We start from the raw sequence: 143,466 nt of genomic DNA, 5'->3' as shown, positions 1-143,466 counted from the left end.
GTGAGAGGGAGCTGCAAGCCTTTGTCTTGCCCACATTGCAGCTGGGTTTTGTTGTATCATCCCCAACAACTCGCACAATAACAGATTTTCCTGCCCTGTCCAGGGCAGAGCCTTTACGTCCTTGTGCCACATCCTGGTCTGTCCATGAAACTTGAAATCATCCCAAGGAAGAGGCACCGCATCCCTTTCTGCTCCCTCACTTACTGGGTTTGTGGTCCAGTCCTGGGTACCTCCTGCAGCACCATGGGGACAGTGGGATGTCACCAACTGGGACATCAATACTGGGCAAGAGCATGGAAAGACAAACAGGGGGAAATGACAACACAAGTTCACACTGGGAAGGACACAGCTTCCATTGCCAGGGAGCTCGCCCAGTGCTGTGGGCACACAGGAATGGGCAACATCACCCAGGAGTGTCCAGTGCAGCAGTGGGTTTGGCTATTTGTCAGTGGGAACCTTCAAACAAGCACTTAGAAACACCCCCCCGTTGATGACACCAGAACACGCGGCTCTTTGGAGCTGTAGGTAAGCAGGAGCCTGATAGGGAGAACAATGCTGCTGCCTCGCTAAAGGGAAGCAGGACCAAAGAGTTGTTCATTGTAGCTTACCAGTGTGCCCAAGGCTCAGCTGAAGTCTGAGCTGCGATGTGCTGGGTGCTGAGGAAAGGCACCAGCGAAACACGGTCCCGTGCTGCAGAGCTTCCCGGTGAGAGGAAAGGGTGAGAGGTAAATGCATTTGTCTTGTTTTGCAGTTAGGAAACTGCAGCAGCAGAGCATTTGCAGGTGATTTTCCCCAGGGTCCTACTAAAAGTCCAGGATAAAGGTTGAGCACAGCTCTGAGGCTATGTTCAGCACCGTGTTCACCTGGTTCTCCTCCCTGTGTTGAGCTTGCAGCTGCGCTTCCTGCCCTCTCCTTGACTTCAATGGATATGTAGGGCATGCAGAGAGCAAAACTTCCATGAATCCAGGCACCGATGTGTTAAAGAGCACTCCAAATGCTTTCCCTGTTTTTGCATGGTTTCTCTTTCTTTGAATCATATGGTTATTTGGTGTTCAGGTATTTCTGCCTACGGAGCTGTATGTTCTGGTTTTATGCCATGTTGCTGGCAAGCCATAGGCTGCAGTGTCTTTTCAACCAGAAAACAGTAAAACTACTTGCTTTTGTTTCCTTTCAGGCACAGAATATTATACTAGCTAAGAGGTGCCTTTTAGAACCATAGCTCTGCTTGTGGAAGAGGGCTATTAACATGTTACCCCATCCTCCAGCAGCTATAATTCATTGTGCTATTAAGACGGTGTCACAGGCTGATAGCGAAATAAATAGCTATGAGAAAACGTTCAGTAAATTATCCTGCAACTTGAGGTTATTCAAAGTGTGCCCTTTAGCCTGGCTGCCTCAGAAAGATTAGGCAAGGCAACAGGGGATGATCCTCCTCTTCCTGCGGTGGGCAGAAAGGTGTCAGGGCAATGCAGCAGGTCCCACCAGGATGAAGGAGATCGGCTGCTGCCAGCCCACCCATGGGATGGAGCCTGGGCCATGACACAGATTCCTTTGCTCCACTGCAGACAGCTCAGGCATGAGGCTGGAATTCATGATCTACATTAGCGCAGACAGAAATCTCCTTTCCATTGGGGTAAAGAAGAAATGAAGCAATCCAGATAACTCCAGCGATGTGACCCTGCAGGAAACTCCATAGGGGGAAGGTGGGGAGGAGGCACCATCCCTCAAACCCACCGCTCTCGGGCCCTTGTGTTTGTGCCCATTTCCTTTCGGTAAACCGCAGGGCCGGTTATCGAGTGTTCAGGGGAAAATCCCCAATTCTGGAAGTTTTGCTGTTGCAGAGCCAGATGAGCTCAGAACGAGAAGCAGGGCTTCAGCATCAGGCAGACACTGAGTGCTCTTTGGGAGCGTGCAGTTGGAAGCCCTGTCCCTAGGGACAAACGATGGAGCTCCTTTCCACTGAGGAGGAGCAGATGCAGCAGGCTGGTGCTTGGCTTAGGGCATGCGGTGGAGCTGAGGAGTAACTTGGGATTGTTCAGCCCATAGCACTGCCAAGGAAATTAATACAATTAATACCCCTGCAGTGTGGTTTCATTGCTCCTTCCCGTGAGATGCAGCTGAAAGAGAGCATCTTATGTCAAAATCTGAGGGAAATCAGGAACTGTGGGACTTGAGGCTTCCTTCCAGGAAAACAAAGCCTGTTTGGCAGAGGGAGGGTTTCCAGGCAGGACATAGCTGCCCATACAAACAGGCAGTGAGCGGAGGGAGGGATTTTGGACATCTAAGCAGTGTTTAAGTATCATTAGATGTGGCTTTGTTTTAAAGCAGACCGGTAACTGGGAAAGCTCCACTCAGCCCAGTTTGGGACTGGAGATACCCCATATGTTTTGCACTGTAGCCTCATGCTAATTGTGCTTGCTAAGGGCTAGCTCAGCCTCCCCAGCATCCCTCCGTCCATACCCCTCCTCCATGCACAGTCTCACCTCCCCAGTGCCCATCAGAGGGTGCTGGGGGCCAGGTCCTGTGCTCCGGGTGGGTTCCTGTCAGCATGGAGATCTCCTGTGGGCAGATGTTCCGCTCCCAGGCGGAAGGGCTGGACGAGGAGGTGGGAAAGGGAAAAATCCTCAGCAATTCCCCCCTGTTCAACAACTGTAAAGTGGATGGCACTGATTGTCTTCGTGGTGCAGTGTGTTTGGCGCACGGAGACAACACAAAAGCATGAATGAAGATTAACTCCTTTCCCCAGCCCCAGAAAACGCTGAAGAGAGTTACCAGAGTATTTGAACATGTTCTTTAATAGTTTGGAACAACTAAATTTAGCCAAGCTGCACACAGGCCTCTCTTTATTACAGCTCGAGTTACTATGGCAACATGCTACAATTATTTATCGCCATGACGATCCAGTGTAGAGTTTTTAAATGCATTATCTATTTTGGTTTGCATTGTCATTCCTGCCAGGGGAGGGAAGCCACCGATTTGGTGCGCTCTGAAATGGTCAGCATTGCATCCAGAGGCTGGGGGGGGTTTAAAAGGAGCAGCAGTAAAAGCCAAGGAACAACCCCTCGCAAGGTTATGGGTTTTCCCCTTTTTCAATCAAAAATAAGTTCCTGTTTCTAACTGACAAGTGAATGGAAGCTTGTTCTCTGCCAGTCTTCCTCCTGGCTGCTCTTTGATAATCTGAGGTACCAGAAACAAATGTGAATGAATGAAGTTCTGTGGCACCCGTGAGCCATTGTTATCTGTGCCGTGGAGGAAGGGAAATGTGAACAAGCTACATTAGGCAACTTCTCTAAGGTCACATCACCAGGCAGTGATAAGGGCGTGATTAAGGCCTGCTTCCTTGCCCACATCCTCCAGTGTGGCAGCAACATCACGATGACAGTGCCACTGTCACAAGTGCTCTGTGTTGTTATCATATATACCAGCTCACTATGGGAAGCTGGAAAAGCCTGCCCATCCCTCGTTTGCAGGAGGAAGAGAAGGATATCTGCTATGTGTTGCAGCTTCAGTTTAGCTGTGACAGTACAGGCGTTCCACCAGCTCACTATGGGATGTTTCTTGGGTGCAGAATGGGTTTCCACTGACCTTGCTCAGCTCACGTCAGTGTTTCAGGATGTGGGAGCTGGGTGCTCCAACCCAGAGATGTCTTACCTTGGCTGAGGTATGGTGGTGGCAACCCTGCCTCATTCAGGAATCACACCATGCACCTCCCTGGACTCCTCTGGGGGAAGATGCTCAAGTGGAGTGGACACGCTTGAGGAGAGGATGGTGGATACTGCTCTGACACATCCAAATAACGCTCTGCTGGCCTTGTCCGGAGTGGTGGTGAAGTAATCCTAAGGAGGACTTGGAAAGAGCTCCCTTTGTGGCTCTCTGACTAATGAAAAGCCCTTTATATAATCCTGCAATCAACTGCATGGGGCTGCTGGGACTGGTAATTGGGCTAAGAACAGGCTCCATTTACAGGAGATGATGTAATTTACCGTTCGGCCACCATCCGCTCCCAAAACCGTGATCCTTTCTCCAAGGCCTGCATTCCCAGAGGGACACGTAATGACCAAGACTTGGCCCTTCACATCTTACATCATGAACGGATGCAGCTGGTTCAGGTGACACGTGTGTGTGTGCGTCACCGCCTCCAGAGTCCATTGCAAGGGTCCATGAGCAGAGAGAACAGGAGCAGGTGGGTCACCGTGGCTCGAGACCCTGAGGATGAGGAGGCTGCACTGAAGCGAATGGGATTTCCCCGGCTTTGCAGGTTTGATGCAGGATGGGGACAGGGTGAGCGCACCCCTGGTGTCGGTGCCAAGGGGAACATGAGGTCACTTTTGCAACACAGCGTGAGATGACAGCTCCAGCACAAGCCTGTGCAAACGGGACCTCTGCAAGTCCCTTTGTCCCCAGGTAACTCAGCTCCTGCTTGGGAAGATGCACATATAGGTGGGTTTTCATGAGCTTTGCAGGACAAGGTTTTAGGCCCAACAGCTCCCTCCGGGTACAAAGAAAAGGTGGGATTTCAACAGGAAACTGGAAATAGGAGCACATTCAGTGCACTCAGCAGAGTGCTTTCTCTGCTCAGACCATTTACTGATGTGAAAACCCAAACCCTGCCTGCAAAATCAGCCCCACACTGTTTGGAAAGGTGTTTTCTAAGAATTAAACCTGGTCACAGCCCTGAGCCATTCTTCGCACTGGGGGCTGTTGCAGTGGAGGACAGATTTAGGTTTAGGACAGGTCTGTGGGGTCACAGTGAGCCCTCTGATGCCTCCCAAGTGATGAATTACTCCAAGGAAGAACCTGGGCTATGGCTGCCCTTATGTCATGGTGGCAGGGTGAGAGAGGGTGACTTTTAAATGTTAATTAGCAAGGGAAGAGCTGTCTTGCAGCTGAACACAGAGATCTCCGGTGATGGCAGGAGGCAAAGGAGAGCCATAGAGCATTTCATTTGTAATGCATGTTTTTATTTCACCTTGGAGATCCCACTCATTGATGGATTTGGCAGGCAGATAATGAAACTGCATTGCTGTAGGGTTCCCGAGTGCAAGGTGCTTAAGCACAAAGGGAAGCTCCTAGGAAACCTCCTGGCAGGGGGCATGAAGCCTGACACTTGGCAGGGATTATGGGAAGAGGTAACAGGAAAGAGTTGTACCTGCAAGCAGGTGAGAGACTGCAGAGGCTGCTGATGCAGTGCCCAGCTGGGCAAGGGAGGGTGTAATGGCAGAGGGAGGATGGAGCGATCCTATGCAATAAGACAAAAAGGAGGAGCTGGGTGATGGGGCCAGCTGGAGCTCACGTGCTCCTTTCTGCTGCTTCCTTTTTCATGTTGAGATCCAAGCAAACCCCACTCATGCACCATTGCCATCAAGCTGGGAGCAGTTTCCAGTCCTCCAGCTTCGATTCCCATCACCCAAAGCCTTCTCATTAAGCAGACAGGGGTGCCACGGCTCTACCACGTGCAGTGTTTGAAACACAGCCAAACCGGGGGCATGGTTCTCCCCTGCCCTGCCCCGGTGCTGTACTTTGCACTGGGAAGAACCGGGTGCTGAACGCTACCGCATCGGAGCAGCCACGGCTCTGGGGCTACATGGGGTTTGCTGGAGTGGTGATGTGCCAAACCCCACACCAACGGCTGCATGCTCAGAGCAGACCTCCAGCCACTGCTCTGACTGGGTTTCCTCCAGCGGGGGCACACGGATGCTACCACAAAGGCTGGACTTCTGCCCCAGGCTGCCCTCTTGTCCCATGGAGAGCGATGGTGGGCTTATGGCAACCTCCACAACTCAGCCGTATCTCAATTGCAGCAAAACCCACCTACAGGCCCTCCTAAACTGGTGTGAATCACAAACGACTTCACTGATGTTAGAAGGGCCATGTACGGTGTCAGACAAGAACGAAGCCCGACGCTTGTGCCTCAATCCTTCCCTCTAGTTCAGCTTCAGTCACTGGAAAATAAGAGCTGGGCAGAGGAACCGGCTGATAACATGTGCTGGGCTGGTGCAACCGGCGGCTGTGCCTCTCCTCAGGGACTGCTGGCTTCAGTGGCTGCATTCTGCTCAGTTGCAGAGGTTTTAAGGTGCTTTATGACCCAGGATGAACAGTGCTGCCTACACGTCGCATTGCCCCATGGAGCTGTCTGGCTGTCCCCAGAGCACGCTCTGCAGCTTGCTTATTTTCTGTGGCTAAGGGGAACCACAGTTAGAGCACTCCTGCACGTTCACCATTATTTCCAAGTCCCTCTTGACTTCCCTTTTCATCCTTCTCCAGGGCTATGTTTAGACTCCGATTTCCAATCTCCAGGACTGAGATTGTTATTAAAATGCAGCGCTGGTAAGGCTCCATGTATCCCAGCCATAACAAACCACTGCAAGCAAGCACAGCGGCGGGGAGGGGGTCTCTGAGTGACCACGCAGTGTTTAGGCTTTAAAACCAGCCAGGTTTGCTTTGTTTTGATAGATCTAAAGACTATTCCCATCTACTGTATACAAATATAGCAATGGGGAAAGCAGAGGGGGGAAGAAAGGAGGGATAAGAGTGCAATCTGCAGAACCAATTGCAAGGGCTATAATTAATCAGGTAATTGCAGTATTTGCATGGAGTGTCTGTAAATATTACCTCTATTTCTAAGCATAGCACTTTGGACCACGTATCTTACCCCGAGACAAATAGAAAACACATCCACTTGACTGGGATGTAATGAATATTAGGTCAGCCAAAACGCAAACTGACTGAATTAATTTGTCGCTGTGTTCCAGCTGATGTGGGTGCAATAACTTAATGAAACCCTCCCAATAAATACCCGCTGGGGGAGCAGCGCAGAGGAGCAAAGGGAGTGTGTGCTGCACTGATTTGTGATTGCAGGGGGGTAATCACAGCGGGTTGGGATTACAGGAGGAGGTCCCCAAGGGCAAATGGAAGCGAGGGGCGATTGTGCAGAGCACAGGGAGGGTGCAGGGGCTGAGCAGGGGACCCAGTGGTGCTTTGCAGCCTGGGACCTCAACTGCCCCTGTAGGACCTCAGCTGGGACACCAGGGCTGGACTCATCCCTCCGGAGCGAGCGTGACGCAGGCAGAGGCTCCGTGTGTGGCCTGGGCTCACACAGGGTCCGGCTGCCTGTCAGCACTGACAGCAGTTTGGAGCCGTTTGGGAAGCCCTGTGAGGGACACAGGGCAAAACAAACAGGTTTGAACCCTGCTTCGGGTGCTTTGGTCCCTCAGTCGGGTAATTTGGGGATTCTGAACACAAACACACTCCCCATTCCTGCCTTTTTCATATCCCTCTGTTTCCTTTTTTGTTTGGATAAGGTCAAAATAATAAATGAAACAGTTCATTTGAGGAGCCACAATATGTTGATCCCAATAGGAATATGGTGGCAGAATGAGACCCTTTTTGAGGGGGAAGCATATCCAACCTCCTGCATGGGAGTGATGCTGCCCATCCCTCCAGAGCATGCTGAACTGGATGTTATCTCCACAAAAAAGCACAGGGTGCTCAGACAAGACCCTGGGCATCGCACTGGGGCTTGGGGTCACCCTCTCCAACAGCCCTATAGCAGGGATCCTGATGGGAAAACCTCCCATAGCACTTGTAGGCACAGGGGCCCGCAGTGGGGTTGAGCAACTGGTGGGAAATGCTGGCCCTGGTGGTGCCATTTCCCTGGAGCATCCCATAGGCAGGCGGGTTCCCGGGTGTCCCACATGCTGCTGCGGCCCCAGCCCAGCGATGCTGCAAGAGCCAGAGCCCTGGGCTGGGAACTGGTCTGCCTCTGAGCTGCCACATGTTCCAATGCAAACCTGCCTCCTGCAGTGCCAAGGACAGCCCAAGAGCAGCCATGAGGCAGGAGCTGCCTCCTCTCAGGGGAGGTTGTTTTCTGCATTCACAACAGGGAACACACTTTGCTCCGAGTCCCAAAACTTGGTTTCTGTTTAATGACTCAAAGAAAGGAATGAGTGGTTTACAGCATGAGAACCGGCTGAGGAGCAATCTGCGTTATTCCAGTCGCTGGTGAGCGGAAAGCTCCCCATAAGAGCTAAACACACATCTCCAGCTCAGCACAAGTGGTCAGAGCTGCTGCCCCATGGCGAGAGGGGAATCCCTCTGACCTGGGTATTTCCTGTGCTGTGTTCCCGGGGGAGCACAGTAGCTCACTTAGTGATGTTGACATAAGAGATGCCCTTGAAGTGGGATTACAGGACACACACTGGATTTACTGGGGGGTCTCTTAATTTGCCCACATGACATGTCATAGGACTGTCTGCTAAGTTTACATCAGCTATTCACAGCAACATCAGGTGCACTTCATCACATTCAGCGTTAGTCACTCCGGCGTGAAGCAGCAGAGGACCAACTGTTAAGGGCTAATAAAGTAACAGCTACAATGATGATGGAGCGGTAGATGAGGGTCACGCTTGGGGTGTTTGATGTCAGCCTGAATCCAGGCAGAGCGCAGACAGACAGGGGGTGGAAGCTCAGGCAGGGTCAGGAGCTATCAGGGGTTGCAGCCAGCCACACTGATGATCCAGCATGTGTCCTACCAGGAGAGCCTGGAGCAGAGGCCACAAAGGGTCCTTGCTCCCACTGAGGAGGCTCCAAGTTATCCCTGCTCCTCTGGGATGCAGAGGATGCTTGAGCAGACTGGTGCTGGAGGGGCTGTGTGGGCCCTTTCTGCAGCTCTGGGACTTGTTGTAAAGCAGCCAGGACAGCAGATGGCTGGGGCAGAAGCAGGAGATGGGCTGAAGGCTGGGGTGCAAACAAGCTCATTCCAGGTATGGGGCTCTGGTAGGATGGGCAGGGAGAAGGGGCAAACACACACATTCATGGACAGGCATAGCCGCAAGACTGCACTGCCACAAACCAGAAGACTCGGTATTAACTCTCAAACTCATTCTGGTAAGAGGTACCCTCCCATACTACATGGGGCAAGATAAACATCGGCACAGGATAAAATACAGGCTGAGGGCATTATCCAGTTTATCCACAGATAAAGAGAGAAGGAACTGAGGGGCTTACTCAACATGAACGCACTTACCCCATGCAACACAGGTGCTGCTGCATTTGGCTCCTTGACATCTCCGGCCTCCACGTTTGCCCCATTTGGCACAGGGGATCTGTTGGGTAAGCACTGCAGCTGCGTTCCCAAGGTGGCCCTGGGTGTGAGCAGAGGGCTCTCCCTTCCTGCAGGCAATCGGATGCTGCCCAGCGCGGTCCTTTCTCTGCCTCCAGCCGGCTCTGCCATGAGCGTTGCCATCACCTGAAGAGCAGGAGGAGGAAGGAAGCTCTGCTCCTCGTCTCCCTGCTGGGCTGGGGGAGTAGGGACGGGAGGATGCTGTGGAAGGGCTCTCCATGAAGCGCCTCGGAGGCACCTCTGTGCTGGAGCCTGCCTGTGCCAGTCCGGGCAGAGCCTCCCATGACATCAGCTCGCAACCAGCTCCACAACAACAGGCTGGAGGAGACCCTGCGTGCGGCACGGTGGGAGCCTGCTCCTGGCCATGGGGCAGATGTGCTGCAACCCAAACAGCCTGGCCCTGGTGGAGCTCAGGGGGATGCTGCTCTGTGCCCAGAGCCTCTGGGGCTTTGCCACCTAAATACTTGCCTGGGGATGCTCCTGTGTATACGGAGGCGAGCTTCATCTCAAGGAGTAGTGACCTAACAGGCTCAAAGCACCCTGCGAAAGCCCTTTTGCTAATTGGGGCTTTTATATGAGCTTAATCACTCCCTCACACCCTCTGAAACACCCGTTTTTACCTGCACCTGATTTACAGGGTAGGACCAAGCTTGTGGTGCTACTGTTGGTCTGGGGGAGCCCCAAAGAGCCTCAGGAGCATCACTGGGGGCTCACCCAGGCAGAGGCAATCCCAGGGAAGCTGTTTTCATGCTCTTCCTTGTCCAAGCCCTCCCGTCCTTGCACTGAAGCCCTTTATTCAAGCTGGCTGTAGAGTGGCATCAAATTAACCTGGCTGTGAGCACCTGCTTGCAAATGTGAGTGCCCTGCCCCTGCTTTGGGGCTGTGTCCTCACTGCAGCCGGCAGAACCCAGCTTCCCAACCCTGTGTAATCCCTGTGCTGCGGGAGGCTCCCGTGGGAGCAGTCATCCCGCTCTGCCCCAGCTGCCTGCCAGAGAGTGAGCCCTGCCTGGCTGTGGGCAAGGGCCTACAAGCCCACAGGAGCTCGGGACAGGTGAGTTTGGTGCTGCTCTCATGGGAAGGCATTGCAAGGGGTGGGAGGGTGCTGGAGACTCTGTGCTGAGTCCTCAGTCCCGCTGTGTGCAGGAGTTCTGGGATAGTTCATGCAGCCTAAGCTCAGCAGCACCTTGGTGACAGCATCAGGACTCATAGGCTGTAGCAAGGTGAGAGCTCTCACCCATTAATGCTTGCATGGTCAGTGACTGCTCTTTGCCTTCAGCAAATGATGGGGAAAAGAAAGAGGAAAAGGTGGAGGAAAGCACCCAGAGATGCCTTTAGTGACTGCAGAGCTCAGGGGATGCCTTGGCTGCTCCTGCTTGGGTTTGCTTCTGCCTCTGAGCAAAGATCAGTAAATAAGGGGAGAGGTTCATGTATTCACGTTGAGTTTTTTCCACCTGAATTAATCCCTGCTGTGTACACAGTGAGACAGCTCCTATCACTGCGTTAAACCCCCTCTGATGCTCATCTCCTTTCAAACCCTTTAGTTAAAAGGGGCTCATATTGGGCTCCCAAATTCAGGGACATCATCTGGAAATGGGATCCTACCCTCTGCAGCTTGGTTTGCCTCCCGCAGGGGACAGCAGCAGGGCTCCATGGGCTGCTTGGTAACACGTGTAAAGTGCTTGGAGAGGTTCATGGTTTTCAAGCGAGGGATATCAGTTCTGCATGTTGTTTCAGCACATTTATTTAACAAGTATATCTGTATGCTCTATTGCAGAGGCCACGCTCTGCCCTCTTTGTCACCTGCAGCCTCAGCAATGCTTTCATTCACCCTCCTCCCCTGGTGCCTTACCTTATCCATGCAGCCTTTCCCCCCGACTGCCATGCATGCCTTCACACCCCAGGTTTGTACGTGTAAACTGGGGATGAGGTGTGTGGAGAGCAGTTACTGCAGCCCAGGCACCCTGGGCAGTTTTCACACCCCCTTGGCCCCAGCAGACCCCTCGGTGATGCTATCACCACCAGTGTTCCTGTGCTTTCCAGAATGCATTTAGCTTTGAGGAGAAACGTAAAAGCCATCTCCATCTGTTGCTTGTGCAGCATAAGGGAAGGAGAGCAGTTATTGCCAAGCTCCCTCGCAGTCCATGGTGCTCTCTTGGCTTGGCTTTGGCATAAGGGAGCTATGGGAGCTTTGCTGATGTGAATTCCCAAAGACTTGTGACAGAAGCACTGAGTTAGACCTTCAGCTACCTGAGTTTTCCTTGCTGAACCTGAAATACGCAGGGGCTCAAGATGCCCTGTGTTTGAAAGTCCATCATTCACCCTCTTATCATAACTCATGGAGCCAACAGGCTGTTTCCTCCAGAATAATAAATATACCTTGAAACAGAGGTTAAAATAGGGCCAGTGAGCGCTGGGAGCACTGGGACAGGCAGTGACACGTTCACGTTGCTCCTTTTCCTCTCTCTGTATCGGTGGCAGCTCTTCCTGCTCCAGGCCTTAGACAGGGATGTGGGGAGAAAGAGTTATGGCCTGTCCTGGGTGAGGGATGCATGAGGTGACAGCAGAGCAGGAGCCATGGTGAGGTGTTCCCTGACGTGGTAAGGAAACCAAAGAGATGTGCTGCAGCTAAGTAATGCCATTGCACAAAGCTTTGCCTCAAGCATTTTGCTTTCCCTGTCCTAAACGGATGAGGGCAGCCAGCAGATGCAAAGTCTAATTGAGGACGGAATCTTCCTCGTTCCCAAAACTGCTTGTAATTTGGGTTTTTACATTCCTAAGTGCCATTGGAAAATGTATATGAATCAGATACCGAAGTGACAGGTGATAACTCACACTTACTGGAGCAGCAGCTTCTCGCACAGCTGTGGGGTTTCTAAAGCTTGGAGACATTCAGTGTGTTCACACCTCTGCTCTGCTGCCAAAAGCCATTGCAAACTTCAGAAATGACTGTGTGGAGAGATGTGCTGGTAGACACAGAGAAACCTTCCATGCATGGCCACAGAGGGGAGAAACAGCCTGCAACAGGCAGGGGAAAGCATTAGGTGAGTGATGGTGAATTCTGCCTTTGTGTGTGCATATCCTCCCGTGCAGCTCTTTTATACACCCAGGAGATGCAAACACGTACACCTGAGCTTAACTTCCCCACGACCCAGGTGTGAGCAGTTCAGACTGGTTGGTCATCAGAAACAGCAGGAAAGCTGGGAGATGTTGGCAGGTTTTTTAGTGTAACGTGGTTGTACCAGCACTTGAGCAAGGTCATGTCACAATAAAGAGATGCTTTCCCTCATCATGGCTGCCTTTGGCTTTCACTGTATTTGTGAGAGGAAACAGCAGGTCTGAGCCTCCTGCCTGTGTGTAACTCCATTGACACGAGCTGTGAGACTCGCACAAGTGAGAGCAGAGTTCAGCCTCTGGCTTTGAAGTATCCTTGTCCCAACAGATTTATCACTGGGGGCACACGAAGGCCTTGAGAGAAAGGCAGCGGATCTGCTTTGCAGCCCTTTTTCCCCCAAGTTTGTTTGCAGTTGTCCTTTTATTACTAATTTAGCTGCAGTGATTTCACATATGGGGCCCTTTGAGGGCTTTTTGCTGTGTCAGAATCTCGGGGCTGTTAATGAAAAGATGATTCAACAATAAAAGTGCCTTTTTAAGTGGGTTTAGCTGGTGCTGGACCTGGTACCAGATCTGACCTGGGGAGTCATAGTCATTGCATAAGGACTGGCGAGTGGGAGGCAAAGGGTTACGAGCAGATGCTGGAGAAAGGGAAGATAGGTATCATTAAATAAAAATGTGACCACCCATGATTACAAGTGTTGCAGTCCTCCTTTTAACAAGCACACACCGTACTTTCATTAACCCGGGCCTGCCTGAATAGCAGCCTGTCTGACTGAGCAGGCAGTGATTCTGTAAAAGCTGTCCCTAATGACAAAGACAGACCACCTACCCTGAACTTTTCTCTATGACTTGATTCTTCAGCAGTGCTCAAGTGTAAATAAACTTGTTTACTCCCATCAGGATGGTAATGATAATGAAGCCTTATTTGTTTCGCCACAATGACAAAGTAATTTGTGCTTAGCCCAAGCGGAGAAAGGGAGGGGGGGTTGAGAGTGCAGTTATGCTTTATGGTTTCTCCATAGGCAAAGTTGCTGCAGTCAGTGTTTTTCCTTTGCTCTTCATTGTGCGCGACGGGTCAACGAGGGAGAACTTTGCATCCTGAAGCTCCGCCGCACAGCGCAGGCTGGAAAGGGAACAGCAAGGAAAACAGAGTCATTATAAGGCAGGCGTGGAGTCAGACAAGCCTATCTGGGAAGGGAGAGAGTGACTAAGTGAGAGGGAAGGGGAGTTATCTGGTCAGGCTTGTGAGTCACTATAGAAAATGTACAGAGCAGCACAACCTGATGTTTGGTTAGGTTTTTTTCCATTCAGACCGGTATCTCTGAGGCATTTATGAATCACAGCTATGGCAGCAAGAGGATGTACAGAAGGAGGAAGGAGAACCTGAGACAGGCCAGGCAGAGGGGCAGCTCAGTGGAGAGGAGAGGGCCAGGAGCAGCAAGAGGCAGAGGCTGGAAGGGGATAGGAAGAGCAGGTTGAAGTGAGGGTGTGCTCATGGGTGGCTCAAGCTGACCTGAGGCTGCTGTGGCAGAAAGGGCCCCTCCTGGCTTCACTCACCCTGCCTGTGTCCTACCCCTTACCAGGGTTTGGGCAGCCTTGCAGGTGAGGACCTGACCGTGGTGGAAATCCACCCCTGCATTTGTCGGTACGGGTGGTTTTCAGCTGATCCCACCGAGCTGGAGACAGCACATATGGGAACAGATTTGTTTTAAATGTTAAAACAAGCAGTTTAAAACAGGCTTCTGTAATCGCTGCTGGAAGTAAGAGCAGAGATGGGGCAATGTGGGCTCATCATACCCACCACAGAGCAGATTTAGCTTGTGTTTATTGTTTGTAGCTTCCTGAAAAAGCCCCATGATTAATTAAAAAGAAAAACATAATTAAAAATAAACACCCCCCACCACCCCCCGGGATTGAAAGAGGGGAGGAAAAAGCCAGCCCAGGCAAAATACCCACTGTCAGGCTCCTCAGGAAACCTCAGCAGCAGCTGCAGACTTCCAGCGCTGGAGAGGCCAATGCACCTAGAAGCTGGAGAGGATTCGGCAGGGAACCCACCCTATGGGGTGCAGGTATAGCACAGAGGGATGGGGGAAATAGGGCCCAATCCATCGCTGCAGAAGTACCCAGAGTTGTGCAGCGATTCCCAACATCAAATTGGCTCAGCAGGAGACGAGGTGGGGCTGGAGAGCTGCAGATACCTGAAAGGTGCTGAGACACTTGGTAGGGAATAGAAATGCAAAATCCCTGAGGCTGTAGCATGCTGCATTCCTGAATTACAGACAAGTATGTGGTATTACCCTGCCACAGCATCGGGGTGCGATCTGCTCCAAGCTATCCCAGAGAGCTCTGCATTCACACCACTGAAGTCAGGAGCAGAAACTGGCGTCCTAATTGCAACTGGCTTAAGTGGATATACACCCCTGAAGTGGCTGGATATTTTAATAGCAGTAAATAGCATCCTCTAACAGAGCCTTTGGGGTGTGACTCTCACCTCCGAGGCAGCAGTGGATCCCCAGTTCCCCCTGCTGCGCAAAGAGCTGTGAGCTCTCACCAGAGGCTCTGTCCTCCTATCTAGATGCAATCCAGAGCACAGGAACCGTGTGGTGCCATTTCTTCTCAGGAATTCCCTCCATTTTGCCGGTGTAAACCAGGCTACTGAGCTTTCCAGAGCGTGTTCCCTGCCTGGCTGCAGGCACACAGGTTTTGCTCAGAGCTCCCATCGGTGGCGAGGTGACTGCAGCAGGGTTGTGCTGGCAGAAGAGCTCTCCAGGAGGCCATCATTACAAGAAGACCTCGCTCCCTTATTCTGTCTTCCACCAGGCACAGCGAACACTCACAGCTGTGACTCCAGAGCAAAACAGAAACAGTTAATCTGAGTTAATAACACTTTGCTCCTCTGTAGCACCTTCTTCAAGGACCTCAAAGTGCTTTTCAAACATTAATGCACTAAAGCTTTGCAGCTCTCCTGATGGAAGCGAAAAGGAAGGCGAAACACAGCGCAGCGATGCTACAGAAGCTCAAAAACTCTCCAAATTGTTTCCATGGGGACTGAAGCAAAAGCCCTCTCTGCTAACAGCAGCGGGGATCAGCCCACCCCTCCGAAATGCCAAGGGAGCGGGAGCACAGCGCTTGTCTGGTGGGAGATGGAAACCAGGGAGGGAGCCTGGCTGGGAAAAAGACCTCTGTTCTGAGGGATGTGTTTGTGTAAGTGTCTCTCTGCCTGGTCAAACCCCAGGTCACTGAATCCTCCTGAGCACCTGATCCGACTCCTCTGAGAAGTGATGGTTTGCATGAAGCCTCCTAATCCATAAGAAGAAAGTCAGGGCGAGGCTGAGAAGCTGTGCATGGAGCTCTGCTTTAAAACTTCCCTCGTGCTGCACAGGGCTCAGCTCTGCTCCAGCACCGAGCCTCCCGCATCCCCCGTGACCTTGTTTTCTCAGCTCACCCGAGGGGCACCGCACAACACCCTTCCCCACACCACCTCTGCTCTGGCTCAGCAAGAGCAGCAGTCACCTGCGAGGCCTCTGGCACCACCCTCACACGTTTCTTGGAGGCCTTTTGCCCCACGCCTGTCCCGTTTTGAAACTGTTTAGGGAGGAAAACCTGACAGGAGCCCTAACAGCGGGAACGCAGGAGCCAAACCCCCTGCGCAAGCGGCCTCTGCTGCATGACTCAGGATGCTGATGCCCTCAGGCTGTAGGAGCAACTGCCTCTGCACCCAGAAATCACAACATCTTCATGCCCCTGCCCTTTCCAGCAGCGTGCCCAGCGCCAGCAGCTCTGCGTGCCCTCACGTCCAGCGGGAGCAGGGCTGTTTCTGGGTTTCCAGTCCTGCACCCTCTGCCCGCAAGGCTGCAGCCTTCCCCTGCGAAGCTGAGGCTCTTTACCTCAGGTACGTTGGGAGCTCTGGTGTTATAAAAGAACCCGGAGCGGAAAGTGGGTGGTTACAGTTCTGGTTCTTAATATACCTGGGCTCCAGGGCTGCTTCAGAGGCGCTGTCAAAGGTGAGGTAAGGGACTGGTGGCTTTTCTCTCTGTGACAGACCTAATGCGGGAGAAAATGGTTTCAGGGCAAGAACTACAACTTGGGCTGGGACTCTGAAGCCTGAGAAGACAAAGCAGTTGCAGGTATCAAGACCTCTGAACTACCAGAATTTATCTTTCTGATGTGGATAAATGTTAGTTCCTAATGCAGATTTGTTACACCCAGTGAATTGGGTTAATAATTCAAATGATAGATCCCCCCTGCTTCGTAAGCTTTCCAGTACCAAGCCAGAGCTAAATCTGATGAGCATGGGTAAATAACTGAAAAGGCCGGCTAGATTGTTAGAAATGAGTGTAACACACGTAAGAAGCGCTGAGATCAATAACAATAGCACGATACAATTCGATGGTGGGGGTCTATTATGAATTATCAAGTTATTTGTCTTTGGGATTGATTGCCATAATAACTGTCTTGCAGATGTGACTGTTGTTAACTCCCAAGGCCTTGAAGGGGACAAATGGCTCAGATTATCCTTTATAAAAATGACTCCTTTCAAGGCTTTTTAAGCTTGTGATTAAACATTATCCTAAATGAGGATCCAAGGTTAACGGGCAGTGTTGCTGGAATAACAAATTAAACTCGTCTCCCTTAGCTGACTGTCAAAATAGGTAAGGGCATGGGAGGACAAATGTTAAGGTTTGTCCTGCAAATCTAATTGCTTGAACTTTATACGAGTCTGAGGTAAAACGGGGGTGGATGTGAGATGGTCTCTCCCACCACTGCTCTATAGAAAGCTGACAATAATCTCATGGCTTGGGAAATGCATTTCTTTGTGCACGGAGAATGTGTCTTCTGTGTGTGAAAAGAGCCAATGTATCCCTAGCCAGAATGATCCGAAGGGCTGAATGGGGTGTGGAGAATTTGGGGAAGAAGATGTTGCATCAACATGTGGCCTGAAAACATCCGGTTCGAAGGCTTAACCCAAGCTACCAGGGCTAAGAGGAGATGAGACACCAGCCAGGCCCCTGCAAGCTGCCCTTATGGGGCTCCCCTTGCCCTGTGCCACTCATCCAGGTGAGGTAGGACCCACAAGCATGGGATGCAGCACCCTCTCCCAAGAGTGTGATGGCATTTAACCTGAAATAATAATTACAGCTGATGCTAAGCCATAGAAGGGGCCAGGGGAAAGCAAGAGGATGAGGCTAATGTCAGAGGTGATGTATCTGTGTGAGCAGATCTACCACTTCTCCCCACGTTCGCCTGCACAGACACCCGGCTGACAGACGAGAAGAGCAGTGCTGTTGCTGAGGCTTCTCTGAATATTTTGGGCCTGATTAAATTCCAAATGCAAAAGCTCTCAGCAGCTTCCTCGCAAACAACCTGCTGTTAAAAAATGTGATCAACAGCCTCTCAGGTGTGTTTTCCAGAATCTAAAATAACCCAGCTGTGGTGCTGCCCTTCCTGACGCCCTGAACACAGAGGGGAGACAAGGGGGAGTTTAGAGGCCAAAAAGGTAGAGAAGGTTAAAAAGGGGTGAAAGGCTGTAAAAGAGGCTGAAAATAGAGGTGCCAGACTGGAAACAGGATTGCAGGCTCAGAAGGGGAGGGAGGCCAAAAAGGATGGGAGGTTTAAAAAGGGGTGGGAGGTTGAAAAGGGATGGGAGGCTGGGAGAGGGGTGGCAAGCTGAAAAAGGAGGTGGGAGTTTAGGAAGGTCTGGGAGGCAGAAAAGGGATTGGAGGCTTGTGGTGGGTGTGAGGCTGGACAGTGGGGTCGGAGGCCAGGAGGCCAAAAAGGGGTAGGAGGCCAAAACATAGTCTGAGGTCTGGAGGCAGTGGGGGTGCAAGAGAGGTGGATGTCAGGAGGGGTTGGGGTCCCTAAGAGGGTGAATGGGAGGCCCAAAACTGGGGGAGGCTGGAAGGAAGTGGGAGGCCAGCAAAAGGTGAGAAGTTGAAGAGTAGGAGGCCAAGACAGAGCGGGAGGGGGACAGAGGAGTCCCCTGAGAAGGCTCCGAGTGCTGTCTTTTCCTGCTGGCTCCTGTGTTGTGTCAGGGATGTCTGACATCCACGCTAACACTGGGCAATACAAATTGAAGGCAAGAAAAACCCCAAATGATGGAAGAATGAATCTCAACACCCACCTCCTGCATCTGTAACCAGTGAAGGAGAAGGTTGCATTAAATCAGGACCCAGCAATAACCAACCATGTGGCTGCTCAGCCCTGGTCACATCAAGCAAAACCAGAGAGGGGCTCTGCGGGAGAGGTACTTCTGATGGCATTTATGGCCCTCTCAGCAATCAGGAGGAGAAATCTGCTAGTAGCAGAACGAAACCCTGTAGCAACACCCTGTGATAACCACATGAAAGCCTCATTCCTGCCTGGTGGCCTTTTGTCAGGGACCTGCCAGAGGAGCGTGAAATGCCGCACGCTGCAGTGAAGCAGCCCAGGTTGTGGCCTCGCTCCTCCCGAGGCTGCACCTGGAGAAAACAGGGTATTTAGGCAGACCTAACAAAGCTATTTATAGCCTAAGATGTTCTTTTACACTTGGGAACTGAGACTGTAGCCTCAGCATCAAAGCTAACTTCTTAATAGCCTTTTAGTGGGAATAACCCTTATTTACAAGGAAGTTCTATCGCTGAGATGTAAAATAAAAGCTGTGGGTATTACTCATAATGCAGTAGAAAAGCTGATTCCACGCAAGGCCTTTTCTTACACTTCAAGAAGCAGCAATTTCAGGTTAGAAATCACAGGGAAAATCCTGGACCTGTTGAAGTCGACATGAGCAACTTCCTTACCTGTGGTATGAAGAACATTTTAGCTTGCTTTTCTAAAGTGGCCAAAACTGGTGTGTGTGTGTGTGTGTGTGTGTGTGTGTGTGTGTGTGTGTGTGTGTGTGTGTGTGTTAAATTGTCTTGTGTTGTTCCTGTTAGGGAAATGCTGACATTCAGAAGGAAACCACTTTCTATTTCAAGTAAGCCACAAACTGAATTTTGGCTATTGGGTTAACCAGGGTGTACTGCTTACTTACACTCCTCAGTACTGAAGGGTATTAGAGAATTAAACCAGAGTACCATAAGTGGGGGTGTTTGTTCTTCTCAGACTCTTTGGACACTTTTCCTCCGGACTATCTAAAACCAGGTCCAATAATATAAATATCAATATAAGATAAAATCACAAGTCCAATGATAGATCAGGTTTTGATCCTTCCAAGACATTTCCGTGGAGCAATTCTTCAAGGTCTGTAGTACAGCCCTATACACACATAATGACTGCCCAGTTATTGCACATCCCACTATGTATCTAAAGCAGCTGGGATGTCCTGAAAGGGGCCTGGGACATGAAGAGCGTGTCAGGATCACTCAGTCTGCCTCCCAGAGAGGTTTTAAATCTTCATTAAGATTTGGAAAGAGTTCTTTGACTTTTTGGGCAGCATGCCCCAGAGAAACCAACTTAAACCAGTCAGGAATCATCTGCACAAGCAGCCAGCGGCTCTCAAAGAACTCCAGGAGTTTGTAGGAATGTTACACACTTGCTAAAATGCTTTATTTTGTTTCCACCAGCTCTTCATAGCTCTAGTCTATGCTGTCCGGGGAAAAGAAGTGTAAATACTGTGGATGGAGTTAGTTATTGCATCACCATCACCATTTCAGCCTTGGGGTGTTACCATCTTTGTACCCGCTCTGTCGTTACATTCAAGCACAGAGCAAAGGCACTTTACGCGATAGAAAGTAGACTGTTTTAATTTATTTAACACAGGAATGAAACCAGAAGACATGCAGTGCTATCAGTTACATGCTAGATATGTTACTCACATGCCAAACCAAACGTGCCGTGTAATACACCTTTCTGAAGCATCTAAATAACATATTTTTATCATTTTCTCATTACACTGCAGCCAGATCCTCACGTTAAGAAAACAAGGAGCTACTAAAATCGGTGTGGATTGATTGAAGCCCGTTTGTAACCTCAGACAAGGGAGCAGAAGTTATGTAAAGGCCCAGCCGTGAAGTTCTTCTGAGCCAAACACACCATCTAGAGGTGGACACCACTTCTGCAAGCGCTCTTCAAAACCCCTGCAGATGGAAGCGATGCAACTGCTCACAGAAACCAAGGAAACTCACCTTGATAAAGGCAACAAACCCTCCTTTATCAGAATTCTGCTTCCTTTGAGACAAATATTTCTGAAGGAGTTTCTAAACCAGGCGCTTCTGTGCCAAGTCGAGGGAGGCTCCTGGTTTCAACAGCCTTTCGAGGAGAAAACCAGGTTACTGCTCCTGGTTCTCACATCCAAAGGTCACAGAAGGCCAGTGCTTACTCTCAGGGCTGTGGTGTGTGCGGCCAGCACAAGTGCCTCTGCAGACAGACTCTTGCTTTCAGGTTGTATATCTGCAAAGATTTATCCAAAGGGGTATCCCCTGATCTGGAAGCAGGGAGAGGACCCCCAGTTCCAGCCTGTGTCAAAACATTCCTTCCTCTGGTGTCATTTCAAACCCATTTTGAGGGGTTGTAAAGCCCAGTGAAGGGGATGCAGAGAGCTGAAGTGCAGCTTTCCCCAGTACTGTCTGACAGTCATTAAGGTAGTAGACGGCTGGTGTTTGCATTATTTTCTCTATTACACATGAGGGTAGCCATGAAAGCCAAAAGGTGAAACTGGGAAACACTGCACTTCACATTCCTTCCCCACCCACCACGGGGGAATATTCCTACATTGATCTAACTGCAGGAACTGCCTGTAAACAAACGTGTCTTGAGCCTCCCATACCAACAGGAATCACAGCGTCTTGCACCATTTTAATGAACCGTGTTTTCTTTGTGTCAGTCTATCTCAAGGATGTCGGCATCAGAACATCTCCCCAGTGACAGCTTCATCCTTTAAACTCTGCAGATGAGGGAGCACGCAGAACAAGCTGTGCTGAAGCAGAATTAAGAGTTACCAGGGTGACACTTCGTAGTTTGTAGAATGCTGACAATGAGCCTCTCGAAAGCACAAGACCTTCACTGGAGCTGAAGAGACCACAGAGACCCAGTTTGCCTCTGTCACTGTGGCATTGAAGATTATAACTCCCCCCTGCCCTCTCCCTCCCCAGATCTTTGCTACTATTGCTTGTGTGTTACAGGTGGCTTCCTAGGAGCAGGATGTGGTCCCTGGCACCAGGGATTTACCTTGGGAAGAGGGATGCTCTATGACACTGCTTGTGTTGGTTGTGCTGGGTGTCTGCTGCTTCATTTTCTCCTATGTGAGGCTTTCCTGCAGCCATCTTCAGTGTCAGTGACAGCACAAAGCTGTGGCTCCACCACACTTCTTCCCACAGCAAAATCCTTGGGGTATTTTCCATTTGCCCATCGCTGGTGGAGTGCATGGGGTTTCTTTCCCCTTTTCTGCAAGTACACGTTAATTCATTAAAGTCTGCAGAGAGAAGGACTCCAATGAGTGCATTTCAGCTCTCCACATATCTGCACTGGTCAGGGGATTCTCAAAGACCTTGTGAGTCTTGGAACTCAGTTAACAAAGCTTCAAGGTCTGTATCAGAAATGGCTCACCCAAACTTTGCCCATTTCAGGTATTCCCTGTCCTAGACCACAGATTCCTTACTCAGTTGCAGGTCCAGTCCCAGGAACTAACTCCAGGCAGTTTAGCAGACATCAGTGTATACAACCTGAATGGAGAAGTAGATCCCCCAGCCTGGAAAGCCATCCAACATCTAGAGAGGTTTATGGTGGTTTTTCAAGAGACAAAAATAGAGGTTTCATCAATAACAATGAAACCATAACAAATTATGAATACAGTGGCAGCAAAACATTAGTCAAACAGTCGGTAAGGAAAAGACAAGCAGTGGATGCAGTGACATGCGGCAGAGCATCCCCAGTGAACCCCAGAAAGCTCATTTAAGCCAGTGCAGCAGCGTTGCTCTGTGCAGGATGCTGGCTGTTGGTGTGTTCTTTACTCAGGGTTCTTAGTGACATCAGAGGTAGAAAAAGCCTCATAAACCACACGAACTTACCCCTTCCCAGAAGCATAGTGGTTTCTCCTCACAAAAGAGCAGCAGGTGTTGGAGTGTCACTGAGGGACTTGATTTTGACCACAAAGGCAAGAAAAAGCAAGTGTCTTTAGTAAATCTCAGCTTCCCAGTGACCTCTGACGGAGCAAATCTGCCAAGGCTAAATTAGCTGACTTTTAGGCCAAAGCCAATGATTTATCTGTGTTGGTTGGGCTCAAATCCTGGAGGCTTTATCGAGATTAGAAGGAAATTTATTCAGCAGAGGGCAAAGAAGCAGCCAAGAGCAGGCCTTTGTGTCAGCAGGGAGATGTGGGGCTGAGGTGGGAGGCTTCGGGAAGGGTGCAACAGAGCAGAGAATGGGGTGCAGTGCCCAGAGCAGATCAGTGTGGTACATCTGCACCCTGATCCCAGCTTTGCAGGGCTTGCGCCAGGTTCCAGTCCTTTCCCTGTGTGAGCTTTGGCTGGGAGCAGTCCTGAGGGGTGAACGCAGAGGTGAGAGCTGTGATGCCTTGCGTGAAACAGCAAATCACAGAATCCTAGGATGGGCTGGAAGGGACCTTAAAGCTCATCCAGTCCCAACCCCTGCCACAGGCAGGGACACCTTCCACTAGAGCAGCTTGCTCCAACCCCCTGTGTTCAACCTGGCCTTGAGCACTGGCAGGGATGGGGCAGCCACAGCTTCTCTGGGCACCCTGTGCCAGTGCCTCAGCACCCTCACAGGGAAGAGCTTCTGCCTAAGAGCTCATCTCAATCTCCCTCTGGCAGGTAAAGCCATTCCCCTTGGCCTGTCCCTACATCCCTTGTCCCAAGCCCCTCTCCAGGTTTCCTGCAGCCCCTTTAGGCACTGGAGCTGCTCTGAGGTCTCCCCTTCAGGAGCCTTCTCTTCTCCAGGCTGACCCAGCCCAGCTCCCTCAGCCTGGCTCCAGAGCAGAGCTGCTCTCTGATGTGTGCACAGCTCCCAGTGCTGCAGCAGCAGGTGAAATAGAAACGTGTGTGTCTGTGAGAGGGAGAGAATGCCTGGGGAGAGGAGTAAGTCGAAATGAGTCACTCCTCGTCTCTTTGATTTGGCAGATAACACCGGGTGTGATGCTGCGCTGCTGAGCTGCTGCGGCAGAGCCAGTGCCAGCTAATGCGCTGACTTCCCTGGATCCAGCCCATAGACGGTGCAGTACAAGGCAGAGGATAACTGGGCACAGGGATGCGCTGCTGTGGGATAAACCCGGGAAGCGGGAATGCTTTCCGGTGTTCAAAGACTTTACGGAGCCGCGGCACAGGCTGGAGGCATTTCAGTCCTCCCTCAGCTGAACAGAGTCGTTCTAAAAGGTACTTCATGTGAACGGGAGCACGGTGACAGCAACACGCGGACCACAAAGTACCTTTGTACGGGGTGCACGGGGGAGAGTACGGGGACTGCGGGGGTGGAGGGCGGCATGGGCTCGGCGCGGGGATGCCGGGGGCACAGGGGCGCCACCAGAGGGAGACTCAGGAGCCCGGCAGGGGGCGCCGCAGGGCAGCGCCGCGGACACTGGGGCGGGGCCCTGGGCTCCGGGGGCGGGGCCTGTGGGTCCCGGGTCGCGCAGTGCCGGGAGTGGCGGCAGAGCCGAGCGGGAGCTGCGTGGCGGTGGCAGCGGTTGAGGGGGTACCGCGGGCCCGACCCCGCGTCCCGGGCAAGATGTGGCGGCGGCGGTGGGAAGCGGGATGGGACGAGAAGAGGGAGCTGCAGGAGCTCAACTCCCGGCTGCGGGTCTTCGTGTCCCGCGTGCGGGAGTTGGAGGAGGAGAACCGCTTTCTGGCGCGGGAGCTGGCGGAGCTGCGGGAGCAGGAGCTGGTGGGGCTGCGGGTGCCCGAGCAGGAGCTGGCCTGGCTGCGGATGCAGCTGGAGGAGCTGAGCAGGGCGAAGCTGGAAGCGGAGCTGGAGCGGGACGGGCTGCGGCGGGAGCTGGAGCAGCTGCAGCTGCTGGGCTCGGAGGTGCTGGCGATGCGGCGGCGCCTGGAGCCCGAGCTGGTCGGGCAGCAGCGGCTGTTGGAGCGGCTGCGGGGAGAGTGCATAGCTCTGGAGGAGCTGCTGCTGCAGCTGCAGGCCGAGCACGGGCACCTGGCGGAGCGGCAGCGGCGGGAGGCGGTGGAGATACGGGAGTTGCGGATGGACCTGGCCGCGCTGCCGCCGCCCTTGTCCGGGCTGAGCCTGGAGGAGCTGGAGGAGACCTACGAGATGCTGCTCAGCCAGAGCTGCCGGGAGACCCTGCTGCGCTACCAGGAGCAGCTCCAGGTGCTGCAGGAGCAGGAGGCGCAGCGGAGCCGGGAGAACCTGGAGCTGCTGCGGGAGGAGAGCCGGCAGTGCCGGCAGCACCTGGAGGACCTGCACCGCCAGGGCCGGGAGCTGTGCGGGCTCCGGGAGCGGCTGGAGCAGGAGCTGCTCGCCTTGCAGGACCGCCACGGCGCCGAGGTGGAGGAGTATCAGGTGCGTGGTCGCCTCGGGTCGGACCCTGACCGATGTCTCCCAGGTCCCGGGCCTGTCCCAGGCCTCTCCAGCCATGCCCGCCCCCCGCTGCTTCCCTTGGCGCTCTTCTGAAACTTCTTCCCCCCTCCCACTCGCGTTTTCTCCCCGGTTCCGGTCCCTCGTGAGACACGAACCGGATTTCCCACGACCCTGGCACTCCGATCGTGTAGACTAGCTCCCATCCCTACTCCGATCCCCTAAATTAGCTCCCATCCCTACTCCGATCCCCTAAATTAGCTCCCATCCCTACTCCGATCCCCTAAATTAGCTCCCATCCCTACTCCGATCCCCTAAATTAGCTCCCATCCCCTAAATTAGCCCCCATCCCTACTCTGATCCCCTAAATTAGCTCCCATCCCTCCTGTGGGAAGTTCCTCAACCTCTCTGAGGGCTCCCACTCGTTCTGTGGTGGGACAGGGCTTCCACTTTGCCTCCTGGAGTGCCTCAGGCTGGAAGAGCTTGTCACAGCTGAGCCCTTCTCTGGTCTCTTTGAGGCCCTCTGCTCCATTTGGGAAGAGCTGTGTGCGAGGGGTGGGGATAGAAAGGGAGATGGTGACCCTGAAGGTACCTTCCTGGTCAAAGGTGCTCCCTTCCCAACCTGCCTTCCACCAGCACCCAAGAGCTTGTGTGTGAGTGCTCCTGCTCGGGTTGGCATGAGCATGTGGGGGACAGAGCAGTCCTGGGAGCAGGAGAACCAACTCCTCATGTGATGGGACACAAAGTGTCTCTTCTGAGACATGAGGTTGACCTGCCTGCCCTCAGAGGAGTGATCCAAGTTTTCTTCCTGCTTTACACTGCTCCTGAGCCTGGAGAAAAGCTTTTGGGCCCAGCGTGGTTAAGAAAACTTCTGGTTTAAAGGCAGGAAGAGAAAACATGTAGTTGTTTAAAGGCAGGAGACTCGTTGCTGTGCTACAGGCAGTGAGCAGAGTGGGAATTCCTTGAAATAAAGCTTTAAAGGATGTAGGTGACAGGTATCTGCTCAAGGTGGATGACTGGAGCTGTTCAACAGAGGGTTTTAGCACCTGTAACTGAGAATTAGCTTGCTGTCAGGATAATGTTGGGTGAACTGATCAGCAACTGCTGGCACAGCAAAATACCAGCTCATCATCCTCAGAGTGGAGAGCACGTGTTAGGTCATCCAGGCCATGGATCGATTTCCTGAGGGCAACACTTCTTTTGTTGTTAGACCTTTTAGTAACACTCTGCTGGAGCCGGGTGTTTGTGGGAGCCTGTGTGCTAATGCTGGCATTGTGTCCAGCAGCTGGGAAAGGACTGGGACCTGTTGCTCTGTGTGTCTGGGGTTTGTATGTTGCCAGATTGTTTGCAGATGCTGTGAGCTGAGGCAGGGTAGGTGTGTAAGAAGTAATCAGAAAGACTTTAACTACCTTTTTTTTTTCCTCATTTTTGACAGGACAGTTCTTTCAATTCTGTATGTAAATGTTTCCAACCTTTAGAAGATGTTATATATAAACCACTTGTTAATTAAATCAATCCATCAGTCAAAGCCAGGTGAAAATGTAAAGAATAAAAGACACCTTTTCATTTTTTTCCTGTTCTCTAAGGTGTCTAAGTTTACATAAATACACATAAGCCTACTAATATTTAATGTTACTTGGATTTCCAAATTCTGTTCTCCTTGCTGCCTCTATTCAGTTTTAGGGATTTATAATGAAAATGTCACTGACTTTCAATCATCATGGCTCAAACTGAAAACCTTTAAATACGGTGTTATTTTAAGAGGAGCACTTTATATAGCTCCTATTATATATAACTCGTTACTCCATGCTGCAAGTTTTCTTTTCAAAGTCAGTTAGAATGGCTGCGTGCAGATACCAAACTCTCACCTCAGCAAGGTGTTTTTATACCAGTGTGGTGTCTCTGTATCTGGTTGTATCTTTCAAGACTTTTATTCAGGAGAGCAAGTGGAGACAGAACATCCCCATTGCAGCAGTCAGGTAATTGAAATCAATGTGTGCCCTTGAACTGTCCTGCATCTCAAAAATAGATTGATATTTTGATACCAACACAACAAACTTCTATTTTACTCCCATGAGCATCTGGCCTGCTTTGGATTTTACAGGAACAATGACTTCAAATCTTAGTAATACAAAGAAAGAAGTGCTTTGATAGTCAGCCTGAAAACATGTGAGTTGTCTGATCTTTGACTATGTATCTAGATAGTATTTGCATTCTGGTGCAAGTCCTATCATAAGGTTTATAGCTTCCAAGCAGTTTCATATTCATGGTTTCTGATGAGAAAAGCCTTTTCCAGTGGCCAGTCTACTGTACATGAGAAATAAAATGCCTTTTGCTCACATCCAGGAAGAAAACTTACAGGTTATGTAGAGGCAGCTGTTAGAGGTTTTGTTCTTGTGATGAAAGCTTTTTTCCCTCCCTCATTATTTCTTTTATTAGCTACAGTATGCTCAGCATGGATTTTAAACTACTCTTTAAAGAGCATCTACTTTATGCTTATTTATTGTAAGGTGTCACATAGAAATGATAGGTATGTACAGATTTAAGTCAAGTGATTGTTGTGCATTGCAGCTGCAGTGGCAATTAGATTTATTCATATTTTCCATATATCATCCAGTTGCCTTATATGTCCATCTTTGCCTCCTGCACTGCCCTTATCCTCACTAAAGCTTTCAGCAATGTTAAATAGAAATATGTATTTGGAGTTATAATTTAGCTGAAGGAGGCAAGCTGTAAATCATACATTGCTTGGAAAATTTTCACTGCCATGGATGCTAAAGGGATGAACTCAGTAGGTCTCCTGCTTCCATAATTTTAGCTGTGACAATACTTACGGAGAAACTCTGTGATCTGAGAAAGCCCTGTAGTTTTTGGAAGTAAAAAGGTCATGGCTCATCCTGCTGCTTTGAAACGAGGCATGTATTATCACTAATACGGTGGGTTTAGGATCAGCTCCTGTGGCAGTGTTGTGAGCCCCAGAGAAGAAAGGATCTTGTCAAATGAGCATGTAAATATCAGTATGTCCTGTGCATTTTTTTGTACACCAGTTTCTAGCCAGCTAAGTGTAGTGTCAGTTCCTCCCTGCTGAGCCACTGAGTGAGCTATGGGATCAGTAAATAGTACCAGATGGAAAGGGCTGGAGCCTGGAATACTCTCATTATTCCCTTAGTAGGTGCAGCTTGGACAACCCAAGTAAATCCTTTTCCTCCTACTGCCCTTCTAAAATTTCCCACTGCTGCCTGGAAAGGAATATTTGAATGGTGAGAAAATCACTTCTATTCAGTTACTTAGCTCTAGCAGGGCATTGCTGGGATCTGGGAGGGCATGGGATTAATGTGGTTGAGAAGCATCTTTCCAAGAAAGTCCTGTGTGAAGCTAATGCAATTGCAACACAGGTTACCTTTGGCAAAATGAAGTTTGTTACTTTGCGGTCTCCCAAACTTTGTTGAAGTGGTTTATGTACTTTTTGGCATGCTTAGAAACAAGACTTGAGACCAATTGTCCCTCACATTGCGTTTAAGCATCAGTGGCTGGAGGGCTGGATGACTGGCTGCCTGCCATCTAGTCTATACAATGTCTGCTCCTGTTGGAATGAATTCCTTTGGAACTATTATACAGCTGGCTGGGTTCTCTAGCCCCTTATGGTAATCATTAACTCTAACTTTTGGGTTCCAAGTGCTCTCCAAATCCAGTGGGTATAACCTAGGTGGCTTTTCAAACCTGGACTACAGAACTTGGGGGTAAGGGACTCTTAACACCTTTAGGGGTTGGGCCCATAGGGATCCAGTCTTCCTTGTCAGTTGCTCCTTTTGCTTACTCCGCTGGGTTTCTCAACACCCTGTCCATTCTTGCTTGAGAGCCTTTCCCTTTTAAAAGAAGGGCCTGGCACTTTTCTTTCTTTCTCATCTTGGGATTTTCCATTGTGTCAGTTCTTGAACAGGATTGTTGCTTTAGAGCCTCTAAAGGTCAGTGGTTTGCTTGCTGCTGTGCGTGGCTGTACAGGATGTTACCTCCACTGCAGTCTGGATGAGGCTGCTGGGTGGCTGATAGTGCTTTATCAGATGTGGATATGATTTCTTCTGCCATAAAAAAGGGAGTTTTAGGTACATAGAGGAATGTGAGAAAGGTTTGTTGTGTCACAGAAAACATCAGTATAATCACTATAATTTAACAACAGCTATAAATGCAAATGAAGAAATGGATTAATATGAGTTATAAAGAGAGATATATCCACATGTATTGGAAGATACAGCCTCCAGAACAAAGTACTGCTCACAGTGTTTCAGTTAGCATCAACCTGCTGACTGAGGATTGATCTGGGTTAATAAACTCTATCCACAGTGAGGAAACTATTAAGAATGACAGTGAACAGCTAATACCAATACTTTTAGTTCTAAGTCTGTACTGAACAAGCTTCTCCTGGTTATCAGGGGAGGGCTTATTTTCTGCAGGGTGGCAATTTGCCCCTGGAGGTAACAACAGTGATTAAAGCACTTGCTTTCTGTGGTGCTTTTTTCAAGAGCATGAGAGTCAGTTGTCTTGGTCTAAATCAAATCTTAACGTTGTGTTGCATTAAGTCTTCATGGCTTTTTCTGTTGTGTACAGTTATTCAGTATTTAGTATTTCAGAGTATTTCTGCTCATCAGTTTCTTTATCCATTTCCAAAACTGGTTAAGGGAAGGGGGGCAGGCGTTACCTACTATCTCATAAGTGCTACTGCTACAAGTAATTTGTGGGTGTCATGTAAACTACGCTCCTCCCATAGCTACACACACCTGTGAAGGTATGAAGTTTAGTTATCGAGGTGAAGATGAGCAATCCCTTGTACATCTTCAGAGTAGCAGTTAGGACAAAGCTGGATGGGCTACAAAGCAGGTGTCCAAATACTGTGGAGAACTTGGCTCAAAGGAAGCACTGGAGGTTCATCCTTCACCTTCTAGGCACTATGAAATTCTGCAGATGGTAGAATCCAAAACCAGATTTTGACCTACATGTCTATGGAACTGACAATACCAATAGAGAGAAATAGGCCAGGTTCCCGTGGTAAAGCAATTGCTGGAATTCCTGATATCAAATATAAACATCTATACTCTTAAAATGACAAAACGAGTCACATTAACAATCACATATAGAAATAAATGTATTCTCCTTGCATGTATACTTGATAATTTTTGTACAGGGCATCTGAATAGGTTTTACTGAAATATGTAACTAGCTTAGTAAGGCATAAAATGAAATCTTAGCATGAAACTCTGCTTCAGTAGCCATGTATGTCAGATTGTACACGGGGAGGTCCTACCTGATTAGTTCCGGGTTTTGAAGTGATGCAACATAGTGATTTCTTGTTCTCTCAGATTACCTTTTTAAATAAAAGGTTTGTTATTAGGCATTCAAGTGTACAGATTTCTATGCTAGCTCAAGACTAAAAATCAATATTTCTGTTTAGAGGATAATCGATGCTCTTGAAGAAGAAAAGCAGTTCCTCACCGCATCAATCACAGATTACCTGAAGGACTATCAAGAACTACTGCAGGTGAAAACAGGCCTCATCCTTGAAATTGAAACCTACAGGTAAGAATTGCCGTCTCACTAAATCATCTAATCAGAAGATGATTTAAATCGCTCTTTATAGGTTTCAGGAGCCCCAGTCACTCTCTTTCCAGCATTTAGAGTATAGCTGCTCTTAGAGTCCGAGATCAAGACTCCTTGCATGTCTTGTGGTTTGTTAAACAGAGCGAATGGGCCCCTAATATGGGTTTTTAGTTTGCTGTTGGCTTGTTCTGTGACACAGGTCACTATACTATTCTGTGCTTGACTATGATGTCTGTGAAAGGAAGATAACACCCCTTCAGAAGGCTGCTAGTATGTGTGAAGATGTCTGAGATCTCTGGGAAAACTGTAAGAATAGTAAAATAACATTATTAATTAGTAACACTAAGAATTGCCAGTGGGCAGAGGTGACTGTAATTTGATCATTCAAGCAAAACTATCTCTGTTAGTATTTCCTTCTATTCCTCTGTCCCCAGAACAACATGTTAGAGGAGACAAAATATACAGCTTAACAAATGCAGTGATATGTAAGAAACCTTCTTAGTTCTGATCAAGTTGATATCATGTGATGTGAATTGTTGAGGCAATATTTGATTACAAGCTGAGGAGCCAGTATCCCTACATTGCAATCAATAAAACATGAGGTAGCATAGTTGCCAGCTGTCAACTTACATGGCATGTGTAATTGTTTGAATATGTTGATTAGCGTTCACCTAATTTAATTGTAGTTGTATAATTGAAAATGAGAAGCTTGAAAGAGTAGATTCTGAGTAGCTTGCTAACAAGTCGGTGAGAAAAGGATGTCTGTAGTCCATCAAAGAGAAGCAATGGTCTGTTCAAGATGCCTTGAGTATTGTGTTCAATGAGGTACAGACCAAGGCTGGCTTCTGGATGACATGAAATCACAAGCAGTATGTGGGACAAGTAATTTGCAGTCAGTTGGTGAGCAACAATACCTGGATGTTTGTTGGTGGAGTGGGATCCCTGTGATCCTTGGAAAGCCAATAGTATCTGGAGCATTACTAGTAGAAGAGAAACTGAGGAAATGGTAGCCAGTTGTGGTCCTTACTGGTGTGTGTTAATTCTGTTAACTTTGCTAAAATATACCATTCTTTTAATCCTAGCTCTGATGTTGACTTACTGTTGTCACTTAAACTTTCTCCCTTAGTTTATTCATCTGCAAAATGGGATTAGCACTTTCACAATGACAGCATTATCAGGATTGTTCTGATGATTAGTATTCATCCAGAAGTAGGCATGATAATGCCCAGTTATTTAGTTGTTTGGACACTCTCTTAGTTAATAAGTGAACCATCATCAGTGCTTCTGCTCTGTAAAACCTTGTAAGCCCATTAAATTCCAGAACTTTTCCAGAGGTCGTATCGCCAATTATCTGAGCACTACTGGTGTGTCTAAGGATTCCCTATCCTTCTTAATGAAAGGAGAATGAACAGTTCGGCATCAGCTCCAGCATATGTTTGCTGTCTAGTTAAGAAGCTCCTTAACCTGTAGGGTTTCTTCAGCTGATTGTAGTGAATGCCACTTGTATCACTGATTGGGTTGGCAAGGCAGACTTCAGTGGACAAATGAGCACCTATCTACTGAAAAAGATGAAAACAGAGAAATGAGTCTTGCTAAGATCAGAGAACATGCTATCTAATGCCTGCAAACAAAGTGATTTTTGAAATACCAGAAGCTAAAAAGGGATTGGTTTGTGTTTTTACGCTTATGGAGTTTTGCCATATCTTCTCATTCTCCCTTAAGAAAATAATGCCTTCCCTACTGTATACCTTCATCAGCACTGTTGTGGAGGGAGCCAGTATGGATCCAGTTAGTAAGCTGTCTAGCAAGAGAATTCCAGACTGCTCATCTATGTACTTTTTCACATCCTGTTCCTCTCACAGGTCTTTTTATCTGTGATAACCAGGGCATGTGATACCAGATCCAGGTTGTTTTCATGAAGGATGCCGGCATACCCCCTTGCTTATGCATATTGAAAACAAAAGGCACCTATTCACACTTAGTTCAACATCCTGAACTTTTCACTGAGGGGTTTCCATGAGGGCCTTGGCACCATTTTTTGTCCTGGCATTATAGGTTAAGGGTGTGGTATCTGGTCTACTTCTTGGGGCTCTCTTTGTACCTCCCACCCTGTATTTTCTCTTTGTTTTACAACTACAGATTTGGTTTTAAAGCCAGTTCTTTCCATTAGTCAACACTGCTCCTGGACTGGCAAGAGGGATCATTGTTGCAAGGAACACCCTTCCTCAAAGACCACATGTACTTCCTCTCTGAACCTGCTCACCCTTCCTGCTCTGGGACCTGAGGCTCTCTGATATATATGATATATATGTCATATGATATATATGTCTTAAGTGGCTTTATGAAGTCGTATCTCCTGGGAATCTTCATTCCCAATCCTTTTTCACCAGTGTTGAAGTAAATATTTATGTCTTGCAGTTTTGTTCTGTGTTCTTGTAACCCAGCAAAACTGCAACTACGTAGGCTATTCTGAAGTTTTATTTCCAGAGGGAAGTGGTGAATGAATCACTGTGCAAGACTCTTAATTCTAAAAGCACATAGAAAAATCTGCCTAGGATCGTAATTACTAACAAGCCTTTCTCATCAGCTATCAGAAGCTTCTTCTCTTCAAACAGCAGAGGCTGCCCAGAGCTTCTGCCATACGTTAAGTAGTTTTTCTGCACCCTCTAAAATATGGTATTGTTGAAGGGTGAAAGATTTTACTTTGAACTCCTAGAGCCATGCCAGTGTTCTGTTCTAGGTTACCACCCTGCATTTTGAGGCCGGGAAGGCTACAAAGCTTTTTGTTTGTTTTGTCTTTTTGCCTGGTCATTGTCAGGATCTCTCAATACACTTGCCAGGAACACCCTGCGATCCTCCTTCAGTTGGTTTACAACTTGCACAATTCAATATGTCCCATTCCTGGATTTGTTTTATTTTGAGACCATTCTGAGTTTTCCACACCCAGGGAATTTAACATGCAGGCAGTTACTTGCTGTTCTTCATACAGTCCTTGTCCTCCCATCTTGAGATGGAAAAAAGATGTGGAATGGACTTGGCCTCCAAAAATTCCACTTCCTGGAGGGCTGTTTTTTGGTACCTCCTTACCAAATCCCCACGATAGAGAGGATGCATTTTTATAACCTGCTGGCTAACAGTCTGTCTGAGATTGTGGGTTTCTGCAGTTGAAACAAAGTCACTGCTGTTGTCTAATGACCATGATAACATTTGCACTGCATCCTTATAACTTCTTCCCCACCCATACCAGTTTATTTCATCCACCTGCTTTCATGGACTGGTTATTTCTGTTGTCATCCAGCACACTGAGGGCTTCAGCCTGGCAAGCACATCACTGCTAACTTTAGATAAGTGACGTTAATGATAAGATGAGCTAAAGGTGTAGCTGGAACTGGCAACACTTACACACATTGTGTTAACACTTGGTTTATGTCATTTGGGATCCAGTTTCCAGGAAGTAGCTGATCTGGTTATTTTTTAGAAGTGCTGCTCGGAGGAATGTTTTTTGTCACTACTGTGAATTCTGAAGGGTTAATGGAGTTGAAAGTAACACCCTGTTCTTCAGGCAGTTCAAGTTTAAAAGCACTCCTCATCACAAAGAGGTTATAGTTTAAATGAGTAGTATTAGGAAAGGATGTAAATGAACAGAGAAGCAAAATTACTTGTGTGAACTGAAGCTATGGTCAAGCTGAGGAAGATAACCAGAGTTTACTGGCTTCCAGGCCAGTGCTCAGTACATTACAGTTTATTAAGCCAAAGTCAGTTTAACATTTTCTTGCTTATCTGATAAGCCTGAGGGCATGCATATTTACAGGGATTTACTGTTTGGTTTTATAGATGTTTCATGAAGCTTTGCCTTTCATTTTCAAGTACATTGTATTTTCAGTAGTAATATTTCAGATCCAGCTTTTCTGTTTGCTGTTGCCCTTTGCCATATACAGTTACCTCTTGGAGCTTATTTTTAGTGACTTCATACGTTGCTGCAGCAACTGAACAACTGTTGTTTTAACAGCAGCCAGAAATCCTTAGTCAAACTACCCACATTCCTGGTTTCCTTCGTCATGGTTAACCCTTTCTTTACCAGCATCTTGATATGTTTTGCAGCGTCACCACCAGCTTCTTCAGAGGATCTCTGTTGGAGCTGTTAGTTTGGCACTCAGTAGCTTCATCAGATCAGATGTTTGGTCTGGGAAACATTGTCTGTATGTGGTGAAGTTATCTAATTCCTATAAAGCCTCTCTTAATATGGAGGAAGATAAATTGCTTTTACTTTGGGTTTTTTGACAAACAAAATAGAAGTGAAGGTGTCCATTTGAGCCTGTTTTAAGGGGGAAAGTGATCTGTAAATATGTTAGGTAATTCTAATCTGGCTTTTCTTCTGAATTCAGGCAAATCCATGATTGCAAAGAACCTTACTAATATTTTGCTGATGTAGCATTATCCTACTGAATCTAGAGGCAGTCAAAACCCAAGAGGCATTAAGTGTACAAAGTGATCAGCCACGTGAAGTGTGAAGCCTACAGCTGACATTTGAAGTGCCTGCTTTGTTAATTTTGACAGAAATGCCCAGCAAATGTGTTTTATACCACAATCCTAAATTGCTCTCAACTCCTCCCCCCCACCCCAGGAGTCAGAAGCCTTGGCTATCATAATCTTCCAGCTTTACTCATGACAACTTTAATGCTGCAGCTGTATGTTATCAGTGCAGAACATCTGGCATTTCCAAGACTGGAAATGATGAAATGAGTACCTCACTAGTTGAAGTGAATACGAAAACACCAAAGTTTCTGTACTGATTATAGTGTTCCGTTGTGTATTGAAAGAGTCTGCCATAGAATTTCTAGGCTGTTGCACCAGAATGCTGCAGTTGAGCACCCTTCTTGGGGGGAATAATGTAGCTTGAGGCCCTGCAAAAGCATATGGACAGCAGGAGGGAAGGAAAGCACAGAAAGACTTCCAGAGAAATTATCAGGAATTCTGGGTCTCAGTCTTATGGAGAACCATCGCTAAGCTTGTAGGACTGAATAAGATCACCCTAATACTTGCTTTTTGTATTTGGTACATGGAAGAAGCCAGCAATTTTGTTTAGTTTTTTTTTAGAGCAGTTGAGTAATTTTAGGGAATGCACTTATTCTTTTTCTGTCCCAGGAGGACAGAAGTATGCTGTGTGCCTATTGGAATATTCTTAGTGCAAAGCAATTGCTCCTGGAAGTATTTTGCCCCACAGTTGTGCTAATTTCTGTGGGAAATGCACATATGGAGTCCTTTCCACCACTGCAGAAAGGACAACATGTAGTGCAGTAACCTTATTCAGGAATAGGATAAGCTTGTGGCTGCTGTTAGATGGGTCTTGAGGAAGTATGCTCCTTGTACATCCATGCTATATCAGGAAGAGATTTTGGCCTAAAGAAAGGATAGCCAGTGTTCTCTTGCTATCAGCTGGGTACCATGTCTCCAAGGACAGCTAATGTGTATTACCAGCATAGAAAAAGCAACTCAAAGAGTTTCCATTCTGTATGTCAATACACCAAGAACAGTAGTAGACAAAATGATGAAGAGCATTATTAACAGTTGTTGCCTGCTTCTGCTGTTTGTTTGTAGCAATATAATTTCCAGAAGGTAAAGGTAAGCAAACTGGTGTCCTGTCCATTTCTGAGCAATTGCTGCTGAGCTACCATGTCTTGGTTGGTCAACAAGAGGAAGCCTTGACCATAGTAGTCATGTGGAACTGGACTACAGAAGTTATTATGGAGTCATTGCAAAAAGGATGAATGGAAGGCTGAGAAACAGGGAAAACCAAGCAGAGTCGCAAGGGATTTTCCTAGTCCTTTGTTGTAAAACAGGTTTTGAATTTCTGATTGAACAGGAACTAAGAATAGTTACTTTAATACTGTAAATTGTTTGCTCTTGCACTAGCCAGAGTTTGACAATAGAAGTAATACTTTCCTTCGGTTTTCATTTGAAAAGGATAAACGTACAAGTCCTGGATGTAACAGTCCCCTCATATATGACCCTGCACAGACACCTTTGGTACTGTATTACCAGCAGGAATATTGCTGACTATTTACTTGCAAATATTCTTTTCAATTTTGTCTTCTCTTTATAAACCATCTCCATGTGTTTCTCTGAGAAAGCTTTACTGAATATCTGTCAGTTTTCTCCTAACTCTTTTATATGATCATCATTCTGGAAAAATTTGTTAGCCTGTATGATTCCGTAGTGGAAATCAGCAGATCTTTCCATGTCAGGAAGCAGTTTGTTGGCTTATGTGGAAGATTTGATCTAAAACTGTATTGTGGCTGCTGCTGCCAGATCATTGCAGTGTCTCATGAACTGGACTCTGCAAACTGCAAGTCTGGAAGATGCTGAGGATTTCTCATTCTCAGCAGCAAAACATGGGGTGTGAAAAAACACTCAGGATCTGACCCAACTGCAGGATAATTGTTTCAGTTTCTAAGACTTTGAAATGTTAAATGTGATTATTCTTCCCAACATTTTAATGGAATGCTTTTTTGTGTTTTGCAGAGCTTTGTTAGAAGGGGAGAGCAACCAGTGGATTATTACATGGAGAGAGCAGTATGGAGGAAAATTGCCTCAAGGTAAACATTGAATGTTATAAAATGGATGTTGAATTAAATATAACTGCTAACTATTGTGTTAGAGTATTCCTGAAGAATACTTTTTATGAGTGCATTGCAAAATGAATATTGGTTTTGAGTTTTAATATTTTAAATCGGCGTAGTGCTATTCTGTAATGAGAATTCATAAAACTGTGACTCAAGTGGAGGAGGAAAGTAGGGAGTGGTGTTTAATAGCTCTAATAGTGCAAGAGGTTTTTGATACCCATAGTTCTTAAGAGTGCTTTGAAGTATAAAGCAAGAGGTATCTAACAAAACATGTAGTTAAAACCACAGAGTTCGTCATCACGAGGCACATGAGGGTTAAAAAGTGTAGGTGGGTTTAAAGAGAAATTTTAGCAGAGTAATGAAAGAAAAATCCAAGACTTACTAAACATAAAGATACCATTTCTGTCTTAGGAGCTGCAAATCTCTGGAGGCTGTGAGAGTATACCAGGGAAGTATCGCTATCTACTTGCCCTGTCCTTACACACTTCCCTATGTATCTACTTCTGGTCACTGTACACAGGATACTAGATCAGATGGACCTTCGATCTTACTGCTGTGGCCACTGTTATTAGTAACAGAATTAGTCTCCATAATACTCCTGAGTTTATCAATGTGTGGTGTTAAAATCACTGGGCTATCATAGATAGTAGTCCCATAAGAGATGTGAAGGCTGTGCCTGTAGTAGTGAATTAAACAGACTAGGGCCTAGGCTGAAATGCTTACATAGAATTGCTCATGCTGTTAAATTGTTAGCACTGTCCCTGGCAGTTTTGATCTGCAAACAGAGCTCAGGCACTTTTGGTGGTACCAGTGTAGGACACACTACTAAAAATCAGAGGAGATGTGGCTGGCTTCTTAGGATTTGGAGATTTGAGTTGTGTGGTACTGGTTGGTCTTGGAGTCCATCAGTGATTCCCGGTGCATGTTACTGAATTGTATAGATTGGTGTAATTCATTGTATCTCGTGGCTATCAAGGGTTGTAGTTGCGTTTTCATTTTCTAGTACATGGTGGCAGATATGCTGTTAATTCTCAATAGGAACTTCAGGCCACTTTGACTAATGAAACAAAAAAACAAGCCTAGGATATTAGCATAATTTATTTATGATTTATTATATCTACAGACATGAATGTGACCTCTTTTAATAAGAAAGAAAAACCAAATGATGGGAAAATAAAGACTGAGATCACAGTGCAATAGATATTTAAATGCATGTTTTCTTTCAAAAATGTAGCATAAAATTTCTCAGTTCATGCCCTCTGTTCTGTATTATTTCAGATACAAGCCATTATTTTAATGTTTGGTTACTTATGCTCTTTTTTTCAGATATTATAAACACTTCATATAACTACACTGATATTTACTCTACTTATCAAGAAAATAACAGAAATAAAGCTTCACCAGCTCTCAGGATCACTGATACAAGACGCAGGATGCCAGTGACAAATACCAGCAGTTCTGCACGTTATTCAGCTCGGTCAACACAGGCTGGATCGCAGACTACAGCTAGTGGAAGAGGTTTTGGAAGAGATGTACTTGGTTCAGTATATCGCCCTTCAACAACTGTTAGAGAGGATGAAAGGATTTTAACAGACCACAAAGAATTAAGAACATTTACTCCAGCTTACAGTAGCTGGAAAACCACTGAAATGCAGCATAAGACAATTCCTGACAGAAAGAAAACGGAAGTTACAACTTCATCCACAGTATCTTTTTCAAAATCAGCACATGCTGAAAGATCAGACAAGGACCACAAGCCTGACACAAAGCCCGGGACTACTGAAAATATAAGAACAAAACCAAGCTTCACTAGATTCCCAATGTATGAGCTGGATACCAATTATAAACCATCTAAGTATGAAGAAACCATAACTGAAACTTGGACCACACGAAAAGAAAACAGAGGAAGCAGCAAACCAACTGAAGATAAATCTCTGCTGAAAGAAAAAGATAAGCCAGAGAAACAAACAAAGGAGGAGGAAAGGAAAACAGATGAGAAATCCTTTAAAGAAGAAAGAAGTGTTGATTTTGGAAGGAAAATGGAGGAGAAAACATATATCCGTGAGGAAGTCATTAACCAGAAGTTAACGGGGAGTGATATTTCTAATGCAAGAACTTTGAAAAGCGAATCAATCAAAAAGGATATAAATGCAGCTTCGGAATCGAGAAGCAAAGGAGTCATTGAGATACCTATCACGATTGAAAAACCAGCTCCTGACAAAGAATCTCCCAGTAATAAAGATATAAGGTTAAAAGGTGTTAAAACTTCCATAGGAAGAGAAACAGATGAGCATGTAACTAAGCCTGCTGAAATTCACCGAGTGAGGATTTCAGAAGCAGAATCCAGTTTGAAAGATGAAGAGCAAATGAGTGACAGAAGTCATAAAACGGGATCTCTGTCAACTGAAAATATAGCAGAGAATATTGTTGCTGACATTCTTAGAAGTTTTACACATTCTTCTAGCTCACAAGTATCTACAGACACAAAAGTGACCTATTTTAATAAGAAAGAAGAACCAGATGATGGAAAAATCAAGACTGAGATCACAGTGCAATCTCAAATTCAAGAAAACATAGATATTTCTGGTGAAGCTGATGCGGGAGGTCTATCATACCAGGATGTTAGGAAAGTGGTTCGAGAGGGTGTTGAGGGAACTCCTTCCAAAGAGGAGATAGAAGATATAGTACATCATGGCCTGAAAGGCAACGAGGACAGGAAGAATGTGTCTGTTAACGTTGAGATTGTAGAGGAGCCACTAGATTATGCCACTGATGAAAGGGCTGATTTTTCCACACCTTTTGAAGTAGAGGAAGTGGAAGATACATTCCCTGAGAGAGATAGGCGTTACGGTGAGGAGGAGCAAAGCGTAACGTTCACATATGAAGATGTTAAAAAGAAGAAACCACGCCATGAGAGTTTCACTCATGTGGAAGAAGTAACTGAGGAAGATGACTCACCTACTGAACAAAAATATTTTGTGTCTGTTCCTGATGATCATCCCATTATTAATGAAAAAGACGATGACTCAGTATATGGGCAAATACATATAGAAGAAGAATCAACTATTAAGTATTCTTGGCAAGATGAATTTTTACAAGGCACGCAAAGTAAGAGAGATGGTGTAAGCTCTCCAGAAGAAACATATCAGGTGGTAGGGGAGGAAGCAAGTGCCCATATTTTAAAAGAGCATCCTGAAGCTGAAACTTCCCATGTAGAATCCATGGTTATTGAAAAAGAAATTAAAATTCCCCATGAATTTCAGACTTCAATAAAAGGGCTTTTATCAAAGGAAACAAAGGACCCTAAATTGCAGTTGAAGGAAGCTTTGGAGCAGTTAGAGGGCAGTCTCCCAGACAGTGTGAAAGAGGAGCTATCTGCATTAACAAAACAAAGTCAAGCTGACTCCAGTAGCTTAGAGGTAGATATCAAAAAAGTTGATCAAAAGGAGGATGCTGGTGTGGTGACTATTGTTGCTGAAGTCAATCTATCACAGACCCTTAATACTGATGAATTCGATGCAGCTCAGCTTGATGAAGTAATTGCAAGTGAGAAGGAGAAGGCAACACTGCATTCCCTGAGAAAAGAGAGTTCGGAGAGAGTTGTTGATGGTGTAAGCAATATAGAAGTAGATGGTGACAAATGCACTTCTTTGGCTGATCAAGAAATCTACAACTCCTCCACAGTGAGGAGAACTGGTAGCACAGGGTATCATACCACTGAAAAAGTTATTTATGACGGTTCAGTTTTTGAAGCTTCAGATTTTGGAGAAGTCTCTCACTCACCACAATCTGATGAGACCAGCACCATAAGGCATATTAGGATTGGTCCAGCAGAAGTTCAGAGATTCGAGCAGATCGTGCATGAAGGGTCTGGTGCTGAAACAGTGGAGATCAGTGCTTCAGAAGATGTTGTTCAGAGAGAAGGATCGTCAGAGTTCAGCCGATCTGTGAGACATTTTAAGCTGGGTCCTAAAGAAATCCAAACCACAGAAGAAGTCATTTATTCAGGCCCTATTTCTACTACAGAAGAAATAATTTATACAGGCCCTATTTCTACAGCTGCAGAAGAGATTGATTCTGGAAATCTTTCCCAGTTTTCAAGAGACTTCAACAGGTCCACAAGACATGTCACAGTAGGATCAAGGCAAGTAACTGAAGAAGTATCTTTTGAAGGACCTGTTTCAGACTCTCTGGAGCTCAACAGCTCAGGTAACATTTCTCAGACAGAAGGGTCTGTGGACTCCAGCAAATCAATAATGCACTTCAGATTAGGTCCAAAAGAGAGTCAAACTGAGCAAGTTATCTTTGAAGGACCAATCTCTGGTAAAGTGGAGGTCAGTGACACTAGAGGCTTCTCACAGACAGAAAGTTCAGTCAGACATATTCAGTTGGGTCCCCAAGAGTTTATGACAGCTGAAAAAATCATCTACCATGGGCCCGTCTCTGAGCACACAGAAATCAGTGAACTGGAAGACCAGACTCTTTCAGGAGGCTCAGTAAAGCATTATAGAGTAGGTCAAGTGGGAGTTAAAACCACTGAACGAATCATCTATCAAGGCTCCCTTTCTGAACCTCCACAGCTCATTTACCAAGAAGGACATATTTCAGAGAATGAAGGAAGCTCAGATACCAGTAGATCTTACAGGCATGTTAAAATAACTCCTGTAGAAAGTCACACTGAGGAAATAATCTTCTCAAGACCTACTTCTGAAACAGCGGGAGACCTTTCACAAACAGAAGAGTCATCTGAGAGCAGTAGGTCTGTAAAGCATATTAAAGTAGGATCCAAGGAAGCATCTTACACTTTTCAAATGGATGTTTCCAATATGGGTGGAATATCTATCATAAAAAGTGGAGAACAGCAAGGAACAATGCTCGTATCCAATAACCAAGATCCTTCTGTTAGTCAGTCACAGATGGCAGAGAATGAAAAGAATGAGTTTGATAAAACTGTGCAATTGCAAAGAATGGTAGACCAAAGGTCAGTTATTTCTGATGAAAAGAAAGTCGCTCTTCTCTATCTGGACCATGAGGAGGAAGATGATGATAATGATGGACAGTGGTTCTGAAAGGACTCTTTAATGAAATCTAGTTGGTAACTTGTTTATACATTTTTTATTATCCGTTTTCTTCTAAAAAGAGAAAGAAAGGGATGGGGAGACACTCAAACTATTCAGATAATTGACAGTGGACTGAAATATTGAATCTAAGCCTCTACCTATTCAGCACACTTTTTATTTTGGGGAAAAATCATGTTATTAGTATGTTTTCCTCAGAGATCCGTGTTCAATAATTTCAGATGTTTCCACCCATAGAAACAGGAATTTGCTACTAGGGAATTCAAAGGATTATATTTTGTGTTTGTTTTTATAGGATGTCAACTAATAAGTGTGTACTTGAATAGGTTTTTTAAACTTAAAAAAACCCAAATACTGTATTGTACTTGGTTACTAAAATATTCAGCAATTCTATTTAAATCTCAAGCTACTAACCACAGCTATAACAGAAAGTAAGACTAACGAGCTGGTAGGTAGCTGACTTTCAGTTCTGTTTCTGTCTATTTACATGCAATACCTAATGAAAGCATTTTAAGATTACCTAATGTAAGCATTATTACAGCTATAAAAACTAAATAGGATTCTGTAGGATCAAACTCAGCATAGCAAGAACTGACAAAAATATATTTGTGTAAAAAGAATGCAGTGAAAAAGACAGAACATTGAAGCAAGGATTCCTCACAGTATTCCTTGTGAGAAATAGTGATTTTTATGGTTAGAAAGTAGTACATTTTAGTATCATTAAAAGGAAAGAAATGATAAAAATAGGCTGGATAGTATATCCACTGAAGTAACTTCAGTGGCTATGACATGAATAACATCAACTTATTTTACAGTACATGGGTTACCTTGATACTAGGTATTGCTAAAGGTAAGCATGAAGTCAAGCATTACATAATGCCTAATTTCTTCACACAGTGAAATTAGCTGATACGTGTTCTGTTCTTGTAAAAAGAACCTGAAAACTTGTAAAAATGGCATTGATGACACTTAGGATCATGGTGTGTGGAGGCCTTCCCACACAGTCCTTTCTTTGTTTACAAATGAGAAGATGCCCTTTTCAATTGCTAGCCATGCAAATCCAACCTGAGATTGGAGTTTCCCTTTTTTTCTTCTTTTTTTTTTTCTTTTTTTTCTGGTGACAACATTTGCTTCAGGGCAAAGTTTCTACTTAAATAATTTGAAAATAAGCTAATTTCATGTGGATTGCACATTGGTTAAATGAAGGACATAGTTTAACTTTATAATTCAGTGACTTCAAAGTCCAGATCAGAAACCAACACCACTAACTGTACTACACTGTGCAGTGCTAGCAGAAGCAAAAAATAGCAGCCAAAATATTTTTGTTACTGGGGTAAGAAGATACCATACTGGACACAGAGGAGAAACAGGATCCACAAATGAGAAGCTGCTATTTTTACGTGCACACACACACGCACATTCACTTGCTCACCCTCTCACACCTTCTCTGCAGAGCAGAAGCACACCTGTATCCGGATGGCTGTGGCGTGCCAGGCCGGTGGTTGCTGACTCAGATTAGGGTTTTTTTCCTGTGGTTACGTAGGAATAGTTTTGTGTGTGCTGTATTAGAATCCAGTTATACTATCTTACTCTGCCATGTCTAGTCACTTTTCAGATTCCTTACTATTAACAGAAGCTAGGTTTTTCAAAACTGACTGCTGCTTTATAATATGAATGTAAATGCAAAGCTGAAGAGAAGCTCCATGCTGACTGACATATGCTGTTTCAGACATGGGACAGTTTAATTGTGTGCCTTCGTTACTAAGTTTGAAACGGTATAAAACTATTAATGTGCCAAAGATTAACTCTTAAGGCTTGTCTGTGCTGCAAACTTTTGTCTGTTTTCCTTCTTTTGTTTGTGTGAGTACCAGTGTACTCAGGATTGGATGTTTTTCGATCATGTCATATGAAATCATTTGTTGAAATTGGAAACGTAACTAAGAGCTGGAAAATGAACAGGAAACGGAGTTGTGTAGAAGCACTACAGGCATGTATGCTGAGCTCAGTGATGCTTTTCAATGTGGAATGGATACTGTTTATTCAAAATTATTCATATGTGCTCAAAAAAATGTGCTTCCATTTATAAATAGGGTGTTATTAATTGTAATATTTCTAGTATCATCCTATACTTCTGTTTCCTTAGCTGACCCTATGATTTTAAAGATGGTCACATCTATTTTAATAATTGTGTATAAGTCAGAATTTTCCAGCTAGATGCCTAACTGGAAGCAATCAGATTCTGTGCTTCAAGTATTAAATAATTGTGTAAAGGGTGAAGGAAGGTCTGTAATAAGCAAGAGTTAAAAATCAGCATTAGTTTTCTTGAAGTTTTATTCTTAGCTGAAATTTATTCTTCCTCTTCAAAACAGATAGAAGAATATCTGCAGAAAATGTATTTTGTAACCATCAAGAAGCTACTTAAAAGGTCAAACCTTGTTATTGATACCTTGTGGTATCTTTGACTGACATGCTCCATAGGAATAATTATACCAAACCTCTTCTGTTTATTTTCACCTGCTCAGAAAATTACAATGTCAGGTGAAGGAATAAACAGTAAGGAACAAGTGAATCACAGAAGGTAGATGGACTTACAATTGAAGGAGGAGGGAAAAAAACCCAAAATAAATCAGTATTGTTTCTAGTGAGGCCACAACATCTCTCTAAAAATTCCTTTACACATCAGTATCAGAGGTAGTACGTTATACCAAGTTATATTTTGAATGTCTGGAGGGGAAAAATTGTTCTGTGTACTTTAGTTCTATTTAAGATCAGGTTTTTATTAACTGTTGGAAAGTTATTGTACAGGAAATGTGCATTAGCATGACATTTAAAGATATGCACAGTTCCATTGCATGAATACTTTCAGGCTGTGAAGACAAAGATATCCCTTGCAAAAAGGGCTTAAGTTTTAAAAATGTTTGTGTAAGCAGCCCATTAACCTGAGATGTTTTGACATAATGATAGCTTTTGGATAATGTTACCTTCAGGCAACAAAGTGTAGTTAGGTGGACAGTTGCATCCTTCAGGCCTGATGGTTGCATTTGCAGAAGCAGGGCTGTAGGTACATGCATGACTAGTAAGAGTAAACATGACTTACTTGTCTGATATACTAACTCACCTTGTACAATGACTTTCTGCATCAGTATTATAACCTGTGGCTGATATACCCTCGGTCAGCATGCACTTCTGAAGCTTTGTCATGTAAGTTGTGCCTTTCATTAAATACAAATAAGAACTTTACTGCTCAGTTTGGATTAAACAAAATGCTTTAAAAATATAATTAGTAATTTGAAAATATAAATATCAACTATATATTTATATGCCAATATAGATCAGAAGTGGGGCACTGTTTTCCAAATGTGTAAACCACTGGTCTAGAAAGCAAATATTAGCATAGAATATAAAGAAAGATGTGTGAAAGAGAGAATTCTGGATTGACTGATGTTTGTGAATAGCAGGTGTTTAAAAAGACGGTAAGAATGTTGAAACTGGTTTGTTGATGTCAGCTGTGTGAAACTTTGCAGGCAGCTTGTGTTTTGGTCATTTGCAATGAACCTGCATTTTTGTGGTGGTATAAGCTTTGTGATTTTACACTTTTTCACTCTTGAGTATTAAACAATCAAAATCAGTGCAGACGTTTCTCTTTCTTCCTGTCTAATGTTTTTAAGGCTGCATTGACAAAGAGAAAGCACTTCATGTCTGTAAGTATCTTGCTCTAAGGGCTCTCAGACTGATGAGTTAATTTTGGTTCAAAGAATGAATGCAATTTTTCATTCTGACAAAGACTTACCTCTTTCACTTTGATAATAGAAATGATGGCAAAATATAGCTTAATCATTATTGCAACTACATACAACATGGGTGGACAAGTAGTGGTTCAACAGCAGGTAGTGGGAGAGGCATAGTATAAAACAACCAGAAGGTGAACTCCTGGAGTTGCCAGCATCAGTCATCCTTGGATCCTGAGATTTGACCAAGGTAAGTCTTTACTTTTACCATTTTTTAGCAAAGCTTTTCATGCATGTTTAGACATTTAATGGAAAAGGATATATTTTTAAAAAATGGTACCTATCTCTATTGGGAAGTTTATTTTTCCTTTTAATCACATAGTTTATCTGCAATGAAGAATCAGTCATATGAAGACTTTAACACAGTTTTCTCTTGATCAAAGAAATGGGTCATAATCAGTTTTTTTGTGTGTGTGAAAGAGTGAGACTTTCTGAAGAGATCATCTATTTTTAATACACTAAGGAAAAACAGTTCTCCATTTCTCGCAGAATAGGGAAAAACACTATCTGAAGCTACTAAATCACAGCATATTCTGAGGATGGTTAAATGATCAGTGAAATAGTTTCCACTGAAACTGGCCTCTGTCAGAAAAATATGTTTTCAGCCTTCATCTACTAAGTGGAGTAGTATTGCTGCTTAATCTATCTGTGGTGAAGATCTGATTTCTCTGAAACTTGAAGCGTGTCTCTGAATAGTAAGGAATGGGACTTGCAGTGGGTTGGTGTTTAATATACCGTTGAAGATTTTTTTTCCCTCAGTTTCCTGGGTTTGACACACTTGTCAGTTGTGATAACATTTTAATGAAAATATGGGGGACTCTCAATGTTAAATTCTAGAAAGGAGTGCTTAAAAATAAATGGGGGGAAAAAGGGTATTTAGTCATACTACAGGTTTTTCAAAGGTAAATCTTTTTTCATGATGTGTCCCTGCAACCAAATGTGAGCAAAGTAGGCAAAAATGTGCCCAATAAACAAGAATAAGCTTCTCTTAAGCTAGGAAAACCTCTGGTTTTTGAAAGATGTTATCTCCATCTATTAGGTTATTACAAACCACTAGTATTGCTTTTGGGTTTAATTTCCAAATCGCGATGTGAAGTTGGTGTGGCAGAAATTTACAGCTGGCATCAAGCCTATTTTGTTCACCTACAGTCACTTTTTCAAGTAAGAAAGTTAAGGGACACTGAAATCTAACATACTGGCTAGAATTTGCTTTGGGTTTTTTAAACCTCATAGGAAAAGCTATAAATTTTAATGAAAATGCTTCTGACAGGCTAAGATTTCTACTGTGATTCATTCTACAGTAAAACATTTACCTTGAATAGATTAGAAAACTAAAATCTAGATGTATACAAGAACTTAAATTGATTTGTAGTCCACAAGCAGATATGGCTGCCTGGATTTTAACTTTATTTTACTTTCGGTACTGAATTTCACTGAGTTTTCCTTTTTTACTTAAGGAAATTAAACAACAGTGACTAATATCCTGAAAAGACAATATAAGGAATATGCTTGTGAAACAAATATGTTTACCTGTCAAAAGAAGACTCATGGTGGGTTGATGATTCAGTGTGTTGGTCTATGTTGATCTTTGTTTTCTGAGCTTTTTTGTGGCCCTGAAAAACAGGCAGGGAGATACAGGTTATGGTTTATTTTCAGGTCAATGTTCTTTGCCATTCTAATTTAGTGTTGTAGAAAGTGTATACCTGCAAGATAGCCAGTTATTTCATACAACTCTATAAAAAGGCAAATTCTCTTTGTACTTGGAAACTTGGTTATTTTTCTCCATAATTTTTGTTTCTTTCATTTATTGCATCATCCTGTAAAAACCATGAGATACTCTGACCACATCTGACACTATTTGCTTTTATTACTTAAGCAAAGGAGTTACTGATTTTCCTCCTGTGAGTTAGAAATAAAAGTGAAAGAGAACATATTCTTACTTTTCACTTGGTGCTTTGATTAATCAAGAGGGGTGACAGTGGCACATAATCAAATCTCTTCAGGCAATGGCTGTTAAATTGGTGACACATCTGACATTTAGAAGAGGAAAAAGTCTGAAGAGCTAGCAGTCTGAACTGCTGCCCTGGGAGCATTCCAACAGTTTGACTCATCTGTCTTTTCCATCAGGCGTTTGTGTGACTCTTGTACCTAAATATCTCTGAGAAGTGCAAAGGAACTTAGATTCTAACAAGATGCAAAAAGATGCTAAGCCAAGAAGAGTTCTAATTAAAAACTCACTCTGAATGTCAGCAGTTCCTTGAATTGCTATCAATCCTTTTTTTTATTGTGGGTGCCAAATGAGAGTTGTAAGTAAAGGAAGTACAATGCTTAATTCAATGATACAAATTTCTTAGACTCTCACTGGAGTAAACTGATAAGGAGAACCCAGATACATCTATTTTTCACAAGTATATACAGATGTACTGAAAAAATAGTATCACTCTGAATAATAGTCCTGTGACAGTCAAACTAAATAATAATATGGTTAATTTCATTAAATCCCTCTGCTTTCATAGAGACATTGCCTCTGGCAATGAGCTGTGCACTGAGGCAGAAATGTGAATAAGATAATGTATTTGCTATCACATTACTGGGAAGTGTATTTATTGTAGATGGCTTTGACTATACAGTGGTGAACACTTACATAAACACTGGTTGTTACTTAGCTATCATTGCTAGCGCAGCCCAGGTTCTTTTCAGCAAGAGGTTTTGGTGAGAGCTTGGCCAAAGGTGTGTGTATTTTTTTGAGGCCAAGGAAATTGCTCTTGCACCAGAGCTCTAGAAATTAGCATTAGGGTTTTATAAAGAAATCGCTGATGAGACGGGTAATATTTATTCTCACTTGCTTGATGCTTTCCTGTTGAACGCTATTGTACCCACAGAAAAAGATAATGTGGTGCTATTTAAGCAGAGCCTGCCTCAACCAAATTTTCAGCAAATACCACAAGAAATTTTATTAACTAGTTTTATGGTTGGTTTTAAATGCAATACTCTAAAGTTTTAGTCTTTACTTTTGCAGTTAGACACGAATGTACAAGTTTTCAGAGATGCACTTTTCAAATGCCAGTGATGCTTCATACAAAGGTAGGTCTTGTTCCTGTAGTGGGAGGAAATCTGAATGCTTTCAAGCCCACTAGCTCTAAACATCAAGATTTAATTTCAACACTCAGTATATTAAAAACAAATGATTTGCAAGTACCTTCATGAACTCTGAGAGGCAGATGCAGAGGTGGACATTCATATCTGATAACTGGCACTACAGCTGAAAAAAAGATGGTTTTTCATCATTAGGACTGTGCATGGTAGAATGTACACGTAAGGATCCTGCGGTGATTTGGAGACGGGCTGAGAGAAAGTAGGAAGAGGATAAGGCTGGTAATCTATCCCTTCCTTGTGTTGAGGGTAAATAACATACGGCATTAGTGGGTATTTTAAAAATGTATTACGGGTATTAAATCAACTTTATGAGGCCTCTGTAGAAATCCCTGTAATTTTATATAGACTATTAGACAATTAATATTACTGGGAGGAAAACAGAAAAACTGGGGGGGGGAGGGGGAGGGAGGAGAAGGCTTTGACACATTTTTGTATCTCTCTCCAAATTAAGCCCTGTGGAACCATTCTAATTTTTCAGTGCAGGCTGGGTCTTTGAGCTGAGCATTGATTAAAGCTGCTTACTGCAAAAGCACTATAGTCCCAACTTCTAATTTGCTTTTTATACTGAAGAGCCAGACTGTTTGGCACACTCAGGCCTGCATCTGGAAAAACTTCTATTGAAATGGTTTCCAGACAGCTATGCTGGAAACTACCCCTGCAGCTGCCTTTAGAATGCAGAACGGACAGTTAAAACAGTCCACAAAAACAGCCTATGCTAACAGACTACCGGCTTTGCTTTTTGAATCCTGAATTGGCCAACTTTTGTTGGCTTGAATTCAGCTTTGCAAGTTTCATCTTTTCATTAAATTTTGCTACTCAGCATCAGATTAGTTGTTAAAAAGGAACAGTCTGCACATTTTTTTCTCATTGAAAAAAAATCTTTCTCTAGAATTTGGTCAAGTTTAATAAACATCTTCCTATTAGACCAGTAACAGCACACTTCTGGGTAGAGTAATAGGAATTTCCTGCAGAAGGAAAAGAGCAGCTTCTGGGCAATGTAATGTGGAAAAAAAAATCGTTACTGTAGTGTTGTGTATTCTTAAGTGAGCCATAATACCTCTTAGACCGCTGCAGATGCTTTTGAAATAAAGTAAAAGATTGCACTTTCATAAAATCCAACAAGCTACTTTCATTTTGTATAGGAAATGTTTCTAAGAGTGGTTGTTACTTTCAGTACTGAACTTGCCAAAGAGGAGAGGACAATCAAGCTAATTTCTTAGCTTTTTTTTTAAGAAAGACAATAAAAATAGAAAACAGTGTGTTAATTCTTTAAAAGAAATGTAACACAGCCCATTTTTTTTCTTTAATAATTAACTGTACATCTTATTTTACAACATGGTTCAATTAAGACTAAATAGCAATAGGTTAAACTGGTGTTATAAAGCCTAAATTGGAAATCTGCTGTTTATGGGACGCCAAATATGGTTTTGCTTACTTGTAGCTGAAAATAGTTTAACCTCCTTTGAAGCACAGAAATTCACTTGAAGTGTACAGTAAAACTAGGGAAAAACAAAAAGTAAAACTTGTACTAGCATTCCTAAGTGGAGCTAGTTCTGTGTCAGAACAAAACCCTAGTGTTCTTAATAAACGTATTAGTCTTCCCTTCTCTGGAAATGTACAGAGTTTCCAGAATTACTAAAATCATTCCACTGAGTTGCTAAATTATAGTAAAATTGTTTCATGTAAACCAGTTGCTGGCAGGCCATTTTATATATCGAATGATCCCCCTCTTATTCTGGCAGAATACCTTTCAGTTTAGTGGAGTTGAGGGCAGAAGCAACAGCATGTTTCTAAGCAATGATTTGAATGTGGTATGATTTGCAAAGAATGGCTGATAGTTGCACCCTGATCCCCCATCATTAAAGTAAATAGTAAGTGGAACATTTACTTCATGCAAGGCATCATCAAACCCATAGCAATGTAACCTGCTGCCTCCCTTCTGGGACTTGTTTTCAGTGAATAGTATGGAAAATATTATTTTTGGAAAGCAAGCAGTGATGACTCCTGCTCTTTTGTCTTGAAACAGAGCAATTATTTTGTGGTATCATAAATAAAACACTTCCTGCCGGCAAAAGCAGAGGGGTGGAACCTCCCATTATCAGTGCCTGTGAGCCACCAGCCAGATTCCCAAGAGTATAGGAGGGCTCTGGCAGACGGGCTCTGTCACTTGAAATTATTGCCCCCAGTTACCTGCCAACAATTAGTGTTGTTTCAAGGACAACAGAAGGGGACATGTGCAACTTCTTCACCTTCTACAGTTCAAACATGAGTGTCAGTGTTGGCTTAGAGTGAAATAGGTATTGGTTAAATTCCTATTGCAAGTGCATAGCTGGCTGTGAGCTCTGGATCTGAGCAGGTGAACAGCCTTCTATGCTGCTCTCGCAGGAACCTGGTGTCTCTTAGTCTTGTTACATTAATGTTCTGATGCTTGCTTGTTGCCCCCATGCCATGATTCTAGCAGGGGAAAGCAGGGAAGTTAGCAGAGATCATGATAAATCCAGTGTTCCTTAAGGAGAAGAGTACTTGCCTCCTACAAGAGCAAAGTTTTCAGGAGTGCTGACAGGGTAAGAATCAAGTTAGCTACAGATTAATACTACATAGCAGAGCTGAAAAGCGTAACTTTTTCCATGAGCTATGGAGTGCAGATGCCAGCATCAGATTCTCCAGCAGAATCAGTCAGCAGCAACTACAAATATGGGATATATCTTCACTGCTTGCTTTCACACTTCCCTAGTTCTGTGGATGATTTGGATGAGCCAAGTTCCTGTTGCCGAGATGAAGAACCCTGGTTCATTGCAAAGAGTCAGCCAGAATAAGATCTGCCAGGGTATAAATTGCCTATCTGAAAGGCAACTTTATAACACTGCCAACTCTTCAGCGAACGGTTGTACCTGCTTAGGTTTCATGTGTGTTGTATTTGAGTGCCCTTTTACACGCTTTGTCACTTCCAGGCGCCCCTCTGTCTTGGTTACTTCTGGGCTAAGATCCCTGTATGTGGTCATCCTAATTCCTGGCCCTTCTTTCAGCAGTGCAGTTGCTCACTCTGGGTGAAACGGTGACAGAAACATTCAAGAACCAATGGTCAGAAAAAAATAATTTTTGTTATGAAAGAAGACGAAAATAATTCCCAGTTATTACAAACCCAAATCTTCTCTGTCTGCTACCTAGAGTGGGGAGTTTGCGATTGTATTCCATGAATTTTAGTTTGGCACTGTAGTTATTCTCCTTAAATGTAATTCAAATGCATGTGTAAGAATTTTTGTCCCTAAAGCCCGTTGATTCCCTGTGTTAGTATTTGCAAAAATACAGAATATGAAAAAAGGCAGGGTCTCTATTAGTAACGGCAGAAGAAGGAAATTGTGGCTAACAAAGGAAATGTAGACTTGTGAATGTATTCCGCTGTGGAAGCACTCTCCCAGTGCATTTAAATGGGCACAGTATATTCAAGAACCTCCTCTTGTTCATGGCAATAGCACAGACAAGCTTTTCACTTGCTTCCAGGGAAGGTTTAACACAGTGGAGAGGTAATGACTAATTGTCTACACTTTGAAAAAGGTATGTGTAGCTTCTGCAGTAAATTTGCAGAATTACAAAACTAAATTATTTCTGCATGTACACCTGAGATCCTATTTTCCTAACTGAAAATGAAGCTAAGAAGCATCTACCTTGGTCCTGTTCAAAAGCAAGTAATTGAATTGGTACTGCCTTCTGTGTTTGTGTTACTGACTAGCATTAAATTCTGTTCTTGACTCTTAAGTTACCCAATATGTACGTTCTTGTTTAGAGCATTAGCTCACTTTCTAAACCCTTGGCATTTGGGCCAGTCTGTAACTGGTACCTCAGTGGTAGCTATTTTAATCTTTCCTATGATCACTTGTCACTACCTGGTGAAGTTAAGGAGCTCTTTCTCTCATTTTATTCAGGTGCTACGCAAGTGGAGAGAAGTATTGCTCCTGCACCTCCTCATAGTTAAAGAGTGTGAATGGCAGTTCAGCTCTGTGAAGAAGGGGTTAGTTGCTACTCTGATATACTCTGTTTGTGACATTTGTTTGTACATGCAGATATATACATCAGAAGTGCCTTTCTAGTTTGTTGTACTCAAGCACATGCTATTTTAGGCTGACATTTTCCAACCTGTCCTGAGGGAGTTAGATGTCTAAATTAAATTCAGTTTGACTGATTGGGACATTGAACATTTCTGAACTAAAATCCTAGTGATAGACAGTGGGCCTTTATTAAAACACATTATTTGCTCTTCAGTAAAGCAAAAATATATGTCTACATCTAATTTTTATAACAAAATGGCCATATAATTGAATTGTGAATGCACATATAGGACTTGAAGACTAGGATGATATTTTATTAAGTAAACATGAAAAATACACATACTGAAAGCGCAGCTGCCATAGTGTTAACAGCGCCGAGCTGCTTTGATTGGGAAATGATATAAACACTTCCTATGAAAACTCTGTACTCTTGTTGATTTAAATATGTATTTGATTGAGTGACAAGTAATTCATTATAGCTGGTTCTCTCATGAAAATGAATGTATATTTTTCATGTTTGACTTTGATGGTAGAAATGAAATGTTGAAAAGCAATGGCATTGAACGTGATCCATGTTGAACCTATGATCAGTGCCTCAGTCTAGTATAATACCATGGTATTTCTGGACAGAAATGTGAATAAGAATTTAGGTTCTATTCCCAAATCCTCACTTAAAACTTATAAGCAATTTTTTAGCAAAATGCCATGAATATTCTGAAGCTTAGTTTAATCATCTCTCAAATGAGTTTAAAAAGCCCAACAGTCTTAATGAGGCATAGTAGTGGTTTTGAAACATGTTTAGATGTTCGTATCAAAGGTGCCATGAAATTCTATACCATAATTTATATAATAAATTGTAAGGAAAGTACTAACGTGTTTTGCACAGCGTGAGGGCTGACATATATAAGCATGAAATATAAATTGGGAAACCTTACAGCAAATAGAACTGATTTCAAAATAACTGAACATGGCCCAAATCTGCCATTGGAATTCAGTACAATTAGCCTTGTACAGAGCTGTGACAACTGCAACTTGGGGAAGAACAGCAGAGTTAGAGACATGTCTGCCTGCCTGGTGCCTGCTGTGTTGTGCAGACTCTCTATTCAAATGCTCTTTAGAGAACACAGTCTGGAAAGGCCTCAAGCATTGAAATGCAGAGAGGGAAACAATTCCAAACAAGGCTGCCTGTGTGCAGCCCTGTTTCTGGTATCAACCTTGAAAGGTTTACACTGAAGTTCTCTGCCTCACAAGCTACTTCAGATTAGTATAATTTATGGAAAGGGCTATAAACAAAAGGCAAATGTCTCGAATGCTTTTCAGTGCTGGGGAGAAGTGTTAGGAAAGTCTGACACCAGCTGACACTAGCCACCCTGGTGAGGCTGATCTGCCTCAGGTTATCATTATTTTGCAGGCCAGCATAGTAGAAAATAACTACAAGACTGTCATCCATTGATTTCCCTTCTCCAAACTGACAGTGCATCCAGAATAGTTGTGATGAAAAAAAAAAAAAGAGAATTTGATAGAGCTGTTTTGGCAATCACCTAACCCAGTGTGAGCAGTTATCCGGTACAGCCTGTAAAACTTGGAACTGGGAGAAAAGGTACTTATCTTCTAAAGGCTTAGGGAAGATGATTATTTGTGGTCTGTATGTCTTTGGAGTATTAGGAAGTTTTATAAAAATAGTCATAGGGATAACATGCGAACATTCGTAAGTGCCCTCAGAAGGGACAGCTATGTCTTTTTGCATGCAGACCAGTCAGCCACTACAAGCATGTATAAACATAAAAACTTATTTTGAAATGAACTGAATTTAGAAAGGATGAAGTTACCAGCATATTCTACCTCACTGTCCACTATCAATTTGCTATTGATGCAATTCAATTGCAATTTCTCAAGGCCAGAATGTTCTGAGAGCTGCTTTACCTGTGTGATCCTCTCTCATCAGTAATATTAAGGAAGAAAGTCAGCACATTCCTTTTAATATCATCTACAACTGATGTTCTTTTGCAGTTGACAATAGAAGTCTTTCCAGAAAGTTCTCACCTCTTGGAATGACTGTTCATGGGATTTCTGTGTTTCAGGATGTAGTCCAAAACATCTTTTTATTTTTTCATCCTCTTTAATCCACCTAACAATAGAAGGATGAAATAACTGTAGGAAGTTTTCTGGCTGCAGTATGAGCAGTGGCTTTTCTTACCCTTTTAAGGAAGTTTTCTCTGTGGTCTCTTAAGATTTGTAAATAGCTCCGGGAAATGAAAGCTTTTAAAAAATCTCAAGTGGACAATTTGCATGTGTGGTTGCAGTTTACTGGGAAAAAAGCTGAATAGTGATCTGTAGCCAGAATTTATATGCTATTGCAGTCATCAGATATTGCTAATTGTATCAGTTGCACTTGTAAGTTTGGATTGTATGCCATTTTGAAATGATTCTCGCTGGTGCCCCACTGGAGATTCAGTGCAGTCCCAGACATGATACAGTTCTAACCCAGGGTTCATATATTAATATGCCATCCTGGAGGCCAAACTTTAGTCACTATGTTGGCTATATTATGGGTTCCTTCCTGTCTTTCCAGGTAGGATTAGATAAGGAGGAGGACTTGTACCCAAGCCTGCTGGGATTGTTCAGCTTGGAGAAGAGAAGGCTCTGGGGAGACCTTAGAGCAGTCTTCAGTACCTAAAAGAGGCTGACAAGAAATCTGCAGAGGGACTATTTACACAGGCATGTAGCAATAGTACAAAGGGGAGTGGCTTTAAACTGGAAGATGACAAATTTAAATGAGATATTTGAGAAAATAATCTTCCCTGTGAGGGTGCTGAGGCACTGGCACAGTTTGCCCAGAGAAGCTGTGGCTGCCCCATCCCTAGCAGTGTTCAAGGCCAGGTTGGATGGGACTTTGCGCAACCTGGTCTAGCGGAAAATGTCCCTGCCTGTGGCAGAGAGGTGGGAACTGAATGAGCTTTAAGGTCTCTTCCAACCCAAACCAGTCTAGGATTCTATGATTGCTAGTTCTTTGAAAGACAGTTCTTCTGTCTATAACGGTATAACCTCCACCATTTGTGAAAAAGGAAATTCTCCTTTACATACTGTATCTTCTGTAGGTTTGGATTCTACCAGGTATTGAACAAACAGCAGCAGAGGTCAGAACAGAACTCATCTAAGAGCTTATGTTGTGCTGCTTTTATCTGTTTACCTTTGCTCGTCTTTCAACATTGCTGTTATGCGTTTGTCTTGCCTTTGTCTTTCATCAAGGGAAAGTACCTTTAGTAGTTGTTTCATACTGTTTCAGTGCAGTCCTTTCCTTAAGGAGCAAAAGGAAAAGGATTAAATATTTTCAAAACACCAAGCATTTGCCATTCACCCTGTATTTCTCTGAAAGACCTGTACGTGGGGTGAAGAGGTCAGGGATGGAACACCTACAAATGCAAGTAGGAAAAAATTATCTGCTTCACTGACAGTTTTCTCTGCATCAGGGATGGCCAAGTCATTGAGAGCTGAGCTTCTCTTCAGCAAAATACAACTTATCCTGTCAACAACCCATACAAACTTGACATATGCTGTTAAAGGCTGGCATACTGTCCCACATAAATCTTCCATGGAAGTGGGCTTCTCCATTTCGTAGTACTGCAACATGTTATCAGTTTCCTCTCTTTCCCCTCTTATTGATGGGTATATTAAGACTATTTAGACTGATATAAAGTAGAGGCCAATACGTGGTGCATTTATCCACCTGTTTTCCAGATTTAGACTGACCTATTTCTCATCACAGTGCGTATCTCGAGTAAGAAAATTCATTCAAATTAAAAAAAATCAAACAACAAAAAAAACCAAAAAACACCTGCAAAACCCCCAATTAAACAACCCTCTGTCTCCACAAAAAAATAGCTGTTAGGAGATCATGGATATGGTCTAAACCAGCAACAAAATCTAAACCAAACTGGGTTTCATTTAAGCTATATGCATTCTTCGCACTTCTCTTAGCATAAGCAATATGGTTTTAGGTACTGAGCTTTTATCTGAGCAGTCTCCACCAGGCAAAGGTGGTCACTTTACATTGCCAGTGGTAGCCAGATTTTATGGTTTGTATGTGGTTGTCTGGCTGGCTTCTATTTTATTAAAGAAACCAGTATTAACTTAAGGATTATAATAAAGTTGCAGCTGTTCTTCTTTGGTAATCTGAATTGATTGGGCTGTCTCTGGATTACTGTTATAAAGGTGCCATCACTCACTAGAGAATAGCTGTTCTAAGTATATCAATGCATATTTAAGAAACTGGAACTCATTGCCCATGACTTCCAATGCTAAAAGCTCTAGGTCTCTAAAAGCGCTAGGTCACTAAATGGGTTTTAATTACTTCACTGTCCAGAATTATGGGGTATTAATCCCTGGAGCATAGTAAAAGGCATCTAACTCTTTTTCCTATGCTATTGGTAAAAAAAGGAGAAATAGTTTCAGTGTGAGTGTCTATAGTCCGTTGAAGTTACTGTGAGTCACCATTTCTGATTTCGAATGGAGGCTAAATTAGCTCCTTTTGTCAAACAGAATATGTTACCAAACTACAGACATATGGTCTGGAATAGTTCCTTAGGAGCAGAGCGGGTGGCAGACACAATGCCATATTGTCCAAAATACTACTTACTTACATTAAAGAAAATGGGAGCTGGCAGCTAGTATTATGCCACAATTTTATAATTTAGAAAGGTCTTTATTAATGTTGTAATGCAAATGGGACAAAACCAGGAAGGAGGTAAGGACTCACACAAAGTACATAAGCCAGGCAGACACTACTGCACTACATAAGAGCCTCCTCAAGCCCAATTATGGCATGACTTGTAACCTGTTTTAAGCTTAGACTTCCCAGTAACAAAGTGCTCAGGAATTCACATGAGCAATTTCTGAAAGGATACACAGAGCACAACAAGAAAACAGATTATCTGTCGACTTTTCTGGTTTGCTCTCAAAACCAAGAGATTGTCCCCAATACGTGCAACATCCAGGCATATATTTAAGCTATTCCTGGTGTGTTCAATAGAAAGAAAGGTCAGACCCCAGCTGTGACCAGATGGATGGTTTCTGTGAAAAGGAGAAACCTTTCAAGCTCTCTAAAAGTGAATTTCCCTCTGGTCTCAAGAACAGAAGATTCTGCCTTAACTATAACAGGTTCCACAATATGCTTGCATAAATCAAAGAGCTGTGTATACATGACACTTCCCCTCTTCACTATTTATATTCACTTGGAATGAAAAATAGCTCACCACCTGCCTCGTTTCTATCATAATGTAACAGGCCACAGAGTTAACACCCTTTGATATGAATGGCAGAATGAAATGACAAAAATGGTCACTCTTAGACAATGAAGATATTTGGAACCTCACCTGGAACTTTTCCATAAGAAACATAAACATCTCATAAATAGATGAAAATATGTTATTTCAAGTATGTGTATTGTAATGAAAAAACAAATGCGACACACTTCCATTTCAAGCTTACAAGTACTAAAATTATGGAACTGTGTGGACCAGAGTAAAAGGATTTAATATTTTATTAAAGTTTTAAAGTAAATTTATAGGAACAAAGGAGCTTTACTGACCATATGGGGCCTCTCTACAACATACAATGTTGTTCTGACTCATAGAAGACTGTGGGACTTTCCCTCAGAAAAATAAAAGGCTAAGAGAGGAGAAAGAAACTGACATTAGACATCAATAGTCACATTAAAGAATTAGAAGTTTGGTATTTGGAAGTAGGAACAGCTTCATAATAAGCTTAAACCCACTGTTTTCAGGTGAATAAATAACAGCTTTTGGTCTGCTGAGATCCAGCGAATCATTGGGAATACTTTTGACAATTATCACAAACTCAGAAAACCAGTGGGTTGAACTGAAGGGAAGTGAAGATGAAAAGAAACCACATCTTGGGCCAGGCAGAAAGATGGAGAAACAACCCTCATATAGCCTCAATGACAGCAGAGGGCGGTAGTAAAAAATAATGCTATTGAGGTCATATAAAAATAGACCAAAGAGCATTTCATGCCGTTTGCATCCTGAAATTAATAAACATCCATGTACTGTCTAAGTTTGCTATGTAAGTTTTACTAATTTTCTGGTTTAAAGTGAAGCAAAACTGGAGATAATATTTTAAGTGGTTTTACTTGAATTAAATCAGTCAAATTGAAGGAGTTTTATGAAGTGAATTCCAAAAGAGAAACAAAATTTTATTCATTAATGGATTTGGAATTAATTTTAAAGCCTTGATTATTTTGTCAACAAGAGGCAACACAAAATATCTCTGTGTCAGCTTCATGCACCTTCAGCAGTCATTAAAGAAGAACTAACAATTGAATAAGCCATGGAGAGCTGGCTGTGTCCTTTGTGGTTATGCCATATTGAGACTGCCTGATGGAGCAGACGCAGAAATGTTGTTTCTGCCTATTGTTATATGTGCTGAGCACATTAACAGAGGAATTTGGTTTCTGGGGCAGTCAGTGTGACATTGTTCTTTTTCCACTGAGATTAATTACATCAGTGGGAATTTAGAATAAGCACAAACTGCATGGTCAGGGTCAAAATCCAGTGCTCACTTATCCTCTGTTAGGGTTATTCCATTCAAACAGTCCAAATTACTAGTACTTTCCATTACTTCTTAGGAAATCTATTCCACAATATAACCGATGTGTTTACCGGGAAATTTCCCTCAAAAAATGAGTTCAGCCCAACAGTCTATCAGGCGACAAGACTGTTTTAAAAGCTTCTATTTTGAACAATGCTGATTTAAACCATACAGGGCAGTACAAGGAATTTTCTTTAAAATGAGCTTTTTCACCAGCATTACTGTGTCACTGAAAAATGAGTCAGTTAAAGCTTAACATCAATGACAAAGAAACTGGAAATGAAAATACTTAAGTCAAAGGTGGATGACTGTCTATAAATACCGACATGTTGGCAATCAGCATGCAGGAGCTCCATCTGCCTTCCAGTTTTTGGTACTGCTGCAGAAGCCGGAGTTGCAAGGAAAAGGTTTGCGGAATTGAAGTTAGCAATACTGTGATGAGTCATTATAACTTTATTCCACTCAAATTCATCACTACACCAAAGTTCCTAATTGGAAGTTAGGAAGGACCTCCTAAGAAGAGCCAGGACTTTCTGGAGAATGGATTCTTTTTCCATTAGTAAAACCAGAACATTTTAGGGTGCTTATTTCTTCCTGATACAAGAGACAAATCAATGAATGTATGTGTAATGCTGAAAACCCTCCTATGGAAAGAAAAGATCCCCCATGCTGGAATCCTGCCACGTAAGGGAGAGCTCTGCCATTTTCCTAGACCATTTCAAGCATCCCAAGCATGGATTAAACAGATTCTTCTGTCTGACTGGGAAAGAAGTTCAGTAGCTGCAAGACCTGGCAGATGTACCAGACAGCCCAGTGGGTTACTACTGCTTTCCACATTTGTGCATGTCGTATATTAACCTCTAGTAACCACCAACCCTTCTGTAAGCAGGACCTAAAGAAAGCCAAAACTGCACCTGTTGATTGATCTATTGATTCCTTGTGCTTAAATGATTCCTCTAACCCACAGGACCTCTTTGTACCAGGTGCAGCTGCATGAGCTTAGTATTTAGTGGTTCTTCTTCAGTAATTCTCAGAACACAGTGATGTCCAAGAAGTCCCATCTTGTACTGCTGGTTAACATGCTAAAGAGCAAAGGTTAAAAATACCTGCTAGTTGTCTGACCTTAAAGGAGAATCACTCTTTTCCTGTCATGCATCAGTCACACTGAAGTTTCCTGCTGCTGAAAACTGACCTTTAATTGCTCAGTGAATAATTTTAGCATAATCCAAATTTAAAATGTTTGATTTAATGCACATGATGCAAGGTAAATGGTATCCACAGTACTGGGTGGGAAAGACTCACCCATGATTATTAGGGATTCTGAACCTCAGTATGTTCAGAACTCAAATTCAAAAGCTCACTAAGACATTTTGGGTATCTTGAGTTCTGCAAAACTGAGAGCTGGGACTTCTGTCACAAAAACCTCAATAGAAAGAATTTCTTCATGTTTCACTCGGCAAAACAAAAGAAAATGGTTGTATAAAGCTTTACTATATGTAAGGTATTTCTGACTGTATCTTCCCAAAGTTGTTAGCCTCAAATATATGCCTTGTGTGATAAATCTGATACCATTATATGTTTTTACTCACACTACATTCACCTGGCTTGTATAAGTTTGGCACCAAGAAGGGATCACTGGTGGACCTCTGCCCATTTGTTCCAGTAAACCAATTGAAGGTCAGTGTTCAAGACACCAGCAACTGCAGACTACTCAAATAGACCTACTTCTTCAAAGTTGCACATCAAAACAAGTTTTATTAATTTCTTTATGTGTGCACACATCAGATCAGTCATCCTTCCGAGTTTGATTTAAATTTCAAGCCCCTCTGTTCCTTGTTCTCACAAGCACAAATTAAGAATTAAGCTGGGATAAGGAAACAGTAAAAACCTAGTTAAGCAAAGAGTATCCCACTATTCCCACTTGCTAAATGGGAATGACTTGGCAACCATGAGCAAGCACTTAACGGAAGATCAGATTCCAATGCCCCTTGCTCTGCTCATCATTTTTAGCCTTGTGACTACACAGAGAGGACTGTACACCTGTGCTGTGCAGGATCAGAGCTTCAGAGATCAGCTTACAGATCTGAGAGAGCAGTAATTTTTAGAGGCACTGAACAGAATTTGATGACACAAGTCTGGGAGATTGTGATGGCATTGGTCAAGGATAAAAAAAACAGAGAATGAATGAGTGTGATGAATGCAGCCTACGCAAGGCAATGAAAAGAATCCTGAATGACTGCTTCAGGAGGAAAGAGCAAGATAAAGTGATGTGTGAACATTCAAATCATATTAGAAATTATTGTGGTTATCATAAAGCTACAAGGTAACTGGCACTATACAGCTCATATGAACCTGGTACAGCTCTGGAACAAGCAAGAAAAATGTAACGCAGTTGAGGTGGGTGAGGATGTTTGCCTTGGCAAGGAACAGTTCATCTCATTCTTCTGAAGAGCAGTCTGGAAGGAATCATAAACATTATTATCAGCAGGGAGAAGGCATTTTAAATACTGCTATTAGGAATCCTCTCACTTGGAAAACAAAAAAAGATTAAAAAAATAATCTTTCAGATCCTCAGTTTTAGAAGTCCCCACCGAAATACTGACAACTCCTATGGTACTTTATTAGCATCTTTAATAGTTTTGGTGATCCTAAACTGCTCCTCCAGTTAACGTTGAATCCATGTGTGCAGTATGTTTTATAATCATTGAAGGCACACCCTGAGAGCTGAATTTGTTTCTGTGACAGCAGAATCAAAGACACTTTAGCAGTGCTCTGGTCTCTTTAGCCACTTTGTTGGTGTGAGCAGAAACAAACAGAAGTTTGCTATCAAAAATACCAGAGTGCAGTGATCTTATCTCCTTCCTGTCTCAAAACCCCCCATCACATTACAAAGTATGTGTAAAGAAACACATTAAGTATCCTGGCTCTGTTAAGAGCAGGTTTCCCAAGAAAAAACTTCATCTTTCATGTCACTAATTCAGTGGAAGAAAGCAGAAACACAGTTTCTGTCCTGATCAATGATTTAATATCCTGGAGAAGAACATTTGGGCTGATCTGTCACTGAATTCCCTCCAAGGAATGTGTTGCTAACTGTGCTCAAATTCAGCTTCTACTCTGATCTGAAATATGCTTAAGTTTTAATTTCTCAGATATTTATAACGTGGGACCAAAGTGACATTAAGAAGTGTGATGCACTTGCTGTTTTTAAAGCTGTGGTGGTATACAAGCAGGCCACTTCCTGGAGTTTAATGCTGAAATGAGAAAATAGACAAGTACTATCAACCACAGTAAGCAATAATGTGTGCGGCATGGTATGATACATATGGAGGATGCGGAATTTTGAAGGGTAAATTAGTTCATCTCAAATTATTTCAACAAAATCCAATCTATGTATCTGAGAAAAACAACTCCCCAAAGAGTAGCAAGTAACACTGAGCAAATACACTTGTCCAAATCAATTACTGCTTTTCAAATGCAGGAAAATGACAAATGAGCAAGTTAAGTTCTGCTGATCCTTATTTAGAACTGAAAAAGAGAGAAATGAGCCTGCAAGAAAAAGAAACATAGAATAGTTTGTGTTGGATCTTAAGCTTTTTCCACACATTGCTTTGTTTCAAGTGGAAGTTCTGTGAATATATAGGAGAGAAAAAGCACTTTCTGTAAGGTATTGAGGTATTCTGCATTCAGCTGCTTGGCTGCCCTGCAGAACTGCTGCGAATCTTGTTAAGCCAAGTTTATGTTCATTAGCCTGTGGAAACTGGCCATCATGGCTAAAAATGTTGTAGAACCATAGAATAGTTAGGGTTGGAAAGGACCTTAAGATCTAGTTCCAACCCCCCTGCCATGGGCAGGGACACCTCACACTAAACTATGTCACCCATGTCCACGATGGAGAGGCTGCAGGTGTAGGCAGGATTACCTCAGATTCTCCTGTTGGCAAAGGAATAAAAGTGAGCCCTCGCCGCCCGCTCCGTTCCGAGGCCGTTTCCTCCCTGCTCCTCTCCGGTCCCTCTTCAGTTGTGAGGGGGGATCTCCCGCCGCCTCCTCGCAGGCTCCGCCTGTGGCGGCCCCACACACCCGGGACGGGACGGCCCGGCCTCCCGCAGCCCCACCTCATAGCCCCTCAGGGTTCTCATCCGCCGGTGTGCTCCCTTTCTCCTCAGCAGCCCCCCTCGGCTGGGGGCGGCCCGCAGATGTAGAGGGGTCTCCGTACCCTCCCAGTGTCACCCTATCGCGCCCTGTCGTGTGCACAGTGCGGGCTTATTTCTGCCTTCATTCTCTGTGGAGCGGCGGGATTCTCCCCTGAACGACCTGACCCCTCGCAGGGCAATTACCTGCCCTCATCTTCCCTTTTCACGTTTAAAGATCGCGATTATGTCTCGTCCTTCTAGCTAATGCTGTGCCTCATCGCTGGGAAAAGATTATTTAGAGAGGAAAAGTTTGGCTGGTGGCGGGAGGAGGGTTTTTCTTTGAAGTAAGAGCCAAAATAGAGTAGGTTACGAGTGGGTTTTGCGTATGTGAGTTTGCGTGTCTGAGTATTCATGTGTGCTACGGCTGAGTGTGGCCCAGGTGACTCCATAGACGTATGGAGTCACAACTCTGAACTCTTTTTAGGTGCCTGCAAATGCAAAACACCTAAAAAGCATCTCTGGACAAGTTGAAAGGCTGTTAGATATTTATGGATGTGTTTTGTGACTTCTCAGTGTTCCTTAAACAACATGCATCAGAGGAAGATGAGCTTTCCGTTACCATTTCTTATATTGCAGCAGTTAATGCATGAATACTCTCAGACTATGCGCATGAAACATTCAAATGCTTTTCCTTGAATTCTTTGAATGCTGATTACAGATGCATAGTTTGAAATTGTAGCGGCTTAATTTCCTCTATCTGCTGAATTAAGGGAGCTTTGATGTTGCTGGTGCCAAGGGCCAGCAGTGTGTGTACGGCAACTTATTACAGCATGGTCTTCTCACTCAAATACTGCTTAACCAAAGTTAGACTGATCCTTTCTAGTCTTTTATATAGAGCTCGCAACAGGGTGATCATTTGTTTGCAGAACTGATCTTAGCATGGCTTGGATTGTAGATAAGCTTAAGTAAGGTGTGCAGGATATTACATCTAAGTTGTGAGTAGTAATAGTAGTGCTTATGGGACTCTTTAAGAAAATAAATTCTGTATTCTTCCAAAAGGACATAGGTCACTGGCAGAAGCTGCTTATCCACAAATCAAGGGAATTACTGAAACTGGTAAAGCAGTTTTATTTACATGCATGGTCTAGTTATCAGTTTTCAGCTGACAGTTTAAGGTGTTTTGTTTACAACTACCGCTATATAATTGTAACTCAGTACCTTCACTTCCAATGTCTCTTACGATGAGAAATCTCTCCTTCACTAAAAAAGTGAACTAAACCAGAAAGTGTTATTGGTGGGAAGAAGTCAGAATTCCTTGCCTTTTATTAATGGAAATTGATTTATACACGCGAGTCAATAGCAGACTGGTAACTCTGAATTAATAAGTAGTCTGGCTTTGTTATGTTCTCCTGACTTCTGAGATAGCTGAAAAGATGTAGCATCACTATTGTTATCTAAATCTAGACAACATAATAATGACTAGAATTTTGGTTAAACATAGAAAACAAGCTAAATAAAGTAGAGTTTAAGTTAATTTTTAATTTGTGTTCATTACTTTTATTTTCTGTATTTGAAATTGTCAGCTAAAGCTTGACGTTTAGTTCTTTCTGGTTTTGTTTTTAGTAGAGACCTGAAAATCTGCTGTCACATCTACCTATAAATTTTCTTCCTGGAAATTTTGCATTTCTCATATATTAGTTTATTGTTTTAAAATGGCCTTACTGGCTGCCCTCCCCAGTATCTCTTCCAATTGATTAAATTCTTCCAGTAGTTTTATATAGGAAAGGTTAACAAACTTTTGTCATTCTCCTTACAAGCTACTTAAAGCCATTTTAGCCACTTGATAAATCCTTCTCTTGTAAATGGTGTATTTTTCTTATCTATGGATTCTTCTTTCAGGATGCTTCACAGAATAAATAGGTGCAGGGCATCAGTAATGGTTAATAGAGAGAGGTTTCCTTATACTCTAGCGGCGACTTCTTATTATCTGAATTTCAGATAATATAAAATCTGAAAGGTCTAGTGAAAATGGATGGAAGAAAGCATTATATATACCTTAAACTCTTGTTATTGCTAGTCTGATAACATGTTAAAACTTCATCTCATCCAGAAAATAGTCAGAGACTTGCTTCTAGCGTATCTTGTGATGTGGATGTTCTGGGTATTTTATTTATGTATTAATTGGAATAAGTGTGTTTAGGTAAATTATCAGATAATATGTAATGACTAACTCTCGCCACAGAAGAACTCATGACATACACCTGGATAATGTTTTGTTTGTTTTTTTTTTTCTCTTTTTGTCTCCTAGAAATGGGTTTGCTTTCAGAAGATGCGATGCACTAGATGTGCTGCTTAGTCATGGCATCAGAACTATGTAAAACAATCTCTGAGGCAAAGTTGGAAAGGCACAAGAACTTGTTCTTAAATTATCGAAATCTCCATCACTTCCCTTTGGAGTTACTGAAAGATGAGGGGCTGCAGTACTTGGAGAGACTTTATATGAAACGAAATTCCCTGACCACACTGGTACGACCACCTCTTTATTGTAACGTTTACTGTGTGTATGTTTAGGAATTCTGAGTTTTGAAACACAAAAAACAAGATAATTTACAAATCATAATAATCTAACAGCAATTCTGATCCTGAATGTCATCAATCGTGAAATATAAGTATTTGGTTATATTACATTTAAAGTTGCATAGGTAATGTAGAGAATAAATGAAAGCTTACAACATTTTATGGTTACTCAGTTGAAGCTCTTTGAAGATCTGCTGAGGGTTTTCTGGTGAAGTTTATTGTTTTGGGGTTTATTTTTTAACTGCTATAAATTTTTGCTCACATTAGTGGTCATGCTAGGGGCTGCTGTTGATAAGAGAAAAATACAAAAGAAAACATTTAATTTCAGGGTTGTGGGATTTTCTGTGATGTCTTCTTGTTTTGTTTTTTTCCTTGAACTGAAGAAAGTCTTACCCTGAATGAATGCTGTAATCTCAGAATTCAGTGTGGGGTAGTTAAATAACTGTATGAGACATTCTGAGCTGGTAAGATTCTCTACAGAGGGTCAAAACTTGGCGCTGTTGATAGGCTCAAGTGTCCAAATAATTAAGTTTTTTTGCTTTTTATTACCTTGGGCTGGTATGATAGATAAAATAATAGCCAGGGCAGAGGAGCTGGCGGTCCTGAATACTTAAAATTCACCAAAATTATGTTTTTCAGTGCTCCCTAGAAAAAGTTCAGTACTCAAGTTTAAGGAGTGGTGTTTAAAGTTTTCCCTGCAATGCATTGGAAATCCTCAATAAGGGTTTTACTTTACGGGTCAAAAGCTGAAAAGGCTCTGAAAATTTTATGGTTTTTCTTCCCCTTGAATAAGTGACTTAAGTGTGCATGTACTGCACTTTTGATTTTGCGCAAGTCCTTTGGTTAATAATTTAACGGGAGGATAGGATTCGTGGTTATGCATTAAGGCTGCTTTAAAAATTGACCAAAGACTGTGAACAGTTCTGCTTTGATGCTTTGTAAAATTCAGTGATTATTTTTGTGGTAAGGTTCATGAAGTTTGCACTGCCCAGAGGATGAAAGAATCATAAGGAGAGTTTTGCATGTAACTTTTCTGCATGCATGTGTTAGAGCCTGCTTTCATTTTTCTCCAAGTAATTATAAATTAGAAACCAAAACTAAGTCTTGCAAGTTAACAGTTTAACTCAATTTCCTCTCAATGTCTGTTAATATTGTCAGCCATCAGAGATGTAAGATGCCATAAGAGTAATTAATGGTTACTGTCAACAGAAGATGTATCAAATGAGGAAGGCAGCTCTCACCCAATGCTGTTTGGTATTATAGTTATGGAAATGAAACAAAACTTTATGTAGATCCTACATAAAGTGACTTGCAAACAGCATGAAGTAGAGCATTAGGATTCAAAATGATGGAATAACTTGCTCATAATATTACTTGATGGAATCTCCTTCAAGTGCATAGCACTGTAGTTAGGAACTAGGCAAACAAAATTTGGTCTCATTCATGGAGCTTCTGTTCAGCAGAATAGATGTTGGAAGTTGTAGTGGACCAAAATCTATCAAGTCAGCAGTATGGTACAAAAAAAGGCAATGTTTTTTGGAAATTAGAAAATTTCTCATTCTCCATTAAAAGCAGAAGGAAATAATTATTGGACACCATTAAAGCATAAGCTGGGACAAAGATTGAGCCTGGAGTTTCATACTTACGAATAACCTAGGTAAATTGGAAAGAACCTAGAAAACAGCAACAAGGGATTTTTAGAGGACATGCCCTATAAGAGAAGGTTGAGATTTAGGCTAATTTCTCTTGCAGAAATAGAAGAGAAAGGGGAAAAAGGATGGAAGAGGAGTAATAGGGGAGAGCAGAAATCATCAGTATTTTTACAAAGGAATCTATTCATAATGATTTTTTTCATGTCCACTGCTGGTAGGACAAATAATACTCTCGGTTTCAGTAAAGAAGTAGTAAGATAGTTACATTGTGGGAGGGTATCATCTTGAAAACAAGTAAGTTATTGAAAGGAGATGGTTCAGCCTTTTGCTTCTTTGCTTCTATGCAGTATGATGAGTATTAGGTCATCAAGAAATACTTTAAATTGAATATGAATTATTAGCAGTCATCAAAACTAAATCTGCATCATATTTTTTTAAAGTCAGATGGTACTTTTGTCCAACCGATTAATTCCTTCAGAGTTCTGAAAAATGTTGGCTGAATCAGCTGTTTTCTTTGCTCTTCTAAAATGGCTTTAGTCCTTAACAGATGGCTTTTATGAAAACATCTGGAATAGTTACACTGACAGAATTTACAGGTAACTTGCCTAGAAAAATTTCTTTGTATCTTCATTGGCAAGATGGAAATGATAGAGGGCCCTGACATAATGTGAGTGTATCAAGAAGCTATAGAGCCCACCCATGTCCCAGCATCAGGTCTTTCAACTTCTCATTTAATGTTTTATGCCATTAGCCTTACAGTAATCCTATTTCCCCATCTATTAAAAGGAAATACGTGCTTGCCTTGATGGCACTGTCAAAAGCATGATCTAGTGATATCAAAGAACAATTATTCTTAATTTACTGACTCAGAATATGTGATGGTTTCCTGATCAGACACATCAGCAGTTTCACTTTCTGAGAAGTATCCAGTGGGTGTGAGGGCGAGACAAACTGGTGGCAGAATTGGTGATTCATTTCTCATTGTTTGTTGTCATGTCAGCAGTAGAGACCAGAGTTAGTTTTACCTCTCAGTTTGTGGATTGTGAATAGCTTTGTTGTAGAACGTTGCATTGAGCAACTTTGACTCAGACCCGCTGTTATTGTATTTAAGAAGATAAGCAGAAGTTCTGTTATAGACTTGCTGAACTGTCAAGTTGTCTCTCTTCTAAGGTTAGCTCTCTTAAAGCAGGAGTATAATGTGAAAATAGTTTGTGATTCGGTTTAGTATCCCTATACTAACAGAGTGACTGTTTTTTAACGTTCCCTCTTATTAAATTAAAGCTTGAACTTTTTGTGCTTGACTGTGTTGCAGTCGTTGCATATTTTCTTAGCTTAAGCTTTTCTCTTTGACCGAGTAAGATTCTGTACAGAGATCAATGTACTGTAGGAAACCTTCCAGTAGGTGGCAACAACTGATCAGATGCAGCCTGTTCCTTGGGTCTTGACGTCAACAGAGCCCTTATCTGCTGCTCCATAGTTAAATTCCTTTTTGTACTCGGGCCTAGGATGTGGCATGTTTGCTACATGAAAATATTATGATATTACTTCTTCAGCTTAGCCTATTACTTAATAATAAATTTATAAGCACAAAGTATTTTAGATAACAATATACCTTAAATTTAAATGACAGGGAAAATTGCTAGTTTTTTTTTAACAAAATTAACCATGTGATTGAGCTGCTGTTAAAATTAATTTGTTTCTCAACATGTGTATTGTAAAAGCTTCCAGTAAAACATATCATTGTTTAAAATAGATTTCTTATGCAGTAGAACTCTTAACCTTGAATAATTTTGATATGGTTACCGCATGACATGTAAAATTTGTGAAGCTGATCTTGTGATGTATGTTCATGGTTATAAATGCCATCAAGAAAAAACTGCAGCTAAGGATCAGTTAGCAGTTAGAAAATGATATGCATGTGAATGTGCAAATAAGGAAATCTAGTTTGGATTCAGCACTTCTGCCTTGGTGGTAGTTGATTAAGCGACACAAAGTTGGTAGGTCACTTCCCAGTGTAGAAGCATTACAAAATAAAATACATTATGGGTAGACAACTTGGATAGTTCTTGTTCTGCTTCAGGTCTGTAAAGGCTGCAGCTTCGTAGTGGTCTCTTGGCTTCAACTCACTTGATATACTTCAAAAGTGAAGTTCTGGTAATCCATCTTTTCAGCCTCAGAAGTCCGACTGTTTTTTGGTTGACAACATGTTGATGTCACTTTGAGGCTGTAGTTCTGTTTGCTTACCCTTGCTATAACCCACATTGCACTGATGGTGAACATGCAGTGGTGTGGAAATAGGGTATTGTATGCAAGCTCCTTGTTGCCATTTTTTCTGCTGCTGATGTGCTTTAGTATGGTTATTAAAATGAGTTGGGTACACAATGCGTGTGTGTGTCTGTGTTTTGTTTTGAAACCTAAAAATGTCTAACTCTTTTTCAGCCAGAAAACCTTGCACAGAAGCTTCCAAACCTCGTGGAATTGTGAGTTTGCGTAGGAGTTTTAATATATTTTTATTATTCTGATCCATCCTATCTTAAAAATAATTCTAGAATGTATTGCTTGTACCTAAGCTACCTCTTTAAGTGTGAAGGGTTTCTTGGAGGGCAAGAATGGGTAATTTCTTGGTGGTTTAAAGGAGGTATATCCAGATGTGTTGAGTCCCATGTTAGTATTTTTTACAATTTCTTTTTTATTGTGTAACAAGAGCTTTTATACAAATATCTACACTGCTGAAGTTAAAAATACTTGACACCCAACTCCTGTGTACAGTGCTGTCACCCTGATAAAGCACTGGAACCTCAAAATGCAATGGTTAGGTGGTTGTAACAGACCTAGAATAACAGGTTACTGCCTCCAGCCCATCCCTAGTTGCTCATTTCCACCCCAGCTACCTAGGGGTATTATGATCTTAGTCTTGCTGATTGTAGTAATTAGTTCTTTTGGAAGCAAGGCACAGATTGTCTAACAGGAGCAGGAATGATCAGGTAGGGTAGTAACTATATCATGGTGGTTGCTATAAGTAGAGCAGTTTATCCAGTCTTGTCCAAAGAATGGATGTCGCATGAACTCTATTATCACGGCTATTAATTTTAAGCTGTAAGCCCCTCAGTCAACATTTCCTTCCCTTCCCTTTTCTTCTTGTAAGGTTATTATTTCTTTCTATGGTAGGATTGGTGTAGGGATGTTAAAAGGGCCATCCCCTTTTTCCCTTTTAACTCCTTTGGCTCACTTTCAGTTGAGTAAGTGATGGACCATTGATTCTGTTTATTTAATGGAAAGCTCCAAGCAGCAGGAGGTGTGTATATGAGCAGTCTAATGCATTCAGATGTCTGATCTTGTCATCTTAATTTGGCCCTTGAAACCACACCTTTCTGGTACACATGACCACAGTATAATTGAACTATTTTGTAGGTCACTGCAGTCTCTGACTTGCTTGAGAGACAGTCTTGTCTCATCATGCCTGAGAATATATTTATGCTCTGAAGCAGTAAAATAAATATTTTTGTATTTGATATACTTAGTATTTAATGATTTGCCATGGGGTATCAGGAAATCTCCGTGTTATCTGATGGTGCTTTTAGGAAAACCTGTATAAATTACAGCTTAGTCATCTCTTACAAACACCGAATTGTAGGAGTCAAACCTCATTATTTAGGGTTCAGCAGGTTTAGTTGTGCCATCATTACCCCACACATTCTGATGGTCTAGAGAGAGCTGCAGTGGGCTTGTGGTTTGTGTAGCTCTAGCAGTACAAGTCAATGTTTGATCAGACAGTGAGAAATGTTTTGTTGGCAGAGAAAGACCACAAAATAAAGATTTACTTAAAGAATAATTTGTTGCAGTAGCTTTAAATTTTGAAAGACAAATTGAACTGATTTTCTTGCAAGTTGTATCCTTAAGCAATTTCACTTACATATTTTTAAAACTTCACTATTGTCTGTTTCTTTATATGTTGTATCCCAGCATGCTGGGATATTAGGTGTAGATCCTCATAACATACACTGAGCTCATTTAGCCTGAGTGAAATAGTTCGCAAGTGTTTTCAGGAGTTGCAGCTGAAATGAGTAGGAGAATTCTCATCCTGAGGTTTGATATACATATTCCTATAGACATATCTGCTATCCATATGTTTGTTACATTTTTAGTAAACTTTAAATGTTTTTAAAGAAAACCAGAAGGCCTAGATGCTCCATGCAGTTGAAATGTTCATGTCTTTCTTGTTCTGCCTGCATCTCCTCAAAGAGACAGGCTTCTGCTGTAGGAAATACTGCCTGAATAGAGCCGGAATAGTAACACTGTACAGATAATTTCCATGTGTGGCTAAGCACTTGGACATTGACTTCCTGTGTGTCTTTACAATTGGATATCAAGATTTGAAAACTTGTTACTGTTATTTTTCTACAAGACCTGTTATTTCATTTGCAGCAATATTGATTGAGAACTAGTATGTAAAATCTTGTGGGTTTTTTATGTTACTCGTAATACTAGAAGTGCTCCAGCAGAGGGTGCTGGGTATTCTTAGTGAGAGATTGGGCCACGCAGTAGCCTAAAACCATGGGTTTTTCTTTGAAACATTGGGTTTTTCTTTGAAAAAAGTACTCTTAAGTTTGAAAACCCCACTTGCAGTAAGTAGATGGTGTACTTGTTTCATCAGTCAGTAATGGTCTAAGAGTGTAGGGGAAAATGTTTATAATCATATAACTTGTATATATGATTTGAGCTATTTACTTTTCTTGCCCAGTATTTAGTGTGGAATAACCTGGTGATTAAATATGGCTCATTTTGGTTATTCTATTTATGTTTTTGTTTTTCCTTTTTGTTTTCCTCTTAAGACTCAACACTAAAGCCTGCTATTATTGTAACTGTGAAAGTTTTGTTGTAAAGGATTGTATGTAATTCTCTTCTATTTTTATGTTAATCATTTAATAGTGAATTTTTTGTTTGTCATTTAAGTGAAACTTAAGTACCTATCCATTGCCAGTTTATACAGTTTCCACAGCTTTTGTGGTCATAGAGGAATGGCTTTGAGGGTGCTCTTTGTGTCTGAAATCGGATATTTTGCAAACTGATTATGTAGCAGAAGTCCTTGAGGGTAACAGGTGGTGTCCTCTGCTTTTTTTTTTCTCCTTCCCCCAGGTACCTTCATTCAAATAACATAGTTGTTGTACCTGAAGGTAAGTAATCTACCAGCTTACAATAACTGGCAGGAATCATAAAATATTCATTTTTCCTCTTTGAAGAGGCCTGTTTTTCCTTTATTTTCCCATAAAACATTAAATATTTTCATACAAACTTACCAGTGTAGCTCTTAGTTGATAATAACCTTGTTTATGCTATGTTAAATTCTTTTAATGAATTCCTAAATGCACCTAAATGCTGTTTGCTTCAGTTCTAATTGCGGAAAGTGAAAAGGCTAAATGGCACTTATCTACAGAAAAAAAAAATCCAAAGTGTCTTCTGCTTGCTATGCAGAATACGCTGCTGGTTTAGATCATGACAGATTTGAAACCTAAAGTATTAAGAATTTATACTAGTTTCTCTTCCTTGTCTTAATTGTAGAGTTATGTGCCTAACTTCAGGCAAGTACTTTAAACTCTTCCTGCATATATAAATTGGATAAACTCAAAGGAATGGAAAAAGTGATTTCGGAGCAGAATCATCCAAGGAGAATCTAGAAATGGCATTATTCTGTACATCACTTCTCCTTGCTGTCTCACTGACAGCTGCACTGTTTGTTGGGTAGATAAGCATTTTCACAAATTGTTATTCAGTTGTGAGACCTGCTTTAATATGACCAAATGTGCTTAGACGTAGGTGTTAGCTACTGTGGCTTTTTATCCTCTCATAGCCCTATTAAGATTTTAATATTACTGTTGGGTCACATCGGTGTTTTAATCTGTTCTCTCACAAGCCATTGGCTCCCTCGTTAAACTGCAGTTTCTAGACCTAAGTGATAATGCCCTCGAAATTGTGTGTCCAGAGATTGGCCGCCTGAGATCTCTACGTCACCTTCGCTTGGCCAACAACCAGCTGAAATACTTACCTGCAGGTAAGCACCAGTGTGTGAGGGATTACAGCAATGACAAAATCTGTTTGAACTTAATTTGCACACTGATCTGCTCTGGTTTATTCATATCTTACAGCTGAAGCATTGTACAACTTGCATTTAAAGACTAGGCAGGGATTGCCATTGTATGTATGGTACTAAATATACTCTGTAGCTAGAAAAAAAGCCTTGCAATATGTACTTGAGGTCAAGAAAAGGCCTGAAAAATGCTTCTGAAGTGGGAAAAGATGTGTCTATTTAACAGTCTTTGCTATTGTATCAGGAAAATATTGAACTTCCATGAGAACGCACAAAATGGCAATGACAACTGTCATTATGGGAAAACGATGTTTCTTCCAGTTTTCCAGAATATAACGGGTTCCAGTCTGTCCTTTCTTTCTTTTTTGCCCAACAGCCCTATTCTTGTATTTTCTATAAAGACACATGTCTGGTAGGTTTGCCTATGGCCGTTCTACCTCACTATGACAGTAAATAACAAATGTTTGTCTTGCTAGTTTAGAACTAAAAAGCACAATTTATTTCAAGTAAATGTGACACAAAGTCAGTAAAAGTTGGCCATAGGCAGATTTTGAATTATTTTATTTTTTGGCCTTCTAAATACTCTGATAAGCAGACATAACTGATTATTGTTCTTCCATGGCCCTTACATCTTTGCAGATGAGATGATGATGATGATTATTTTTAGATATTTTTAATTTGATTTTTTAGTATTTTTTTCTGTCATATTTGCATTTTCTGCGAAGATGACAAAATCTAAGGCCACCATTTCAAACAAGTAGTCTAACTTTAACAGGGTTAGCTATTGGCTCTAATTTTAACTAACTTCTCAGTGTAGCCTTCATGTGTTTGGAAATTCACATTGCTTGTTCTCAAGAAATATATTGCAGATGCTCCTTGAAGTTTTGGGTGCAGAAGTCTATCTGTCCTTTCCTTGTACTTTGCTAGGCATAATAAGCTTAGTAAGAACAAGTCAAAGGATGATTATGATTAGAAAGAAGGAAATTCATATGACTATGTAAATGCTCTGGAATGAAATTAGATAAACCTGTTAAACATTATGACCCAAGGCCAATAAAATTTCCATCAATTTTCAGATGTCCTACATTCAAAAGGAAGGAGTGACTTGAGTGTGCTTTATGTTCCTCAAAGATAATTTACCTTATGGTGCTGTACCATGAAAGAAAGACTTGTTCAAAGAAAAAGTGACACATTTTCTGCAAAACTTCACACATTAACTTTAAAAGGTTCCTAAAAAGACTTTCAAAAGGATAATTTACATTACTGAGGAGCTGATTTCGTGTCTACCACATTTGATTAGGAGCTGGTATCAGCTGCATAGGCACACTGCATTTAATTTCTCCTCAAGTTTACAGAATTCAGTACTGAGCAGTGTCCCTGCGCTCTTTTAGCTTTGTGTGCACAAGAATTTTGCATGCTTAGAAATAATACTACTGTTGCCTACTATTGAATAGGAGAATTCAGTGGTGTGTGGTCTTTCTGGTTTGCTGGTAGTGTACCATCAGTTCATACATACGCCATTACTGTCGTTACTAATCCTGTCTGTGCAGATGCTGTCACTATCAACATGATGGGATGTCATACAGCTTGAGTGTTGCCAGTCAGAAAGATTAGTCTTTCACTTACACTGGAGAGTTTGCCCACTGGAGAGTTAATCTACTGCATTGAGTGTTTCCTAAACACGCAGCTTTCTGAAGAGGGCTTCCAAGCATATTTTCGTAGTTTTTCATTGTAGAATTGCAAAGAATTCAAAGATGACTTTATAACAAAATTTTTGAGTTTGAAAACTAAAACTTTTCATCTGCGAAAATAACTTATGTTCTACAGTTGAAAAAATAGAGCAAATTAGGAAGTTCTGAAAAATTCTATTACCCTTAATTACGTTGGTAGCTTGAATCTTCATAATAGTGTTAAATAGCTTTCTGTCAGGAAAGCTAGCAAAGTTCATAAAATGAGCTAGGATGGGGTGTGATTTTACTGCAGTACACGATTTTACTGTGTTAACTGCTTTCTTTACAGCACTGTTAGGGAAAGACAGCTCGTAATTGCTTTTAATTTATAATAAGTAACCATTTAAGATATAATTTAGTTTCTACCAGTGTAGCTTGTGCAGATTTTAAAGATCTGCATTAAAAAAAAATAGCTTTCAGGTATTAGGTGATGGTAATTTATGGAATAAACTTTTCAAAACTCGTTTTCTTACAGATTTAGTCCCGCACATACCACACAAGTGGCAGTGAACTGTTTATCACAGCAGAAAAGCCAAAAAGGCTGATTGCCATTCACCTTTTGTAACCAGATAGGCTAATTTGCAGCATAATGATGTCATCACATAAAAAGCTTACTTTAGAGTTGTGGCCTTGTGATTCCTCTTGTTTCTCCCTTCCCAGTGTCCGGTGTTACAAGTACCCTCAGTTTTTGTTGGAGCTGCATGGATATCTAGGAGTAGGATACTCTTAGTAATAGCCTTCATCAATTGTTAAAACAATGTCTTCATTACAGCTGCAGAACGGTTGGCAAATTTTGCCATTAAGTGTCTGAATACCCACACTTTTCTATTGAATTTGATATTTTAAGAGTGATTCTGTCGTATCTCAATTGTGATTAAGAACTGAAACAATGCAGTTAATAGCGTTGTGTTGATTCGTTATTCATTTTTAATGGTTTTGTTCCACAATTGTGCTCCTTTAAGTTCCATTGTACTATTTAAGGTTTGCCTTATGGAAATCTAGCATGACTCTAATTTTAAAACAATTGAAATAGTGTGCATAATGAGGCCCTATGGAGATCTTCAGACTGATTATAGACAGTCTTCAGGCTCTAACAGAGGTTGTGCTTGTGCTGTGGTTTATTTTCAATGTGATGGGCAAGATTTTAGTCTCTAAGTACCTGTCTTCATAAAACTTGTGAGAATTTCATAATGAAGACCTCTCAGTTTCTCAGGTTTGATCATGATTTTCCAGCTACTTTTAGAAGTTACTTTAATGGGGGAGGTGCAGGAGAATAATGAAAATACATGGTGACAGCATCAATACGTAAGCTTTTCTTCCCAAAGAAATCGGGCAATACAGGACTGATGAGGGGGAAAAGGGCATTAGGTGAAGCATAGAAATTGTGTTCCTTGGAGATTAGAAAGCACTTTCTGTGCTGTGGCACTCTTGTAGTGTTTAGCAAACACTACCAAATCAGCGTCACCCGTGGATAAAATCATGTACTTTGGCCTCAAGGCACTTTGTTTAATTGTGCATTACCACTGAAACAAAGGGACTTCCGTCAGGCAACATGAAGTTGTTGTGAGGATTGCTGAAAGATGACTAAGCTAAACTTGATGAGAAGGGAAAAAAATTGTCCAGAATAAGTATGTTGAAATTCAAATATAATGTAAAATGGCTGCAAGAAAATGCTTTGCGAAATTCTCTTGAAGTCGTGTTTTGAGGATACTCCGCAGAAGGTTAATAACGTGGATCGGCTTCTGCCTAATGCAGTCATCAGTGTCTAGATTCTGTGGTAATCAGAATGACTAACTGAGAAACTCTGTCTTTGAGAGGAGAGCTGATTAAAAGGGTTGCAGATAAGTGAGAGAATGAGATTGAATATTACAAAGTTCTCTTGAGCACTGTTTTTCATAGGAATGCACAGTGGGTTTTTTTGTTCTCCAAACTGTAAATCTCGTAACTTCTGTCTTGAACTAATTTCTTGGTTCTTTTATTTGGCTCTGCTATATGTAGTTCTTGAACATGAAGTCAGGTTTTGTGGAGTTTCCTGCTATTAACTGTAGCACTTAAATAATTGATTTCTTGAGGGCCATTTGGAGATACGTAATGCCAGGGATCTTTCTTGAAAAAAATCTCAGAGTTGCAGCATAAAGAGAAGGTGGTTATTATTTCATACATGAGTTCATGTATAAGCTTGACTTAAAGTTGACATTACATTTTCATAGTAGCTAAATTTTGTTTTGAGATTTTATTCAGCAGATTTGCCTCAATATAATGTAGAATTGTAGTTAATCCTATATGAGTGAGTTCAGTTGTCAGAAGTAAATGTTGAGTCTTCTCGCTTATGAATGAGTAATTAGAAAGTTCCCCTTTGTTTCTGGTGTTTATAATGCATCTGATAGTCCAGCTCCTTTGCTTCTTAAGAAATTATTTTCTCGTCGTGTAAGATTACTGCATCATTTGCAAAAAATATCAATCCAGTGAGATGTACTGTAAGAATTATTCCTCAGAGTCCCACAGCCAAAGTTATCTCTCTGTTTTGTTGTGTTGACATTAAGGTTTGGTTTGACTTTAGCCTTGGAAACTTGATTTGAAGTGATGGCTCTTCACGTTTAAATTTTGGTCTTGTCGTTAGTGAATGCATGTTTTGACTACATAAGACTTTTTGGGTTATACTCGAAGTCAGACTTAAGTTTTGTGTTTGACAAGGATTAGTTTTTTTATTGCATATTACTTGAAAGATACTTCTCCTTAGAACTGGCAAGTTATAGCATCTTGTTCTAAGGTTTAATTAAAAATGAGGTTATGTTTACTCAGCACATGGTGGAGTTAATTATAGATTTACTAAAATGAAAGGCTTAATGTTTTGCCAAGTCAAGAGCAGAAGCTAAGTAATTAAACAAAGAATAGGGTATGGTTTATGATCCCAGCCCATCTTTTGGCAAAGTTCCTTTTAAGAATGGGGGAAAAAACCCTCTATCAGCAGTTGTCTGTACGTGGGGTAGACCGTTTCCTTTTGTGTTTGTAGTGGGGAGCTTTGAAAACCAAGAACTGAGTGCATTGAGCAGGCCAAAAAATTAAAATGCAGTCAAATAATACTAAACTTCATGTAAAATGTGTGATGCTCTTTCTTATTTCTGTCAAGTTAAAGTGCAGGTGACTGGGTGGCATCAGCAGTTGCTGTTGCTGAAGCGGTGCACAGGATCTCTGCAGGAGGCAAAGACAGGTTGAGCAAATGCCCTTTCTTCCCCCAAATAGATGTGTAGCTTCCATTTCAAATTGGCATTTCTGTGTTGTCTCTTGTGACTTCTGTATACTGCATCCACTTGTTGGCATTTTGCTTCATTTAGGTAGAATGTGAAGGGAAATTTATTCTTCTGCCTTTGGTTTTTTAAAGGCAGTATTTAGGGGAGGTTAATAGCAATTATAGTAATTTCATTTCTGTTCAAATACTTTTCCTTTTTAAGGCGAATTGCTTTAGAAATATAGTCAGTTTAAGCCTCATTAAAATACATTTGTAGGCTTATAAAACTTCATCTTCAAAGCATTTGAGAAAGATCCTGTGAAGCTGATAAGGGAGTGTTATCCTCATTTTACAGAATGGAAAAAAAGTGTTTTTCACAGAAGTGCTTTGCTCCAGGCCACAGCAGGAGTCAGTGTTAGCCAGAAATAGAACTTGGGTGTTCCCATTCCATTTGTTAAGACCACACCTTTTTTTGAGGTTGATCATATTTAACATTGGGGAGGATTGAGTCTTTCCACCCATTATTAGGAAATTAATAATTATATCTCCATAATTAATAACCCTCTGAATTAATAGGAAATTAACAGCAGTAAGGTCAGGGAGGTTTTCTAACTGAAACAACTTGCAGTTGCAGAAGGCTGGAAGAGTTTATGAAGATGAATTTTGAAAAGTATAACTTGGTGATCCAGTATTTATCTCTTTCTTTTGCATAGGTGCTGACAAGAAGGGTTCAGTCGTTATTAAAGTTATAAATCAAACTATAATTGTTGGTTACTGCTTCATCTATTTATAGAGTAACCCTTGAAATGTTTATTGATTATTGCTAAGTCTGTTTTGCTTTGGAATTTGCTTTCCTAATTGGGGGCAAGAGAAGCTTTGAGACATGAAAACTGCATATTCATTTCTCTCACTTTTTTTAAGTTGCTATAAAGTACAATATCTGTATTTACTATTCATACCAGTATTTCACTGGTAAAGACTTCTTGAATGCCCAACTTAGTAATTCTGAACAGAGCTCACTATAAGGTATTTCAGTAAATTTTAATTAAAGGCATATAAACACAACTTCTTCCATGCCTCCTTTTCACAGTAGATTTCCACTGATCATAGGTACAGTATGCCAATAATTCTATTCTTATTCTAGACCCTGGCATTAAAATATGTAGTTTTAACTAATGTGTAAACTTGTGTTCTGTATTTGATTTACAGCCTTCAAAACGGGGAGGAGTAAATTTGGCTTTTTTTTTTATGTTTGATTTTTGCTCCTATATTTCCCTTGTGCTTTTATTACTGTCTCTGATAAGAGTAAATTGCTTTGATACTTCAGTGCAAGCTTCTTTTATAATGGTTATGGCTTTAAGAGCAAAGGCACAAACTGATGCAGACCCTGTTCTTTTTTTCAGGCTTGGCATAACCTTAGTCCACTCTGCTTTCCTAATTTAGTAACATGGCTAAAAATACTCACGACGGGACAGGTTTGGTACGCCAGGCACCCATCCAGGAGTGTGGTGTTTTTAAGTAAAGGGACTTGTGGGGATTTGAGGAAAACATAGATTAGGTTTCATGAGCTTTGCACTCTGTAAGTACGTGGCTATTTAAAGGAGCATCGACTCCTAAATAAAAATCTTTTTATTATTATCATAATACGTTGTTTTCCTTGAAGGAGGTGAAGTTTTTCTTTGCACAGATCTGTAAAATATATGCTCTGTTTAATAATTCATTTCTAGATTAGGTTTACTGTGTGAAACCAAGAGTTCAGCATACTGGGTTTACATTAGCTCCTTGGTTCAACAGCAGAAAATACTTTTAAATCTGCATCAGTGCAGCACTTCCCCATGCTTGCTGTTACTGTGATGGGTTTTTTTCCCTTCAGAATTAAGAAGGCTGCAGTAATTATGCTGTATTAATGTAGAAGCACAACAAAAATACGTGATGGTATCTTTAAGACATTCTTTGGATTTCTAGGAGGAAGGATTTGTACATGTTTTGCTCTTGTATAAATTCACAGCCTGTAAGGGCTGAAAGTTCTTACAAGAAAGATTCCCCTTATAACAGTCATAGCTGAAGAGTTAGGAACAAGATGGCAGTGTGGATGGTTCCTGATTGTCTCTGGACTTTGTGCCCCAACTAGAGCTGACCAAAGCGCAGGACAGGATATTGTATTCCTTAGCAGATTAGCTTTCATGCATGTCCAAACACAGGGGTACTTTTTCAGTTCAAGGATGTTTGTTGTATGAGATTTTATAACGGAGATTACTTTGCTCAAACATTTGGTTTGGGTTAAGTTCTCAGGAGGACTGCTAGTACTTCTGAGTACTTTAAATTTATGGGGAGGGAAGTGAAGACAGAGAATAGAAAAATTCCATTAAATTCCTGGAAATTTTCATTAACTGAAGCTTTTCCTGTGTACCCTCACCTGTGTAGTGTGTCAGGATGAGTCATCTGTGTATACAGAACTGCTCACTATTCTCTTTGTGTCTGCTTTTCCCTTCTTACAGTTGTTTTTTAACACCTCCCACTGTTGAGGGGCATTTAAAAGCCTCTTTGTTATTACTGTGCAATGTTTTCTCGTGTACCATGGAAGCTTCATAATGACACTCGATACTGGTAGCAAAAATAGTATAAACGTATAGTCGGAACAATTCAGGAGCTATATTTTAAGCTTATAGTGTTCTTCTAATGTATGTTTTTGTTCCAAAACTCCCAGATAGGCTTCAATGGGGCATCCTGGAACTCTAACGTTTCCCGTAACTGCCGCAGAAATGACGTTAAGAAACAAAAACCCCAACAAAACTATCTCTTTCAACAATGGCCTGTGGTATTCCTCATTCTGGCGTTGCACAGCAGGTTCTCAAAAATGCATGTGCTAAGTATGTATGTGTTGTAATTCATTAATCTGAAAACTAATAGGAAACAGTTGGAAGAAGCCATCAATGTCTTTGTAACATTTAAATTACATATTCATATACTGCTTTGTGTACTCGGCTTATTGGACTAGAAAATTCCATCTTAAAATTTACTACTCTCATTTAGCACGATCACTGGGAAAAGTATTTGGAAATTAAGCTGTTTTAATGAGCATGTTTTTACTTAAATGGAACTGTGATATGGTTCAGTGCGTTGTATTTCCAAGTGCCTGCAATTGTATAAAACATAGATCTTAAAAACAACTGCTGTGATTATGTATCTGGAAAAGTGATCAGGGACAAACTGAAACTAACATTGAGGTTTCATGTCAGTAGATTGAAGGCTAAAATCCTGTTGAAGCAAAATCCTAATGACCAGGCGTTTGAGTTCTCTAATACTAGTGTTACATTTTTGAGTGACTTAAATATTGTAACATAACTTTAGTGGTTTTTCTTATGTATTTTAGCAAGATGATCATGATTTTGAATCAGTCACGCTTTTTTCTTTGGTCCCTCCTCTGTTTTTGGTGATGCTTTAATTTGAAAAAGTCTCTGTCTGAAGTTTGACTGTACTTAAAACATGAACAGTGTGCTCATGTACTTACTGAGTTTGTTACTAGATCTAAGAGTGTCTGAGAGTAGAGTTGGTACATCAGCACTTAAGTCCAGGTTGATTTCATTTGGATTCTTTGTATGGACTGGACAAAAGGTGACCTGTAAAGGTTCCCTTTTTATGTGATAATTCTTACTGGGCACAGAGTCTTAACGAATGTTACGGTCTCTGGAAAGAGACATCTTAGAATGACACCACATGGAGTTCTAATCGCTAAAATACCTTTTTATTATGCTGTAGAATCAACATGTTTTAGAGGGCACAACTGTCAATGCAAAGCTGCCTGTTGCCCAGTACCTTTATTTTCAGTTTTTATTTTCTGAAGCATCAAAATTCCAGTTTCCTGTGGTTTTAGTACTTAGAAAACTAGTTTCTGAGAATGGGCCAGTGTTGCCACTTGTTCCCTGCTGTTCTGTGTGAGATGCTTGTGAAAGTTACCATGCATCAAACTTGGAAAATCTGGCCCTGCCAGCCCCATAGTTCTCTCCCACTCGGTTCCTTTCTTTCTCTGAAATGGAGTTACGAAGAAAGCTGGGGAGGTGTAGGTGAAATCAGGATGGAGCAGAGAAGAGCCAAGCTAATTATTACCAGTGGTACTCTCAAGCCTGTTGTGCTTCTGGCTTTGCAGTACTCCCTTGTGAAAAGCAAAATCTTTGCAGGAACACGTATGTTTTCTAAGCTCTGGGCCATGGGCTTTCCCCCTGGTAGCCGTCCCCCGCAAGGGCTTTTTAGATAGGAGATAAAGGAGCTGTGCCAAGATAAAGGAGTTGGAGTGCTGCTTCTAATGGTGAGGTACTTGGACGATTTGTGCATTCCTGAGAGTATGGGAGCAGATTTAACTGGATTCTCTATTGTTAAGAGATTTGGTACTGCCTCTTGAATCCTGGCTCCTTCCTCAGATTTGCAGTCCTTGATTTCTCAAGGCACTAAGCCTTGTTTCTCCAGGGGTTTTCCTCTTGTCTGTGGGGGGCAGGCAGGAATTTTAAAGATACTGAGAGTGCTTCAAGTAATCATGACAAGCATTCATCTGAAGCTTAAAACTCAACAGAGATGTTGGAGACCTTAATTATAATTGTAGAAGCATGGTAGTTATGTTGTATGTTTGGATGCCCTTTTATTAAATAAGGAGTCTTAAGTACAGCTCGTTTCAACACAGTTCATTAAACATGAAATTGCAAAATATTTTTCTAGTAAACTCAATTTGAGATTTCTTGGTAAATTGCTAAAATACAGATTATAAGTCTTGCATGTCCAAGTCACTTCCAAGCTTTGCTTTAGGAAATCACCCAGTCACATGCAAAATATTAAACAGAAGAGAATTTTAAATGAAATATTGTTTTCAGTCCTAGAGTGAGAAGAGGTCTTGAGAGGATGATAAAATCAGTAACAGGGTGATGTGGAAATGCTACTACCATACACAGTTCATACAGTTACATACAAAGTATTCTTCCAAACATCTGGTGGAAGAAATGACAACCTGAAGTTTCTAGGGTATTCCATCAGGGAACAGAGCCCTGATGGAATTAATCTACCCCACTCCACTCCTGCAATCACGAGAGCTGCCACTTGGGAACAGGGCTTCTGAAAGAACGTCTCTTGACCTTTGAATATACTCCCAATGACATGCTGAGCCGGAGGCCACAAGACAAAAGTGGGAAGTTTATGCAGCAGTATATAACTTTAAAGAACATTAAATTGTCATTGCTGCTTTGATCAGTGATAGAGTATACTTTGATAAAACTCAGATAAAGGGCTTCAGGCTGTAGCATCAAAACAATGCATTCTGTTTCTTTTAGTTTGAAAAATGTATTTCTACAGTCTGTTTTTAAGAAGTGGAATGTGCTTGTGAGAACTGATTAGACCTGGCACACAGACTTAACTAATGAAGGTCAAACAGAATTATTTGGAGATTTTTTACATTTTGATTGTTTGAAAACTTGGGTTTGAGATTTATGGAGAGGACACACAGTGGCACAGTTATATACCACAGAAATAGCTCTGGAAGTGGCTGCATTGTGTTTGAATTCAGTAATGATTCCATTTGTGGTATTTGTTTTATGTGAGCTTATTGACTGCATAGCAGAGGAGAGGAAAAAGTGGAGGGTCTTTAGTTGCTTTTGGTCAGTCTTATTCCTGTAGATTTGAATATAAGATGTAGAAAAGCAAGACTATGAAATTTAATTTCTTAGGTATGTGTTACAGTCTTGCTCTGAGTGTTTGAAGGTTAGTTTATAAATCTATCTGCAAATCCATAAAGACTATAAAAATTAACATTGCTAATTGCTTTAATTTTATGTATTACCTGTGTGGCCTTAAAGCTCTACAGATCATTGCTCCATTAATAGGTCTAGTAAATCCCCCCCACCCCTCAAATTCTTGGTGGCATCTCTGGTAATCTTCATAACTAAGAAGGCGCAAGGCTTTGTTGCTTGTCTGGCAACTGTCTTCAGTACTGCTAAAAATGAATGTAATCACTTTTGTATTTATTGCAATAGAGTGTTTTCATCTCTGTTAAGATATTGTGGGGATTTTTCTTTTGTTTGCTTTTGTGATTTAAATAAGAAAAAAAAGGAATCTTCAGCATTTTTCAACTTTATGCTTAGATTAAAAAAAGAAAACCCACATTAAAATAAAAATCAAATAACTTTTTTAAGATGTTGTTCCCCTCATTTTGGAAGTTATTCCCTCAACGTTCTGAATCCTCTACTGAGAGCACAGCAAAGCCTCTTCTTTGGAATTTGATACAGGGGTTTTTCCATGTTATGGCTGGCAACAGTCACGTTCTGAGCAACACACCTTTAGGCTCTCATGAGGTGGATTCTCCTTCTTGCGCAACGCATGTATTAGCCTGTCTTTACTGTGAGAGGCAGAATATGGAACTTCTAGTAAGTCTCCTCCCTTTGACTGTTTTTACAAAAAAACATCACTTATTATTGAGAGTTAACATATTCCAAGAAATGAACCTGAACTTAAGTTGTCATACAGTGCCTAGTATCAAACTAGCCCCCTAAGTAAGGGAATTGCAGAAGAAGTTGTTTTCTAAGTCATCTGTCAGCACTGAATTCTTCTGCTGATGATGCTGATAGTAAAGATCTGACTTTACTGAGTGCCTGGTTCAAGACACATGTGATGTATATGAAGTTCACTTCTGAAACTTCAGAACAGATGCTCTTTAAAATACTTGTAAAAGTCTTTGTTTTAGAACTGTTACCCAAAAGTAAAACTGATCTTAAAGGGATGCTCAGGGCCTCTCTCATAAACATTTCCCAAAAGCTGTTCACATGGGTGAAGACAGATGAGTATTGACAAGGTCAGGGCTAAACCTCTGAGATGGAGAGTTGGATATATGCTGAGAAAGGTGTTTCACATACAAATGGTGTTTGTGTTCCTGTAGTATGAAAGCTTCCTTAATAGGGACAATCTGTTCAGTAGTGTTTAGTCAGGCTTTCAAAGGAGCTCAGCTTTGAACAGATATTAAACTGCAGGTCTTTTTTCTCTGAAATTTTTCATCAGTTTGTAAATGTGTGAAAAAGGAAATGGTAATAGTGGCTGCTTTGCAAATTCCAGGGTTACATTAGAAATGCCTTCCTGGTTTCAGTGTGGTGTACTGCCCAAGGGCTCTCACTTTGTTTTGCTGCACTGACTTATTTCAGGAGGGTCCTAAGCAAAGACCAAGTAAGCTGTACAAGCAAGATCAGCTTTCAGAAGGATTATGTCCTACTTTTACAAATATTGTTTTAAAATAAATGGTGAAAAATGCAGTTCACTCTATCCTTCCCAACTATCACAAGGTTGGTAAAAGTTAAACAGATTGCATCTGCTCCGACAGCACATGACTGCAGACTTGTTCATGAAATTCAGTAGTTGTTAGTTCATAAAACCTATTCAACTTTTTAGTTTTCAGCAGAAAGTTACCTGTTAACTAAACTAAAGTAACTTGCTACTCATTTTTCATGTAGAAACTCTTGTTAATTTGAAATTTTCAAGTTTCTTTTTTGTTGTTGCACCAAATTAACATTTGTGACAGGAAAAAATCAGTTCTTGAAGTTGAGTTTTTGTAAGTTTTAGGATTGAGTGTTAAAACTTAATTTGTTTTCCCCTTAAACTCTCTAGGTCTTTATAAATGAAGCTATGAATGTAATTTGTCTTTCTGGATCCCTTGTTTTTCTTTAGCTAAGCTCTCTGTAGGTTGGGTGCAGTGATTAGCTGTATTAACGGGTAGTTGATTTTACTTGTGCACTAAGCAAATGCAATTTACTAGTGGGATGTGAGTGCTCAGGGAAGCTTGAGAAGAAAATCAGTCTTTGAAGGTGAACCAGCACTAATTGTTAGTGCTGTGCAATGGAAGAATTTTATAATGCATTGATTTCCATTTTGACCTTGCAGGCCAAGTATTATTTTCATTCATACCACCATTGTGAAAGAGTTAAAATACTGCATGTTATCGACATCCTTGATTTTACTCAGCTAGTCGATTAAATAAATTGAGGCAAAATAAAATGCATCATTTACTGACACTAAATCTAAATGGGAAAAGCCTTTAAAGAGAATGCATAGAACTGGAGCTATTATATGAGATTAACTTTCCTGTGGTTCATGTCACAAACACAAAATTTGATACCTTTATTTCAGTAATCTTCGTTTTATTGCAGTGGCATTTAAAATAAAGACCTGTTTTTACCTTTGTATTGTCCAAATCTGCATTAATTTCTCATTCCTTATGGAAGACACTCATAGGGAGCGACTGCAAGTGTACTCTAGTTGGTAATTATTTAATGTTTGAGAGCTTTATGGACTAAGACTACTTATTTGTGTAGCTAGAGGAATGCAATTCACAATAGCTGAGTGTGGAGGGTTGAAGTATAATTGCAAGCCTCACTTGTCTACTTGATGCTGATTTGAAACGCTAAGCAGCAGTATCTTCCACTGATGAAGATAAGGCTTGCGGTTGCTTTCAGCATTTTGAAAATCAGGACATTGTCATTGGTGTTTGGAATCAGATGTCTTATTTCTTTTGTGGTAATCTTAGTTAGAAGTTGTTAGTAGTTGGTCCATACCATTTTCTCAATAACAGATTATAGTAGCTCAGTAGAACATCATAGTAGCTCCTGCCTACCCTTCTCCACTGGTGAACTGGCCAGTCTGCTGAGTGGCCACACAGACAAGCTGAGCAAGTGAGGAGGAGCAAGAGAAGCTCCTCTTACTGTTCCTAGTAGATCTGGATCCAGAGTTTTCATTTGAGGAAGATGCACCTCTATTATAATGGGAATATTTCCTGTGACTGTTTAACCACTCCCTCCCCTGTAATTACTGCTGCAATTTGTAGTAACTTCCAGTAGCCTGGAAGAACTTTACTTCAGTTAAGACATTAGCATTCCTTTGAAAAACAGATATTGTGACTCCACTGCCATAAGCATGGTTCCAAACTAAAGCTCTTCCTTTGATTCGTTTTCTTTCCCCCCCATCCCACTCAATCTTATGGCTGCATTTTTTTTTGCTACAAAGGCAGTTTACCTTCAGGGAAGAGGATTCTTTGGTATCTTCCAAAAGTAATCTAAACGAGCATAATTTGGCTTGATACAGTGCAATACTTTTCCACTGGAAGATGAAAATCTAACATAGACCTATTGCTTTTATAATACATTTAGTTACTTCTTGGACAGGAGGGAAAAAAAAGCCCCACTAACCACAAGAGGAGGAAAAAAATATGTGCCTGTTTCGAGTTGGTTGGAAACAGTTGATAGCAACAGTCACAACAGATAGGTCTTTGCTTGGATTATTTAGACGCTAGTGTAGTAATGGGTTAGAAGCTACTGATCTGTGTCAGAGAGCCCAGTCTGTTGTGTTGATCTGAAGTTTTTTCCTTTGAAGAAGAAGAAAGGAAAAAGCTGTCCTAGAATTTATAGCCATGACTGGCCCTGTCTCTGTGGCTTCCTGAATTATCCTTAATCTCTCTTTAGGATGCTCATTATTTGCCTTAGTTTTAGGTGGTTTCGTCAAGGCAGGGCAGTTAAGTAGCCATCTGTAGCTGGCCAGCATCTTCAGTTCCGATAATTAGCTCCTTTGTTTTATGCCCTAAGTTCTTCTGGAAAGTTTTCTTTTCCCCCTTTCCATGTATTGATATTAGTGCACAGTGAATTATAGATGATGTGCAGCAGTGAAGATAGTAAGACACAAACAAAACAAGAGAAACATAACAGGTCTCATGCTTTATTCATGTCACGTTTGTTTATGTTCATACCACCCAGGAACACCCAGAAAAAGGAAAACAGCTGCTCCTCAAAGGAAAGACTACAGTAAAACCACATCACTTCCTAAATAAGAGACTTTCTGTAAGGTGGTAGCAGAATTTTCCATGCAGTATACTTGACAAGTACCATTCTTTCTCGTCACACTTCATTTGGGCTCTTCCATCCAAAATCTGGGATATTTAATAAAACCATAGAATAATAGTAATATATGAATTTCCCATCTATTACCTATTTGTGTAGCAATAGTACCTTGCTGTGGGGCAGTAAAGTACTAGGCAGAGTACACTAGAACAAAATGAAAGGGTAGGTTGTCTTCCAAAAACAACCAACCAAACAAATAAAACCCCCTACCCAGCCCCCAGCAAACCTAATGTTTCATGGCCTTGAGTTACCTTTGTGCATAAACAAGTTTTTCCCTCCCCATCCCTCTTGCCCTTTCACCCACCTTTTCCGCTTTGCTGCTGTATGCTCATTTCTGGTATTTTTATCATCTGATTTGTTCTAACGGATCTCATTGAGACCATCAAATTATGGAAGAAAATGGAATTCCAAACCTGCATTTAGGGGAAATACAGAGTACAGCCTAATAACCACTGTGGATCTCTGCTCCCTGGTGCTTCAGTGCTGATGCTGGGGAAGGCACAGCGTGCTGGACCCATGAAATACAGAAGGCTGCCAGTTTTGTTAATCGATGTTAAATTGTGGTAGAAGTTGGGGAACCACTGACCTTTCGAAGAGCCTGCCATAATGAGACCCTCATGCCTTACGCCTGTTTTCAGCCATTTTTAGCTGAACTGAAATTACTATTTAGCAAGTTTGGGCTTTAGAAAGCCACTTTTATCACCTTTGCTTGCGAATGATGGTACAAAATAAATAAGGTTTGCAACTAAGTTTGCATGTGACATTTAGCAAGATTGAGGAAAAAAGTACCCTGTTTGGGTATGTTTAGTAAAAGTATGTATTTTTCACTTGCTTCTGGGTTTTGTTTGCTACTTAAGTACTTTAAAGAAGGGTCAATATAGTTTATGGCTGAAGTATGTGAAACAGAATTGGGAACGTACTGGAGGGGTGTTACTTACATGAGAGCATACATTCACAAAGGCAATCCTGCCCCAGAAAAATCTTTAACCTTGTTCTTTCCAGCCAGCATATTTGTCTGAAATTCAGTCATAAGTATTGCTTTGAAAGTAATAGATTCAGGTTTGATCAGTTGGGATAGAGCCTTCCCATCCCCCTCTAGAATCTTTATGGGTTTGAACTCATATTCAGCACCTTATTTACAAGCAGGTTATGCATAAAATAGTTGCTGCAGTATCGCAACATCTCTTCTATCTCCTTTTCTTTATTTCTTAAAATATGAGCAAATATTGGCCTACATAGGAAAAAATCATCTTCAGGTCTGTTAGGGTGGAGAAGCAGAACATTTTTCAAGCTCTCTAACAATACAGTAAAAGATCTTCATACAGCAGTGTCAAAATGTAAATGTGATTCAATTTGCCTCCCCCTTTCTTTGTCCTTATATCTAATGATGCCAATTTTCAGTTATGGTCCAACTTTCTTGTTTGAAGATGGCGCAGGTCTATCATAAGTGCCAATTTGTGCTAGAAAATTTAATTTTTATAGGCTATGAAATGTGAGCTGCGTGGTAGGACAGTAAATGTAATGTAATAGATAATAGGCTATTTAATTTGTTTTAACCACCTTAAAATCTATTTAAGTCCTCCTGAGACATCCCAGAGCAGATCTAAAGGAGATCTTTTCCATCAAGCTCTTAGCAATTTCAACTTATATTTCCTGTCCATCACAGTTTTAAATTGATACTAGTATCATAATACATGCCTGTGAATTTGAGTAGACTTGCATTTTTTTTCCACATGGGACAGGTAATAAGCTTTGCAAGTGTGAAAGACTTCAAACACCTCTTATTCACCATTGCTTAGTTTTACAGGTCTAATAGGAAAATGTGTTTTGTTCTCAGGTTCGTGGAAATTGATTAAAACAGTACTGCATGGTGAAGCATGGTAGCCACTTTTAGCACCTTCTATTCCTTTCCTGACACAACCAGCTTTCTTTTTCGTATGTTCCAAAGATTTTCAGTACAGATTAGATTCTGCAGCCTTGGAACAGCAGCATGTTGCTGGCATTGCAGAGTGTGTAGCAGGCAGGAGAGGATTGCCTCCAAGTTAGAACTCTTTGGTAACCAGGGTTTTAGGTGGAAGGGTTTGTATGTTAATAGCAAGACCATCATTATTGCTTGCAATACAAAGGTGTATTAACATACTTCCTTGCTCCTAATAAAATGCTGGCCATGTATAGAAATTACCTTATTTTCACTGGTGGCTCACTACCCTTAAATAGTGAACAACTATACCCAGTCCTTTGTTTCCTTTGTTGTCGCAAGCAGAGACTGGACTTGCAGCACCTCTTATCATGCTTATTTTCTGTTATTTTTCATTCAATCACTTAAGTTTAAAAGTTCTTTCTCTTCTTCCTGTATGATAATTTGGTTCTCTACCACATTACCAGTACTTTAAATGCAAGATAAATCAGTATAACATGATTTACATCTGGAAAGATCCAGGTTGCACTTGCGTTGCGCTTTCTATTTATGTTGTAGTCATTGGTTACTCTTGGTTGCATTCCCGTTAGAACAGTTGTCATAAGGTACTGAAGAGCACTGAGTTCACATTAACAGGGCTGTTTTCAACACAGATTCTACATTTCTTCTCCAGCCCTAGGCTGCTATCCCAGAAAATGTCCTATTCATTGAGAATCCTCGTGCCTGAGTTTGCAGTTTTGATATATAACCCATTTTTTCAGTGTTCTGGGATGGAAATTTTTAAAGCAGCCTCATTTCATTTTAGTAATGGATGTGGTAATTTTCAGTGCTTTGTCCTTGTTCCCATGAGGTATTCTGTCTCTGTCCTCATACGCAGCATTATTTTGACAGGAAAAAATGATGCAAAAAGCTAATTTAATATTTGGTCTGTCCTCTTCATTTCTACCCCTTGTTGACACCCGTTCTTCATTTCTTGCTCTTTATTTCTTGTTGAGAAACCTTTTGTTTGTCTGCAAGTTCCCATTTTCCTGGCCTCCTGGCAGTTTTCATTTAACTCTGCAGCCTGACCTCTAAGCACTAGCTCTCTTTGCTCATCAGTCCCTTTTTCCATTCCTTGTAGGTTCTCTGCTTTCTCTTAATACCCTGCTTTGAGGTGCATTCTCATGCAGGTAGGTCTGTAGCCCTTTCCTTTCCCCTTTTTTCTTTTACTTGTATGGAAAGACCCAGAGAGTGTTTGATTTTAAAGTAAGTCCATGCCTTCCATACACTCAAATCCAATCGTGTATGTGTTTCATATATCTTTGGATGAAATCTGGGGTTATGGCCCATCAGGGAAAGAAGGGATTGCTCTTGAAACATTAAGAAGACTGTTAGTTATTTTGGAGTCATGCAGCTGGTGAGGCCTGTACCCCCTGAAGGTTAAGGAAGTTTGACTTGCCTTTGGCAATTGCTGTATGTTGTATAGGCTGCTTACTTCCAGATGGCTGCTTTTTCCTTCATGTAAAAACCATGGAATTAATTTTTAAAAGTGGCATTTAAACCACCTGAATCAGAAATAGTTTTTTCCTGGTGCTCGGGGTGTCTGCACAAACACAATGTTTTGTCAGAAGGTCAGTCATTTTGGAAATAATTTCCTGGAATTCTTTCAAGGTTTCATTTTTTTTTTGTTATTTTTTTTGTTAAGTATGCTGATGTTTCATTTCTGTTTGTGTTGAGACACGGACCTGTTTGACAGTTTTCTTTTGGCAACCCAAAGGCATAAGAGGACAGTTCATTGTCCCTTTCTCCAAACGCTTGTGAAAGCTATTACAGTGAATGCAAAGGCTGCTCTTTGGAGTCATGGTAATCACTTCTGAATCTTCATATTATCAAGGATGAGAAAGATAGAACTAATTTTTCAAGCACTGGCAGTTTTGGAATATAGCCTGAAGTGGTTTTGTGTACATCTGTGTCACTGAAACTGCCTTCAGAAGGCTGTAGGAGGACTTGGGGTATAAGCCTGCGTTTAAGTTTGTGAGGTAAGGTTGTGTGTGGATTTACAGTCTGTCAGCCGCTCCATGTGTACTGTGCCATGAACATGTTTGTACCATATGGTAAAGCCACAGAATTGCCCAGCTAGATGTGAAGGCAGTAATCTGTGCATATGGACGCAGCTGAAACATTTGGGTCCAAGAACCGGCACAGGAACTTCGCATTTGGACTCTGTCTGTGCTTCCACAAATCCAGGTCGTTCCAAGTTGGGGGTTTAGCAGAGCTACTGAGCATTTTGTTTCTGGCTTCTGATCCCAGAATGGGGCTCAGTGCTCTGCCGTGTTGATTTTGATAGTGTTAATCCTAGAGTTAATAGAAATTTTACATTACACATTTATGAATTTCATTTAAATCTAGCAGGGACTCCTTAATGTGGTTCAGTGGTGATGTATAATGCTTGTCTGTTACCCTTGGGTGCATGGGGGCTATATGAATAAAAGTTCCTTTTTCCTCAGTTCTTTTTATTTGGGAATAGCTGTTTTCTTTTCTGGGTCTGCCCAAAATTTCCAAAGTCCACCCCTCATATGTGTCTTAGGGCTTGATGAGGTGATAGCAAGAGAGAGATTTGTAAGTCTTTCAGTCTGTTTGTTAGCCAAGGCATCCCTCAGTATTTATGTTGCAAGATTATTAAGGCATGGATAATAGTATTTAGTACTGAAAGCTTGAAAAACTTAATAATGGACTGTTTATGTTTTGTGTTATTCCTCTTTATGGTTTTCCTTTGCTTTAATGAGATGGAAGGTAATTTACTGTCATTAGCAAATGTCTGAGCATGTTCTTCAAAATGAGTTTTCAGCACTATGGTGGGGAGTCTGAGGGTTATATCTGTAATCTGATGGCACTTTGGTTGACTTTCTAACTTCATCATGGGTCGGTGGGTGTTTCTGTAACATGTGGCACTATGCTGAAAGTGGATGTTTACATCTGGTATGCATTGGAAGATTAAGGTAGAGAGGATGAAGTTTTAGGCAAGTATGTGTTTTTTGGATGAAGGATAAAGTGAGAATACTTTTATTTCCTCTTAGATTTAAAACATATCGTTCTAGCAATGCCTTTGAAACTCTGCCAGCTTTGCCAACCGTAACATTTATGGCATTTTGGACCTAAACTGAACTAGAAAACTGTTTTTAGTGGCAGAGAAAAAGGTTAGTGCATGAAAATAGCTAGCCCTGTTATTGACTGCATGTGGTCAGTGGTTTGGCTGTGTGTAGGTGGCTCTTCCTGTCACTGTTTTCAAGCATAAGCTTTTGTGATGAATATAAAACTCTTTCAAAATGAGTTCTACTGCAGTTCTTTTGCACAGTAGTCTTTTGCTATTCAGTAGTGCTTATTTTGCTTTTGCCATTTATATTCAATTTTGTACTAAAAAACAAAAACCAAAGTGGCTTTTTAAATAAAGCTTATGATTCCTGTTGACATCAGAATCAAGAGGTTTGAAGAATGTGGTCCTCTGTGCATAGCAGCTGCTTCTGTCAGTAATATTTTATACTGTGTTGTTGAGTCTCTATTGTAATTAATGCTGGGATTGTTTGCAGTGGGCAGAAGCTCCCTTTTAAATGTGCACACGCATCTTGTTTAATTAGGACGTCTGTGTAAACACTGAATTATAACTTCCCTTTTCATACTTTCAGTCTTGACAGTAACATTTGTAGCAGTTTTTTTCAAGGTCAACTTCAGCTTTGCTATTGTGTAGAAGACAGCTTGAAAGTAACCTGGTGTTTTGTTTTCTTCTTTGGTGTAGTATACAGGGTGCTACCTCAGAGCTCAGGGAATTGTGAATTTTCTATCTCCTGCTGCAGAAGGAACTTCAGGGCACAACAGGTTCTGTTTAGCTTTAACTCCAACAGTTCAATGTTATCCTATTTATATCTTCAACAAAAAAAAAAACCAAAACCCTGGGTGATGGAGCTGTAAATTGTGCAGATTGCGGATTGTGTAGATTGTCTGGTGTTTTCAGTGCAGAAAATTCTGGCGAATCTTGTTTTAGCAGCTATCAGATGCAAGAGCTGCTTTCATTCAGCCAAGAGCAAAGTACATTTGGTTCTGCAAGATGCTGAGAGCTGCAGTAAGAATTAGGGGCACGGAGCACTTCATGAGTTAGTTCCATTGCTGTTAAGCATTGAAAACTGAAGCAAAACTGTTTAGAGTCTCCCCATGTTTGGGTATAAATAACTTACAGAGTTATTCAATTTTTGAGTAACTGCAGAAGAATAAATAAACAATGAAATAACCTGTAAAGCTGCTTAATGTATTTGTCAGTCAGTCCTTGGATAAGTGCGTCTTGATCCCACAGGCCAGACACAAAGGAAACTTGCACAGGTGAGGCTACTTGTGTGCTCACCTAAGAACTTTAGTTGTTACCTATGTAAAAGAATGACACAATACCATTTAAACCACAAAATGTACTTTTAACATTCTTTAAAATGTTAGAAAATCTCTAGAAGCTGTAATTATTGCAACTGGAGGTTGAACTTACTGTAGCATCTTCTGACAATATAATATAACTTACAGGTTAAGAAATTTCTCTTCTAATGGAAACCAGGTCTTTTGAATTCTGTAATGAAGACACAGCTGTTGTTCCTAAGCATGTTGGTGAAAGACTGTCACTAAGCAGGAAGTGCTGTGCATATATTTGTAAGTCTCACTGCAAGAGAATCTTAAGTAAGGTGGATGTAAGCATTGCATTCTCAAATGCCGTTTTTTTTAAGAAAAAGATACTGCATTTGCATGAGTTTGGGGTCATGCAAAACACCCTCAATAACAGCAAGCTATGTAATGTGTTTTGGGTTGTTTTTTCCTGGTTCTGGTTTAGGACTGGGAAGCGCTTGATAATTTTGACAGCAGTAATTGCCACATTTCAGGAATGCTCTACTTGAGACATCTCATATTTTGACGTACTGCCTAACTGATAACTGTTCCTCATCAAAAAGGTGTGAAATATGAAAATGATTGAGATTATTAGTATCAGTTCTCAACACAGATTGATAGAATGGTATCTTAAGAACAGCACACAGCTAGCTGATGACCTGTGGTTTTATGTGATGTATTTGGGGGGGATCTTGTTAGCGCCAATTAATGATTCTCAATGCCTCCTATTTGGATTGTAGAGGTTGGAGACCTGAGGGAGCTGCAAACACTGGACATCTCAACCAATCGCTTGATAACCTTACCTGAAAGGCTGCACATGTGCCTTTCACTGCAGTACTTGACTGCAGACCGAAACCACCTGTGGTATGTTCCGCGCCATCTGTGCCAACTGCCGAGCCTCAACGAGCTCTCCATGGCTGGAAACCGCCTGGCGTTTTTGCCACTTGGTGAGTCACCAGCATGCCTGGGCCGGGGTGGGTTGGAGGAGACATGGCAAAACAAACTTCCTGTCTTTGGTGGGCTCCACAACCTCTGTTTACGGAGTTGTCACAATGATCATACTGTTGGAAAACACGTTATTAAACAAAAAGAAATGCAGGTTAAGGTTTCACGTCTGTTTTAGAGCAATAGGTCAGCTATCAAATTTGCTTTATTTTTAGCTAACTGAGGGGAAAAAAGTTTTAATGATGCGTGTTTAAATATACTACTATGTAATCTGAGTTCCACCACTTTGGGTAATGATCTGTTTCTGTTTGCTGGATCTGATGATTTAAATAAGATTCTTCAGCTTGGGTTTAAAACCTACTGTGGAATTTTTCATCATTAGGAATGTCAGTACTGCATAATCTAGCAAAGGTTCAGTTTGGGCTCTGTATAAGCATCCTTCAAAAGCTCCACAGTAGTAGCCCAGGAAAGAATTTATCAGCCTTTTTCTCAGCCCTTTCAAAGTCTGCAAGTGTCAAAGCAGGTCTTCAAGTGTAGGAGGTGCAGTTGGTGAGTGGTGGTTTGTTGTGAGAAGTCAGTTGTGTTGTCAGTAAGTGTGGACTGTATATTCTGTTTGTGAAAAGCCAGTCCACTTCCCTGCGTTTGTGACTTTGTAGCCCTGCCACCAGCTAGTCTCTGCTGAAATACAGACAGGCATGAAGATCTGTCATGTCATTTGCATAGCCATTAATAGTTTTCCTAGAATACAGTCTGAGTCTGGTGTTAATTAGGTACAGATGAACACACTGAAAAGAAGCTGAAAATTGAGGGGGTTAGAAACAAGGTAATTTCTAAGTGAATTACGTTGTATAAGTTTAACTTCATTTTTTCAGTACTAGAAGTTTAGTCTTTAAAGAAGTTTATGATCTTTCTGATTTTCTTAGCACCTTTGTTTATATTCCTGGAAAGCAAGTGCTCCAGACACAGTGTTTTAGGTATGTCCCAGCAGATGTCATTATATAAGTGAGAAAATGATTTCCAGGATGCATCATTCAGATTCCACAGTACTAAATAAACCAAGCAAAGTAACTTCCCCTATTTTGGCAAATACTTCTAACTCTGTTTCATCAGACAGGAAGTTGAATCTTACGATTTTTGCAAAAGTGAAATGCTCTTCTCTAAGATGAGATGTGAAATGTTAAAGGGCAAAAGTTTTTGCTACTTTTGTGCTCGTAGCTTATCTGTGAGGGAGCAATGACCTGGATGAGCTACAGATCTGCTGAAGTGTTTTAAGTTCAAAAGGAGGAAATAAATCTCTAATATAATGACACACCTTCTTTTTTCTTTATTTTTAGATTTAAATTCAAAACATTCAAAAGGAACTTTTAAAATAACGGGAAACATCAAAGACTGTCAATTGACCTTGTTCAGTAGTTCTTAATAGTGACTCACTGGTGAACATTTGGAGATAATTTGCTATCTGTGGATATGAAACTGAATCATAAATCCTAGAGTTCAGAGAAAAAGCAGTGCAGTATAAATGTAAATGTTTAATCCTTCCTCTGAAGAATCAGAAGGCTTCGGAGTGGTCAAGATGTGATGAAATTAAGTAGAAGAGAGAATTAGATTCACTCTTTTTGCTTTTTAATGCACTATCTCCTGATCTATGGGGAATATTTTTCTGTGATTATTCCTGGGGTGAAGGCATAATTGTAGCATCCTTTCTGTTACCTGCGCATACTGGCTAATGCTTTTTTGTGTATGCGTTCTTACATCCAACTTCATTCTAGTGATTAATGAGAAAGTAAAAACATTAAATAACAAAGAAAGATACTGTACAAATGTCTGCAAGTGATATTCAAGCAAATATTGTAATTTTTTTTCAATTAGGGAGTTGGAAAGCTGACATTTTATTCATCTCCTCACAGAATGGTTTTTTGCCCCTTTTTTGATTAGGCATGTCCGCGTTAGAAGAAATACGTTTGGAACTGACTGCTTAATGCATTTTAAAGTGTGATTTACTTTATTTCATATGGTGGTTGACATCTACTATGCCAAGGAATCCATTCTTCCTCATACCTAGTGTTCCTTGAGCTGCCAGTAAAGCCTCTTGTTAAGTGTAATGGAAATCTACATTTTCCTCTTCTAGTTTGACAGGTGTAGGATTTACTCCTGCAGTAGCACAGTACTTTCACAGCACTGCTGCATTGGTACTGTGTAGTTTTTTCTCCTTTACATTCTTACAAAGTACATAATTTTAGGCACATGCTTTTAAGATAAAGAAGTGTAACACTATTAATCCATTTTACAAATTACAGTAAAAATACTTGGTCCCAGTCTCTAACTTTCAGAACCGGCACATGAACAAGCAGGTGGGTGAACTAATGGAATAGTAGTTTTTTTCTGCAGAATATACTGAATTCTTGGATATGCCAATATTTTGTTTTTAAAAAATACTGTTTTAAAGCTATTGAATATTCCAGTTTATATTCAGAGAAACAAGACTGCATGGATGTGAGACTTTGGGCCTTCCTAATACATTTATTTAACAAGAATCCTAAATTGTATGTATAAGTTGAACTGGAAACTGCACCCTGGATGGTGCTGTTATTGCCTAATAATAAATGGCCTTTGGAATTCTGTTCAGGAGCGGCAGATAGAACTAGTGCTCATTTTATATCAGTCTACTTACAATATAAATTATCCTGTGGCAGAAATTTAACTTGAAGATTTCACAGTTAGCAGATGCTCCAATGCCTCAAAACAAATTCCACTGCAAGCAGGAATTTGAATCTGATGACACTGCAGAAATAAAAATGATTTATGTAATAAAGTACAAATACAATTAAAATAGGCCATAAATTCTCAAGTATACTGGCAGTCCAGGGGATGTTATGACAGCAAATATTCAGTGTTATATCACTTTATTGAGGGTGTATGTGCACTTTTTGTTTAGAAAATGGGTCTAGTAATTATCAGTGCACAGTAAACAAAGGTCTTATTCTACCCTCAGTATATGCTGCTTTTGTGTCCTTGCCCTCACAGTATGGTTAAAAGAGCATCAGTGCAGACACACAAGAGCTTTTGTTCCATCTTCAGCCATGTGGAATGCATATGCCAGGGCCCTGAGGTTAAAAAAAAAAAAAAAAGAAAAAAAAGGGGAAAAAAAGGAAAAAAAAATAGAATTGGGGTTTGTTCAGGACTTACGGCATTTGGTCATTTCTGGGAGAAAGGGCTTTGATCTGGGAGCTTGGAAGGAGCAAAGTGGAAATGTTTTAGACACAGTACAGGGCTTGCAAAAGCCACATGAAAACCTTCTTTGTAGCTGTAGCCTTGCATAGATGGACAGTATCCTTATTTCATGGGGTTCTTCAGAAGCTCGTTTTCTAGAGAACTTTTAACAATATTTGTTGACTGATAGAAGACTTAAAAATCAATGCGGATGGGATACAAAGAGCTTTTTAAAGTGACGATTTCTTTAAACGTTAGGGGTAGTGTTTGAAACTAGAAAAGATAATCTCTTTTGGGGACTCAAAGATGCTTGGTTATTTAATGCAAAGAAACTATATCAAAGGAACATTTATAGTTACAGGCTATTTGGCTTGGGGAATTGAATTTTTCCTACTGAGATATTTTGTCTAACATCCAAAAATTTGCTTTAATTACCTAGGAAATGCAGTCAACTCAGAACTTCGATTCTAAACATAGCCTAAGATAAAGACAGAGGGAAGAGATGAGATGCAGCCTAACTCCCCCCTCCATGCATATGAAAAGAACAGCTTTAGGGCTTTTTTTGACTTGCCTGATTTTCAGCCCATTTGCATACATCTGTGTAGAAAAGAGCAAGATGAGCCTCTTTTAAAAATTTTCTTCCATTCTCTAAGTTAATAAGTTAAACAGTAGCACATTCAAGCTGCCCCAGCAACCCATAGTTTTCTGCTCTTCTGGGTATAATTGGCTTCTGCAACATGAGGCGATATTCTCGCAGCATGAGGTGTGCCGTGCACGTGCTATCTGCTTTACACTTTATTGGCTGATTCTTTCCCAGCCTTACAGTATTTGATGGTGTTACAGTGCTTTAGTATCACAATATTTTTATTCATTGTTAAGATAACAATGTTTTTGTTTCATCTAAAAATATCCCAGAACTTCACTAAACTATTTTAAGCCCTGCAATCCTGAGCCAAAATAAATCATCTTTTTGAGGTGTTAGCTCATACCGAAGCACAGCAGCATCTCCCAGCATTTCCCATCAGTCAGTGGAGATATTTGTAATTGCTTCTTGGGGTGGGACACTTGATGGATGCAGCAGATAGGTCTGTGAACCTTTGGTACAGGGTCAAAGAAGCGTGTGATGGTTGAACATGTCCCCTGATGTCCAGTGACTCAGTTGTTTGAACAACGCTCAGATTACAGTCCCTGAAGCTTCCACAGACTATTGCAGAGCCTATATTAAAAGAAAAAGAAAACCAAAACCCTCAGCTTTTCTAATGTTAACATTTTTATTTCAGAAAAGGGATCTATTCATTTTCTTTTGGTATTCATCACTTGTTCTTTATATCCAAGATTTGATAATTGACACCCTCTGAAGCTTCTCCTCAGCTTGAGCTTTTAAGGTTTCTGGTGCTTACAGCTGTCATTCAAGTGGGTGACAGCTGAAGACACTCAGTATATTTTAAGATGACCAGAAGTTTGGGGGGGATCACTCAAAATATCGTCTGCACTAAGCAGTGTCCAGAGCTCTCATGTACGATAAAACTGTTCAGTGATAAGGAAGGGACTCTATAACCTATTGTCATAGTAGGGAGATTGTGATTCCAACTAGAATTTGTGAATAGAAATATCATGGAAATTGTTTTAATTTTTTATTCTGTTCTTAGCCATGATTACAAAAGGGACAGAAGCTCTGCTGATTTCTCTGGTTATCTTTATGCCAACCAAGATAACCGACATTTGATAAAGATGGGAAATCAGAATTAGTCGATGTCAGTATTATCTTGCAATGTGGCTGATTCAGCCAAATGCTTGTTTATTTTGCTTCAGTTCTATAGCACACTCATCAAAGTTTTAAGTCGAAAGGCATACAGACTTCTTGATTATTTAATTTCTTTGTAATGCAGCTGGTCTGGGTTGCAGCTAACCCCTCCCAGGCAGAGAGGCTTTCAGACATTGTTCCCTTGCCTTGTGCTTTGTATTAAACGCACATGTCTTTTCCTAACCCAGGATCTCAAACGGCATAGGAGCTACAGATGAAATGGGCTGCCCGGATGATCCTACATGTTAGCTTTCTTGCCAGCTCAAAACTCTTTTAGAATATTATTTTTAGTTCAGTTTGATTTCTCGTTTTCCATGTCTCACATTGGCACGCTTTTCTTTTGATAGCAGACAGTTTTTCACTGACGAGATCTTCCTGATAAGCAAAAATCTTGTTTCTTCCTAGAAGTCTAAATTTTCCATTTTAATTTTGCTCAATTTTCCCTCTTTGATTTTCTAAACCAACTCAAATTATTCCAAGCCTATATGCTTCTATCAGGCTGTATGTTAATATATTTCTAGTCCATGAAAGTATTGCTTAAACATGCTGTACTTGCTTCTTTTGATTGCCAGCCATAAGTATTTTAACAGAAATAATTCAAGAAGCACACCTTCAGGTGCATTGATTATTTAGTTGTAGATACAGCTTTTGTTGTGTAATGTCATGCCTTTGATGCTTGTATATTTTCCTGTGTTCTGTAATTTACCACATCACATAGACTAGTTTCTGAATGGTTACTGGTTGTATTTGGTTATGGCTAATGTAATTAAACAAGTTTCGAGAAAAGAAACAATGGGACCGACCGCATTCTTGTTTATGTCTTTACCACTTTAGTAAAAATAGCGAAGCTGTGATTTCAGTGACATGGGGCTGGTTAATGAAAGCAGGTTTGACCTTATGAACTTGGAAGTATGCACTGTGGATTTGAAATCAGTTGTCCCTTTGCTGCTTCAAACTGACTCCAGGGTTTGTCAGTGTTAAAATTCAATTATTTATAATGCGATTTTCAGAGCTACTGAAAAGGGGTTTGGTTTTGTTTTAGTAATTTCAAAGGCTTTTTTCTAAGCAGCTTTTCAGCTCATGCATAATAAAACCATTGGCTGAAACTTTACAATGGAGAAGTATTAATTTATGTTTGCTTACATTGGGTCTGATCAGCTTATTTATAATTAAAGAGAATTGCTTTGCTTTTCTTGCTTTGTCACTATGTCATCCCTTCTCCCCCTGACTTTTCTTGTTTTCTAAACCCAGATTTAGGTCGTTCTCGGGAGCTGCAATATGTTTATGTGGATAACAACATTCATCTGAAAGGCCTCCCATCTTACCTGTATAATAAAGTCATTGGTTGCAGTGGGTAGGTATGAATTAATTCAGCTGTCTTGAATACCTGTTCCTTGTAAAATTTCTCATAATTATCTTCCTGTATAATACAACTGATTAATTCATATGTGTGCATGACTGATTCAGGACTGGTGTTAATTTGGGGGGGATTACTGCAGCTCCCAGTTCTGTTTGATTTTTGTAATAAATCCTCTATGCTAATTGCTGACTTTCAGTAGTTTAGTATTAGGTTGTAACAGACAGTGCAGTTATTCTGAAGGAATTTGTAATGATAATGTAAGGCCTAAAGCCGAATCCTGGCTGCATTTAAAGGTTGGCCAAAAATGCAGGGTTCGCAGAATTTCCAGAACTAAAGAATGAACAAAGTATTTTTTAATGTGTTGCAGCAAATAAGAACTTTTTTAGGAGAGGTGGATTGACAGGTATATTTTTACATGTGGATTTTAAAAATATCCTAGGCTGTCTCATGTTTGTGGTTAGGATGTGAGGAAAATGAAGTGGTTTGTCTAGGACACTAGCTGAATTCTTTCTGCAGTGCACTAGCATAAATTAGGATCAGCACCACCAGTTTACTGGTGTAAAACTGATCAGAAGAGGATTTGTCCCCATTACCATCTAATTATAAATTTCTGGTGTGCTCACTCTCAGCAAATCTTGCATTAAATATAAATTCCATCTCTACAGCCTGCACTCTCCTGCAATATGTGAGATGCTGAGTCTTGGCATTTTAAGGTTTTTCTAATATTCCCTGTCAGCTGGTTGGGTGATATTTAAGTACTTGCAGTTGGATTATAATTCTGCTGCACTGTCTGCAGCCTTGAGCTGCCAATAATTTTGTTTTTCAGGAAAAATAATTCCTAGGCTCTGTTCTTTCAGAACTGATTAAAAATCCTAAGACAGACATTAAATTGACCGTAAAGGTAATAGAACTGTGTAGATTGTGACCAACAGCACTAGTGACAACGACAGTTGGACCAACAAGTTTGATCCAACTGTCCTGTGTATATCAGGTGATTGTAAATAAGAATGCCTTTGTTTTTTAATGTTTTAAGTCCTTATTTTATACTCAGGCAAAATAATTTTATCTTTGCACTGACCTTTTGTGAGGATATTACCAGTTCTTTTTGCTGTGATTACATGTACAGTCCTGGTCAGACTATAGCTGCTAGTATCCCTGATGGAGGCCATTCACATCTAGTATGGAAAAGACAAAGTTGGAAGTGTTGCAATGAAATGAATTCTTGTAATGCTTCTGTGGAAGAAATAACGTGATGATTTTTTCCCTTAATATTAAAGAATAAAAAGATACTACTTTTGATAAGCAAGCCAGTATTTGTGTCCCCAACAGATATTTGTTGTGAGACCATCCTGGTTTCACATCATCCAGCATAGGAAGAGCACTTACACATTATTAAGAAACCAAAGGTTTTATTTGATAATGTGCTGAGTGATGTTAAAATTATGTAATAATAGTCATGTGTGGAATTCCTGTGTTCTTTCCAAGAAAGCATTAGTAACCAGTTCAAGGTTTTCATGGATCAAGAGAGAGTTGAAGACCCAGGCTTTCATGCTCTTTCTGGTCATCCACTGGAGAATCAAATCCGACATGCTGCTATTAGTAACATAAAGCTAGATTTCTGAAAATAGAATATAAAATTGCATTGTGCAAGTAATGAATCTCTGTCTGGGAATCCTGCAGTCAGACTGACTGAAAAAGTCTTTTATATAAGAGGTGATGATCTCAGCACTCAAAATAAATTTTGATCTTATTTGCTGCAGATTGGATTTCATAGTCTCCAGCTAAGGTATCTGTCAGTCTTGTTGGAGGCAGCCAATGGGTGGTCGCAGCCTTTTTTTGTGCCCTCAGTTATTTATTCACCAAGATGCTTCTGCAGCATCTTTTTTTCCCAGCTAGTTACACCATCCTCTGTTCCACTTCTTAACCTCCATGGATTTTGTGTGGGGTTTTCCTTTGTATTCTTTTTGCACCAAGGATTACTCATGGGTTGAGATTCATTCCCTAATCCACCCTGACTTAAGGATGTATATCTCTGGGAGTATTCCTTTTGATGGTCTCTTTTGTTTAGGGTTTTTTTGCTCTCTTTATGACCCTTTACATAAAGTAGACGAAATAACCCAGCTCTGAGCTGCAGAAACTATAGTGAGTGTATGGGTGCATCTTCTAGCTAGGTTGATAAGGGGTTAATCAGCTTGAATATACAACATGATAGATTTATGTGTTGTGATAGCTAACTCATTGGTATGGATTCCTGGGGAACGGATTGTTGGAATACTGGACCTCTGAATTCCCAAATATATTTTAACCCCATCAATGGTTTGTGGGAAAACATTAAATATTTAACAAGAGACTTCCTGACTTGCTGTTTGATGCTGCTCTTTTTTGCTTGTTTCTCTGGGCTGTTTTTCCTTTAATCAAAAGAAATGAGATTCTTTGTTATGGAGGAAGTACTATGATATTTCTTTCACATCTGATAAGGTCGAGCGTAGTTACCTCAGTTTTAGGTCCAATATCTGGGAAGGCTGACAAATTTGTGTTTCTGTTCCATTTGTTAGGACTGGCCCTAACAAGTTGCTCTTGGCTTCAAATTTAAGTTGTCATAAACAATTCCGATTCCCCTGTTGACTTCCCCAGCCTCTTAGTAGAATTTTCCTATGTGTGTCTCCTTGGCATGGTAGCTTGCAATAGGGATCATGTAAAGAGTTGTTATTTTTACTACAAGCTAAGTTTCTCTCCTTGGATCCAAAATAACCTTCTTTTTCCTGATATGATTTGGGAAGGACAAGGCTGTAGACTCCCTAGGGTATCTTCCCACTACAGCTTAGGCTGTTCTTTTTACTTTTCTTTCACACCCTGCACCCTCCAAGGGAACTCTGTGGATGGGGAAATGTATGCTACAGAATCATCCGTGGCACTTAAATGGTATTTTTTGGTGATTGTAATTTGCCTCATGTATTATAGTTGAGAAATCCATTACCATTCTCAACTGGTTGATCTAGGACACAGGAAACCAACTGTTAGGTATGAAACTGTTAAGTAAAATATTCAGTAATGGCCTTCAGAGGCCAAAAGAGAGCATGTTGGCAATGTAAGGGACATGTAATACACATAGTTCACTTTCTGGGGACTGTGTTCTCAGTTCTCTAGCTTTTGAATGTTACTTGATAAGTAAAGGCCTCCCATGACTAGCACGTTACAAAAGCTGGGAATTTCTAGAATAGTTTGGGTTGGAAGAGGTCTTTAAAGGTCCAACTCCAACATGTATTGCACTTGCAAGGAATCCTTGAAGGGGTCTGCACTGAAGAACGGTATCAGTGGAGGCCTCATAGCAGCCTTCCAGTGTCTGAAGGGGGGCTATAGGGATGCTGGGGAGGGACTCTTCATTAGGGACTGTAGTGACAGGACAAGGGGTAACGGGTTCAAACTTAAACAGGGGAAATTTAGATTAAATATAAGGAAGAAATTCTTTACTGTAAGGGTGGTGAGGCACTGGAATGGGTTGCCCAGGGAGGTTGTGAATGCTCCATTCCTGGCAGTGTTCAGGGCCAGGTTGGACGAAGCCTTGGGTGGCTTGGTTTAGTGTGAGGTGTCCCTGTCCATGGCAGGGGGGCTGGAACTAGATGATGTTAAGGTCCTTTCCAACCCTAACTATTCTGTGATTCTATGATCAGGTGCACTTTGGGTTGGTCATCTGGGTTTCCCCATAAAGTTACTTTTATAATTTTTTTCTAACCACTTTCTAAATGTCTTGTGTCCTTCTAGTTGTGGTTCTCCAATTCAAGTTTCAGAGGTGAAACTGCTCTCTTTTTCATCAGGCCAGTTAACTGTGTTCCTGCCAGCAGAGGTGAAATCTATAGGGACAGAAACAGATCATGTGCTGCCTTTGCAAGAACTGGCCATGAGGACTCTCTATGACATCTACTACAGGTTTTTAAAAGGTATGAAATCTCTGCATTCTTCAGATTACAGAAAGGGTGGAAGTGTGTTTCTGGCAGTGATAGGAACATTTCAAATAGCTCCTCAAAGGCTTGAGCAAGGATGAATATTTTAAAAGATTTATTTAATCAAATTATGATTGAAATGCTGTATTAGCACAAAAATGTCCAATGTCAAAAAGCAAAGATTCAAAGACTATTGCTAAGGTTTAGTGGTGCTTACAAACGGTTTCCTTATTGAGGACTGTACAAAGAAGAACGCTTTTTGCAGGAGGAATTCTTTAATGGAAATAAAGAGATGAGAAATACAGTTCCTGAGGCAAGATTAGATGCATCAGCCAACAATGCAACTTCTTGCCAGGCAGCACACTCCTAAACTGGCAGAGTTGTTATACATAAGGCAGAAGAAATGCTAGCAGCCCTTGGCCATTTCAGTACATACAGCGTGACAGCTGAGCTGTTTTAGTTCTGCCCCAGTTCAAGCTCTTTGCTGTAAAGTGGCCTTTGGCTTATGTGGTTGTGCATCAAGCAATCACATGAGTTAGCAGTATCTGATGATAACCTGCAGATTCACATTTTGACAGATTTAGATATATTGTGACTTTTCCCTATTTGCAGCATCTTGGGAATTTGTCAGCTTTAGAGGTGAAAAGAGAAAGCAGAAGGGTAGAGAGTTACAGTGGAGAGATTAGAGAGCTTATGATAAGGGGTCACTTGTCCCATGGCCACTGGAGTAAATCATAACTGCAAAACTACTGCTTTGCCAGGAAAAGTGCACAAGGAGGTCTGCAGCAAAAATGATGTAGGAAAGAAGCCTCATGTTTAGGGACAGGATAACCCCACAAGCCTGTGTTCATAGGAATCTGTACTGCTTTGTGGAGAATGTATTTGTTGGCATTAAGAACATTACCTGACCAGTTTGCAGTTGTCTATTTTTGGATATTTGTGCATCTAGTTGGGAGAGGGGAGGTTTGGGAGGTTTTCCGTTGTTTCGGATCAGGATATCAGCTGCACCAAAATTACAGTGACGAATGCTGTTTCATTCTGATTTGCAAAATTCCAGTCTTTGAAAAGGAGTTTGAGAACATCAGCTACGAGATCTTTTAAATCATCAGTAACTGCTTTTCTCACCCAGTTGTGACTTGCACAGTAGTTCCTAGAATATGACTCTTTGAAAGTGGTTCCTGAAGATGCTGGTGAAGTCTGGTTTGAGAATAGCACGATAGCATTGCAAAATCTGTTTAAGAAATGGTTTGTAGATGGTTTGCACGAGGCTTTGAGGATTATATCTAGTTGCAGCCAAGGTGCAGAACCTGAAAAAGATGCTGAAATACATGTTTAACTATCTTGCCTACTTCTAGTTTGTAGCCTTTTAGTATGTTTATATATACATATACACACATACATATCTTATTCTGAACTACCTTATTAAAGACCATGTGCGTTACCAGTGGTAACACCCAATTTCAGTGGGTCAAGAGTAATGCATAGTCTGGAGAGGTGTAAGATAAGTGTGCTTTGGGGAAGCAGGTGGCACATGATGAAAGCAGCAGATTTCATCTATCACTGCCTAAATTTGCAGTTTCAAGGGTGCTGTTAAATACTTGGTGGCTGCCAGGTAAGTATGACAGCAGTGACCGGACTTTGTCTGACTGCAGAATGTGACCTTTTCTTTCTGACGCAAATGTACTATTCGTCATGCTTGTCACCTCAATCAAGGCTCTTGTGGTACATTGTGTATGGCGTTAAACCTTGCAGTGTTTGAAAGCTGAAACTAGTGTGATATCACAAAAATGATTTATCAGGTATTGCATCTTGTCTTGATTACTCAGCACCTGAACTCATTCACCTGCCTTGGCTGTCTCATTTTCTAGATGGAGATTAGCATATTGGGTTTAATTTAGAAAACACTCTGTGGCTTGGGCCAGACCTGAGAAAATAATTGCTTTTTCCCCTGAAATGACCCTGGAGTCCCTTTTGGTGAAAAGGATGGCATCTTGTGAACAGTGGGGGCACACTGAAGAGATGATGAATGTATTGATCTTTTTAGAGTGGCCTCCTTGGTTGGACCTGTGAGAATTATGCTGGGCTAGATTGTATATCAAGTCATTCTAAATATTTCAGGTCTCTTTTTGCAGATGGGGGAGTTTGGGATTTTTAGTGAGCTCAGATATCCTCCTGGATTGGTTGCTGAAATATTTTAGTAAAATAGTATTGATATCCTTTTCAGAATCCTTGTATTGTTATTAATTACTAAATACTTCTCTAGATGATCTTTGTGTTTAAAAATGCTTTATGATTTATTACTGGGGTTTATTATTTCCTTGAGCTATAATATTTTCAACAGTTAATCTTATGCCCACATATGCTAAGCATACACAATTAACTTTAACTTCTTGAATTTAAACATTGAAAGCACCATGTGTTTCACCCTAACTGTGGTAATTTGTATTACCTTGCTGTTCTTTTGACAAAGCCATAAGTATGTGAGACAGCTGATTTTCTGAATTGTTCATAGATCATGCTTGTTGTGTTTGAGTTTATCATGCAATTGTTTTGTTACAAGCCTTTTTTGTCTCTTTTCATCTTTAGATTTGAACTTTCTGACTCCCATCTCGCTACCTAAAAGCCTCCTGGAATTGCTGCACTGTCCCTTGGGACACTGCCACCGCTGCAGCCAGCCTATGTTTACCATTGTCTACCCAAAGCTCTTTCCCTTGAGGGAAACTCCAATGGCAGGATTGCATCAAGGGTAATTATACAGGAAATTACACTGGGGTTTCATTTGGGAAGAAGAGCACCTTAAGGAACAAAGCATGTTCGTAAGGATTTCTTCTTTTCAACTTAGCAGCATTTCAGATCTGTCCAATCTGACAGCCCCTGTCCAATGGCTGTGAAAGTTGTCAAGTCTTTTATTTACAAGCCAACCAGAATACTGTTGTTGGACTCTTTAACGAGGGCTACCACATGTGCCTGTTTCAGACTGCTGTAAGCTAGTGAAGGGTTTTGGTATGATGGGATTGACTTGCTTGTAGTAGTGCAGTACATGCATGGCACTTCTGTGCCTTGGGAGGGAAATAGTACTGAACACCAGTACTTCCCCTGATGGTCTCAGCCCTGACTTCAGGAGAATGTCACCACTGAATAGAAGTGCTGCAGGATTAAAGATGGAAAATAGCTCTAAAGGCAGAGCTAAATTACAGCGTTATGCTGTAAAATACTCTTGTTTTTCTTTCCACAGTAATTGAGATACGCTGTGGACGCATTCTGCATTGTAAAATACAGTTAGTAGCAATACATCTCTTTAAATATATTTCAGTTTTTGTGGTTGTAGCAGTTGTGAATGTGTGTGCAGGATTCATAAGTGAAGTAGACAAGCCTACACAGGCTTCTTGAGCTGCTGGACAGTGCAGTCATAGACGGGACCCAAATCAGGGATACAGTTCAGGAAATTTTGCCCTCATGTAGAGAAAGATCTAATACAGCTGTAAGGTGAGCACTGATGATAAAGGTTTTCTTAAAGTCACTTGGAGTTAAAAGAGCAAATGTGATATTCAAGTTCTTTTTAGAGAATTCAAGTCAAGCTATTAGTTCCAAAGCATATGCCATAAAAGTCAGGAGCAGAAAAGAAAGGTGCTTTAAAAAGGAATTACTAGGTGTATGTAATACACAAGAATGCCACTTAGTTCTTGTCCTGTTGAAATCAATTGACTTGATGGCTATCGTCCATAAAAACAAGAAGCTGCTTTTCAGGAGGAAGATCTTTAAGAAAAAAGAAGAGACTAATTGACGATTCAGGTTGATGGTACCTATTTTACACAGCTGTATCACAGGTTTTTTTGCTGTGAGTTTGTGGCATAAGAGGTATCTGATTTGTAAGCAACTCAACTTCATGAAATGAAAACAACTTAGGTATGGACAGCAGCCACAAGGCTGCTTAAATACTAATTTGGAAAAGTCATCTTTCTTAGATCTAATTGTTGAGATAGCACACTTCAGCTTGCCATTCTGTTACACTTCAGTCGTGTGTTGAAACTCAATGGATTTCATGTAGAGTAAAATAAACTGCTTCTACATTACAGTCTTCATATTCAGAGTGGCATAAGATGCTACAATCATGTTATGAAGAATTCTTTTTGAGCACTGAACAGTATCATTTTCTAAGGAAGTGATGGAGAACTACTTGCTGGTCACTAAATCCTTATATTATCTGAAATAATCCAACAATAGGAGAGTTTGGACTAGAGAACTACTTTCTAATTAATTGCTGAGCATTTTTCATTGTAGAACTCTGCCATTCCAAGATGACAGACTATCAGTAGACACCTTTAGGAATTGTTGAAGTTAGGGCTCACAAAAGTATACCTTAGGGCTGTGTTGGAAGAACATTTTATTAACATTCTAAAATATATTAATTGAAAATACATATTTCTGCATGGTTTTAGCTGCTTTTAAAAATGGGTTATCATTCCTTCCCTTAGACAGGAATGTACTTTGTTCTGCAAAATGCCTTAACAAATACAGTCTTAAGTAGCTGACATTTGATGCAAATCCATAGAAAATGAGATCTAAAGAGAGTAGCCTATTCCCTTATCTCTGTAGCTCGTGCGCTTGACACGGTAAGATTATGTGGAATTGTAGAGGTGTGATAGCTGGTTTAGAAAGACATGAAGGACTGTTTCTGTTCTAAAGAGCTTACAGTGACCATGAAAACACACAGGGTAGGGATCCTGAATGTTTGAACAGCACTGATTAGCACATGCCACGTCCATGCCAGTAACTTCTGTCTGGATTTCCGTATCACATTCTATATCCTCTTATAGGAAAGGATAGTTAAGTGTTGAACTGGATTTATGTATCTGAAAAAGCACAGATGACAAGAGCACTGGGTAAAGTGAGATTTCTGGGTTAGTGAAAAACAGATCTTAACATTTTTAAAGCTGATATCTAGGTCCCTGCCAGGATGGGGGCAGGAGGAAGGGTCACAGTGAGGGTAGGATCTGGCTTTCATGCTGCCACCCCTGCTGTAGTGCTGGCACAGTGTGACAGCTCTGCCTGTCGGTTGGCCTTTCTGTAAATGTGGGTCCGGTTTGTTCGCTTGGCTGAACCAAAGGAGGACACTGGACTTCAGTTGTTTCATGCCTACAAGCAGTAATTTAAGAAACACGAGCAAACTGCAGCAAAGAGTGACCCAGCTATTTCGCTTTTAGCTGTTAAACTTACTGGCTATAGCACTCAGCCGCACCCTCCACAGAAAGAAAAGCCACATGCTGCTGCTTTAAACTGAATACATTAGAAACCAGGGGGGTTTTTGAGAACCCCTGCAGTGCTTCCCTGCTTTTGTATCAGGCACTCGTAGAGCAAATGAACCGTCTTTCTCTGAAGTGTCGAGATCAGCTAATCCTGTATTTTACAAACCAGCATATTGTCTGCTGTGGAATGGGGCCAGGAGCTTTAATCTTTACTGACAACTGTTCCCCCCCTTCTCTTTTTTTTTTCCCTAGGAGGACAACTGTTAGTTTTGTGGCATACTGCTGCTCCACCCAGTGTCTGCAGACTTTTGACCTACTGAGTTGATAAACATTTAAAACTACTCAGGAGTGCTGCCAGTTTAAAGCTGCATTAAACATCGTATCCCATCGGTACTGGAATACTGTGTGCGTGTGCCAAAGCAGCAGAAGTGCCCGGTTGGGAACACTAAGAGGCACTTACGTCCTGCCCATCAGATTTGGAAGAACTGCAGCAACTTTTCGGAAGTGTAAATACCAACCTTTGGAAAGCATTAACTTCTCTCTCCTCCAGGACAACATACACAGCAAATAAATTCACAAGCTCTGACTTCAGGGTTTCCAGTATTTTTCAGATGCGGCTGTCTTCAGGGTGACCCCTTGCATCATTTGAGGCATTTTCATTCCTCTAACAAGGGGCAAAAAATAGGTTCGGTTATGACAAACAAGTTCTCACTCTCCCCCATCCTCATCACCCCTACAGGTGGTTTCAGGTGTATGGATCTAAGCCTCTAGAAGCCTTTGATGAAGCCCAGCAGCTTTCCCATTGAATTTAGCTTTATTTTCTCCCTCTGATTTTAATATTCTCCCCAACAGAGTTATCCCAGCTGTATACCCAGTCTTTGACAATTACTTGTGGTATTTAAATCCACATATTAAAAGCAGATCTTTTTGTTAACATTAGAAGCCAAACTGATTTAATTGGGGTAACTAAGATGTATCTGGAGACTAAGGATCCTGTTTCAGTAAGGAAGGCTGGTACTGATGCCTACACCAAGTGGTCTTGCTCCAGCATGTTTGAGGGTGTGTTTTCTTTGTTTTCATGGCTTGAGTTTTTTTATTTTAATAAACACTTCCCCTTTTGCTTCTTTGGAAGAAGATGACTTTAGCAGTTTCCCTTGGATAAAATACCTAGGCCTATGATAGTTACTGTTTATTTATTATACTTTTCCAGTTGTAGACTGTAGATCTGCAAAGAGTTGGTCTTCATCTTTTTCTAGATTCAACATTTGGCTGATTTATGGAAGAGTGTCAGTGGAGTGTGTGCCTTGGAGAAGGCTGGAAATCTGGAGGGGTACGTGTATCTCCATGTGTAGGTATATATGCATACAGAGATAGCCTCACAAAAGGGCTCTAACTTTGTTTTCATGTATTAAAAGCAGATTTAGTGCAAATTTCCGCACACTATCATATTTGTGGGCATCCTTTTTTGTTAGATCTTGTTTGTTTTAAATAAAGGACAAAGGATGGAAAACAGGCCCCAAATGCCTGCATGACTTAAAAGTTTAATTTTACACTGAAACAGTCCATACAAAATTAGTCCCTCTTGACTTGTTCTGAAATATATAATTTTTTTAATACAGTGTGTTCTTTTTGTTTACTTTCTATTTTTTAGGTATAAACTACTTGTTGACTTAACACAGTGTGCAGTAGTTTCAAGCTGAAATAGATATGAATGAAACTGTTATGAAAATGGCAAGATAAAGAGACTTATTTGGTAGTATATTAGCATATGTTGTGGTGAGGTGTGCATACTTTGAAGGGAGGAGGCATTAAAATGTTTTCCTTTTGCCAAAGAAGCATTTGTTCCCGCTGCAGGCTTCCTGGCATCTCTTCAATAAATAGAGTATCTTAAGAGCTTAAAAAGAGTACCAAAAAGGCAGTTTTGAGGGTGGAATTTTTAGGTTGTGCATGTTAGTTGTAAAAGCTCTGCTGGTTTTATTGGGTTGGTTTTAGAGAGTTGAATTAGCGTTAAGAAATGTAGAACTTAATCCTTCAGGAATGCAAGTATCATCTACTGTTTAAGAATTGTGAAACTTTCTAAAATAAATCCCATTTATTAAATCTGCTTTGCAGTAGGGGAAAGAGCCATGGCCAAGCAGACTTTGTACTATTGGATTTCTGACTCTGTCGTTTCACTAATTTGTTTCAGTGTTGGTATCCCCAACAGCCCTTCCCACCCCGCGGCCTTTACCGCCGAAGCAGCAAAAAGAATCTTCAGCTTTTTGTCTTTTCCTTCAGTACTACCCAGCCAAGATGTAAATGGCCCATGTACCATTATACCCATATCAGAAATGTGTAAGTGTAGGATCGAATCCATGTTTTTAAATGGATGACAAGAGAACTATGGGAATGATAAAAATACTTATATTTTGATACCATACTCTGATCAGGAATCTTCAGTATTATTTTTACCATGGCTCCCTCTGTCCTTGAAGGACGTGCTTTATTGGAAGTTGATTTGTCCTCTTCTTATGATGACTGAGAGGCTTTAAAGTACAGTTTTCTTCTGAATTCAATCTGTAAGTATTATTTTGGAGTTAAATCTTTTGATCACCCAAAAGGCACTGCATTTGTTTTATTAGCATTCAGATAGTAAGAGCGGAGCTTGATCATTATTATTTATTTTTAATTTTCTTTCTTCCCATAATCTAATTATTTTTTGAGTTCACTTTATTATTGTCTATAAGTGGAGTTCAGAAGAAAATTGGTCTGTTCTATAAGCAGGATGAATCTTAACACTTTAATAGATGATATTTCAGGACTGGAATGTCCAATGAATAAATGAATTAAATACACAATTGAAGCTGAAATGTCATACCCTATTTTTGTAAAACAAGGAAGAGGAAAGGCCAATATATAGACTGGAAATGCAGCTTAAATTCATGTTTCTCTGATGGGGTATTTTTTAATATAGTGTTTATATTCATCTGTATCTTTGGGTGATACTGTTCTAGATTAATATAACTCCATTCTCACTTGTCCAAATTCTTCTAAAGTTGTTCTGCTGCAAGAGTATTTCGTAACCAGCTAAGATGAGAGCCAGCTATGCAAGCTGCAGAGGGGAGAGGGAGCTTCTTGCTGATTGAACTGTGCATCACTTGTTTTTCAATACAGGCATCACAATTCTTGGACTTCACTTTAATTCATTTATTTCTAGGTAGTTTTTTATTACTTGCTCTTGTTTGTGAGATCACATTGAGCTAAGATTTTCCTTGTGCGGCAAAAATACCTGGTTTCAGCAGTTGAAAAAAATGACTACAGAGCTTTTTTTTTTTTGTCATAAAAGCAGATCTTAACTCTTTGCTTAGTGTGGAAGCAGGAGAAGTTTCTGGGGGTTTTTTGTAGGTGTTAGAAAGGTGCAGGAATAGAAATGAGAGAAAATGAGTTTTTAACCCACTGACAACTGCTGTGAGGTTTTTCTGATTAACTCCTAATGTGATTAAGGAGCACAGGCATCATTTTTGTTCCTGCTGTGATAACAGGCACTATATTAATAAAATTGGGACCCTATTGCTTATGAGGATAACTTTTTGTTCTGCCGCAAAGGAAGCAGAGGAATCTTTGCCGTTGTTTAAAAGTACTACTTGAGTGGTTTTACTGTGGACACTGTTAGATTTGGAGCACTGTGCTTGGGAATCTTCCTGTTACTCTCCTGGAGAATCAGAAATCCGAATGTCCTTTCCTGTGTGAAGAACAAGGTCTAATATCAAGAAGTCTGTATTTTTCTGTTTTGGTCTGATGCTTCTCTTGGGCTTTCATTGAAGTTCATTACAAACCTTCTATTTACTTCGTTGCGGTGAGGTTAAGATCTTACACTGAGCAGAGCAGAGCTGATTACTGCCAAGTTGGCTTCAATTCTTATATATCGAATTCTGCTGAATCCCTTTTTCTGGCATGAAGGGAGGATGAGACTGTTCTAACACCCGTGTGGTAGCAGCGTGTCAGGTTTTACTGACATTACAGCCAGGCTGAAGACTGGAGAGTGACAAACCTTTCACTAGAGAGGATGCCTTTCTTTTGAAGGCCGCTGTGGCCACATCAGAGTATCCCTGATAACGGAAGGACTTCTGCCTTGATGTCAGTGGAGGATGGATCAAGTTTTAATTGATAAGAGAGAAGAATGTTTTACCATCTTTGTATTTCTTGCAAAAACTGGGAAAATGACACTGAGGTCCATGCCTGCTGCTAGGCAGCCTCTCTGTCTGCAGCTGAACTCACGTGGGTCCAAAACGTAACTATCTTTGCCTCTTGCCTCCCTCTTAATGCTACTCATGGTGTCACAAAATGTTATAGGTAACTTGTGATGGAAGAGGCTGAGTAAATTGAATCCAGAGTTTTTATTACTTTTTGTATTACAGCCCTATTTTGTAAGAGACCAAAGGTCTGGTGGAAAGAAATGGCAAGGTTCATGTGAAGTCTTCATTGCTTTTGCTTTTATGTGCCCTTTTTTGGATTAAAACTTGAACTTGGATTGCAACTGAGTTTGTTCTATGTCTGTTGAAAGCATATGTGCATTGCTTTTTTGCTGTGTATTAACCAAATGTCACTTAGTGTGAAGGTGAGCTTGCTAGATGTTTTATTTAAATTTAGTGGTGCAATTTATTGTATGTGCTTGTTAATAAACTATATTTTTGGATAGAATTACGGTCCATTACAGTAAACTAAATTCTTGCTCCTGGGGCTATGTTAGAATGTAATTTACATTTTAGGTCATTTGCATAGTAATTAGCTAATAAGTCTCATGTCCCAAGGCTGAAGAAGTGGGGTGAAGACACTTCTTAAAACCCTACCAGGGCCAAAACACCACTTCAGTTCACTTATTGCATTTGTCTTGGATAATGTATTTCACCAGATCTTGCATAATAGGAACAAAACCCATATGGAAACATTACTCCAGACCCTTCAATGGATTGATCAAAAGAAAAATAACTTTGAGTAGGGCTGTATGAAGTGCCACCCTGATAGTCCATGTGGCTGTGGTTCGTGTATAATTTACTAAGCAGCATTCAGCAGCTTTTCTTCCCCCTCATCTAACAAATATCATAGGAACAAGGTTGCCAAAAATAAGTAGAAATTAAGCATCTGTTTTTCCAGTTACTTCACTCCTTGCTGTGCAGCATTTTGCTTCAGTCAAAGCTGCTATTCTGTTATCTGTTCTGATGAGTTCTTGCAGTTGGATGCTGTCTGTATTATTGTACGTGTACTGTAGCATACCCACTCTTAAATGAGACGTAGGTTGGTCAAGGTGACTCTGAACATCAGATATAATTGATGCCTTGAAGGGTTCCGATAGCACTGAGTCTTCCCTGCTGCTGTTTGCTAGGAAGTTTACCATGTTTTGTCTTTTTAGGTATTTTACAAATGACAGTGCAAGTTTTCCTACCCATGCAGTGTAGGTAACCTCTCTTTGAGAGGCAGCAGGAGGACACAAGTCCCTTAGTAAGTGAGATGGATGGGGGAAAACAACCCTTAACCTGTAACTTTTACCAACCACTGCTGTGTCCCTTGTGAATAGAAAGAAAGAAATGGGAGAGCTTAACATCCTTTTCCTTTGCAATTAAAAGTACTTGGCATAGATGCAAGCTAAGTGGAAACTTCAGTGGCTGAATAATGCTATTGTATGCAGGAAATGAGAGGAGCTGAGCTCTTGCTTGGAAAGGCACTGGATGTTTTGTGACTTCCAAGCCAAGATTTAGGGCCGTTCTATGTGGTGACATTTTGGGAACTTGAGAGCAGAGTCGAACCACTGCATCTCTGTCCCCCAGCTTCAGTGATCACTTAATATTACAGTCAAGCCCTCTATTCTGCGCCGAAGAATCCTACTGCTATTCCCTGTAGCTGGCCCAGGAGCCTGGGAGTGGCCATTTATTACTGTCAGATTTCTCTTTCCTACTGCAGCAAGAAAGAAAGCAAGAGTTGACCAAATGCTTTCTTTATCTTCTGACATTTTAAACAATAAACCCCTCATAGCATGGTTTTTCAGCTCCTATTATGCCCTTCAGATGTATCCCGCTCCCAGGCAAAAGACCTTGGCGCATCTGTGAGAGATGGAGTCTTAAGACTGAAAGCAGTTCTGTTGGAGGTGCTGAAGTGACTTGACTTTCTGATGATGCCTTCCAAGTGGCAATCAGGGGCTAATTTCTCAGGTACCTCGATGTTCTTTTGTGTGTTCATGAGGAATGTAAATATTGACTTTCTGTGAAGAAAGCTGTCAGTCATGGGTGCCTGTTCTGTTGCTATATATGACTACACCTGCAGTACAGGGGCTAGTGCCTTGCAAGTGTTGTGCTGTCGTTTTCTGTGAACCTCATGAAGTCACAAGGTTTAAATTTTCTTCTTCAGATCAATTGAGAAAGCTTTCTTGTATTGAAAAATGCACTACTGAATTTGTTTATTGATTGGTACTACGGATGTTCTTGAAGGGCACTGTTATAACTGCTAATCAAGCTGTTCTAGTAGCAAAGAAGAAATGCATTCTGAAGTTCCATTTTGGTGCAGTTAAGGCCCACTGGAACATTTTGTTTAATAGGAAACAGCATGGGCACGCAATTCATGGGAAGATGGAGATGTGGTCTGAAGATGCTGATGACATTGTCTAGATCTAATGAAAAAATACGTTTAAAAAGATAACCAGTGTTCTTTCTATGGGCAAGTATCAGCTAATAGTGGTATCAGATATGCCCCATTGTGCTTTTGTTGATCCGCCTTTTGGCTCCTGTGATTCTGCACTTGTGGCTATTGTATCAGTCTTACTAGGCTTCCTTTATACTTTAGAGTTCTAACCATTGATTTTTTTTTTTTTTTTTTTTTATTGTTAAAGCAATTAGGAGAGTCAAGCTTGAATATTCTTGGGTCAGTTTGTGATAACTCTGATTGCTTCGCTGGCACTGAAGGAACAGTCTGAGCATGGACTTGAATTTGGCTGCCTTTGCTCTTGCGTTGTCTCCGTTGGCTCTCTAATTTCATCTTGTAAAAAGCCAAATCAATGTAGCTGATACACAAAGAGAAGAATTACCAAGAAAAACAACTTCTAACTTTCTTCAGGCAGTGTAGCTTGGACCAGGCAGGGCTGGCAAGGTTTCATATTTGAATTCTAGGTAAGTGTTTCTCTTTAAAGTAGGATGAAAACCAGTGAGTTGTCCAGGCAGTGCAGAACCCCGTGTCTAAAAGTAGCAGGTTTAATGGTTCTGTATGTTCACACCTTACTGTTCTGCATCTTTATTTCTATAAAAGATGTGTAACTGCTGCAATAGGGAGTTAGTTTATATCTTACATCTTTGTAGAATTAATATTGATTTTATACTTCTACAGATACACTGGTTACTCTCACAGTATAATACCTCTTTTGCTTCTTTTCCTGTGTAGTTACAAATAACAGCTCCATGCTCCATTATCCAGTCAGTTCCCAGACTCTTGCTGTGGATCCATTTACACTGATGTTAAGGCACTGTGTTACCTGCACAGTGAGTACCACAGGTTTGTTCTTCATCAGGCAAAAGCACCTAATCACATTTCTCTACAATGATCTAGATCACAGAGATGCGTTCTGTTCTGGCTGCAGATGAATAGAGAATATCTAACTTAAATTAATGGGTTCATTTATATTAAATCAGTACTGCATATCAGGTTTTTAGATCTAGCAGTATCTAATCCTGGCTCTGAAGCTTTTTTTATGAAATATGGGGGCTTGAATTTCTCCAGTTGCTCAATCTAAACAGTAGGCAAGCTTATGTCTGATTGCTATTAAGGATACTTGGGGAGAAGGTTTGAATTGAAAACCCCTATTTAATTATCTCCTTTTTCCCTGCTCCCTCAAGGAAGCTCAAGTGATGCAGGAACTGATGCCTACTAGCTAGAAACTTCTTTCCAGGTCAGTGCAGAGCTAGTTCCCTCCCTGCCGTGTTGGTGTCACATGGTCTGACACCCCTGCCCCACTCACTGCTCTCTGGCCCCGAGCTGCAAAGATGAAAAGTATTGATTCCAGTCCATCTCATTGAAGTATTACCATGAGGTGTTCACAGACGTGCTGGGACTAGTCTTTAACTTAGAGGAACATTTATCCAGGAGGATCTAGTGTGTTACGTAGCAAGGAGCTGCAACAGGGAGAACAAATTTACTGTTTTCATTTAACAGTCAGTAGCCTGAGACCTTACCGTGGCTTTAGCAATTCTTGATGAATTTCATATGTGGATGTTCCTATTCCAGAATAAAAGCGTCTTGTTATGAAAGAATTTAAGTCCTCTAATTTCATTTGGGAATAAGTACATCCACACACCTGGTATTTAAATCAGAAATAACTGTTTCTGTATGAATTTACACTCTGTTGTGGATCTGATCTCGTGTCGCTAAATCCTTGTACTCATTTCACAAGACCTGATTTATTGTTTAAAATTCGTTTGGGAAGTACCCGGTTGGAAAATAAAAATTCTGCTTGCAAGGAGAAAATTGGGGGTGGAAATATAAAAATTCTGATACCAGTTGGTTTGGAAGCACTGCACTGGAAAACATTGTTACATGTCAGATCTGATTCTACCATTTTATTCGGAAACATCTGTCTTTTGACACTTCAAAAACTTTATTTCGGTATGTTTCAAATTGAGAAACACAGCTTTGAAACACGAAATGTTTGTTTTCTGCCATGAAAATGTCTTTTATGTCTCCCAACATCACATCTTCTGATGAAAACACAACTGGCAGAAAGGGTTTGGACTGACTTTGCTCTGCTCGGGTGCCTTCAAGGTAAGAAGCTGCACTCAGAAGTCACTCTTGTTACACAGCCCTCCTTGCTGGATGTGGTCTGAGTTTGCCAGCACAACCCAGGGCTGCCATGGGGTCTCAGCAACTGTCAGCTCTGTGTCCCTTGTGAGGTTGGAGAAGGAGGAGCTGATGAAGGCACGTCTTCCTCTCTGAGTTGTCTTTCTGTAGCTCTGAGGAGCCTGGTGTCCTTAGGCCTGTTGAGCAGGATGGTGGTCATGTGTTTCCCTGTGTGACTTGCTGCTCTGGTGCAATGCTTTAGTTTAAAGCTTACTGCTTTTTAGCTGCATGGTTCAGCTGCCAGAGGGATGTTGCTGTCAAAGGAGACATGTGTGCTTCCATAGTGCAGTGTGTGCACTGTGAATGCATTAGCAGAGGGGAGAGCTTTCCTGAAGATGTATTACTAAGCTCTTTAAGATTTAATGCTCTCTGGAAGTTCAAACCAGTGTAAGGGAAGGTTTAAGTAGCTTAGTGGGTTAAAATGATCCTTGACTGTGTCCTTCAGACAGTTTAAAGACCCTGCAGCAACCCAAGCGGCCACCTGTTCCTCTCCCAGACAAACAGGTTACCCTCCTGACCTTCATTCTGCCACCCTTCAGTTTTGCCTGGCCTGGCTCCATGTGTGGAGTGATTGTTCTGAAGTTTGTCATTGTTTAAAATGCCACTTGCCAGAGTTTTAATGTGCACAGCTGCAACCTGAGCCGTCGCCGTGTGTTAATAAGACTAAAACCATTGGACTGACACCAAAAGATCTGCTTGCACTTGGCATGTCATAAATTAACATCATTCTTACCTGCCAGGGATGATTCACTGCTGGCTCAAAGCGTATTTAAACTTTAGAGGATGCCAACAAACTGGGCGGTGGTTTGACCTGCCACGTGGCCCGAGACTGCTGCTTTTCTCCTGGCCTCTGCCTTCCCTCCCTTGCAGTGTGTCGGGAAACAGAAGCTCTTTATGGTGTTATGAGAGCTTGTGTTTGTGTGCTGCCCTGGCCCTCCTGCCCTCAGCTGCCAAAGGGCTGGCCTGTTTGTGGGGAAGAGCCTCACTGGCTTTCAAATTCCTAACTGGATTGTTACCGCTGGTTTTGGGAGTGGTCCGGGGGGGTGTTAATGTTTGACTAGACTGTAGCCTGTCATTGCAGCAGCTTCTGAAGGCTTTCTTCCCACACATCCTCCCTACCCAAGGCAGGCAGGGCTGTGAGAGCCCCGTAGCATCCCAGAAACTGCATATATATTTCATGCTAGAGGAGTATACTTGACTAACAGCTCACAGCAGGTGGGCTAAGCTGGTGCCCATGCTAGGCAGTGTAGGTGGCGGAAAAGGATGCCCCACATGGAAATGGTGGAGATAGTGTTGCAGGGTTATATGCCAGAGGTTGAACGTGCTCCTCGGAGCCCAGACTCATTGGCTCCAGTGTCACAGTGACTGCGGGGTGCTGGTCTGTCCCTGGGGCTTTGCTGCTCTGATGTTTATGCACTTGCTTCCCTGCAGCGTTCAGGGGTCTGTGTGGTCAGAGGCTGCAGTGCTGCCCTGGGAGTGGGACCAGCCTTCTGGGCTGTTGCAGGGCAGACAGATAGGAGATGATAAGGAATGAGGGACAGTTAAAGATGTTTTCACCGTTCCTCACTGAAGTCCATGGCTGGGTGAAAAGATTGTTATCTGGTGGACTGGGGAGGTATTCATGTATCTCCTTATAGAGACCTGGCTTTTTTGTAATGACTTGAGATTCATCTCCTCACGCTTTTCCGTCAGGGCTAATGTGTTCCTCATAAAATAATGTGAAGGCATAATGTGCTCCTTCAGTTAAAGCTGTTCCTTTGCTTTCCATGGTGTCTGCATTGCCTGTTTACCTTGGCTCATCCAAATCATTTGTTAAATACCAAGTTTGCATAAGCAGTCCTGTGCGGACTTTGGACCACTGAAGTCTCGCTATAGACATCAGGAGGGATAGGAACAGGCCCCATATCTGTCTGAGATGTGCTTGAATCTGGAAATCCAAAGTGTTGTGTGGAACAGGGTGTAACCATGATTTGGTTATGGGTAATTATGGTAGGCAATGCCAACTGCAGCCTGCAGTCCTTCTCATGTTCCCCACCACAGCTGCGCACAGGCTGGCAATTTAACCTTCGTTACTATTTCATTACAGTCATTACTTTTTCTTTGTAGCAGGAAGAAACCCAAACATAGATACAGTTCTAAACGTCTGTTATGTATGTACTGTGTATAGGTAAGAAATGAGGAATCCTGGAAAAGGATCATCCTATTCAGCAGGACAAACAGGAGATTAGGTAAGCCCCAGCTTACCTAATGACACAATTCGGCCTGCAGCATGCTCACCTCCTGCATCAGCACCACTGAAGCACATTGAGAGCAGGAGCAGAGGTTAGACAATGTCTGGGACAAAGGCTGCAGCTCTGCTCTGCTCAGCTTGCAGACACATGGTGGTTGCTGCCTGAGCTGCATAAAGGCTTCTGCTGTCTATATTTTGTGGGTAGTGCGGGTTGTTGGGTTTTATTATTTTCTCTTTATGCAAGGCTAACATGGAGCGTAGAGCTGGTTGCTGGGCAGTGGGGACTGCAGTTGGTAATAAAGGTCTGTTTTCTCACTTCCTCTATTTTTGTCTCTGGGCAGGATGAGGCACATCAGGGGAAAATCTGACTTGAAACAGAAGCTCAATTTTAAGTTGGAGTTAGACAGTCCTGCCGAGAGGTTTGCTTACACCACAGCTATCTGTCATCTCAGGGCACATCGCTGGGACTGCTCACGCAATGGCAACCCCTGGGGTTTGGTGCCGCTTCTCTTCTGGACAGCAGGTCTGAAGTAAGGCACAGTATTACACCAAACCCTGATCCCCGCAGTAGTGTGCAAAGTGGAGCTTTGGTGCCAGGGGCAGGATGTCTGCTTGGTTGTCCCCCAGCTCCCACAGCTGTTGTGGACATACTAAAAAGGTGACATATATCCTGCTGTAATGAGGGAATGGTCTCGATTGGACTCCTGGGTCTTCCACCTTTTCTTTCTGTTTCGGGCACCTACAGAAATTCTCCGTGTCCTTCCAGCACAGAGATGTCTCTCTGTGTGTGAGACCCTGATGGTGGTCTGTTATTTGCAGGGTGTTTTTCTTGCAAGGAGAATTTTGCAGGCACCAAGTGAAAACTGCTCTTTGGAAGAACTCTGAGTTTGGTACAAACCTCTGAATCTCTCCAGGTGAGTCTGTTTTCAACAAGGTCACCGGATATCCTCACATCTGCTCAGATGAGATGAGTGAATCCAGCTGAGCTGTATTTTATCTGTGCCCTCTCTAAAATGAATTGCAGAGCTGATAAATTCTTTACCCTTTGCCCCTGCCAGCTCTGTAAATTGAAGCTTCTTTCAAAGCTCAAGTGGAAAGTGCCACAGCACCACTGCAAGTGTCAGCTGAGAGACAGGCTGCAACAAGCCTAGACATGTACCCCAGCCCTACTGCTCCATGGACAGCATGGGGGGGGTGTTTTTCTCACAACTTCAGTTTGAGGCAAGAGAGAATCAGTGCTCAATACTGCTGGAGGTGAGAGGAAGGGCATCCCCCCTCCGAATTGCTGGTCAGGAGATACTGCAGCAGGAGTCTGAAGCTGATATTACTGGATTTGGGTTTTCTTGCTGGTATGAAGATGATCAGAATCTGGCCTAGGGTGAGGGTGTTTGTGCTTTGGCAGTGGGTGTGAAAGCAGAAACTCCAGAGGGTTGGGCGGCAACATGCTAGTTCTGTTCTCTTCCGTAGATGGCCTTCCGGAGACACGCTGGGTGAGTGGAAAATGTAATGAAATTCCCAGAGCCTCCTGGTGCACTACCAAGGTATTCTTGCCAGCTTTCCAGCCGGAGACATTGGTGCAGCTGTAGGGGCCAGCTCCACAGATAGAGCTGATTGCAGATTAACCCCCTCCAGAGCCCAAGGATTACTCTGAGAGCCGTTTTCTTCACCTGTGAAACAGCACACACTATAGCCACGGTTGCCTTTGGGGTACAATTAGCTGAGTAGAGGGCTCACAGTAGGTCAAGCTCTTTCCAAACTGCCTTTCTTTTTTTTTTTTTTTTTCCAAAGCTCATTTGTTTATTCTGGTTCACAAACTGAGCAGAACAAACAACAGCAGAAATGTGGTGCATCCCAAATTCTAGCTGTGAGGATGGGTTTCATGACCACTGCAGTCTGCAGAAGGTCTCTTAGATCCAAACCATCTGTGGGGCTCAGTGTATGCAAACTATTCATGTTGTCTTTAAGATTTACCAGGGAGCAGTGCCTTAATGTGCCAGAATCTGTAAGAAAACAGAGACCTGCACTACTGACGGTCCTGAGGGTCTTGTTTGAAGCTTCTATTGAATAGATTGATCATAGTCCTGCACCATTTAGTGGTGGAGAAAAAAGCAGGAAGGGGGTTTAACAAGTGTCTCATATGGTTTGTGTTGTCTCTGCTATGCTGAACCTTTCTTTCTGCTCACACAGCAGGGTTTTGCTTTGCCTCCGTTTCCTTTGTGCAGATGGTAGCAATAGGTTTCGTTCTCCCCCAGCCGCCAAATTAACAGCCTTGGCGAGCTTTCATTTGCTGGCTAGTTTTGGGTGGTGCTGGAGGATTGCTCCACTCAGTACATTTCCAAGAGTGGCTTTTTAACCCAAGCTCTATAAAAACAAACCTTTTTTTTTGGTTGTTTATTTGTTTGAGAGAAAGGACCTTGGGAAAGCAGATACGGGTTTTGCTTTGACTGTATTTAGTCCACTGAAAGAGTTGGCTTTGAGTTGCATTAGAATAGGAGATTGGCTTCTCGCACAGATCTCCCACAAGCAATGGGCTGAATTGGGAAAAGCTGGTGGGCAGAGGTACTGGAAACAATCTTCTTCTGCTATGTTAAAGCATATGCAGGAGGGGCTAATGAAAACTCTGGCCTCATATCACCAAACTCCACAGCAAAGCTTTCCGATCCATCCAGTTGCACTGATCAGCTGCAGAATTCAACAATATCCTGAGCTTGTGAATTTGCAATGTGATTTTTCTCTTCTGTTGCCCAGTCACAGGAATCCAATACAGTATCGAGGAGCAATTGCAGAAGGGCAACCCCTCACCAGTGGCAGTAGTAGCAATATTTAGCTTACAGAGAAATTAGTGGTCTCAACTGCTCCATTGTTACAGAAGCTGTTGCAAGTGGATCCTAACAGGAAACAGGTGAAGAATTAACATTTTTGTTTCAGAAATGGAACAACCCAACCCAAAGGAAGACATAAGCAGTAGGTTTCCTAAACCTTAACAGAAAGCCTATGGGAGGGACATAAATTGAGCCAAGTGCTCCAGACAGAGTCCTTGTGCCTTTACGGTTTATAGATAAATAGTGTGTGTATAGAGAGTTTATGCTAAGGGAACTTAGCACAAATTTGAAGTTCTTTCCTTGCCTGCCTGCATGCCTTTCTAACTCAAAAAGCTCTGCTCTTGCAATCTTTCTGTAGTACAGCTGCATGTGTGGGCACATTTAGGTTGGCAGCTCTGTGCATACATGGTACATCTTCCCCTTTTGGGGTTTACTTCGTGGCAGAGACCTGTAATGTGCTATAGACTGCAGGACGCAGGCTTTTGGCTATCTCCTCTTATCTTGAAGATGTAGTTTGAAATACTCACTCATCAGGTGTTTCATTTAACCTTGGTTCTACTAGAAACAGAACCTGTATATCCAACTTCACTGCAATGCCAGGAACAACAAAAGATACAGAGCCACTGCTCAGCCTTGCATTTGTTCCTCACATGTGTTCCGGGACTGCTCTCCTCTAATCTCCTCACTGGTTGTTTTCATCTGTTGCTAGAGCCGTATGTCTCAGAAGGAAGGACCAGCTCTGCCATTTGAACAATCCTGCTCCATCTGCTGCTGCTGCTGCTCCTATTCCTGTAGCTGTGTATGGAGTGGCAACTCCGTGATGCCAGGGTTGCAGACACTTCATCAATCTGTCTGTCCTTGCTTGTGTGTTCCCAATAAACCACGCTAGGAGAGGTCATCACAAACTTGCATTTTAGTGCTAGGCTTCAATGGTTCAAGTTTGTTAGAAATAAGATGTCTGCCATTGGCAATTAGGACTGCTGGGATAAAAATTCCCTGGGCATTCAGACCTGCATTCAGACCCCTATTGCTGGGGATACTGCTGTTGCTGTGAGTTAGCTCCCAGATGTGGTCTTTACAAGCCTGCTCTCACCATGAGGGATAAGATCATGGACAAAAACTAGCCAGATCTATTCCATAGTTTGTCATGTGTAGGCTAAACCTGTTCTGGGTTTAATTCTCAGCTCCAGCTAAACTTTTAGTTCAGTGGAAACAGTAGTCTGCACAGCTGGCCTCATATTTCATGCGTGGTATGGAAAAAGGAGTCAGAGACGCTTCTGCAGTTTTCTGTCCTTATCAATGTGCAATACTAAGGGTAAAACCAGGCATCTCATAGAGCATCAGAGAGGCCAGAAGGTCTCCTTTGCTCTGTGTGGGGTTTTATTGAGATGGATGTGGCCTGCACAGCCTGGAGCACAAGTTGTTTGTTTTAATTTAGAAATTAAAAATAAAACCATGTTTATTTGCATCAGTAAAGGGGTCTTTTTCTCACAGCTGCTTGAGAAGTGAGCTCTAGCTGCCAAGTAAAATAAGGTTTAATGTTACAGCTTGCACTGGGAAGAGCAGAGCTGGTAACTGCTCTGCAAGCAGCAAGACAGTAGTAGGTACAATATATAGAAATCCATGTGAAGAACAGAACTCAGCTGTGGCAGGAAGGTGTTGCAAAATGCCAGCCACCTACAATGCGTAACCACCTTTGTTGTGTAGGTGAGGAAGGTACGTCCTCAGGGAGGCTCTTAGGAGCAGTGCTCTCTCCACACACTGCCAACCCGTGTCTGGCATTCCTGTTCTGGAAAGCTAGTTAGGAGGTGGCTAGAATCCCTGGTTTCCTTTTAGTCTCCTCTTGTCAAGCTTTGTGCTCTGGTGAGCCCTGGAAAACATGCTTGTTATGTTGGGCAGTGGTTTGCTCCTAAAAAATTGATGAGGAGAAAGCTCGTCTTCCCAGGTCTGCTTTCTCTTGCTGTGTGGACGTGTTCAGTCTCTGTGAGGTCTGTGTGGGCTCAGTGGTGGGGACTGCTCTTTGCTTGCGAGGTACCCACAAGCCTGCAGGGAGGACAGTTGTCAGATGGGGATCTGGTTCTTTTCATCCCTGTTCGAAGGCGATGAAGTGGTTTGTGGGGCAGTGATGACTGGCGTGGTCTCAGCTGTGTTTCATCTGACTCATCTGGTACAGCGGAATAAATGACCAGGGTCAAAATGTTGTTTTACTGTGGCTGAATCTGAAACCCTGAATATCAGTACAAGCAGTGTGGTGCTAGGTACTATTTTTATTTACAGACAGAGACTTCCCCTGCCTTTAGGGAATAAATGCTGGAGAAAGAAAAGAGGCTCAGAGGGGCTGGACTGTTTGACAGCTACTTGCAGGGGGCACACGTTCAAGTCCTGTCTTTTGGTGCCTACCAGAAAAACTGTCCTTTTTCTTGTTAATGACAAGGAAACATGGAGGAGTCTGACCAACAGCTTGCCCAGATCACATGGAAAACTCATGGAGCATCCTCTCAAACTGCCAGAGGGTCTTAGGTTGGTTGTGTTGACTGGACTGAATGAGAACAGTTGTCTGCAGAGCATTAAGAGTTATTACCCGCATCTTGTAGCATGACAAGGTATACGCCTGTTCTGTGTTGGTGTAGCCAGAAGCCTTCTGTTGCTGGCCTTCCTCAGCTCTGGATTGCTTTGTGACCAGAATTTAACAAGGCGGTTTACAATGGCTTTGACACCATTCGGGTAGATGGAGCTGGCTCAAAAAGCATCCACCCACTTGCTAAACAGTGCCTCAGGCTCTGAACGCATTAAACTTGCTCTGCTGCCTCATGCAGCTTTCCAGGTGGAGCTTGTTTTTGATGTTCTCCATCCCCCTTGACGCCTTGTGAGCTGGCTCGCTCCGACTCCACCTCTCCTGTCTATAATTTGTATTGTAATTTTGGGGAACCTGCCTGTTGCAAGGTTTTGTGCAGACAAAGAATGGTCTTGGTTTGAAAAATGTCTCTGTCCTCTCAGTTGGTCAGTGAGCGAAAAAGCAGGAGCAAGACTAATAAGAAAACATAGGACACTGAACATACTTGTTCTAAAACTCTGAGTCCAGTTAAACACTCATCTCGCAGGGATGGTAAGGTGGCCATTCGGGTAACTGCAAATTCTATCCCTGTTTTGTTTAAGGATTGGTGATTTGGTGCTGGATTTGACTTGCTGGAATTGTAAAGACATGAAATTTATGAGAAACCTTGATTGAAGCTCAGTTTGATGAGACAGAGATTCCAATTCTGAGTCAAGCTTTAAAAAAAAAACCCAACAATCATCCCAACAACGACTACTTTCTTTTTTTAACCAGAAGCATATAATCTTCTTTGGAACTTCTCCTAAGCACCAGAAGGGCAAAGAGGTGGATACTGTGAGCTAGCACAATTGGTGGCAAGGATCATGCTTTTTTAGACTTTACTAATGCAGATCTATGTGTATGCATGTTGTAAGTTAGCAAGGAGCAAACAGCTGTCTGCCATAGTGCCAGAGTGAGCTGGGAAATGGCCCAAACACAGAAAAGTAGTTTTTAAAAAAAGAGAGAGAAAAAAGTAGCTGTCTTCAAGTGTGTTTGAAATAATGAAAAGAATTGATGTGCAAAGCGATTAAGAGATCTTTGAGGATCAAAAGCCTTGATTCAGTTTTGCCAGTAGAACAAAACTTTTCATCTGTTCTTATGTGGACCTTAAAGTAGGGCAAAAGGGTGTAGTTTTTAAATGATTTCATTTCAAAATTTACTTTGGGCAGGGGGAAAGGGTTCTTTCTGTTTGTTCTTGCTCTTGTTATTCAGTGTCCTTAACACAAAAGGCCAGCCTGGCTGTGAAATGAAGAGCAGGGTCGTTCTATGAACTGATGGTTCATTAGTCTCCTTTTGATATGTCAGAACAGTAAGGGACCCTTTTATTTTTTTCTCCCCTTTCTTGTAATGTCTGTGTTCTTAAAACAAGACATCTTCCTTCATCATACTGCAGTGGCTGAATCGCTTTCAGAGATTTCCTAAGTGGGTTGTACCAATAATGCTAATCTTGCGCAGACAGAGCTGAGAGTCAAAAGTTGGATGCATAAGGAAGCCAAAACCAAAGGTTTGCAGTGTTCCCTGCAGTAAATCCTGCTCCCCAGCTTTGTGTTTATTTGGAGTTGGGTGCCCCCCCACCAGGTTAACTCTGTGTTTGTTTTCCTTGCTTCTCGAGAGCAGGACCATAGAGCAAGCGTAGCCCTGGGAAGGTGCGATAAGGAAGGCTCAGAAGTGCAAATCACTGGATTCCAGCACTGCGAGGTCAGAAGCAATGTGCTCTCGTTTGGGGAAGGGGTGATGGAAGCAGCAACAAAAGAAGGTGAAGGGATCTGGGGCTGGGAGAGCAAAGACTAGGGGAAGTAGAGGACAAAACGAAGGAGTGTCCTTGTCTTTGGGTTTCCACAGGGCACAGCGGAAGAGCTCCCTCTTCCTGTTCCAGCCTGCTCTAACCATTGCAGATAAAGCCTTCCTGGCAGGCTGGAGTGTCTCAGTGGTCCTGGCATCCATGAGGCGGTGTTGATCCATGAGGATCCACAGGCAGCATGGATTTGCTCTACAGCTTCTCCATACCAGCTCTGCTGCGTTACACACTGCCACCTAAAGGGTTACTTTTCAGAGCGGTCACAGCTGAGGTGCAGGCTTGTTGGGTTTAATGACAGAAATCCTCTCTATGGTGGAAGCTGTGTGTTGGTCCTGTCTCATTGCAGAAGACTTGGTGACAGCAGAGAGGTTATGCATTTCTGTTGCCATTGCAGATACTTTATTGAGTAGGCATCTGGTGCCACAACAGCCCAGGTGCTTCCTGTGACCTGGAGCACATGTACTTCTGGTGTGTGGTTTCCTGATGTGTCCTGATTCGGGTCAGGTGGTAGGTGTGCTTTAACCTTCCCAGCAGGGCATCTGTCATAGACTAGTTTAAAGCCTGTTCTCTCCTTGTACTTTGTCACCACCTGTGCAGCAGAGGTGGCAACTCCTATTTATGCTGTTACGGGAACCACATCCATATGCTACACGAATTCCTGTCATGCTCTAAGTGACATACCAATAGCAATAGTGGAAAGCAGAAAACAATTTCAGCGAGAGCTGAAAATTGTATATTTTCATGATAGAGCAACATTGTCAGATGCAGGCTGAAAAGAGTAACATTTCACTAACAAAATTCGTTTGGTCTACAAAATTAATTAATCTCCCTTCTTTGACCAGTCCCTAGATCAGCTCTTTCTGTCTGTTCCTAGCATTCCTATGCCCGTATCAGTGGCAGGAATGAAATGTCACCATTGAAACAAGCCTGGTGTCAAAGTTTTTAATTACAAGCCATTTTGTGAGCAATATGATGGGTGAAAAAAAATACCTCCTATGGGCTGGTGATTTCCACCCTCTTGGACTTGAAAGCAGGCATACATTAATTTACTGCATGATTTTTATACTGCTCTAACATCATCATAAGCATGTGTCATTTCAGCATATTATCAATTCTAATACAGCTGTGAGCAGCAAAAGGGAGTAAAGAGGCTTTGTGCCTGCCTTCAGGGTTGAGGGGTGGAGATTAGATTGTCCATGTATTATGTTTTCACAGTAGCTTCTCTCCTGGTGTTCGCATAAATAGTTATTTTTAGGAAGATCATATATTTCCCAGTGATTGTTTTAAATGCATCAAAGACCTCACTGATATAAGGCCTGTGATTTATGGGTTCCCGCTACTTTTTAATAGCTGAACTTAAATCCTGGATTCACTGAAGCCATTTGGAAAATTGGGATTATTCCAAGCTGGAGCAAAGGGAGGGAGACTGGTATTTTGCCAAGATCAGCAGTGATTCATTCCTGCATTCATGCTCAGCATCCAGTGAAGGGCAGAAGCTGGGAATGCTGTAAGGAGAGCTAGCAAGAGATTATGTTGAAGGTGAATCTGCCCTACTCACTCCCTCTGCTGCTAGATAAGGTCTTTTGAATGAGAAGGACCAAATTCTATCATGTTTTTCTTTCATCCTCTCTAAAAGCTGACTTACTTATAGAAGCCTCAAGCCAGCTAACTTGCCTCCTGTCTGTAAGGCATAGAGAGAATTGAATAGTGGCTGCCCTGAAGAATGTCCCTGTAGGGGTGAAGGACTGGAGAACACCTCAGGATAAATATACTTTAGAAATCCCTTACAAAGAGATGTTTTAGTGAGTGCTTGGAATGAAGCAATGTCTGTATCGGGTAGACCAGCAGTCTCTGGCAGTGTGAGCAGGAGCCCTGAGGGACCTGTAAAGGGACAGGGTGGACCCAGGGACTCATTGCTGGCACATCCTGTCATGCTCCAGTGATATTTGGCCTCTAGACACCCTGAGTGAGAGGTGATCGCAGAATAAATCAGATTGGTGATAGGATAATTTAGATTAGGTGCTAAGTCTTGAAGTAATAGAAAAAGTGGAATCTTGCTGTGGTCTAAGATTTACTGGGTTCTGTTTAGCCTGAGGACGTTTCTGCTTTCGGTGCCTGTGCTAGGGTTCAGACTCCATCTCCTAGGACAAACAGCTAGACAGTCACTAACACATAGGGGTGAGGAATGAAAGGGGCTGTCTGGCCATCCAGGAGCCCGTCCTTGCTCTGTCCTTCCCTTCTCTGTGCAGCTCACGGGGTCCATGCTCCAAGCTGCACGTCCAGTAGCCACGGCTGCGCTTATGGGGAGAGCGAGGCTTTTACAGAGGGCAGCTGAAATGCTTCTTAGTTGTGAGCCCCTTGGGAACTGTCTTTCCTCGGAGTGATCTGTCCTCCTTGTCCTCAGGCCAGCTGACAGTGGAGTAAGATTTCTCATCATGTTTTAGTTCTCCCAGCCCTGGGAGAGAAGTGCAGGGAGATGGTAATGTAAAAGGAGCCAAGTACCCCAGCGTGGTTCAGTCCCAGCAGAAAGGAAAGGACTTTTTATTTCTCCTCTCTTGCAGAGCAGGGGCAAAGCCAAAACCAGTGTTTTCTTCTCTTCCTGACGTGATCATCCCTGTTGTGTATGTTTGAAATAGGATAATTCTGAGAGCACTGCTGTCGTGATCTGGAGGCAAAAATAAGCAAATTTCTATTTGTGGATAAGAGGCAGTAATAAACCCCTGAATTTCCAAACACATAGAGGAGCATTGACATCTAAATACCAGAAATTCTAAGCCCTTACCTTGCTAATTCATGTGGCATTTGGAGGGGCTGTGGATTTTTATTTCATCCTGGTATTTGTGGTATTTCCTGCCATGAGTATAGGAAAGCCCTTGTGTAGTAAATGCTGGCTTTTTCCTCTGTTGGTGGCAGCCACTGAGACTTGGGTTCATGAAAGGCAAACCATCATTCTTCATATTAAAGGATCTCAGAGGTACCTGGGAAGGAAAAATCTCATCGGGGTTGAATAAGGATGTTGGTACTGTGCCTGCCTGCCAGCTGAAGGGCTCTGGGCAGAATCAGTCCTTGTCTTGAGATCCAAGAGTCTGGGGCTCCAAATTCATCGGGTAGTTTCAAAAGCTGTAGCAGGGAAATACTCTTGATAGTAATTTTATCACAACCTCTTCAGAGTAATCTGCATATAAAGGCTTTATAAAGGTTTCAGGTACGAGCGCTGGCCCCAAGTCAGTAACCCAGCCTTCAGAAATTGCTGCGTTTATTGCAGATTAGATTGGGCCATTTAGATTTGTAATGGAAAAATATTAGCCAATGTACTTTCCTCCCCTCCACCCTCTATCATCGGGGCATATATCAAGTTGCACTATCTGGCAGGGAGCTCCAAATGTTATTTGAGAAGAGCGAGGAATGCGAGCGATGTCAGCAGAAAACAGCTGAGTAGCGGTTAAATTTCTTTGGCCTGAACCTGCTCCGCAGGGAAAAAGAAACGCAACAACTGGACTTGTTTCATTTCACCCCAGCACAAACCATCCTTTGGAGACGGGTGATGTTTGTGAGCTGGGGGTTTGGGATGCTGCTGGGTGGACAAATCCTGCTTTGTTGTGGACGTGGCAGGTTGAACTCAATAGGGCCAGCACTGGCTGTGATTCCTTAGTGGAAGCACTGGACCTAACGGGGTTGTTACTGTTCCCTTGCCAGCTGAACCTGTTACTTTATAGGGGCAGCTCTAGGTTGCATCTCCATGGCCTGTTAAAACTTTTCATCTCCACTGGCTTTAAAGATAAAAGCCTGAAGAGCTGGATCAAGTGAACTTGCCCAGTGCTGCAGGAGAGCAGTGGAGGTGCATGCAAGGATACTGTTAGCTGAGAAGCTGGACTGAGTTAAATGGTACCCTTAATCCCCTTGATACTGCCAGAGTCAAGTTAAAAGGTCTCCTCACTTGGGGTGAAGGCTTTGCACGTGTAGGTGCTGGTTCACATAAGGGCAGTGCTGTCCCTGCAGTGTAAGAGCCCTCCTCTGCTGGCATTTGCTGTATTGCTGAGGGAAGAGGTCACTTCTGCAGTGTCTTCGTGTCACAAGCTGGGGGATATGTGTTGAATTTCTGGTCCATGCAGGCTTTTTAGATAAACAACAATGGAGCCAGCAAATGGCTAGAATCAGAGTGGCTGGACAGGAGAAGGAAATAAAAGCAAATATAGGCCTGGGTTTTATTCTGCCAGTCAGGCTGCAGTGTCATCTGATGACTTTGCCTTGCACTCCCCATTTTAGCTGGATTTTGCCTGGTTATTCACATAGCAGAGATCCACACTGTTCTTCTCGTCCTCAGAGCGGTTGCAAGCAACAGGAGGTTGCAGTCCCCTGACTTGGTCTTTTTTAGGATCTTTCTTGTCTGACTGGGGCTTAGGGTCCCTTCCCTTGCTCTGTTCTCTAGTTTGTCCCATTTCCTGCCTCTGGAATGCTCTGATGGGACAGCTTGGTCTCCTCCAGGATGAAAACCCAAGTGAGGAAGGGGACAGGAGATGGATTTTCTCTGATCCCTCCCCAGCTTTGATACAGCTCCCAGAAGGAGATTTTCAGCAGCAGCTACACACCAGTCCTACTTAGGTACTTGAGTTAGAATTTTTTCCTAGCCCTTGATCTTCAGGGTTGTCTCTATCTTAAAACAGTGTCTGTGCCTCACAAATGCTTCATATTGAAGTGTTTTCCAGGTGTATGCCCAAAATGTATCAGGTGCTGGGGTCTAATTCCCACTGACTTCAGTAGGAGTTACACAGCTATGATTGCAGAAAGCGTGGGTAGGTGGGTAGGTTGATTTTGGGGAATTTTGTAATTGAATACAAAAGGAGCAAAGCAGACCTAAGGAAGACATGGTTTCTGCATTCCTGCTTCTGTGGCAGTCACAGGCAGACCCCCTGTTAATTTCAGTAAAAGGAGAATTAAAATATAAATTGGAAAATCAGAGAATTTGCCCACGAGTTTCCTTTTCTTAGGGGTATGGAGTAATTTCATACACTGAGGGAGTATTCTTGATAGTTGAGATCTTCATCCTACACAAGAAATAGGGTGGCTAAGTGTTGTTTCTATGTGAAGTTCTTAAAATCCAGTATATTCAAGATCCTAAACAAAATCTTCTTCGGTGCTCTGAACCTTTTGTCTTTGAAGGTGTTTCTTCTCTCCCTCAGCCCAGTTGTTGGTGTGCTGGTTATATTGCCTAGTACAGCCTTCTAAAACAAATACATTTTTATTTGCATGCAAATTGGTAGGAGGCAGCTTGCCTGTAAATACTGTGCTAATCATTACAGGTTCTGTGGTTCATCAGGACTCTGATGCCTAATTGGCTGCAGGATTGCCTATAACTCTGGCTAGCTTGATTCAGAGCAATAGGAGTTGTTGAATCTACATAATAAAGCAAGTGTGATGAAAGGTGAGTGCACACCTACTTTATATGTGTGTTATCATGCTCATCAAGGTCAAAAGAATTTTTTATCCTTCCAGATATACATATTCATAGAGCCTCTGCACAACTAATGAGTCGGAAGATTAAATGGTTGTGGATTAAGAACAAACCCTTCTGTTCTTCTAATTATATTGAAAGTTACTTAGTTCATCTGATTAGAATTCTGAATTCAAACCAGGTAACGCACAGGCACAGCGCTCTGCAGCTACTTGCATGATCTGAGATTAACAGTCTGTTTCACCCAGTCCCCCCAAATCTCACAGAGGCCAGTGCTGTCTCCAAAGGATCGTTGAAATTCCCCCCTGGAATTCCAGGGCAGAAGGGTCATGTTGCCAGTGAGCTGTGCTGCTAGGACAAGGTCTCCAGCCAGGATCCATTTCATGTCAGATTTTTTTTAATACTATAGCAGGGACATTACTTTCTAGTTCCTGGTAATAGAAATATTACCTGGGATACTGAGATAACTCCTTGCTCCTTCAACTGTCATGCATTAAAATGCCTCTTTTCAGCACATGCTAAGTTGTATAATTAGCAGCCATGACTCAGAGGAGTCCTTGCCCCAGGTGGCACTGCTTTTTCCCTAAACTTGGAAGCAGTGGTACTGGTCCAAGGCTTGGAAAAGGCTGCAGCATCATCAGGCTCAGAAAACCTTGGAATACAAATGGCCAGGTCTTAACAATAGGTGTGAGTCAGACCCTTTGCAGTTAGGTGATTTGGTTTCCTGTTGCTCTGCTGTCTGGGCTGCTTGTTTTGGGGAACAATTCCTTATTAATTCTTTATCTATAACATCCTCACTTCCACCAAAGGATCCTTCTGTGCATGATTTTCCTGACTTGTGCTGTGTATCATTTCCTCCTGCTCCCCATCCGCGCAGCTGCTCTGGCTCCAGCTGCCTGTGCAAGGAGTTTTGGCAGAGCTCCTTAATGAATGCTGCTCCAGGATGCTTGGCTTAACTTCATGGCACCCATGAACATTTGTCCTTTCCCTCTAATCTTCCGAATTGCAGGAGAGTTTGGTATTGGGGCTTTAGATCCCTCCTGGTTTTATTCAGGTGTAGAAAAGGGGAGAAGGGAGGGTGATGGAGGGTCTGTTTAAACATAAAGGGAGAAGATAATGGTTTGGGGCTACGTTGTCCCAGTTCTTTTTTTCTTTTTCTTTTTTTTTTTCCCCTTTTTTTAATGTGCATGCATTTATTTTAACTTCTCTTTTTGAAGGGGGGGGAGGGACCCCAGGGTCTGACCTGTGTATTTAATGAAAAAAAAGAGCCCTGAATAAAAGAATATCAAGAAGTTTTCACAGGTGTATTAAAATAGCACAAGATTCCTGTTTCCTTAATGAAAATGAGAGCAATGTGTATCTTTCCACAACAGATATGAAACAAAGAGAACTAAGAAATGTGTTGGCATTCAAAAGAGCAGGAAAGTAACACTGTTCCTGTCACTGTTAGAAGGTTAAAATCCTGCCTGGCAGCCTATAAACTATTTAAACGATCCTACAGAAATTCCACTTACTGAATCATCTTTGGGATTTATCACGAAATCCTTCACCCCAATTGGAGACCCAGTGTACTCACAGCCATGCTGGAAAATACACCTTAATGAGGGGAAACTGTAAAACTGGACTGAAAGAAAAACAAAGCCCTCTTCAGCAGAGGTCCTTGCTGCAGTCCTCGCTTCATATGGCCATTGAGATGATGGCAGCTGTGCTGCTGTGATCATATGTGACCTAGATTTTCCTCACAGTAGTCCTGTGCTCTCCCTGATCTTGTGTAGGCCTGAATGAATTGAATAGGAACATTTCTGGATGCTTTCAGAGAGCAATGATAGCTTTTTCTTTCTTTTTTTTTCCCCCCCCCTCTCTCTTTTTCTTCAAACCACAGCATCTGTTCCCCTTGTGGTTTTCTCCCTTTGCTCTCAGACAGTGGTTGTGAAAGAGGGACTGGGATGGTGTAGCTCTAATTTGGGTAATGGTGGACGGGGAAATCAGGGCAGGTGCGATTCCTCCTTGGTGTATTGCAGCACAGCAGAGTGCAAAACTTTAGCCCATGGATCTTGGCACTGAATGTGTACAAAGGATAGGAAGGCTGTTGGGAAGATCGAGGTGAGACTTAGAGCATCAGGAAGCCCTGAGTTTCTGCACTATCATGGGTCTGAGCCTGGTATCGAGGCATTTTAGGTACCATTCACATTAACCTCTCCTGCCTGGGATCAGAAATTACCCTGGTGCAAGCTGCTAATTCTCTGTGGGGGAAAGGTTGGAGACTCAGCTCCCAAGCTGTGTGGATGGATTAGGCGTGCACAGGAATAAGGTTGTTACATTACAGCCCCCAGCAGAAAGTCTGAGACCATCCCTGGCTGCCAGTCCTCAGACCCCTCTCCTGAGCACAGCTTTTGGCTTCTCGCTTCCCAGCTCGCAACAGCGATACTGTCTGTATGCATGAGCTACAATCACTCCATGTGGAGGGTCTTGGTTAAGTACTTGGGGGAAACTAGACAGATCTGGTTTGATTTCCCTAGGGGAGGCAGCAAGGCCTTGCGGCAAAGGCGGCTGAAGCAATCTGTAGGGCAGACTGTGCTAGTGTTTCCTTCCTTCCTTTCTTCCTTCCATGCAGATCCTGCCGAGTCTGTTGAAAATTCAAGTTTCTAGGATCAGATGCAAATTTCCTTAAACTTAAAACATGCAACTAGCACTTACAGTCCGAGTCCAGTGGAGACTTGTAGACACTGTTCTGATGGGAGCAAAAATAAACGCTTATTCTCTGCCGCAGTTCATATGGAAAATAAATTGTAATTATCCCATCATCTGCTTTGCAGAAAGCTGTGAGGACGACTTCTCTTCAGTGCTGTCTTCAGTTACAGAGCTGTTCTGACAGTGGCGAGTGAGTGTTACAGGTGGTGGGTGGGGGTTCCTTCCGAAATTTTATATAACTCCAATATTATCTGTTCCTGTGATTGACTTGACACATGAATTCAAAACAGTTGGAGCTTCTCTCCCACTCTGGTGTAGCAAACTGGATGTGAAAATGACACTTCCCCCCGGGAGCTGATAGTTTGCTGTTCGGTGCATGGTGTTGGGTTCCTTTGTTCGCTGAATATGGCACTTGGCAAGTGGTTTTTGCCACTTCGGGGTTGTCAGTTCTGTCTGCTAAAGGCCAAGATAAAGCGTCACAAAAAGCCTTTCACTCCAGACAAATCTTCTCTGTAATGTACTGACTCGATGACAAAGGAACCTGGAGCTTAGAGGTGGTTTGGATATTTTTCCACCCCAAAGTGTGCACTCTTCCCTTGTCACGCTTTTATTTTAATGCGGTATTTCCTACCCTGCTGTAAACACCAGGGTGGTTTTTGTCTTGTGACTCGGCAGCGCTTTGCCATGACATTCCTTTCATAACGTGCTGCTGATAGCGCTGGATGTGCTGCTGGCTGCTTCCAAGGCTTATCAGAGGGTTTGTACCAAGAGCACGTAGATAATCCCAGGAGGGGATGCATTAGCAGCAAGAAACCTGTATGAAGCACTGTTGTGATGTGTTTGTGACAAAGCAGCATAAAACACATGGGAACAAGTCTGTGGTTCTCTAGAAAGTCATGATTTCAGTACAGAAGGGTGCAGCAACATGAATAGAGTGTCCTGGTCCGTAATGGCATTGATTCATCTGTAAAGTGACCACACTCACTTATCAACAGTGTTGTGCCAAGGGTGCAGAGCTGGGCAGCACCATCTGTCCTTCTGAAGCCCAGTGTGAAATCCACACTGGTCATTACAAATGTAAGTAACAAACGTGAGAAGTATTTGTACCAATGAAACTTGCTCTTGCTTTTAGTTGAAGAAGACAGACTGAATTTGTCATAGGGTTCACAGAGGTGTCTGAATACTTAGGAGAACCTCAGCAACCATGATTCAGTCCATCTGAATGGAATTTGCAGCTTTCCCTGTTGAGGTGAAGCCTTACCATTCTTCATTGAGCTTTATTCCTTACACACCAACAGCATAAGGAATTGGGTATGAATTCAGAATTACTGTGCTTTCAAACTATATGCAAATGGTCTGACTAAAGTCATAGATTGATATTTTGGCTTGTTTTTACTGGCTTCTGTAACAATACAAATCACAAGCCATGCAAAGATATTGGATCTTATTCTGTACATCATGCTTTTTCCCTGCTATTTGGCAGCTGTCTCAATGATCAGCTCCTGGGGGGCAGGAATGATAAACATATAGGGACAAGGCAAAAGCCATAATTCATGGCCAAACAGGAATGAAAGGAGACTTCTTGTAGCATCATAGAAAGGGTTGAAAGGGGTGTTAAAGCTCATCCAGTTCCAACCCAGGTAGGGACACTTTCCACTAGAGCATGTTGCTCCAAGCCCCGTCCAGCCTGGCCTTGAACACTGCCAGGGATGGGGCAGCCACAGCTTCTCTGGGCACCCTGTGTCATTGTCACCACAGAAACTTTTGCATTGGAGGGGGACCTCTCCTGTGTGTTGTGTCAGGACTGTCACAACCTCCAGCTGCCACAATGACTTCTAGGGCAGCGGGATCAATAACCTAAATGTAGGAAGACAGCAGTAGTAGGCAATGAATCTGCAAAGCTGGAGACAAAATACATGCAGTCCAACTGCAGACCCAATTATAATCAATGCAGGTTGTTTTAGGGACTTTGCAGAAACCAGGATTTGACTTCACAAGACGAAATGAGAAATTTAACAGGGATGAAGAAAGGCGTTACCACGCTATTCATAACACTCCTTGTTAGAAACTGCCAGCTTCTTCCTGCATAAAATGAAGAAAGCTACAGGTGGTGGGAAAATAAATTGGTCCCTGTGGGCACTGTGATTTTGACTATACATGTGTATTAGAGATGAGGCTGATGTGCTGTGAACTGCAGGTGAAATGGCAATAGCAGTACATGGAAACCTGGTGTGTGTCAATGATGCTGCAGAGCTGCTCAAAAATGGTCAGGGAGTAATGCCACATTTTATTCAGGCTGAGGCTAAAATAAACCCTTCCAGGAACACAGAAGTTGCTGGAAGAGTAAATGGCAGATCATGTGAATCCTTCTGAATTTTCTGCCCCCTTCGCACAGTTTGCACCTTACAATGTGGGGCTTGCCAAAGCTGCAGGAGAACATTGTAGTACAATGAGGAATTGGGTGTATTCCTACAGGTCAGGCCAGCTCCTCATTGCTGGCTCATCTCTTTGTATGCACTTTTGAAACCCTGAGTTGTATATGGAACTGAAAAATGCCTGCAGCTTTCATAACCCCCCTGAAGCTTTGGCTTCAGTCTGAAGCACAGTTACGTGGGCAGGGAGAGAAAATGTTCTCTGGATGAATCCATCATAGACATAGAGCCTGCCCTGTAATAGTTGGGATTTGAGAATAACATCCTAATAAACCTAAGTCTCTTATTTACAGAATCATAGAATCATTTTGGTGGGAAAGGACTTTCAAAGCTCATCTTGTCCAACTGCCCTGCAATGAGCAGGGGCATCTTCAATCAGCTCAGTTGCCCAGAACCACATCCAGCCTGGCCTTGAATGTCTCCAGGGATGATACATCCAGCACCTCTCTGGGCAACCTGCGCCAGTGTTTTACCACCCTCATTGTAAAGAATTTCTTCCCTTCTTGCAGACTGTGTGCTGCAGGCTTCTGAGAAGTGCCTCTGTCTCTCAGACACAAACTAGTAGCAGAGATGACCTTACAGTTTACATTAGCCAGATGTGCTGAAGAAGTGGTATTTGCTGGGTGTGCCTGGAAGCTCACAGCTGGGTAGGTTTTAAATCAAATTGGGCTGTGCCAAAGGTTTTCAGTAGCTTTCTCTTGTCTAGAATAGGACTGCCTAGAGCAGGGTGCTTCTGGCCACCCCACTGAGGCTCTTTGGTCTCATGAAGGCTTTCTGGTTGGTAGTTATCCCTTGATACTTAGCACCATGTAACATTGCAGAGCTGCTGCCATATATATATATATATATGTATGTATATATATATAAAAATGATCTTGTTATCTAGGGGAATTTAGCACCTGTGTTCTCTGCCCTTTCCAAAGATGCCTTTTTACCTTTCCTGTGGCCAGTTTTGAGTTAACAGCTTCACATCCAAGAGGATTTTTTGTGATCCAGGGAGCCTTCTCTCAGCTCTGTTACAAACATGAAGGTTTTCTTACAATTTGGGTGCACAAAACTAATAACTAAATGGCAGAGGAAAATCAGCCTTAGGGGCTTAATTTAGTGCCTTCTTTCAAGCTGCAGCAGATGATGCTGCTCTTTAGTAACAGGACTCTAAGCTCACCTGGTGTAGCCTGTGCTCCTGATGACGGTCTGTACACTCAAACCAGTTTAAGGAGCAAAACGTCCCCTTCCAAGGGAGTTCAACATATGTTCACAGTGCTAGAAATCACCAGGATGCTAAAGCACTGCTTGAATTATAACAGGGAAGACTGGAAATTTTGATCTGGGTGTTCAGGTTCATATCAATATCAAACAGTCCCCACTTTAACTGTGGAAAAGAAAACTTTCTGTGGCAGCCCAAATACCAATGAAATCACAAGAATTACTATTCTTTTCTCCAGGCTGATTTGTTCTTTTTGTTTCTTGTACTAATGATGTGCTCTACACCCCAAAATTGATGGCAACTTGACTATTCATAAGATCTGTGGTGGTGTTGCATTTTGTGAATACCAGTCTTTTCTTCCATGGCCTCAGAACTGTGGTGAGGCCTTTTCCAGTCTTTATAAAATCATCCACTCTTCCTGCTGGCCATATCCAACAGCTTATCCAATCCCTGAGGAGCTGATATATTCCCTTCAAGTTACACAGCTCTCCCATCTCTGTTCTGTTCTCTTTTCCTCCTTGCTACCTTTGCTCTGCACAAATGACACAGAATGGAGTAGATTTTGCATAGAGGAGACATCACATAGGGCATACTTACCAAATTGTTGCCACTTCTCTCCCCAAGCTCTGTAGCCCAAACTCTCTAGCCCAAACTCTCCCTGGCCTTCGCAGACTGAGGACAGAAACAGCAGGATTAGATAGCTTCAGATGAGTTTTTCTCTCCAGTCCTTTTGCTGTCTCTCCTCATTTTGTCTGGTTTATTGCATTTGGGGACAAAGAGGTTTTTTTTGTGCAGACAATGTGATGGTGAAATACATGATTTGGTAAGTGGACCACCTGTAATCTTGTCTGCACAGCTCTTTTTCTTATGCTCGCGTCTTAAAATGTGAGATTTGGATTTGCACTTTTTCCTTCCTTTTCAACACAGCCTCCCTGGTACAAAGCATTGGCTTTATTGTATGTAACAGGTCCTAGAAAGCTGGTTAGATCTTTATTCCTGAGCTTGGCACAAATAATGTGGCATGAGCATTTTCAGTGCTGTTCTCATTATGGAGGTACAACTTTTCCCTAGAACTCTACAGTCATTCTGAGAAAAGAATTGGGAGCAATAGGAGTGAGTGGCAGCTCTCCCCTCAAACCTGTTCTATTAACTGATGAGAAAGGATGGCGTTTGCTTCCTCTGCAAATAAAAGGGATAAAATAGCATTAGTGATACCTGAAAATATCACATAAAAAGGGGTGGTAAATGGCAGCCCTGGTATTTGTTGAGTATGGATGTTGTTCTTATTCAGTCTTGGTCATGATGAGAAACTTACCTTCCAGACCTGACTACATGACAGGCTATTTTGAGGAGATAGTTTCTTTACATTGCTTGGCTATACAAGGCTTTTAAAAAGATATATATTAGAAGGAGGCAGAATGATTACATTACAAAAAATCGTGCATGGAAATGGAAGCTCCTCCAATCTTTGAAAGATTTTCCTTATCATTATATAATAAGAAATACATAACTGTGCCTATTTTTACCATAATTTGCTTTCATTTGATGACATTCAATAGTAAGATTTATTATTACCCGCATGGAAAATATCCTGCCTGGGGGTGGTTGAAACAGATCCTGCAGACAAGTCATCAATCAGCTCGTGTTTATCTCTTCAGAGATCAGTGATATC

The 143,466-nt window shown here is 41.9% G+C and overlaps 2 protein-coding genes and 3 long non-coding RNA genes across 13 annotated transcripts; 3 read left to right on the top strand and 2 right to left on the bottom strand.

Annotated features, from left to right (window-relative positions):
- The first annotated feature begins 23,820 nt into the window (after positions 1-23,820).
- Positions 23,821-42,013, top strand: SYNM (synemin). 4 transcript variants are annotated; one of them, XM_057414697.1, is made up of 4 exons: positions 23,821-24,676; positions 30,138-30,262; positions 36,806-36,879; positions 38,233-42,013. In XM_057414697.1, the coding sequence occupies exons 1-4, from the start codon at positions 23,888-23,890 to the stop codon at positions 41,973-41,975; spliced, it is 4,731 nt and encodes a 1,576-aa protein (XP_057270680.1). In that variant the 5' UTR covers positions 23,821-23,887; the 3' UTR covers positions 41,976-42,013. The 4 variants fall into 4 exon arrangements, with proteins under 4 accessions (XP_057270680.1, XP_057270762.1, XP_057270839.1 ...); XM_057414779.1 differs by lacking the exon at positions 23,821-24,676 and adding an exon at positions 25,410-25,490; XM_057414856.1 differs by lacking the exon at positions 23,821-24,676 and adding an exon at positions 37,318-37,354.
- LOC130602859 (uncharacterized) lies at positions 30,231-51,944 on the bottom strand. Its single transcript, XR_008973005.1, has 4 exons — positions 51,820-51,944; positions 48,972-49,034; positions 47,303-47,385; positions 30,231-31,842 (listed from the first exon to the last, which is right to left on the bottom strand). It is a non-coding gene; the product is annotated as an uncharacterized LOC130602859 (long non-coding RNA).
- Positions 51,945-56,259: 4,315 nt separating this feature from the next.
- LOC130602051 (uncharacterized) lies at positions 56,260-62,103 on the bottom strand. The gene is made up of 3 exons (XR_008972811.1): positions 61,933-62,103; positions 59,870-60,662; positions 56,260-56,387 (listed from the first exon to the last, which is right to left on the bottom strand). It is a non-coding gene; the product is annotated as an uncharacterized LOC130602051 (long non-coding RNA).
- A 3,877-nt stretch (positions 62,104-65,980) lies between these two features.
- Positions 65,981-116,396, top strand: LRRC28 (leucine rich repeat containing 28). 6 transcript variants are annotated; one of them, XM_057414096.1, is made up of 9 exons: positions 65,981-66,236; positions 70,379-70,419; positions 73,076-73,113; positions 73,851-73,988; positions 95,951-96,157; positions 102,421-102,523; positions 106,292-106,467; positions 109,057-109,216; positions 111,969-116,396. In XM_057414096.1, the coding sequence occupies exons 1-9, from the start codon at positions 66,054-66,056 to the stop codon at positions 112,039-112,041; spliced, it is 1,119 nt and encodes a 372-aa protein (XP_057270079.1). In that variant the 5' UTR covers positions 65,981-66,053; the 3' UTR covers positions 112,042-116,396. The 6 variants fall into 6 exon arrangements, with proteins under 6 accessions (XP_057270079.1, XP_057270479.1, XP_057270317.1 ...); XM_057414254.1 differs by lacking the exon at positions 73,076-73,113 and adding an exon at positions 91,933-91,981 and having other exon boundaries at positions 66,137-66,236; XM_057414165.1 differs by lacking the exon at positions 73,076-73,113 and adding an exon at positions 85,157-85,387 and having other exon boundaries at positions 66,137-66,236.
- Positions 116,397-124,039: 7,643 nt separating this feature from the next.
- On the top strand, positions 124,040-127,150 carry LOC130600116 (uncharacterized). The gene is made up of 3 exons (XR_008972384.1): positions 124,040-124,340; positions 125,548-125,701; positions 126,331-127,150. It is a non-coding gene; the product is annotated as an uncharacterized LOC130600116 (long non-coding RNA).
- Positions 127,151-143,466: the final 16,316 nt, after the last annotated feature.

The sequence above is a fragment of the Pezoporus wallicus genome, unplaced genomic scaffold (genome assembly GCF_028554395.1).
Source record: "Pezoporus wallicus isolate ANWC-B61680 ecotype Strahan unplaced genomic scaffold, APGP_CSIRO_Pwel_v1 contig_3952, whole genome shotgun sequence".
Taxonomy (NCBI): domain Eukaryota; kingdom Metazoa; phylum Chordata; class Aves; order Psittaciformes; family Psittacidae; genus Pezoporus; species Pezoporus wallicus.
The sequence above is the reverse complement of the archived record's forward strand: the minus strand, read 5'-3'. Positions and strand labels throughout refer to the sequence as shown.

Coding starts and splice junctions, on each gene's coding strand:
- LRRC28 (XM_057414096.1), top strand. CDS start 66,054: ATGTGCTGCTTAGTCATGGCATCAGAACTATGTAAAACAATCTCTGAG. Junction 70,420..73,075: donor CTTCCAAACCTCGTGGAATT/GTGAGTTTGCGT, acceptor TCCTTCCCCCAG/GTACCTTCATTCAAATAACA. Junction 109,217..111,968: donor ATGGCAGGATTGCATCAAGG/GTAATTATACAG, acceptor TTTTTTCCCTAG/GAGGACAACTGTTAGTTTTG.
- SYNM (XM_057414697.1), top strand. CDS start 23,888: ATGTGGCGGCGGCGGTGGGAAGCGGGATGGGACGAGAAGAGGGAGCTG. Junction 30,263..36,805: donor CTTGAAATTGAAACCTACAG/GTAAGAATTGCC, acceptor TGTGTTTTGCAG/AGCTTTGTTAGAAGGGGAGA. Junction 36,880..38,232: donor TGGAGGAAAATTGCCTCAAG/GTAAACATTGAA, acceptor TCTTTTTTTCAG/ATATTATAAACACTTCATAT.